At 47.8% G+C, this 139,257-nt stretch overlaps 8 protein-coding genes and 1 long non-coding RNA gene across 13 annotated transcripts in view; 4 read left to right on the top strand and 5 right to left on the bottom strand.

Annotated features, from left to right (window-relative positions):
* CATSPERD (cation channel sperm associated auxiliary subunit delta) overlaps positions 1 to 11,684 on the bottom strand; it is a gene marked incomplete at its 3' end in the record, with an annotated part of 45,090 nt that extends 33,406 nt beyond the window's left edge. The window contains exons 1-5 of the mRNA XM_084885346.1: positions 11,035 to 11,684; positions 8,695 to 8,749; positions 6,711 to 6,787; positions 2,751 to 2,823; positions 1,417 to 1,531 (exon numbers count right to left, since the gene is read on the bottom strand). Of these exons, the coding sequence (XP_084741472.1) occupies positions 1,417 to 1,531; positions 2,751 to 2,823; positions 6,711 to 6,787; positions 8,695 to 8,749; positions 11,035 to 11,108 (394 nt within the window). The 5' untranslated portion in view covers positions 11,109 to 11,684. The remainder of the gene's footprint in view (positions 1 to 1,416; positions 1,532 to 2,750; positions 2,824 to 6,710; positions 6,788 to 8,694; positions 8,750 to 11,034) is intronic.
* A 129-nt stretch (positions 11,685 to 11,813) lies between these two features.
* LONP1 (lon peptidase 1, mitochondrial) lies at positions 11,814 to 30,163 on the top strand. Its single transcript, XM_084883667.1, has 18 exons — positions 11,814 to 12,286; positions 14,560 to 14,648; positions 15,273 to 15,392; positions 17,138 to 17,366; positions 19,327 to 19,388; positions 19,889 to 20,018; positions 20,474 to 20,557; positions 20,777 to 20,997; positions 22,179 to 22,317; positions 23,128 to 23,306; positions 25,157 to 25,244; positions 25,608 to 25,730; positions 25,812 to 25,928; positions 27,358 to 27,498; positions 27,852 to 28,017; positions 28,554 to 28,768; positions 28,858 to 29,022; positions 29,797 to 30,163. Exons 1-18 carry the CDS (start codon positions 11,852 to 11,854, stop codon positions 29,971 to 29,973), a joined length of 2,880 nt encoding a protein of 959 aa, XP_084739793.1. The 5' UTR covers positions 11,814 to 11,851; the 3' UTR covers positions 29,974 to 30,163.
* A 66-nt stretch (positions 30,164 to 30,229) lies between these two features.
* RPL36 (ribosomal protein L36) lies at positions 30,230 to 32,905 on the bottom strand. 3 transcript variants are annotated; one of them, XM_084883684.1, is made up of 4 exons: positions 32,051 to 32,905; positions 31,774 to 31,868; positions 30,482 to 30,616; positions 30,230 to 30,356 (listed from the first exon to the last, which is right to left on the bottom strand). In XM_084883684.1, the coding sequence occupies exons 2-4, from the start codon at positions 31,864 to 31,866 to the stop codon at positions 30,267 to 30,269; spliced, it is 318 nt and encodes a 105-aa protein (XP_084739810.1). In that variant the 5' UTR covers positions 31,867 to 31,868; positions 32,051 to 32,905; the 3' UTR covers positions 30,230 to 30,266. The 3 variants fall into 3 exon arrangements, with proteins under 3 accessions (XP_084739810.1, XP_084739812.1, XP_084739811.1); XM_084883686.1 differs by having other exon boundaries at positions 31,995 to 32,098; XM_084883685.1 differs by having other exon boundaries at positions 31,983 to 32,096.
* A 486-nt stretch (positions 32,906 to 33,391) lies between these two features.
* HSD11B1L (hydroxysteroid 11-beta dehydrogenase 1 like) lies at positions 33,392 to 36,162 on the bottom strand. The gene is given in 11 exon segments (XM_084885345.1): positions 33,392 to 33,805; positions 33,888 to 33,992; positions 33,994 to 34,147; positions 34,325 to 34,678; positions 34,681 to 34,683; positions 35,025 to 35,112; positions 35,114 to 35,143; positions 35,764 to 35,786; positions 35,789 to 35,890; positions 35,973 to 36,001; positions 36,003 to 36,162. Coding segments are annotated over 11 exon segments (1,095 nt in total). The 5' UTR covers positions 36,035 to 36,162; the 3' UTR covers positions 33,392 to 33,630.
* Positions 36,163 to 38,722: 2,560 nt separating this feature from the next.
* Positions 38,723 to 40,699, top strand: MICOS13 (mitochondrial contact site and cristae organizing system subunit 13). Its single transcript, XM_084883683.1, has 4 exons — positions 38,723 to 38,915; positions 39,658 to 39,835; positions 40,028 to 40,079; positions 40,481 to 40,699. The coding sequence occupies exons 1-4, from the start codon at positions 38,887 to 38,889 to the stop codon at positions 40,576 to 40,578; spliced, it is 357 nt and encodes a 118-aa protein (XP_084739809.1). The 5' UTR covers positions 38,723 to 38,886; the 3' UTR covers positions 40,579 to 40,699.
* A 4,306-nt stretch (positions 40,700 to 45,005) lies between these two features.
* LOC311622462 (scaffold attachment factor B1-like) lies at positions 45,006 to 74,141 on the bottom strand. 2 transcript variants are annotated; one of them, XM_084883674.1, is made up of 21 exons: positions 73,817 to 74,141; positions 70,675 to 70,759; positions 68,725 to 68,789; positions 68,436 to 68,639; positions 67,137 to 67,199; positions 63,540 to 63,567; positions 62,096 to 62,606; positions 61,624 to 61,673; positions 60,823 to 60,917; positions 56,752 to 56,901; positions 56,589 to 56,671; positions 56,108 to 56,247; positions 55,846 to 55,934; positions 53,581 to 53,687; positions 50,972 to 51,268; positions 49,481 to 49,618; positions 49,224 to 49,266; positions 46,422 to 46,540; positions 46,029 to 46,135; positions 45,543 to 45,609; positions 45,006 to 45,318 (listed from the first exon to the last, which is right to left on the bottom strand). In XM_084883674.1, exons 1-21 carry the CDS (start codon positions 74,003 to 74,005, stop codon positions 45,189 to 45,191), a joined length of 2,760 nt encoding a protein of 919 aa, XP_084739800.1. In that variant the 5' UTR covers positions 74,006 to 74,141; the 3' UTR covers positions 45,006 to 45,188. The 2 variants fall into 2 exon arrangements, with proteins under 2 accessions (XP_084739800.1, XP_084739801.1); XM_084883675.1 differs by having other exon boundaries at positions 46,029 to 46,129.
* A 116-nt stretch (positions 74,142 to 74,257) lies between these two features.
* Positions 74,258 to 114,142, top strand: LOC311622459 (scaffold attachment factor B2-like). 2 transcript variants are annotated; one of them, XM_084883669.1, is made up of 21 exons: positions 74,258 to 74,648; positions 75,770 to 75,857; positions 80,560 to 80,624; positions 80,709 to 80,916; positions 83,950 to 84,008; positions 85,100 to 85,127; positions 86,034 to 86,544; positions 86,968 to 87,017; positions 87,446 to 87,546; positions 91,631 to 91,780; positions 91,871 to 91,983; positions 95,473 to 95,603; positions 96,987 to 97,078; positions 100,307 to 100,443; positions 102,053 to 102,325; positions 103,327 to 103,467; positions 108,197 to 108,239; positions 109,235 to 109,365; positions 113,117 to 113,217; positions 113,391 to 113,457; positions 113,753 to 114,142. In XM_084883669.1, the coding sequence occupies exons 1-21, from the start codon at positions 74,463 to 74,465 to the stop codon at positions 113,901 to 113,903; spliced, it is 2,826 nt and encodes a 941-aa protein (XP_084739795.1). In that variant the 5' UTR covers positions 74,258 to 74,462; the 3' UTR covers positions 113,904 to 114,142. The 2 variants fall into 2 exon arrangements, with proteins under 2 accessions (XP_084739795.1, XP_084739794.1); XM_084883668.1 differs by having other exon boundaries at positions 74,259 to 74,648; positions 113,117 to 113,229.
* On the bottom strand, positions 114,010 to 136,312 carry LOC311622473. Its single transcript, XR_014794993.1, has 2 exons — positions 136,177 to 136,312; positions 114,010 to 114,302 (listed from the first exon to the last, which is right to left on the bottom strand). It is a non-coding gene; the product is annotated as an uncharacterized lncRNA (long non-coding RNA).
* Positions 132,530 to 136,183, top strand: LOC311622471 (ubiquitin domain-containing protein TINCR). The gene is made up of 3 exons (XM_084883687.1): positions 132,530 to 132,851; positions 134,602 to 134,689; positions 135,212 to 136,183. The coding sequence occupies exons 1-2, from the start codon at positions 132,592 to 132,594 to the stop codon at positions 134,603 to 134,605; spliced, it is 264 nt and encodes an 87-aa protein (XP_084739813.1). The 5' UTR covers positions 132,530 to 132,591; the 3' UTR covers positions 134,606 to 134,689; positions 135,212 to 136,183.
* Positions 136,313 to 139,257: the final 2,945 nt, after the last annotated feature.

Here is a 139,257-nt window from a genome sequence, read left to right as displayed (position 1 = left end):
AGCCACACACATCGCTGGAGGCAAAAGTGACCAAACTGAAGCTGTCCTCCTTCGGGCACATCCTGTGAAGGCAGGTCTCTTTGGACACCACCATCATGCCAGGGAAAAGGAAAGGCAGCAGGAAAAGAAGAAGACAAGATGTAAGATGGATTGATTCCGTAAAAGAAGCCGCAGACATGAGTCCACAAGAGCTGGGCGGGGCTGCTGGGGGAAGGGCAGTGTGGACATCACTCATTCAGAGTGTGGCCAGGAATCAGAGCCAATCCAATACCACTTCTGGGAATACAAAAAAATTTAAAAATTAAAAAGCATGGACTCAGGAAGATATTTGTGTACACACACACACACACACACACACACACGTTCAAACAGTGTTGCGCACAATAGCTAAAACACGGAAGCAATCCGAGTGTCCACTGGCCGATGACACATAAACAAAATGTGGTCTTTCTGCACCATGGAATGTTGTCACCAAGCATCTAGAAGTCGTTCTTGTCCAAAGAAGGGTTCTCTGGCTTACAACTGCAATCTGCAGTGGATGGGGGTTCAGCCCAGCTTCCATTTGAATTTTAAAGGACAGGGTGACATTCGGGGACAGACATCCACATATCGGTATGGTTTGTCCTTCCGAAATTAATAACCATTTCTCTGAGGTTGGCTGAACTCAAATGAAATTTAAAAAATACAAAAAGGCCCTGGCCAGGGTGGCTCAGCTAGTTGGGGTGTCATCTCATACACCAAGAGTTGGTGGGTTCAATTCCTGGTCAGGGCACATACCCAGGTTGCAGGTTTGATCCCCACATGTGGAGGCCACCAATCGATGTTTTTTTCCTCCTCTCTACCTCCTTTCCCCTGCCTCAAATCAGTTAAGAAAAACAAACAAACAAAAAACACATATGTATGGGGGGGGGGCGGGCCAATGTTAAAATATGTACACAGATAATAATTTAATACCTGTTAACCGAGTGGGACGTATAAATATGTCAAACGTAAACAATATCGGGAACGGGTAGGACGTATAAATACGTCCTGGAAATATATGTTGCGCCCTGAGAGGGACAATATATATTTTTTGTAATCTTTATAATTGTTTGTAAAATTTATAATTTTTTAATTCGATGTTTCCATTTTTTTGTTGGTATTCTTTTCTATTTTTGTAATTTTGTATTTTCCTTTGTGCTTTATATATAAATAAATGAAAATACATATATATCATTTATTTTAATTAAGTATAAATAGAAAAAAAATAATAATATGAAATTAAGTCCTCCGGGCGTGATGTCCTAGTGAAAGAGTACGCGCCCATAACAGGTTGCGTAATTAAAAAGGGAACTCCCCGGTTAACAGGTTAATAAAAAAATGTAAAAAAAATAAAAATAAAAATAAAAAAATAAAACACATAAAAAGAATATATACCTGTCGATGCAGTCCAGATACGCTTTTTAATATTATAAACATAGACTTTTTTATTCACTACTAACAGCAATGAAAGATCAGCAAAATGTGCTGATGTTACTTCTGGTTTGCCAACCTATAAATAATGACATACATAATATCAATAAACACCTCTTTTTGGATATCAATTTGGGAAGCAATACTTCTAGACACACATCCAAGAAACATTTGTGCCAACAGGAGCTGTTCGGTTCCTCCATATTGGGGACTATGTTTCCTGGGGTAAGCTGAAACCAAAACTGGGAGGTTGAAATCGGTGTTTGGTAGCCTCAGACAGCTAAGTTCTCTCCCTCATCAAAACCTTCTCTGAGCCCTGGCTGGTATAGTTCAGGGGTTATAGTGTCAGCCTGCACCTCAAGGGGTCATGAGTTTGATTCCCAGTCAAGTGCACATACCTGGGTTGCAGGTTCAGTCCCCAGCCCTGGTTGGAGAGTGTGCAGAAGGCAACCAATTGATATGTCTCACATAGATGTTTCTCTTTCTCTCCTCCCTCCCTTCTTCCCTTCCTTCCTCTCTTCCTCCTACTCTCTTAAAAAAAATCAATGGAAAAAAATATCCTTGGGTGAGGATTAATGACAAAACAAAAAACCCAAAATATAAAAAACAAACCTTTTCTGAGGAGGCTCTGGCCAGGTAGCTCACTTGGTTAGAGCAATTATCCCAATATGCCAAGGCTGCATATTAGATCCAGGTCAGGGCACATACAGGAATCAACCAATGAATGCATGTAAGTGGAACAACACATCCATGTTTCTCTCTCCAGAGAAATAAAAACAAAAGAACAACAACAAATCCTTCCCCAAGGATAAAGCCGAAAGATAAGTGATAAAATGAGGAGCATAAATGATGAGCATAACTATTGCTTCCAAGAAACATTGGTATCTTGATAGATGGCAAAACTTCTTTGGCATAGGTGTAATGGTAGAATTTCTCGAGTAGTTACTAAGAGGGTAAAGGTTTCTGTTTTGGTTAGGACAATTTAGGGAGGCCTGGAATTAGTGCATGTAATCTATCTGTTCCCCACACACGACCAATTGTAGGAAGAACTGGCGACAATTCTGCTTCCCTTTTCAGGAAAAAGGGGTACCATTTTCGTAGTAGGGACAGAATAGAATCAACCCTCTTTTTTTGGCTTAGAAACTACTCTCAATCTTAAAGAGATAAATTTTTTTTTTTGTAAAATAAACTTCAAATGAACAAAAAGACAAACTAGTGTGATATTTCCAAATTATATACCTTTACACCAAGTATTACGTATTTCAAGCATCTTTCAGATTGTCCCATATAATAACTACCTGCATTGATGGAGGGATGGACAATGGAGAAAGACTACCCTCAAAGTTCTCTGTCGTGAAAAAAAGTTGTCGTCTGAAATAAAAAATAAAACAGTTAAATTAGGAGAATTTTGCACAAGGGGAAAGAAAGACAATGGCAGTCACTCTAAAAATGTTTCACATATCAAAATCCCTTTAAAAAAAATAAGAAACAACTTAGATTCTGCCCATCTATTTACCTATCTGTCCATCCATCCATCTATTTTTGCATGAGTAAATTTGTATAACCTGGGTATTAAATTTCTTGAAATAACATTATTTTAAGAGTGTGACCAGCCCTACCATTTGGCATTCCTAGGGACACATGGCTACATTGCCAGGCTTGATCCCTGGCCCTGGTCAGGACATTGTGGGAGGCAACCAATTGATGTGTCCCTCTCACGTCGATGTCTCTCTCTCTCTGACTCTCCCCCTCCCTTCCACTCTCTCTAAAAATCATTGTAAAAATATCCTCGTGTGATATTAATTAATAAATAAATAAGTGTGACCATGTTGTTACCATAGACAGTCAATCAAAGTACAGGCAGCCAACGGCAGGGTGTGGGTTGCCTGGCCACTTTGCAGGGCCAGGGTGTATGGGGGCTGTGTGGAGGATGCAGGCTTGCTAGCATCCAGGGCACCCTGTGGACTCCAAGGGGCTCCCCGTGATGTGCAAATGCTGTATCCAGTGTAGGGAGATGGGCCTAATGCAGCGCCCCCTTCACTCCACTCTCCACTAACTCTGATACTATAGACAGAGAGTGCCAGCCAGTCTTCCCCATTGGTCAAGATGGCGCACTAAGGTGCCAAAATCTATAAAGATATATGGATGAGGGCCTGAACATGCCAAAAGCTAGAAAGACAGGGCCCGAATGCACCAAAAGATAGAAAGATGGCCCTAGCTTGTTTACTCAGTGGTTAGAGTGTCAGCCTGTGGACTGATGATTCACGGGTTCAATTCCAGTCAAGGGCACATGCCTTAGTTGCAGGCTCAATCCAGGACCCCAGTTGGGGCGCGTGGGGGAGGAAACTGATCAATATGTCTCTCTCACATTGATGTTTCTCTATATTTCTCCCCCTCTTTTCCAGTCTAAAAAAAATCAATGAAAGAAAAATTCTTGGGTGTGGAATAACAACAACTAAAAAAGCTAGAAAGATGATGCCGAAACCGGTTTGGCTCAGTGGTAGAGCGTCCGTCTGCAGACTGAAAGGTCCCGGGTTCAATTCCAGTCGGGGGCATGTACGTTGGTTGTGGGCACATCCCCAGTTGGGGGTGTGCAAGAGGCAGCTGGTTGATGTTTCTCTCTCATCGACGTTTCTAGCTCTCTATCTCTCTCCCTTCCTCTCTGTAAAAAATCAATAAAATATATATATTTTTAAAAAGTATCACTTTAAAAAAATAAAAATAAAAAAATAAAAAGTATCACTTTAAAAAAATCAATATATATGAAACAATATCTTTTAATAATAATAATAATAATAATAATAAAGCTAGAAAGATGAATGGATAGGACCCAAGTGTGCCAAAAGCTAGGAAGATAATTGGATAGGGAAGAAAAAGCCTTTCCCTCCCTATTCCTACAAAAACAGTGGGCTTGAACAGGTAGGGGGGATTGTCTTTGAGACGGGAGTCAGTCATTCTCCCAGGTCACAGCACCTGAATAAACCTCTTTCCTTTTGCAATAGCACCTGTCTCATGAGGTTGTCTTTCATTTTGGCAGGCAGCCAAACCTGTGTTTGTTATAGTTTTGGTGACCCAAATGGGACAGCATGGACCTCAGTAAGTCCTAGAGGGCCTGGGCTAAGGTCCCAGCTGCCTGTGGTAGGCTGACCCTGGGAGGACTGTGGGGGCTTCCCAGCAGCTGCCGAGAGTTTTTCTCAAAGAAGTTCGCTGCACTCCTTTTCAAAGCATCAGCAGCTGGACTCCACGACTAAGTAAGTTGAACTGGCATGCATACTGTGTGTGTGTGGGGGGGGGGGGGGTGTCTTCTTTCCCTGTGCTTGGGCTTCATGCACTTGGATCCAGTTAGAACCACTTGTCATATTGGTTGGCAAGAGATAAGCAGCTAGGACCTGCTTGTGAGTGCTCATTTGAACTAACAGAATTATGGACCCAAGCTTTTTTCACATGTTCCCACTTTGTCTGGAGTCTTTCTATGGCTATGGTTTTGGGTTTGTACTTTTGTGCCACCAGAGGGTGTTCTTTTGTTGTCTCCTGAAGGGAGCCCACTGGGCCAGATTTTAGTAGATTAATCTATGTACAGCTATAATCCAATGACTAAGAAGGGATTGGTTTTTTTATTGTAACACTGCTTGGCCTATGCATACATTAAACCTCAAGGAAAAATGACCTCTAAGTGGTTCCTTAAATTACACCATCATGCAGTTGGAATTGTTTTGCCAATGGCCAGGGAAATGTCCAGGTGTCTGTACTTTATACAATGAGGATTCAACAAAAAGAAAAAAGGGAACCAAACTAATGGTGCAGAGAAGGGAACTGGCTTCAAAACTTCTCCCTAATAGTAAGACACAGGAAGAAAAGGAAAATGAGATGAGCCTCTGTAATGCCCTGAACCTGGGGGACCTTGGAATAGCAGCAGGAAGATTCCACACACACACACACACCCACCACCACCACCATCGCTGCTGCTAGATATCCCTGAAACAGAGCCCAGAGGGGCAACAGTTCCAACCCTGTCTGATGAAGGAATGGTCTCCCCTGGAAGACCAGGCAGGGCACCCAATGCGGCCAGGGAGCATCCTTATCTGGAGAGGACAATTCCCTTTGAAAAAGAAAAAAGTAGGGCCAAAACTGATTTGGCTCAGTGGATAGAGCATCGGTCTGTGGACTGAAAGATCCCAGGTTCGATTCCGGTCAAGAACATGTACATTGGTTGCAGGCACATCCCCGGTAGGGGGTGTGTAGGAGGCAGCTGGTCAATGTTTCTCTCTCATCGATGTTTCTAGCTCTCTGTCCCTCTTTCTCTTCCTTCCTCTCTGTAAAAAAATCAATAAAATATATATTTTAAAAAAAGAATAAACTAGGGAGGCAAGCCTGCTGGCCACTGCTGCCCCATACTCAATTTCCTACTTCCTTTTATTGAATTTGAAGAATTCCAACCCCTCATATGGGTAGGATCCTCAGAAAATGGCAGATCTTATCAACTCCATTTTTTTCCATTCACCATCCAAACTGGGCATACTCACAGGCTATCTTGAACATCCTGCTAATTGCTAATGAAAAGTGGTTAGTAATAGATAACACTGGGGCAATTCCTTTACAGAGCCCAACTGGGACCCAAATGGCAGGGACCATTGAAAGGGCTTAAGAAAGAGTGCCTAAACAAAAGAATCTGATTAGGATACAGGCCATTCGATAGAGACCAAATGAAGACTATTCTGAGTTTTTAGAAAGGATCTCTCTGGCCTATTGAAAGCATACTGATGCTGACCCACAGGGACCAGAAAATGTTCAGATGGTAAACATGACTTTAAATATATATGTATATTTTTTAATTGATTTCAGAGAGGAAGGGAGAGGGGGAGAGAGAGAGAGAGAGAAAAAAAAAAACATTAATGATGAGAGAGAATCATTGATCGGCTGCCTCCTACACTCATCAAACTGGGGATTGGGCCCGCAAACCGGGCATGTGCCCTGACCTCAACCTTCTGGTTCATAAGTCAATGTTCAATCACTGAGCCACACCAGCCAGGCTAAACATGACTTTTATTGGGCAAAGTGTACTGGAATTAAGTACTCTGTTCTCTTTATCTCTCTTCCTCTGACTTCCATCCCAATTGTGGACTCCCTGAAGGCTAGTATCTACCAACACAGGACAGACCCATCTTCCTTAACCTTTGTTGAATGAATCAATGAGGAGAAATCTTAATAAAACATTTTTAATGAAAATAATGGTAACAATCCATAAAATGGTTACTTACCCTAGAAACAGGGCTAAGTTTTTCTTGCAAGGATGTTTAATCAAGCGTGTTGTCACAGATGAAGAATACAGGACATTCTGGGCATATAGTCGCAAAACTTAATATCAATAATAATAAACACTTGATGAAAACAGTATCCTAATGTGCAATATTGAAAATGTAAAGGTGAACTCTGAAGGAAGCAGGTTCACTGTAACAATATCATTTTTCTGTTTTGATATTACACTGTGGTTATGTCACATGTCACTGAGTATAGGGTGCCTGGGATGTTTCGAAACTATTTCTGCAACCTGTGATGAATCTATCATTTCAAAATAAAGAGTGAAAAAAGATTCTTAAGCTAATTCATAATACATTTCATTCCACATGTTCTTTTTTTATGTCCAGATTGTTAGTTATTAGAGGCGAGAGGACAAATAATTGTAAAGCTAACAGGTTAGAAACCAGCCACTTTGAGATTATTTAGAAATGCTGTCACCTCTTCACAAATGATGTAATATCAATAGGTAATTTATTTTAACAAGTGAAATATTTTTTCTTCATACATTTTATTTTTAAATTGAATTTATTAGGGTGACATTGGTTAATAAAATTTATAGCTTTTGGATGTATAATTCTATAGTACATCATCTGTATATTGTATTGTGATCTCATTATCCCAATTTCTTCATGTGTTTTAGGTACACGTGTTGTACTATCTATACTAATAATAGAAGAATATGCAAATTGTCCTGGACACTGTCACAGTAACAACCAAACAGCAGGCTGTGTGGGACAACTAGGCCAGCAGGGGGGTTAGTGAGGGATGATCAAATGACTGAACAGCCGAAACCGGTTTGGCTCAATGGATAGAGCACATGTGTCAAACACAAGGCCCGCGGGCCAAATCCAGCCCGCCAGGCCTTGCAATGTGGCCCGCACCGCGCTGTCATCACTGCACTCCGCTGTCAGTTTACGACATTGTCAGTTTATGACTGTTCAGTAAACCATTCAGCCCGCGATTTAGGCTGGATTTTAGATTTTGGCCCCTTCTCTGATTGAGTTCGACACCCCTAGGATAGAGCGTCGGCTTGGGGACTGAAGGGTCCCGGGTTCGATTCCGGTCAAGGGCATGTACCTTGGTTGCGGCCATATCCCCAGTAGGGGGTGTGCAAGAGGCGGCTGATTGATGACTCTCTCTCATCGATGTTTCTAACTCTCTATCTCTCTCCCTTCCTCTCTGCACAAAATCAATATATTTTTTTTAAAAATGACTGAACAGCAGGCTGTGTGGGGTGACCAGGCCAGCAGGGGGACAGTTGAGGGTGACCAGGCTGGCAGAGGGAGGCAGTAAGGGGTGACTAGGCTGTTGGGGGGGGTGGCAGTTAGGAGTGATCAGGCTGGCGGGGGCAGTTAAGGGCAATCAGGCTGGCAGGCAGAGGCAGTTAGGAGTGATCAGGCTGGTGGGGGGGGGGGGGGAGAAGGGGGCAGCAGTTAAGGGTGATCTGGCAGGCAAGTGAATTAAGAGCCAGTGGTCCCAGATTGTGAGAGGAATGTCTGATTGCTGGTTTGATCCCCAGGATTGGGCCTAAACCAGCAGTCGGACATCCCCCTAGGGATTCCGGATTGAAGAGGGTGGAGGCTAAGCTGAGGGGACCCCCTCCCCCTACATGCACAAATTTTGTGCATCGGGCCTCTAGTATCATATAATCAAATATAAACAAATTTGTTTCCCATGTTATTGCAAATTTTAAAATCTCTTATCAAATAGAACACTTGTGATCTGATTTCTAAACCCACTTCTGTCTCCTGGCTTTGTCCAGGTTACTTGGATCTCTACTTTTTTAGTGAAATGGGAAAGATAAATCCTTTATTTCAAAATGCAATGGTAAAGATTAATGTTGTATATCTAACACAACACGGGCACCACAAAAATACTGGGAAATATTCTGATCTAGTTATTAGATAAAAGCAAAGACTGAATATTAAATATGGAGTCACATACCCTTGGAGTTTGATGGCCATCTTTAAGTGCCTTTCCTGTCCTCACTGTGCGAACCCTAGAGGTAAGCAACAAGAGAGACCTTCTGTCAATGCTTACTGTATGTTCAGCATGACTCCCACCAGACTGTCTCCAGGTTAACTCTGAAGTACCTGCTCTTGATGCTTTTCAGGTTATGGAGCCCCTGGAAAATCTAATTAAACTGGGGGTCCTCCTCTCTCACAGAGACACATGGATACCCCAAAATGGAGATATTTCCAAGTGCTCATAAAGACCCATTTGCAGACCCCAGATCAGGAAGCTTAAGAATTCCTACTTCAGCTGAAACCAGTTTGGCTCAGTAGATAGAGCGTCGGCCTGCAGACTGAAAGGTCCTGGGTTCGATTCTGGTCAAGGGCATGTACCTTGGTTGTGGGCACATCCCCAGTAGGGGGTGTGCAAGAGGCAGCTGATCGACGTTTCCCTCTCATCGATGTTTCTAGCTCTCTATCCCTCTCTCTTCCTCTCTGTAAAAAAATCAATAAAATATATATTTTTTAAAAAGAATTCCTACTTCATCGTTTTTTGTCTTCTTTTTGTATATGTGGAGTGTTGGTGGCTGGAAGTATGTTGGTATGGTTCACAGCAGAGGGTCTCAATCTTGGATGTGTGCCAGAAGCACCTAGAGGGCTTGGTAGCCGAAACCGGTTTGGCTCAGTGGACAGAGCGTCGGCCTGTGGACTGAAGGGTCCTGGGTTCGATTCCGGTCAAGGGCATGTACCTTGGTTGCGGGCACATCCCCAGTGGGGGGTGTGTAAGAGGTAGCTGATCGATGACTCTCTCATCGATGTTTCTAGCTCTCTATCTTTCTCTCTTCCTCTCTGTACAAAATCAATAAAATATATATATTTTTAAAAATAGAGGGCTTGGTAAACTTTCTATGGCTAGGCCTCACCTGACGATCCAGGGACTTGCAGTTGTAACAAATTCCCAGGTCTTGCTATTCCTGCTGACCCAGCACCACATGGTGAGAACTCACTCGTATGGGGAAGTAGAAGAGTTAGATGAAATCTTTACAGGCTTTGAAACAAATCTTCCTAATAAATCTTACTGGAAAACCCTACTCCACATGGACTAGCTATGTATCTTTAGACCTGTGTGTCTTTCATTTCGAGGGGTCTGTTTTCACAACCCTACAACAAGGTTAATGAATCACTAGTAAAGATGAAATGAGGCCAAGCACCAAAGCACACATTCAGCATTTCATTATCAAACAGGGCCCTGCTGAATGTGACAGCTCACTTCTAGCCAGAGCTTCCCGCAGACGGGAACTGGGCTTTATAGCTTTTGTTTAGCTTGTATAGCACCTTGCATAGCCTTCACTAATATAACAGTTACTGAAATCTAATCATGTTCTAGGTATTGATCCAATAAAATAAACATTCTACACTCTTGTGGAGCTATTATTTCTAGTGACAGCAACAGAAGAAAAAAAATTGTCAACAGAAAATAACAAGTTAGTGATTGATAGTAAAAGGCAGATGTGAGGAGGGGGGACTTAAATGAGGAAGTATTCTTTTAAGTCGGGATTGAGATCTGATGGATGAGGAAAAAGCCATGGAGAAACCTGGAAGCAAAGCATACCATCGGAGGAAATAGTTTGCACCAAGTCTCTCCCACCCCCAAAGCTGAATCTGGTCTGGCGTGTTCAGGGACAGTGTATCCACAGCAGTGACTTCATGGGCAGGGACCAGATTGGTGGTTGTAAAATCCCTAGGAACACTTGGCAACACCTAGAGACATTTTTTATTGATGGGTAAAGCTTGGGGAAGTAGGTACACCTGGCATCTAGTGGGTGGAGGCCAGGGATGCTTCTCAACATCCAACAGTGCACAGGGCAATCCCACTTCAGCGAATGATCAGGCCCTACATGTAAGCTGCGCTGCTGTTGAGAAACCTGGGGCCAGATCATGCGAGGAAATTCAGGCTGCTCAAGGAACTCGGGTTTTATTCCGGGTGTCACAGAGAACCAGAGAAGGGGAATGACGAGATCTAATTAGTTTATCAATTCCTCTGGCTGCCTGCGTGAGTGATGGATAAGAAGGCACAGTCTAGGGTGGTGGCCGCGGAAGTGGCTTGAAGGGTTGGAACAGTCCAAAGTTTCGAAGTGGCAACAAGAGGACTTGGGGATGGACTGGATAGGTTAGAATGGGGTGAGAGAAGGGGAGGAATCACGTTTGATTTCTAGAAGAGTAAACTGGGAAACCTCCATCCTTCCGGGATTCCGCCCAGGCCTCCACTCAGAGGAGTCAACTTTCCTTCCCGACCCCTGACAGCACCCCAAAACCGGAAGGGCGGCCGCACCGGCACAGCGGCTGAGCTCCGGCCCGCGAGCAGAGCCCCAAGGACGCTATGGCGACTAGCATCAACACCAGCATCAGGTTAGAGGCACCGCCGCCACCACTGCCGTCTTCAACCGCCGCTATGTTGCTTCACAGTCTGGGCATGCGCAGAAGAGAGCCTGAGCACCGCTTCGGGTGCCGCCAGGGGTCCTGAGCATGCGCACCTTGACTCCTGGGAAGCCTAAATCCACCCACCTCAACACGCCCCCTTCAGGAACCTGACACGCCCATGCAGGCACACGCGCATGCGCTCACTGGCTCATTGGCGTCTGAGCATGCGCGCATTGTCCCCCGAAACGGTCCGGAGAGCTTGGGCGTGCGCACTGGGTTGCGAGTGCGCGTTGACAGCTTCAGTTTGAGCGCAGTGTCTCCCGAGGAAGTTCGAATTCACCCACCAGGAGCCTGAGCATGCGCCCATCACTCGCACGCCGGGTCAGCGCCCACGTGTGCACGAGGCTCTCCACACGTTCCCGAAGGTTCACTTTCAGCCACAGCTGGTCCTTTTCCTGCGGGTGAAAGCGCGTGCCCACCTCCACGTGACCCGAAGAGGCCTGGGAGGTGCCTGTTGGTTGGCTGGAAGAGGTGGATTTGTGGAGGGACCTTGAACCCCGCCCCCTCTCCAGGCCCCGCCTCCACTTTCTTCCAAGCCTCAGTCGGCTCAATTCTTCTTTCCGGGACCCCGCCCCACGGGCACCGGAGCACGCTCCCGACGTCACGTGCGCGGCGGTCCTGTGAGCGGAAATGACGCAAGCCGCGTGCGCCACCAGGATGGCCGGGCCATGGCGGCGGGCACAGGCTACGTGCGGCTGTGGGGCGCTGCGCGGTGTTGGGCGCTGCGGCGGCCACTGCTGGCTGTCGCCGGGGGGCGGGTCCAAACTGCGGCCGGAGCGTGGTTGCCCAAAGGCCGGCGGGCCTGCGACGCCTCTCCTCCGTGGGCGCTTTGGGGCCGTGGCCCCACGGCTGCGGGCCAGTGGCGGGGGCTTTGGGAGGCTAACAGCCGCGGCGGTGGCGGCGGCGGATTCTCGGGTGGCGAGGATGCCCCGGAGGGCGGCGCGGAGGATGGCGCCGCCGGCACGGGGGGCAGCGCGGGCGGCGGGGAAGGCCCCGTTATAACGGCGCTGACACCCATGACCATCCCGGAGGTGTTCCCTCACCTGCCACTCATCGCTGTCACCCGCAACCCGGTGTTCCCGCGCTTTATCAAGATTATCGAGGTAATGAGATCTCCTACGTGGTCCTCCGTCTCCCCTCCTCTGCAAGCAGCGAGTTGGGCCGAGAGAAAGTTGAGCACCCTCATTTATCGACAGTGTTTTAGACACGAAGTTTATCAAAGGCAGGAGTCGGAATTTTGTGTGCTTGTCACTCACTAGCTTAGTGAACTGGAGTCAAATTCCTCTTCTAGGATCTCTTAAGGGGAGTTGAACCCAACGAGCTTAGGACCGTGCACTTAGCGTACAATCATAGGAACCCTGCTCCGAGAAGAACCAGAAAAGCAATCTTGCGGCCAGTAACTTTTCGGCAGGTGTTGGTAAATGTTTTGTAACCCGGTCTCCCCAGAGTGGCCTTTCTGGTTATCAGCCCCTTTGGGATCAGGACTAATTCCTTTAAGAAAAACAAGTATTTCTAGGTCATGTGCCAAGATCAGTTCTAGCTTGGGTACAGCAGTGAACAAGACAAATATTCCTGCCTTTGGAGCTCACATTTTAGTGAGAAGCAAGAAGTAATTAAGATTAGTAAGTAAAGTATGTGCTGGAAGATAATAAGTACTACAGGGAGTAATAGAGCAAGGATCTGAGGAGGGAGGTGGGAGGGGAATCTTCTCCGAGGGGTGTATCTATGTGTGTGTTTTTTTCACTCAACTGAGTCTTAACCCCCTACCATGTCGCCAGCACTGCGGTTGTAATGGAAAGAGGCCGGAAACAAGGTCGTTTCAGACTAAGAAACCTAAGGGAGGGTTGGGTGGGGAACTAGGGTGATGTAATAGAGAGAAAACATTGTGAGTGCAAGGAACTCGCCTTTTTAGAGTAGGAAGGACACAAATGCCTCCCTCCCCCACCCCACTCCTTTTTAAATGATGTGGAAACTGGAGTCCATGGAGAGAAAGGTTATCTTTAACTGTCTAAGCAAGGTCATACAATGAGTCAACCTCTGTATTCACCCTCCAGCTTCTCCCCCTCACCCCAGTTTCTGCTAAGTAAATCTCAGGGATGCCTTGGAAAGGAACAAAATAGAGGGACCCAGCCAGCCAGCGAGGAGGGGACAGAAGAGGGCGCCCCCCCCCCCCCCCCCCCCCGCCCGCTCCTGTTTTGCACTGCTGATTATGTCTGCCTGAGCTGCTCTCCCAGGGCCTTCCTTGATGTTGAGTAGTGGTTATTTGGAGGCCCCCGGGTAAGATCCTGTAGCTGACTCCAACAACCCTAGTTCTGTAACATTGGGCAAGTGGTTCCTCTGGGCCTTCGTTTTCTTATCTGTGAAATGGACACAATAGTATCTTCTGTCTTAGAGTGGTTGTGGGAAATCAGTGAGGTCCTGTAAGGAATCTAGAATGGTGCCTGGTGCTTAGTATGCCTCAGTAGTAAGCAGCTGCACCTGTTGTTTTTTTATGTGGGGCTTGCAGACATTTCAGAAGCCTGCCTCGGAGACCTCTTTCTCCTCTTTGACCACCATCTCTACCTTACCAGGCCTCTGGGGCCAGGACCCTAAGTTAAGAGCTGCTGTTAGAGTTAAAACACGGCTTCTCAAATTTTGGGGATTGGACCAGCAGCATCACCTGGGAGCTTGTTTTGAATGCAAATTCTCAGGCCCTCTATATTTCCTGCTTCAGAAACTACGTACACCACAGATTGAGAGCCATTAAGTTTAGGCAGTCTGGTCTGGGAATTAACGCAGGCTTGAAAAATCATTTGAACCCTAAAAGACATTTGTGCACCTCCCCCCCCCACCCCCACCCCGCCCCCCATCAACTGTTTCCTAGGAAACAGCATTAGCCCTCTACCTGTCGCCAAAATGACATCAAGAGAACATGCTATGATCCTGGGGGTTTCAATGATCAATAAATAGGGTAAAGATGTGATTGGGAAATACTTTCAGTGAAAATTAAAGGATGTTATCATCCTATGGGGTGGGCCACATTTCAATTACACACATTTAGTGTAGTTCTTCTGACTCTGATGAAATCAGTAAAGTTTAGACTGAAACAGCTCTTGACATTGAATCAGTTGCTTAGCTCTGGCCATTTGTCTACTTTGAGTTTTCTTTAGGAAGGGGGAGAACCACTGAGGAGTGCAGTTGTTCACCCCTGTACCACTTTCTTCTTCGTAAATCTGTCCTTTGTTTTTGGTTCAGGGGTTCCTGGACTAAGTTGGTTAGTGACCTGGATCAGATTAGCATGTCCCCAGAGAATAATATATAAATTGTTAGAGCTGCTATCAAAATGTCAGCTAGAAAACCTACCCTGCATTTCACTTTGGGGTCATTGTCATGCTAGGTTAAAAATAAGAAGTTGGTTGAGCTGCTAAGAAGGAAAGTCCGTCTTGCCCAGCCATATGCCGGCGTCTTTCTAAAGAGAGATGACACGTAAGTGTGATTTTTCCTTCACTCCTTTGCTGAAGTCGCCCTGGAGTGTAGCTCACCACCAGTTCTCCCTAAAGTAGCCTGGACCTCTGACCCTTGACCTGAAAGAAACCGAGTAGAGCCTACAGGGTGCTCAGCCTAGAGCCAAGCATTCTTTCATAGCCTGGATTGGCTTACAGGGCTAGGCTATAGTCAAGATATTGGGGGGGGGAGGATTTTAGCCTCGAGGACCCTTGGTGTTAAAACACGCACACCTGCAAGGCCACATCAGCACAGAGCGAAGGGGGCAGATATCACTGCTTTGGATGTGTCCATCTTGACTCCAGGCAGAAATTAGCTCCACTTCCAAGTGAGAAGTCTAAGGTGTCCTGAGTAGGCTCTGTCCTGGGATTTTGGAATGGAATGAAAATTCCATCCAGGATGCCTCATGGCCAGTGCAGTTAGCAGTACCTTAGCTGGCAGGTACTTTACTGGGCTCCAGAGCCCCCGTGGGAGCAAGGAGGTCACTGTTGGTTTCCAGTCCAGGCCAGTTGAGTTTTTTGTCTCTCCTTCCTCCAACCTAGCCTGAGACACTCCATGGGAATTAGAGAGCCTGTGCTGATGTTCCTTTGTGTCTCTCTCCCTCAGTAACGAGTCCGACGTGGTCGAGAGCTTGGACGAGATCTACCACACAGGAACATTTGTCCAGATCCATGAGATGCAGGACCTTGGGGACAAGCTACGCATGATTGTCATGGGACACAGAAGGTTCGGGGGTCTGTGGGACACTGTGGGGAGGGTGGTTCTGAGTACCCCTAGGCCCCAGCGCTGACACAGCCTTCTCAGTCATCCCTGCAGCCTGTTCACTTTGGTGACCACACCAAAGCTGGAGATGGAGGCTAAGATATGTTACCTCTGGACCCTCCCTTCTCAGAGTTCCTTTGTTAAAGTGGCAGTATGGGTGGGCAGTGAGAAGTCGTTGCTTTAATGCAGGTTATTTAAAAAAGCATCACAAAAACAGAAAGTAGCAAGTTGCCTCATGTCTAGGTGTCTGCTGTTCACAGCTGGGCTTGCTTTTCCTCCTAGTGCTTGTGTCTGCGTCTGCCTGCAAATAATGCTGTATTGTCATTCTTTGCAATTTGCAGTTTTTTACTCTGACACCCTTCTTTGTCGGTCCATGGAATTTTTAACTGTCAAAGAACTGCATATGTTTATAAGTCCAGTTTAAGCCCTTGTAAATACCACGATTTAAAAAATCTGCAAGGTCAGCTTAGGGTTGAAGCTCTCGATAGAGGAACTAACCAGCTTTTCACATGTGTTCCAAGGAATGTTGTGCCTGTGAGATGCTTCACAAGAGTCCTGTGACCAAATACACATGAGAACATGTCAGAGTACAAGCTGATAATGTGTAGTGAAGATACAGTGAATGTTCTGAAAAGCCCCTCATTGGAGACACTTGACAGCATTTTTTGAATTCAGAGTCTTCCATTCATTTTTCTCATCTAGCCTTTTTCTTGTGTCAGCTGGGCAGCATCCCAGAATACACTCTGGGCAAAGGGCCTATGCCGGGCCCTGACTCTGTGAAAGTCCTGGTGGCACTCCCTGCTCTGAGCCTTCACACTCTTCACCTGTTCCCGCTAGTCTGTTTCAGGGAAGAGGCTGTTCCTCTCTGTCCTGGAAGGACTCATGAGCCAGTGGGAAGAGAATAAGATTCAGTCAGGATTAATTAACAGTGGTGGCTGCTAACTGCCCTGCCTTACAGAATGAGGGGCCCTATTCAATGAGCCCTCTCTCCTGAGGCCAGGCCTACCCAGGACTTACCAAGGCCCAGCCTCCCCTTCTCTGTGCACCTTGCTGATGACAGCTGGGCACTGAGTTGGCATCTCTGTAGCCTGACAGGCCCTTCCTCTGAGGAAGGCACCATTGTTACTTACCTGTGTGACAGGGGAGGTGGAACACGTCGTTTAACACCTGGATGGAGAGACAGGACGGGGCCACCTTGTGGAGCACCCCTAGTGGGAGGGCACCAGAGGCATGAAAACAAGTCACAAGCTGAAATCAAATGGTCATGGGTGCTTTAGGGAGGAGGGGAGATGAAGATGGGCAGGGTGATGGGATCTAGCCTCCTTGAGGAGGTGCCCTTGAATTGAGACCTGAACAACGCGAAGGAGTGAGCTCCATGGTGAGAGAGGCAGGCAGAGTCCCAGAGATGGGCTCTGCCGAGGTGGCAGCTTGCAATGGTCCCCAGAACTGGTTTCCACGGGTTCATCCGTGAGTTTGTGGAGGACAGTGGGGAATGGAATGGATGGGTCTTCTGGAGTCTAAGGGCAGAGGGGGACACTGGTCTTTGGGTTCTGAGAAAGTAGCTCAGTCTTCAGCTCCAGAGTTTGTACTTACCCTGCCCTGGGGGCCTGGGCCCAGCAGGACACTCAGTTATCAGCACTGGGGGCCTCATTAGGGCAGGACTACTCCCAACCTCAGCGGCTCCATCTCTGCCTCGCTCCCGGCTACAGGATTCACATCAACAGACAGCTGGAGGTGGAGCCAGAGGAGGCCGAGGCTGAGAAGCAGAAGCCCCGCCGGAAGCCCAAGCGGAGCAAGAAGGAGGCGGAGGAGGATCTGGGTGTCAGGCGCCAGATGGAGGTGGTGATGGAGCCCAACTCAGGCACCCCCAGCGAGGTGCTCATGGTGGAAGTCGAGAATGTTGTCCATGAGGACTTCCAGGTCACAGAGGAAGTGAAGGTGAGTCAGCATTCCTGAGTAAGGGGCTAGCTAGCCTGTTGCAGCATTCAAATTGGAGTGTGCAAAGCATACTTACCCTCACAAAACTGGGATGAGAAAGGTGAAGGAAATCCACTGGGGTCCTTAGCTGCTCTCGAAGGAGGCAGGGTTTGAACCCAGGTCCAGCCCCAGCCTGTGATCTCCAGGCAGGTGCCTCCAACCTTCCCCCCAAACCTGGTGCACTGGGGAGGGGAAGCAGGGCTCTGAGACAGGAAAGAAAAGCCTTCCTGGTGAGCCAACTTTTGAGGAGGTGGTGGGAGTGTCCTTCCACCAGTTCTTCTAGTGCAAGTTCTAGATACGGTGACCGCTGGGTAGGAATATAGTGAATAGCTTTGGGGCACTGTGGTTCTTATCTTTTTTTAGTTTTATTTAGAGAGCGAGAGAAACATTGATTTGTTATTACACTTAATTTGTGTATTCATGAGTTGATTATTGTATGTGCCCTGATGGGATTGAACCTGCAGCCTTGGCTTATAGGGACCATGCTCTAACCAATTGAGCTACCCAGCCAAGGCCCCAAGGCACTGTGTTGAGAAGGATTCTGGGGCAGCTTCTGAGCTCCGAGGGAGGAGTGCTGTGAGTGGTTGGTGATGTCAGCCTTGGGTGCCGGCAGGGGCTTGGCTGCATTTTCCACTGGCCTGTACCAGCAGTCCAGGGCCGCCAGGCCCTGTGGAGAAGCGCTGTTTGGGAGAACCTTCCATGGTGATGGAGATATTCTGCAATTCGGCACTGTTACCCACCTGTGGCTGTTAAGCACTCTACCTATGGCTGGTGTGACTGAGCAACAGAACATCCCTTTTACTTTAATGAATAGCTACCAGTGGCTGTCGAACTGAGGTGTGGGTTTGTACGTCATAAACAGCACAACTTCAGAATTTCCTATGAGGATTGTGTAGTGGGGGAGAGGCAGAGACATAAATGGTGTTACGAAAAGAATCAAGGACCAGGCTGGGGGTCTGGCGCAGAGAGCCCCTTGTGTTGGGAAACGGTGGGCTGGAAAGGGGGCCGCCCCTTCGCCTGTCATGCAGTGCACGTTCGTGGGAAAGTGGGTGCTAAGCCATTTGTAGACAACCTGAATGTAGCAGAGCACTCCCCCACGGCGATTTATTGAAAGTCAGCCCTCAACACAAGGACTTGAATAAAAAAGGAAAAGAAAAAAGAATCAAGGACCTTGGAGAGACAGCGCTCTCATCTTTGTTCACGCAAGGGCGATGGACCTTCGGCTGGCTTCCTTCTATAAAGATAACTCGGGCAATTCAGGGACAAATCCAATAACTAGATACCACGAGATTACACGAGAAAACCCCAGCCATTGTGGCTGCTTGCTTTGTGCCCACTGGTGCCCTCATTGGAGTACAATATGCTGCAAACCGGACCTTCTGGAAACAAATGAGGTGTCGGTGTATGTGTCATAAACTGCCAGAACAAGACCAGCTTCACTGTGGCAGGGAACAAAGGCAGGAAGGAACACAGTGCCCAAGGGTCCACAGCCTAGGGCCCTACCACTAAAGGGACCTGTGGCAAGGTTCCAGGAGGAACAGGCTGAGAGCCCTAGTGACTCAGGCAGATTTCAGGCAAAGAAGTCACAGAATGTATGTTTTGTGGCCAAGGTTGAGGAGTGTCAGTTGTGAGAACAGTGATAAAAGAGTAAAGAAAACCTCCACTCCCTCTGTAATACTATCAATAAAAAGAAAGACACCCTTCCCCCTCCTGCCCCCCCCCAACTCCTCTTTCTAAGATTAGGATGGTGTAAGGAGGCAGAGTTGGTTTTAGTATTTGCTCAGTTGGTTCGGTGTCCCCGTGACTAGTGAATTCTGGCCCTGCTCCTGGGCCTCTAAGGCCATCCTTGGCCAGGACCAGGTGGGAAAGGCCCCACTGGCCCCAGGACCCCATGTTCCATGCCAGTCTTCTCACTTGCCAGGCCCTGACAGCTGAGATCGTGAAGACCATCCGGGACATCATTGCCTTGAACCCACTCTACAGGTTGGTGTCCTGCATCCTCCCCAGCCAGAATGTGTGGCTAGCCTTCCTGAGGCCAGGCTGGGCTTGCTCTTAAGAGTGTCCTGGTAGAAAACCTTTTGAGGGCAAGAATTTGACACCCAGGCCCAGACTTGTGCAGGTGGAGCCTCTTCCCTTCTAACAGGGACATCCTGGGGTGGGATGGCTGACCTGGCCCAGGGTCTTTGCCTTCTTCTTGCTAACAAGGATCTGGATTTGCCTGGAAGCCTTTGTTGTCATTAGCTGGGGTGAAGGGGGATCTCATGAGGTACCACATGGCTGCTGGAGGGGCTTCGGTCTGGGCTGGAGGTGCTACTGTCATGACTCTCGGACAAGGAGGCCCTGCTGGTCCTGAAGCTGGGGAGGCCCATATGCAATGCTGGCTCTCTGCTGCTAGGGGCCAGGAGACAGGGCCAGCAGGAGTGAAGTCCCAGCTGCTGCCATGGTCCTCGTGCCCCAGGACAGTGTCCCTCTGTCCCTACCAGAGAGTCTGTGCTGCAGATGATGCAGGCCGGCCAGAGGGTGGTGGACAACCCCATCTACCTGAGCGACATGGGTGCTGCACTGACTGGAGCCGAGTCCCACGAGCTGCAGGACGTCCTGGAGGAGACCAATGTGAGTTGTCCGCACATGCACTGTGCTGGGCCGCTTCCCAGGCTGGCTGGTGTCCTCAGCTCCCTTTGGAGATGATTTTACATCAACACATGTCCTTCATGCACATCCAGCGTCCTCATTCTTTTTAACTGCTGTATAGTATTCCATCAGGTGGTGTCCATGATTTAGTGGTGGCATATTTGAGTTGTCACCAGTCTTTTGCTGTCACAAACAACACCTGTACAAACATCCTGATCCACACAGCTTGTAGAACTGCTGGAGTTTATCTGTAGAAGGTGTTTCCAGAACCCAGCTTGTTGAAACAGGGGTGCATGCCTCTTTTTGTTAAAGTGTGGCTGGTGGTCTGTCACAGTTTAGGCTTCCTCTAGCAACAGCTTGCTGAGTGCCCCTATCTCCCCTCCCCCATCCCTGCAGAGATGGGCAACCATTCTGATTGATCTCTCCTTTTTTGGCAGATTCCCAAGCGACTGTATAAGGCCCTGTCCCTCCTCAAGAAGGAGTTTGAGTTGAGCAAGCTGCAGCAGCGCCTGGGGCGGGAGGTAAGTGGGGTGGGGACAGCCCTGAGCTGATCCTAGCGGCTGAACCCAGAGAAAGAGGTCTCCACCTGACCATCCCCCTTTGAGGGGCAGGAGCTCTCCGCATTCCGAGTCCTGGGGGAAATGTTCGAAACGGGAACCAGATTGGGAAAGGGTGCAAAGCTTTTTTCCAAGACTGGACTGTGTACTCTCGGGTCTGAGGGCAGCTTCTCGGCCCTGCAGGTGGAGGAGAAAATCAAGCAGACACATCGCAAGTACCTCTTGCAAGAGCAGCTGAAGATCATCAAGAAGGAACTAGGCCTGGAGAAGGAGGACAAGGACGCCATTGAGGAGAAGTTCCGTGAGCGGCTGAAGGAGCTTGTCGTCCCCAAGCACGTCATGGATGTTGTGGATGAGGAGCTGAGCAAGCTGGGCCTGTTAGACAACCACTCCTCAGAGTTCAAGTGAGTGCCTGGGGGCCGCGGTGCTGCTTCCTCTGTCACATCTGCTCTCAGAAAGGCCTGTGAGCTGGCAGGGTCTGGGATGTTGGCCCAGAAAACCACCGGCACGGGCACAGGCACTTGTCTGAAACAGCCGTGACATGCATCAGTCCTCTCATACCACCTGTGTGGGACCTGCCTTTGTCATCCCCATTTCTCAGATGAAGAGATCAGGGTTCAGGAAAGTCAAGTCAGTGACCAGGGCCTCTAAGGTGGTGGTTGGGGACAGGGATTTGAACCCAAGGTCATATGGCTCTAAGCCAGTGCTTCCAGCCAGAGCCAGGAGTCTGAGCCATCACCCTGAGGTCACCATCTTCCCCTGGCTTCGGTCCTCTGGCCTCCCTCTTGCTGCTTTAAGAGTCAGCCAGGAAGTAAGCGTATTTAGTTGGGGACTCAGCCTTGACCAGCGGTCCTTGTGCGTCCCACACTGGCTGTGAGTCAGGATGGATCCCAGGGTTTGGGCAAAGAGGCTCAGGGCCTGTGGTGTCAGATCCCAGGGACTGGGCGTTGCTCCTGGGCAGTTTGTGGACTGGCTGGTCCTGGAACAGCCCTTCTGAAGGGAGGACCCAAGCACCAGGCCCCTCCCTGGCTCAGGGAGGGCAGCACTCTTTCCACAGGACCTGGGAGGTGCTGATGCCTCCATTCTAAAGGCAGCTAAGGAGCTTTCATACTTCTGTCACAAGTGTTCATAAACTAGAGCCTTAAAACATGAGCTAATGATACAGTCTCTTATTAGGATCCTAGTGAGGGGCCTCTTCTAGGTCCCGGTCAATGACACACAACTCCCGGGCACAGGTTACTCTCTTGGTAATGCTGACTTGCCACTATCCAGGCTTCAGTTTCCTCAGTGGCACTGGGTTAGGTTGTCCCCTCCATTCTAACCACTGTCCCTTCCATGGTGTTAGACCCTAAGCAGTCCCCATGCTCGCTGTGTCTTTGGTCTGGGAAAGGGGCCTGGTGCTTGTGGCGGGAACCAGGCACTTGTTCCCAGGTGTGGCCCTCACTGAGATAGCTTTCCGTAGTGTGGCAGCCGATGGTGTGGTTCACGCTTTGGGCTCAGTGGGTACCAGCCACGTGGGTTTGCAACAGCAGGGATCAGGTACTTCTCTGGGCCCCACTCACCACTCTGGTCTGTCCTGTGGCAGCGTCACTCGCAACTATCTGGACTGGCTGACGTCCATCCCATGGGGCAAGTACAGTGACGAGAACCTGGATCTGGCCCGTGCCCAGGCAGTGCTGGAGGAGGACCACTATGGGATGGACGATGTCAAGAAGCGCATCCTGGTGAGGCCGCCTGTACCCTCTTCTGTGGGCCCCGGGGTCCTGGGCACAGACCAGCCTAACCTTCCGCTGGGCATCACACTCCCACATCCTATGTACTTGGTCGTTGCACCTAGGGCGGAGGCTGAGAGGCATGTTTGTGATGGTCTGGATTTGCATGTGGGTCTGAGGCCTCAGGGGCTGGGGCCCAGGATCTCTTCTGCTGCCTCTCCCCCACCCCCTTCACCACACCCCCCAGACTCTGTGCTGTTGGGGAGACCTAGAGGAGCCCCATGGTGAATGTGGGGGTCTGGAGGGGTACATTGGGGTTCAGGAAGGTAAGGGGTAAGGGGCCCTGGCCAGAGTTGTTGGATTGACTCAGAAATGTCAGGGGCTGCCAGAGCCAGCCTGCCCTGCTCCAGGGGCACAAAGGTTTACAAGGGAAAGAAAACAGGCCTGGCTGAGGGTATTGGGGCGCGGACAGACCAGGAGAAAGGAGGAGGCTATTGTGATCCACGATATGGAAGAAAGCCTATTAAGTGGGGGAGCTGGCTGATGGGCCTGTTCTGTGGTCATCCATGGTTGATTGTCAGTCACACATGTTCTCCTGGCATCTACTTGTCCCATTGGTGCCACAGGCTCTCCCACCCTGTGGCAGATGACACCTGCAGTCAGGTTGGCTCCTCCAGGACAGGCCTTGTCCCTTCCCACCCACAGAAACCTAGAAAGTACCAGAAGGTGGCCAAACTCATGTCAGGCACAGCCCTTACTCTGCACAAAGGCAATGAGCAGCGAGTGATTGATTGTCTCATGGGAGCCCACCTCTGCCCGTAGGAGTTCATTGCCGTCAGCCAGCTCCGAGGCTCCACCCAGGGCAAGATCCTCTGCTTCTACGGCCCCCCTGGCGTGGGCAAGACCAGCATCGCCCGTTCCATCGCTCGAGCCCTGAACCGAGAGTACTTCCGCTTCAGTGTCGGTGGCATGACGGATGTGGCCGAGATAAAGGGGCACAGGTAGGCCCAGCCTCTTGGATCTGCTCCTGCCTTGGTTAAAGTGAATGGGGTGGCAAAGGAGTAAACTCCACTCACACTGGAGGTAGTGACTGCAAAGCTCAGGCGTCTAGGCCCCGCTGAATCCAGGTGCTCAAACATTGGATCCAAATCTTGGCCTCTTAGGGAGGGCTTTGTCCGCATTTCCAGCTTAGTTCCCACCAGAGTTCCAGGGCTGGTGCTTGCCGTTAGCCTGGGCCGTCTGATTAGTGACTGAGCTATAGTGAGGGGCAAGGTGGTCTCCTCAGTGAGAATGGGCCAGCCCACACCTGTGAGGCCTGAGCACCCGTCTTGATTATTTCCTCCCTCAGCAGACCCAGAGCAGGGGCTCGTATCTTCTGTGTCCCGGGTCTGAACCATTTGTACACCATAAACGTCTATAGATGCAAGCAGGGGACTTTTTTTTAAATTAAATTCAAAACATCGTGGCAATTAACTGGTTAAAGCTACCTGCTTCTGTGCCTGGCACTCTTCTGGGGAGCAGTCAGGATATTGCATTCTGGGGCTTCCCGCCATGCTGGCCTCCACACAGGTACATTCTTGGAAAAGTGTAAATTGCTTGAGACACAAGTGTAGCAGATACACTAGTATCTGTTCTCAATTTGCCACAGTGTTCAAAGGTGGGGTGGGGAGGCCGTGTGGGGAGAGGGTAGCACTGTCACCTGCTATTCTTGGTGCTTCTCCCTAATGACTAACGGATGCGCGATCTCTGTGGACCACCCACAAGTTTTCCTGTTCTCCCTTGTACCTGCCCCCAAGCTCTGGCAACTAGTGTTCAAGGATGATTTGAGTCCATATTAAAAGTTCCTTTTTTGACTCTAAAAACATGGATATTTTGGCCGCCCACTGGGCAGGGCGAGTTGGGTGTAACCTCCACCTTTCACTGTCTCGAACCCGCAGGGAGGCGGGCAGCCTCTTGGCTTCCTGGCACAGAGCCTCGTGTGAGCTCCAGAACAGGTCAAGAAGAGACAGGGCCCACACAGCATTGGAGGCCTCCAGGCTGGGATGGTTCAGATATTCCTGGGAGACCTACTCTGAGGGTGGAGGGGTTCGGGGAGCTGACCTGAGAGGCTGGGAAGGTTCTTGCCTGAGTACTGACCTCTGAGCTGGGTGAGCAGGAGGCTGAAAGTTGGGGATGGGGCTGAGGGAAGGCAGAGGGGACCCTAGCACCCCCTGTGCCCTAGTTGGGAACTGCCTAGAAGCTGCGGCAAGGACCACTCTCCAGGGTGAGAGGCATTGGCTGAGTTTCTGCACACGTGCAGGCACGCAGACATTGGGAGGTCATTGGGGAGAGGGCTCAGGATGGGCAGGTGGGCGCTCTTTACTGGGATGCTAGTCTGGGATTCCAAACAAGGACAAGGTCGGGGATCTGACTGCGGTTGTCATATTGAAAACTGCCAAGCTCCCCTCAGCCCACATGACTCACTCCTGTTCCCTTGCTGCCCTCACCTTCTTCCTCTCTCAGCTCTCACTCTTCCGTCCCAGGTGTAGGGGATATTCCTGGTGCCAGTTTCTGGCTGCTCCCAGCCTTCTGGTTCTGTGGGGTTTCACTGGATATGAGGTGCTGACTGGGGGGATGGGTCTGAATGCGGCCTGGATATGAATCTGTCCCCTGCCTTGAATCTGAGCGGGGAATGGAGGGTCGGGGTGACTGTACTCTGGAGATGGGCCTGGCCAGAAGCGGCCAGCGTTTCCCCCCAGAGGGCACATGGCACACAGGTCCTGGATCTCCAAGGGAGCTGGGCCTGCGAGTGCTCATGTGGCCCCCGGTGGATGAGGCAGGCACTGACCGCCCAGCGTGCCCTCTTTCCCAGGCGGACATACGTGGGCGCCATGCCGGGAAAGATCATACAGTGCCTGAAGAAGACCAAGACCGAGAATCCCCTGGTCCTGATTGACGAGGTGTGTGTGGGCCCCAGAGGGCTGATCTGTGGCTGTGCTTCCCTGAGGTTCGAACCCTGACTCCTGAGCCCTCCTAACCCAGAGCTCCGGGCAGCTCTGACCAGGCAGTCTGTGTTCAGAATGACGCCCATGGCCCCGCGGCTTCGATGGTCCCTGAGTCACCGTGGCAGCCTCACTGCAGCAAGGCCGTCTCATGATACTGACCCCTCTCCTGCCCCAGAGCACCCATGTCTGCCCAGTCACACTGTGAGGCCAACACTCTTGTCCCTTCTCAGAGCTTCCTCAGTTCTTGGTTCCCCCACCTTAGTATCTGGTGGGGCAGGACAAGGTGCCAACACCATCTGCCCTCTGATGCCCTTCCAGGTGGATAAGATTGGCCGGGGCTACCAGGGGGACCCCTCGTCAGCGTTGCTCGAGTTGCTGGATCCTGAGCAGAATGCCAACTTCCTGGACCACTACCTGGACGTGCCTGTGGACTTATCCAAGGTGTGTGTCCTGCCCGGGGCTGACCCTGGCAGGGAGAGGCAGGGTGGCCGGTCCTCCAGCACCTCACACTGGCTCCCCTAGGTGCTGTTCATCTGCACGGCCAACGTCATTGAGACCATCCCAGAGCCACTGAGGGACCGGATGGAGATGATCAATGTGTCGGGCTACGTGGCCCAGGAGAAGCTTGCCATTGCAGAGGTGAGGCGAGCTGTCCCATCTGTCAAGCCCTGGGGAGGGGGTGCCCCACTGTGCTCAGGCTTAAGGAACATCTGAGTGCACACTAAGTACTGGGCACTTAGAGTTGGGTACAGTCCACAGTGCCCCTGCTCTCAGAGCTCCCAGTCCTGTTCTAGTCAACTGTCAAACCCGAGGAGGAGGGAGACGGGATTCTTTATCCCCTGTGTCATGTATGTATGACCAAAAGAAACATGAGGCATGTTGTAAAAAGGTATAATGTCACACCTCGGACACCAGGTGTGGGTGTTTGCCCCCACCAGCCAGTTTTCTGGCTGGTGTCCTGTGTTTCAGTGACACTGTTCAGGGTTAGCAGAACGTGCAGGTTCCGGCTCATCCCACAGGAGCCCTCCTCTGACCCACCAACTATAAGCTGGTTGTTACAGCCTCTTCCTCAGGTTTGATAGTTGACTAGAGCAGCTTACAGAACTCAGGAAAACAGTTTAGTTTACTGGTTTATTATATGGGATGTACCTTGGGAACAGCCCAAAAAGAGTGACCCAGGATGAGGCCTAGGGAAGGGCTGCAGAGGGGAGTCTTGTATTTCCATCGCAGTGTTTACTATTTGGAAAGGGTTTCTTCTCCTCCATGCCTTTGCAGCCCGGAGACGGGCACTGGGCCCCAGATTTCAGGGCCCAGGGGGAGGGAGGGAACCAGGAGCTTAGGTGGCAGGGGTCCTGGGACTCTGCCATGTCTGTCCTCCATCCACAGGACTTATTCCGATGAAGGATGGGCTAATTCAGGCTCTGGGTGGGGGTTTCCTTCAAACCTCTGAAGGGATGACAGGAGGGACAAAAGGACTTCTGGGAGTTCCAGGACCAACTTGCAGTGTCACTTGGCTCTGTCCCCTACCTAGTGCTCAGGACTGTGTCCAGAGACTGCTGTACAGCAGTTGTGCTGGGTATGGGTGACCATGGAGCCTCTGTCTGCTCAGGGCAGCAGCTACATAACCTTGTCTGTATGTGGGGTGAGCCCAGGAATCAGGGAGGCCTTCCTGAAGGAATTGACATCTAAGATGACATCTGGAGAGAGGATAGCAGTTGGATCTGGGCAGAGGATGGAGCAGGAGCAGGGGTGGCTGGCTGGAAGTCTGTAGGTTGTGGGCCCGTTCAGGGTCCTGGCACCCACTGAGCTCTGCCCAGATACTCTTGTTACCTTCCCTCCAAGCTTACTGGTTACTTTCACCATCAGTGACACCCTTTAGCCTGCCCTGAGACCCTGTGTTCATTGGACGACCCCAGCTTCCTCAGGGACCAGAGTTCCATGAAGGCAGGGTCCACCTCAGTCCTCTTTACTAGCCAGGGATCTGTGGCTGGGTGGTGGGCCCCTGGATCCTGAGACCTGGGGTGGGCAAGGCCCCAGGAGGGTCCTGACAGAGCTCTCCTCTCTGCAGCGGTACCTGGTGCCTCAAGCCCGTGCCCTGTGCGGCCTGGATGAAAGCAAGGCCAAGCTGTCATCGGATGTGCTGACCGTCCTTATTAAGCAGTACTGCCGGGAGAGCGGAGTGCGCAACCTGCAGAAGCAGGTGGAGAAGGTGAGCTGGGGGGTGTGATGTGACAGAAGGGAGCCAAACACGGGGCAGATGCTGACTGACCCCACTCCTGTGAGGTCCCCAGCAGTCAGGCTCACAGATGTAAAAGTAGAATGGGGGGTGTCAGGGGTTGGCAAGTTTTCGTTTGGGAAGCTGAGAAAGTTCTGGAGATGAACAGTGGGGATGGTTGCACAGCAGCGTGAATGTACTTAATGCTACAGAAATGGCTACAATGATACATTTTTTATGTGATGTGCATTTTACACAATTTAAAAATTAAAGCCAAAGGAGGAGATGGGGGTGGTGAGTGGGGGCCTGTGGCCCGGCTGCCCATCATCCTGCCACACCTGCCCCAGGTCTTAAGGAAGTCCGCCTACAAGATTGTCAGTGGTCAGGCCGAATCCGTGGAGGTGACACCTGAGAACCTGCAGGACTTTGTGGGGAAGCCGGTGTTCACTGTGGAACGCATGTATGAGATGACGCCGCCTGGCGTGGTCATGGGGCTGGCCTGGACCGCCATGGGTGAGTGCTGCATGTCCTTCGTTGCTCTGAACCGCCCTCTGGCTGACTGGCTGTTGGAGAGGAGCTGGTGTACTCCCTGAGCTTTATTTAGGTGATGCTTTGACAGGTTTGCATGTGGGACAGTCCTTCACAGCATGAGGCCCTGGGGCACACCCAGCAGGGGAAGGGTGAGGGGGAATTCAGTGTCTAGGTGACTTCGCTTTGCTTGGGGTTCAGGGTTTTAGAGCCCAGGGGTTGCTCTGTCAGTGGCGGGCAGGGGTTGTGCAGTTTTGGGGTGTTTGTAAAGGAAGTGAGCTCTGGACTATATTTAAAGCTATGGTGTAAGAACTTGGTGTTGGCAGCCTGTGTGAAGGTCCACAATGTAGGGCCAGTGCACAGTGGCTCCCTTAGGTGGCATGGACGCCGACACGTGGAAGAGAAGGTGCTAGGCTGGGGAGGATGAGGACGTGTTGCAGATGGTGGCCCAGCATTGAGGAGTGGCTACCCTGGGAATCTGAACTGTCTCGGAGCTCACAAGCCCACACACTGTCTTCCAGGAGGCTCCACGCTGTTTGTCGAGACATCCCCAAGGCGGCCTCAGGATAAGAACGGCAAGGACAAGGACGGGAGCCTGGAGGTGACAGGCCAGCTGGGCGAGGTGATGAAGGAGAGTGCCCGCATTGCCTACACTTTTGCCAGGGCCTTCCTGATGCGGCATGACCCCACCAACGGCTACCTGGTGACTTCACACATCCACCTGCATGTGCCAGAGGTGAGCCAGTGCCCGCCCGCCCGCCCGCCCGCCCACCCACGCAGCCTGGCATTGGGCCTGTGTACCACCCACCTGCCTCTCCCCACCAGGGTGCCACTCCCAAGGATGGGCCGAGTGCTGGCTGCACCATCGTCACAGCGCTGCTATCACTGGCCATGGACAGGGCCGTGCGGCAGAACCTGGCCATGACGGGCGAGGTGTCCCTCACAGGCAAGATCCTGCCAGTGGGCGGCATCAAAGAGAAGACCATTGCGGTGAGTGCTCTTCCCTCCGTTGCCATATAGTCGGTCCTGACAGGGAAGGCACAGCAGACCATCCAATGGCCCATTTTAGTGAGATGGGATTTTGGACCTCGAACCTCCTCTCCCCAAAATGCACTCTGTGGCTTTGTGGGCTCCTGAGGAGTGAGGTCTTCAGCTTCACTGCCCACTTGGCCTGGCATGAGAACCGTGGGCAGACCCTTCATCCCCTCCCCTCCATGTCCAAGTCCTGCCCGAGCCCCCGTCTCCTGGGCCTCCACTGCCCTCTGACTAGTATACTCCAGATCGGGCAGGATCATCAGGAAAACTCAACAAGTTTTGAGTGTTGGTTACGTTTTCAAAATGTTTTCCTTGTATTTTGCCTTTGTTTTGGCAAGGTTCATTTGGGTATTCATAGCATCCTTTGTGAGCCATACAAAGTTATCAACTTAAAAATTAACATGCTACACTGGTCAAATATCTAATCAACTCAACCCTAATGCCTGGGCAGGGCCAGACCGCCTGATTTCTTGGGCCTTGGCCTCACGATCCCACCTTAAAGGTAAAGCAATGGGTGCAAACTCTCACAGGAGCTGGGCAGTCACTTGTGGTGGACTCTGAAGGAGCCACACTCCTAAGACCAGCCCTAGGCTTCTTCAGAAGCCAGTGCCCTTATCTGAGCAGTGTCTCTGGGCTCCATCAAACAGGAGCCCCACCAAGCCCTCCCCCTCCTGGAGCACACTGGTTCCTGCAGTCTTCCCGGACTAACCCATAATTAACCCACCCTAGGCCAAGCGTGCTGGAGTGACATGCATCATCCTGCCAGCAGAAAACAAGAAGGACTTCTGTGATCTAGCAGATTTCATCACTGAAGGCCTGGAGGTCCACTTTGTGGAGCACTATTGTGAGATCTTTGACATTGCCTTCCCCAAGGAGCAGGCGGAGGCCCTGGCTGTGGAGCGGTGATGGTGGCCAAGGCACTGCTGGTGCTGATAGGCCCATTCTGAGCGGAAACTGCACTGGGGGGAAGGGGCTCTGGGCAGTTGACCCACCAGGACTCAGCAAGTGGCCGGAACCCAAGGACCTCAATTACAACTTAATCACGGAATCTGACATATATGAACTATTTAATTATGATTAAAGACCATTTCTAGTACTACCTGTGTCTTCTTTCTGTGTCTACCATATGGACCAGCTGCAATGCCAGCACAGGAGCCCAAGGTTTCTGAACAGGTTTTATTATACAGATGGGGTGGGGCTCAGTCCTTCTTGGCTGCTGCCTTCCTCATGGCTGCAAGGACATTGCTCAGCTCCTCTCTCTTCCTCTTGGCGCGAATGTGTGTCCCCACCTGCAAGCAAAGCGGGCCATCAGCCTGGGCCCCATCCCACCCTCTGGGCACAGCTGTGTTTCCACCTGCCTGGCAAGAGGCCAAATGCTTCCCACCCAATCCCACCCCACCAACTGCCCACCTACCCTTTTCTTGATGAATTTCAGGGCCCTCTTGTCCTTAGAGACCTTGAGCAGCTCCATGGCACGACGCTCGTAGGGGGCAAAGCCACACACCTCTCGGATCATGTCCCGAACGAACTTGGTGTGCTTGGTGAGGCGCTGCGGGGTGAAGGGAGGCCATCAGGATGAAGAGCTCCAAACCCAGACCCTTAGGACCATGTCTGGCCTCCACCATCTGGGCGGGAGTATTCTGTCCGGTACAATGGAAGCAGGAAACCTCCCCATCCCCCCAAAAGCAACACAGCAAGTCATGCCTGGTCCCTTCCACAGGCTGTGGCTGGACCAGGAATCTCTTCCCATCGACACAGGCTGCCATGCAGAATTGGGGCTACTTAATAAAGTGGATAAAAAGGGGGTCCTGTAACAAACACGTCTTGCTCAGCAAAGTCTTTGTGGGTAGTCAGGCTCCAGGCCTGTAACTGCTATGGTGAAAGGTTTTCAAGCAAACTCTGCCCACTGTTCCTTGCCATCTAGGTTAACATCTTTGATAATACCCCTCGAGGGTGTGACCACCCTCAAGAGCACATAACCTTAACCATCCTGCAATCCAATCCTCGCCTTGTTTTATTTTATTGATATTTTTACAGGGAGGAAGGGAGAGAGATAGAGAGCTAGAAACATCGATGAGAGAGAAACATCGACCAGCTGCCTCTTGCACACCCCCCACTGGGGATGTGCCCGAAACCAATGTACATGCCCTTGGCCGGAATCGAACCCGGGACCCCTCAGTCCGCAGACAGACGCTCTACCACTGAGCCAAACCGGTTTCGGCCCCTCCTTAATTTCAAATGCAGTAAGAAGCTGCAGAACTGTTAACCTCTGGGAAAATTTTATATCTTGCTTCCAGGCAACTGTCCGTTTGGCTCAAATAAACTCATGAAAATTCTCTACAGGTGTGGGCGTTTCTTAGGTAGTCAGAGGCCCATAAATCCTGACTTGCCTGAACCGCCTCAAACTGATACTCGAATTAGCTTGCCAACCTCCACCCGAAGCCTATTCAAGTGGGCAAACTGTTAAATTCGCTCCACCTGCCCCTGCTTCCATCCTGCGGGCAGGTGGGTGGTGGTGTACGGCCCGGCTGGGCGTTCGCCGGGCAGACATTAGGTATTTCACTCACTGCTCTGGCCGGCCCGGCACCCACTGTCTGCCGCTCAGCCCACCGCAGGGCTCCCCCCTACTCTCGGTAGCCTGGAGCCTGAGCCCTGGCCGTGCCCTCCCCCCGGAAAGCCCTTCCCACCTCGCGACTCGGAACTCACCCCGCGGCGGCGGCTGTGCCTCGGCTTGCTCACGTTCTTGGTCACCTTGTGGCCCTTGTTGAGGCCCACGGCCATGGGGTAACGCAGAGCCATGGCTGCGGACAAGGGTGGAGAGAGGGGGGGCGAGAAGTAAGTCCCGGCTCGGCCACTGCTGCCCAGAACGCAGCGTCCCGGCCCCCTCGCGGTCGTTCGCTACACTCAGCCATTACCCCAAACCGCACCGGAGGCCCTGGGGCACGGATGGCCGTGGATCCCACCAGCGACGAGATGAACTAACCTGCTGCTCTCCTCAATGGCTGCCGCGGCGGAAGGGCTGCCGCAGCGCGGAACTCTGGGATATCTATTCCTCACGGGTTGCGCGGGCCAGAGAGGCAGGGATGCTGTGAGCGCCCCCTGGCGGCTGGAGGATTTCCTGCGGTCTCGTAAGCACGCGCAATTACCCCAGCCGGCCCTAGCGAGGGGTCGGAATTACATGCTTATGGCTATGGTGGACATGCTTATGGCTATGGTGCCTCCCTGTTCCGGGTGTGTGTGTGTGTGTGTGTGTGTGTGTGTGTGTGTGTGTGTGTGTGTGTGTGTGTGGTGGTGGTGGTGGTGGTGGAGGAAAGTTCTAATCTCACCTCTGCTGGGTGAAATCCCATCTCAGCCGCTAGCTGGCGCCAGGGACTTCAATCTTAATATCTGAATTTCTCCATTTATAAAATAAGGGCAATAGGACATATTCCAAACTCTTTGAACAGATGTAATGGTACCAGACGCAAAATAAAACTTCCATAAACGGATGCATTTTATGAGGCCAACCTCTGAGTTAGGGCTAAGGAAAGCGATGTTGTATAGTGCCCATTGTTGGCATTTGGTGTGAATCGATTTTATTTTAGGTGATGCAGAAATGAGAAGTATAAGAACAAAAATAGCCCTGACCGGTTTGGCTCAGTGGATGAGTGTTGGCCTGCAGACTGAAAGGTCCCAGGTTCGATTCCAGTCAAGGGCATGTACCTTGGTTGCGGGCACATTCCCAGTAGGGGGCGTGCAGGAGTCACCTGATCGATGTTTCTCTCTCTCTTCCTTCCTCTCTGTAAAAAATAACAATAAAAAAAGATCAAAAATAATTTCTTCTGTTTTTTCTCTTTCAATCCTAATGTCAAGTGTGTAATCCTTGATGCACATTAGTATTATCCATGCACAAACCAGGTATTTTGTGCGGCAAATAATACCTTTGGTCCACAATCAGTATCCTTCCTTCTGCCCTGGGCTTGCTGGGTGAGCCCACCTCTCTCCCTGCCTGTTTCTCCACCTGTGAAATGGGGTTGAGAGCTCTTCCCTGCTTGCTGAAAGGACCAAGAAATTTGAACAACAGATGTGCAAGGGGGAAAGGACTTTTATTATGAAAAGGGAGGCTGGATACAGAGCAAAATACATTCCTTTCCTTCCCCTCCTTGGACTCTGCCATTGGGTAGATGGTTTGGGGGCTCTCCTTTGCTTAGGGCAAGGAGTGAGTGGAAAGAACAAATCAGGTGGTTCCACGTGGGGGACAGAAGGATCCAAGGGAACCCGAGGGCTGGCTTTCCACATTACCTCTCTAGCCTTAGTTTCCCCATCAGCGAAATAGAAGCAGCAATCACGTCAACAATGACGAAAGAGAAGACTGAGATAATGACTTCCAGGCTCCGACAAGGTACGGCACACAGACACTGCTCTCACACCCAAGATTTCATTGTTTCCAGGTGCTAACCAGTTTTTCGATTTTCCCTTCCTGTATTGATGATATCTTGGGTCATGGCCACCCTCTCAAAGGTGTCGCTGTGTCCCACCTCCAGGATGGCTGGATGAGGGTCCTCTTGGAGAAGATGAAGGAGCTCAGGCAGCAGCAGTGGCAGTGACATTGAGCTCCTGGCGGATGAACCAGGCCCTTGGGTGAGGCAGCCAGGCCCGAAGAAGACAGTACGTGGAAGCCCAGGGGTAGAAGACGGGGGAGTCCCGCATGGCACCGCCCCGAGTCACAACCAGGGCTGCCTTGGTCCTTGTGACACCCCTGGGGACAGCAGTGCTTGGTGTGGACTGTTGCTGGGGCTGGGTGGCCCCACACAACCTCCGGTTCCTGCCCCTGGTCTTACCTGACTCCCTCCTTAGCTGAGGCGCGATCCTGGAGGCCCAGGACGCATATGGTGACGGCCACATCCACATCCTGCACAACCAGCTCCTGCTGCAGGAGCCGGAGAACTGTCCAGTGCGAACTTGGCCGCAGAATAGGGGCTGGAGAAGGGCGTGGGCACACGGCCTGGGGGTGCAGGAGGGTAGCAGCTGAGCTGCCACACACTGCTCTCCCCCGCCTCGAGGTAACCTGCTAGCCCCATCCAGGCTCTCCTGCATCGGCCTGTGGCTTCCCCACTCCCCGCCCCGCGTCACCAGGGAGCCCTTGCTGTCCGTCAGACTGGGCAGTCAGTTGCATGAAACTCAGGAAGTTCACCTCAGGAAGTTCACCTGGAGGTGGTGGCAGGCCCAGAAGGTGGAGGCAGGGGGCGGAACCTATAAACCTGGGGGAGGGCTGGTTAGGGCTGGGCTGGAACTAGGACCCGGGCGGAGCCACGCCCTGGAGAGGTGAAGCCTAGAAGCAGGAGGGCAGGGGCTGGGGCCGGGGCCCAAAGAGGGATGGGGAGAGGATGGAGCCTGGGAAGAAAGGGCTGGAGAGCCAGCAGTGTGAGGTGCCACAGTCGAAAAACGGGGTGAAATCTAGCAAATTTAGAGGTGGGACCCGGGGATAGGAGGGATGGAGCACCGCCCGGGGGGCTGGGAGGCAGGGTGGAGAAGGGGCGGGGCACCTGCCTGAGCCGGCTAGCTCCGTGGGCACTGAGGGCCCGTGGGCCTGCTGGGGCAGCACCCAGGGGGTTCAGCACCAGGAAGTCCAGCGGCCTGTGCAGGAGAAGCTAGGAGCTAGTCCTTGAGGCTCCACCCCCTGGACTCCTCTAGCCCCGCCCCTTAAGCTCTCAAATTTACCCAGAGCGTCCATGAGTTCCGCCCTCCTTAGAGCCCCTTCTCCCCCGATTAGAGACCCAGCCCTACTCCCGGATCCTGTCAGGCTACAGGCCAAGTCCCTCATCCAATGGAGCTCCCTGGATGCAATGAGGCTCCACCCCTAGTTATGCCCCAGGAACCTTATACATTTCCTCCTTCCCCCCCACTCCCCCTTAACCAATTGGGGTCCTGCCCCTAAAGTCTAAGCTGAGGTCCCAGACTCTGGGCCCGCCCCTCACCCAGCTTGTCCAGCGCAAACCCCACCACGCGCTGGGGGCACCTCGGGGAGGCCACGTCCCCAGCGACGAAGGAGACCTTGGGAACGCCCAGCGCCCAGCGTCCGGCAGTCCCCTACCACCTGGGGGGCCAGAGCTGCCCGGAGCCCCTCTGGCTCCCTCTAGCTGCCAGGCGCATTGGGGCCCCAGCCTGAAGCCCCCTCCCCTACTCTGAGCCTCCTGTTCAATTCCCAAAGCTTTACCACTGGGGCCCTAAACTGGCATCTGTTTCATTTGGTCAATCATCACGATTTAAAACTCAGGGGATATCAGATAAATCTCAAGGTTTCTGCTCTCCCCAACCTCCCCCCCCCCCCCCCCCCCGCCTTGAAATTCTGGAAGGTTTGTGTCAAGAGCTGTGCATTTGCTCAGAACGTTCTGTTGCTAAGAAAAGTCCACCCACCCCCCCTTTTCAGTTTGGGATCCCTGTCTATCATCACAGCCTTTGGGCAGGACCCATACTGCCATTTACTGAGGAACACTCCCGGTTTACACTCACTGTCTTACTGATCCACCCAATGCCACAGCCCGCAAGGAGTACTTTGCTTTCCGTTTTGCAAATGAGAAAATGAAGGCTCACAGAGGTTAAGCAACTTGCCCAAGGTCACATGGGAAGCCTGGGATCTTTGCAGAGATTCAAACCCAGGCCCCCTTTTCCACCCCACTCGCACCCCCACCACTACACTGGAAATGGGTGTCTCACCTTCTGCGGGAAAGCCTCCGTGCGGCAGTGAGCACCAGGGGGAGCCCAGGCAGGCAGTGACATGCCAGTTCCTCCCCAACGCCAGCACTGGCTCCTGTCAGCGGCACACGGGCTCCCTGGAGGCCAGCTGGCAGCGAGCAGGGGTGGTCAGCCTCCAGTGTGCTCAGGGCAGCTGGCGGATTCCCCCCTGGCCCACCTCCGGCACTCACCTGGGCCAAAGTTGTCAGCCCAAAAATAGAGCTCCCAGCCCAGTGAGGAGGAGGGCCTGCATGGCCCGCCTGGGTCTGCAGTGAGAGCGAAGGTGGCCGGCATGGTCCGGGGCCAGAGCCACACCTGTCTCCCCAACTGCTCCTTCGTTTGAAGATCAGCTTGGCCCCTAGACTTGCGCCTCTTCTCCATCACAGCCGCCACCACGTGGCCCAGGCCACCATCCGGGCCACCGGAACCACTCTCCCGGTCTTTGGGGCTTTCTCCTTCCAGGCAACAGCGGCAGCACATCTTGCCTCCCTCTGCTGAAAACTCTCCCAGATTTATTCAGGACAAAAGTCACACACACTCCTCGATGACAGAAAAGGCCCTTCACGCACCAGCCTCTTGCTCACTCTGCTTTTTGCCACACCAGCCTCTTTGCTGTTCCTGAGAACCAGCCAGTCACCATCTGCCTCAGGGCCTTTGCACTGGCTGTTCCCTTTTTTTTTTTTTTTTAAATATATTTTATTGATTCTTTACAGAGAGGAAGAGAGAGGGATAGAGTTAGAAACATCGATGAGAGAGAATCTCCCGACACCCCCCACTGAGGATGTGCCCACAACCAAGGTACATGCCCCTGACCGGAATCGAACCTGGGACCTTTCAGTCCGCAGGCTGACACTCTATCCACTGAGCCAAACCAGTCTCGGCTGGCTGTTCCCTCTTAATTGCTCCAGGCAGATAATCCAATGGCTTGCTTTTGCTTCTTTCAAGTCTCCGCATAAAAATTACTTCTTCCCTGAGCACTTCCTGGGCCTCTGTTTTCTGAAGCACGTCCCTTACTCTCTCTTACCTCTACAATTTCTATCTCCTTCTCAGCACGTAACATCACCTGAAGTCACCTTGATGATTTGTTCCAAGTTCACTGTCATTCACTTCTAGACTGTCAACCACTCAAGGGCAGGAAGAAACAGAAACCTACTTTCGTTTTTGTTTCTCCCCCCCCTACCCCCCACTGTTAGGTTTTCAGTGCCCCAAACTGTGTCAAGAGCACAGCACGTGCTCAATAGATACTAGATTAACACAGGAATGCGGGAGGCAAGAGCTGGGGGAGACCACTCTGGAGATACCCAGGAGGAGTGAGCAGGTCCCCATGTCATGAGAGTTAAGATATGAGAGTTAAGCTATAGGAGCAATTTACTTGGCCGAGGGAAATGGCTGCTTAAAGTTTGGGAGTCATAGGTTTCCTTTGAAAAGGGCACAGGTTCATCACATCTTGGGGTTTCTATCCTCTGTACTCAGCGGGGCAAAGAGGAGAGGGGACTTCTAGGACCCAGGATGCTGAGAGCCGGTGCGACTGGGAGTTCCTATATCCCGATCGCTAGATCCAGCCCTATGAACTTTGCCCCACAACAAAGCTCCAGCAGCCTCCCCTCCTCCCCCATCTTTACACTCCACTCCTCCCACCCTGTTCTAGCCAAGCAGCCAGAAGGATGTGCCAAAAGAAGTCTAGTGTGCCCCTTCCTGCTCTAAACCCTCCCAAGGGCTCACCACTGCTCCAGATGGAGACCAGGCTCCTCACACGCCCACAAGGCTCACGGGGTCTGGCCTCTGCCCCCCTGTCCATTCCCATCTTCTCCAACTTCTGCCTATGAGCCAGTTCTCGGACAAGTGAACTTGTCGCCTTTCCCAGTCACACCAGCAAATCTCACAGCAGGGAACGCGCTCCCACCTCCTTCCCTTCCAGGGAAAGGCATGAACCCCTCAGCTCAACCCACTTCCCACGGAAGGATGGATGGATGGATGGACGAAGCACCTGGGCTGAGATGGGGGTGGAGGGAACCGGATCCCCGCAGAATCCACTGGCCCTCTGACCTCGCTGGGCCTCAGTTTTCCCGTTGTACAAAAAGGGCGTGCGGCCGAAACCGGTTTGGCTCAGTGGATAGAGCGTCCGCCTGCGGACTGAAGGTCCCAGGTTCGATTCCGGTCAAGGGCCATGTACCTTGGTTGCGGGCACATCCCCAGTAGGGGGTGTGCAGGAGGCAGCTGATCGATGATTCTCTCTCATCGATGTTTCTAGCTCTCTATTCCCCTCTCTTTCTCTCTGTAAAAAAATCAATAAAATATATATATTTTTTAAAAAGGGCGTGCCACCCGCTCCGAGCTCCCAACCGCTCACTAACCCTCCGGAGCCTGTTTCTTTCGCCGTGCACGGGGGCCGGGGCAGGCTGCGCCGGAGCCAAGCGCAGGCCAGTAGAGTCTACGGTTCACCGCCCGCGGCCCCCGACCACGCCCCTCCCGTAGGGCCCGTGTCACGTGACTAACCCTGCCTCTTCGCAAGAAGGCGCCAGGCCGCGGGGACTCTGCGATGCCCGGCGTTGCCAGGCAACGGCCTCCCGGCTGGCTCTTTTGATCCCAGCCAAAGCCCTAGCTCAGCCTCCAGAAGGAAAACACGCCCCACCGTTCGAAACCGCTCACGTGACCTAGTCCCGCCTCTCTCGAATAATTCCGCCCTCGTGTTGCCGTGACAACTGGCTTCTAGGGACACTCTTCTTAGGCCCTTATCCTGAGTCACCCGCGCAGGCGCCGTTGGACCTCCCGGGCTCCGACCTCTTCTTGAGTCACCCTCAGGCCTCACTCCAGACATCCTACTCCCTTTTCATTCACGCCACAGAGACAGGACTACATTTCCCAGGAGGCTTGGCGGCTAGCAAGTCATCCGGCGCCTCACAAGGCCGTGCCGAATACATTTCCCAGGCAGCTTTGCGGCGGCCCGGCCCATGTGATTACGCCGCACACTTTTGGTAAGGAGACTCCGACTCCCGAAGGTCTTTGCGGCTGACAAGGGAAACTACACTTCCCAGAGGCCCCTGCCGCTTCGCTAACGGAAGCGACGGGCGAGCCGACTGTCCTTGCGCGCGGAGTCCAGCGGCTATGGTGTCCCCAGTGTGGTCGATGATGAGGTGCGTGTGGCGGGCGGGGGGTCCCCGAGCTCCTGAGAAAGTCCTCCCTGCGGAACCCTCCTCTGGTTTGCTCCCCACCTGCTCCTCGTTTCCCGTAGTGTCAGGTGCCCTATGGCCCACTTGGGGAAACTGAGTTTCCAGCGGAGAGGTGATTCCCGAGGTCGCGCGAGCCCTTGCTTTCGTATTCTCGGAATACAGCGTCTCTCCGAGTCTCAGTTGCCTTCTCTGTAAAGTGGGTGTGCCGCACGCCATTTATTAGGCGATGAATGCGCACCCACAGCGGCGCTGGACATACAGGAAGCGACCAGATACACTTGGAAAACCCTTACGGAGGGTCCCTCGGGCAGAAGGCAGAAAGTCAAAGGACTTATGTCGTCACTGTTCCCTGGTCTGTGCGGAATCATTAGTGATCCACTGTCCCTTTGCGGGCCTCAGTTTATAAGTTGAATGGGGCGGAGTACTGCTTTGCACACTGTAAATGGAATACTGTGCCTAGTACGGGTCAAGCATGCCTCTGAGCTAGCAAGGTGCCCAGTCATTTCCCTATTAGCTTCCTGGCTTCAAGTATTTTGGATTGTGGGACTCCCTAGGGGGGTCTAATTACTAATCCCATAGGTCTAGAGTCCTCCCCCCCCCCTCCCCACTACACACACACACACACACACACACACACCCACACACACATCCCATGTGTGGCCTGCAGTGTTCCCTAAGCTGCTGTCGTTCCCTTCCCTGCATTCAGGTTTCTCATCAAGGGGAGTGTGGCTGGGGGAGTGGTCTACCTGGCGTACGACCAGGAGCTGCTGGGGCCCAGCAACAAGAGCCAGGCAGCCCTTCAGAGGGCGGAGGAGGTTGTCCCCCCTGCCATGTACCAGTTCAGCCAGTACGTGTGTGAGCAGACGGGCCTGAAGATACCCCAGGTACCCCATGCCGGGAGTGAGGCTGAAGCTTGATGGGAACCAACTTTGGGGTGGCCTTCAGTCTCTGGTCCCTCCAACCTTGTTTGGTGTCCTCCACACTGGGGCATGGGCTGCTTTCCCTACCTCGGGAGGGAGTTGGGGCTGCCAGGCCCTTCCCCTCTCATCAGCCCTTTCTCCCCTGTCTCTTCCCAGCTCCCAGCCCCTCCAAAGTTTAACTTTCACATCCGTGAGTCCTGGAATTCAGGTAGGCCCTGGTCCCTCTGCTTGGGGGTGTGGCCCCACGTACCCTAGTCTAGCACCCCTTACCCTGCTTCCTGGTCATGGCTTTCATCACTCCCCTTCCTGCTGTGTGCGCCTCTCCTACATCTGAAAGAGAAGGGGTGGAGGTTCCAGAGAGGTAGGAGCAAGATGGAGCCTCTTTTTGAGAGCTTGGGCCACCACTGGAGCACGTCAGGGTCAGGAGTTCTCTGACAAGGTGAGGTCCTGTCCCTTCTCTGTGTCAGTTTCCTGGTGTGGAATTGACAAAGTTGAAAGTGGCACCTCTAAGAGCATGGCTGAGTTGGGTGTCCCAAGGGGTTGGATTAAACCCTTTAGCTGCAGATGGGGAGCCTGACCAGGCATTGGGCCCTTCTTCCCTCCCCACAGGCATCATGACAGTGATGTCGGCCCTGTCGGTGGCCCCTTCCAAGGCCTGTGAATACACCAAGGAGGGCTGGGAATACCTGAAGGAACGAATCAAGTAGCCTATCAGAGGAGGCTGTCTCCCCAGTCGGAAATGGGCATGGACCTCAAGCCTCTGGAATGGGACCCTAATCTAAGGGCAGCTCCCGGCCTTGCAGCCCAATAAAGGACTTTGGAAATGTTTCCTGGCCTGTGTGTTTGCCCCAAGAGCAAGAAGTGGTCCAGCTGGCTCTGAGTGTGTGTGCTTTTGGCTCCTGGGGGCTGCTCACAGCCTGATCTTGGTACATACCTTTCTGTCTGGTCCCTGACCACCAGGACCCTCACTCCATATGGGAAGTGGGAACAGATAGGTGGCCCCAGTGCTCAGGGCCCTGGGAAAGGGTTGAGAAAGTGCTGAAGGCCAAACTGGGCTGGGGGATCTGGGGTCTTAGCGGACTGAGCCCTGGGTAGGTCTCAGATTGGGAAAAATTCATCTCTCCTTTGCCATTTCCACTTTCATTCTTGCCTGGGGGAGTGGTCTGGTATTCTTTGGGAGCACAGGCCTGGAGGTCATTGCCCTCCCGACTTTATCTTACGGAGGTGCCCTGTTCCCTTCAGAAGCCTTCCCTAGCACACACACTAGATCATCTGTCAAGTGATCTGAACGTATCTGCTGGGAGGTTGGACTGTCTAGATGTTCCCAACCACTCCACCGCTTGGGGTCAGGTGGCCTCCGACAAGGCCTCAAGCAGAGGGCATCCCTCTGTTGTGACACTAGAAGGAAATCTGTGCCCCCGTCGGGGTGGAGGTGGGCATAGATAGGAGCCAGAGAACCTGACCTGAGAGCAAGGAGAAGACCCTGGCTATGGCTCTCTGAGCCAGCATGGAATTCTCTGTTTCCAAGAGTGCTGGTGTGTTCGTCCCTCAGTTTAGGGATAGAGCTCACACAAAACCATGATTCTGGGAAAAAGCTGCAGGTATTACATTGAGGAAAATAGAGGCCAGGCATTCCTCAGAGAAGCAATGCATCTGTTCACCTTACGACAAGGAGAGGTGTAGCTGAGGATGGGTGGCCTAACCTACTGTGCTTGGGGAGGCAAAACCGACAGAGACCTGTGCTACCATGGCCTCCATGGTGGGTCTCCCATGTCCATTGTGGCACATGAATGCTGCCCAGCTCCCTGCCGCCTCTGCACTTGCTGGGCCTCTACTGGGATGGGAGCAGGTCTAGGGTGAAGGCAGGATGGGCAAGGCCAGGGAGCATCTCTGACCCCTGGTGCTGCCCAAGAGGGACCTGGTTCTGGATATCAGAAGCAGGAGTGTGGCCCAAGTTCAGGACCCACCCAGCCTGGGTCTCTACCCACTGATCCCCCAGTCCCATTTGCCAATTTTTCAGATGGAGACACTTGCGTAGCCAGGTCAAAAGCTCAACCTGTCCACCAGGAGCCCAGATGGTTAACCTTAAATCCTACCTGGGACACAGGATTTCCACTTGCTTCACCCTCATGGGCCCATGAGGGATTTATACCCAGACTCATTCATCGGCTGTCTCCTGCATGTCCCCCAATGGGGATGGAACCTGCAACCTGGGCATGTGCCCTAACTGGGAATCAAACTGTGACCTGGTCTTAGGACATTCAGCCACAGCCATGCCATCTGGGCTCAACCCACCTTTATCAACTCTTTCATGAAGTGGGGAGAGACCTGCCAAGGCCACCCCACTGAACTTGAGCAATTGTTAAAAACCCTTTGTCAATCCAACAAAGCCTTCAGAAAAGGAAACCAACCTGTGTAAGTGTGCAAGGGGCTGCCCTGGGGGCATGCTCAGCTCTCCCGGCACCCTCACCTCCAAGCTGTGTCCTGCTGCTCATGAACTTTGTACTCAGTGTACGTGTGTGTATTGGGCATGGGCGAGTCCCCCAAAACTGAACCCAAGACCTTGTCTCTACAGCCTCTATGATTTACTTGTCACTGCCCACATGCTAGGCCCAGAATCAGCTGCTGGCTCCTGACTCCTCATAGCTACTCTCTCATCCTCCATGTAGATCCAGCCGCCAGCCCAGAGACGACTGCCACACTTGACCCCTCCATTGCCTCACTTAGTCAGACCCCCAATTCTTCTCTGTTTACTTGTATCATTACCAGTGCCAAGACCACCTCCCTGGCCTTCCCACCTCTAGGCCCTTCCCACCTTCGGCCCTTTTTCCATCTTCACAGCCAGCAGTGTCTTCTTCACCCTCTCCCCCGTCACACCTGTCTCCCCTGTTGCCCTATTTTTTTTCGAAGGACCCTTATGATGATATTGGACCTACTTGGATAACCCAGGGTCATCTCCCATCTCAAGTTCTTGCCAAGACCACCTCCCTGGCCCCACCTCTTTCAAAAAGTCAAGTCTGATCATGTCACTATCCTCAGAAATACCCGATGGCTCCCTACTACCCTCCTTGAGCCCAGATACCTCTCAAGGGCCCTTTTCTTAATCCCCTAGGTGCCCACTACTCACGGGCCCCCTTCACCAGGCCACCACCCTTCCTCGTGGCTGACTCCCCTAACCTATTCCTTCTTTCCTCAGACTGAGTTGAGGGTGCCCATGACAGCACCTACCACCTCGGCAGGGTTTCCTCATCTCAACATCACTAACATTCAAGGTCAGATGAATATTTTTTTGGGGGGGCATCCTGGGCTCTTTAGATATTGAGCAACACCACTGCCTCCACCCCTAAATGCCAGAAGCAACCCTTATTTCCCAGTCAAGACAACCAGGTCTCCAGGTGCTGCCAAATGTCCTCTGGGGACATATCACCCTGGTTTGAGAACTGCCTTAGGGGTTGGTATGAGTACCCTGTGGCTGTTGGCTTAACATGAATTGTTTCAGTTCTGGAGGTCAGAGCCTAACCCAGGTCTCACTGGGCTAAAATCCATGTGGTAGCAGGCCTGGCTCCTGGGGGCTCCAGAATCCATTTCCTGGCCTTTTCCTGCTCCTAGAGGCTGCTGCATTGCTTGGCCCTTCGGCCCTTTTTCCATCTTCACAGCCAGCAGTGTCTTCTTCACCCTCTCCCCCCTCACATCTGTCTCCCCTGTTGCCCTATTTTTTTCCGAAGGACCCTTATGATGATATTGGACCTACTTGGATAACCCAGGGTCATCTCCCATCTCAAGTTCCTTAGTTTTAAAAATCTGACCTGACAAGTCCCATTTGCCACCAGAGTTCGCTTTGCCCACCTCTGTCCTGAGGGAATTGTGCTAAGATAGGAGAGATGGTGAGTTCTGCTGAATGGAGAGACATGAGCCTCAAGGATCCTGTGTGTGCTGGGCTCAGGGTTTCCATGTCACCTGCTGAGAACAAAGTCCTACTGTGCCCATATGCTGGGCAAAGGCTGAGCCCCTTCCTTTATGCTGTCCAACTTTGGACCACATGGTCTGCAGGAGCCTAGTCTCTTCCTATAGTGGTTGGGGGCCAAACCAGCTTTTAAGTCTGAAAGAACAAGGTAACACACACACACACACACAACCGCTCTTGTGTTTCTCTGGAAACAGTTCTGTGGTTAATAGGTATCCTAGTGGACTAGAACTTGGGAGCTGCTATGTGGCCTTCAGAGAATTAGGCTATTTATATCTAGGGTGGAGGGGAGATGGCATGGGTTGGGACCGGATGGGGGAGTGAAAGGGAGAATAGGTAGGAAAGAGAGGTGGGGAATTCCCACAATGGTACCTCTTAAAGCAACCTAGGAGCTGCATTTTACAGTTGAGTAAATAGACTCAGAAATGAAGGAACTTGCCCCAAGGCAGGATGTAAATGCAGAACTTGGTCCCTTTTTCACAAGACAGGTGGTTGGTCTCTGGAACACAGAGGGCCCGTGGACTGAGCAGAGGAAATATGACTCCTTGAAGCTGAGGGTGGGAGACGAGCAAGGTACAAACCCTTGGAATACAGGAATGCTTGGTCCCTGAACACATCGGCCTCACACTTAAGGTCTCCTTCCTTCTCATGTCCTGACAACACCCCCTTCCACACTCAGACCCTGCCTCTCCCCCAGCAGAGTTCATCACTTCCTGGTATTCAACAGCTCCAGTTCCCGCAGCTCCCCACTTTGCTATTAACTTGTCCTTACCCCACTAGGATGCAGTTCCATTCATGTGAGTTCCGTAGATGAGTTAGATCTAGAGACAAAGTAGATGATGGGTGCTTGGGGAGGGGGAGGGGGAGATAAGTTAGTGTTTACTGAGTTCCAGTTTGGGGAAATAAGTTCTAAAGATGATTGGTGATGGTTGTACACAATGTGAATTAAATGCCACTTCTGAATGGTGCACATAAAAATAGTTAAAACAGTAAATTTCATGTTAAATATATTTTACCACACACAGAAAATAACAGCCTGTTCAGCAAGGGCTACAGGACTGCTGGAAACCCCACAGTCCCTGGAAGCTGCCCTCTTTCCCTAAAGGAAAAGCTGTGCTGAGTACAATTCTGTTTTAAAGAGGCAGAAGTAAAAAGAGAGGATGCTTTAAATAAAGGATATGTGAACAGAAACACTTTTATTACAAAAAACAAAACAAAAAACAAAACAAAATCCACATTGTATCAAGCAACAATATGGCAGCAGATAAAAAAAAGTTATTGTACAGAGTTTAAGATAAATCCTAACAGAACGTACTCTGGTTGCCACATGATGGAACACAGGATTCCAAGTACTTAGTAGCGGCGAGTGAAGCGAGCGTCGTTGGGTCGGCTGCCCCGGTTCTGGCCAGCAAATCCACCTTGCATTCCACCACGTGGGATCACGTGACCCCGAGAGGCCCCCCCAGGGGCAAAGCTGCCACGCCTGGAACAAATGCAGATGCTGTTTAGTGGGATGTGTTGGGTGCCTGTGAGTCACATGCTCTACAGAACCCTCCTTCCTCAAGCAGCAGCACCATGGGACAGACCTCGCACCATTTTAGGACACAGCATTAGGGGAGGCAGGATAAGTTGGGAAGACTTGAATGTTTCGAAAACTCCCCCAAGGCAAGCTAACATATACAGAGACCGACCAACAGAATGCCTTACCCTGATATCCCTCCCCTGTTCATCATGTGACCTGGTCCAGAGTGACCAGACATGCTTCTCTTACCACCTGGAAAACAAGGACACTTTTCACATGGTGCTTCCAAGCACAGAACGCAGTTTAGAGGACAATGACACAGGGTTCTGGTGTGTCCAGTCCCTTTCTTGAGCCACCCAGTCAAACCAAATCTCACAGGTCCCCAGTGAATGTATAAGCACCAGAAGGCCACAGGACGGTCCTCACTAAGTTACACGGGGGAGGAGTTACCAACACCCATATCACTCTTCTGTGCCAACCCTCACTCCCCACCGCACCCCACCCAGTCATTAAGGGGCTTCTCCTCTACCAGCCCCTGGGGAGGAAGAGCAGAGAAAGTACTCCTGCTCTCAGAGGAGGGGGATTAGCAATGATTAGTGAAGAGCAGGTGCAGCTTCAACTTTCTAGAAGCTTCTCTACGGACAGATGCTTCCCTGAGAGCCAGTCCTTACCTTGCCACCTCTTGTGGCCCCTGTCTATTATGCCTCCGTCAGCAGCACCCTGCCATGCACGCTCATCCTCAATTCTTCGACCATGGTCCCCCCAGTCACGCCTGCCCCTTGGAAAGAAACATCTCTGATTTGGAGGGCCCCATCTCTGCCTCTCAGAACAGCGACAGGAGTGGGTTCTGGGGCTTGGGTTTAGCATTCTGTGTTCCCAGCCCCCATCCCTTCAGGCAGTGGGGACTGAGGGAAACAGGGTGGCTCTGGCCCCATGTTACTCAAAGAGCTCCAAGGTGGCCTGAGTCTCAGAGCCAGTGCTCATCTCACCCCCGAAGACGGTGGGTCCTCAGCCTACCAGCTCTATGTGAGGCCCACAAGGGAACTGGAGTGTGAGACACAAACCTGGGTGGAGGAGGCAGCCCCCGGCCCTCGCTCATCCTCTTGTCAGAGCCGTATCTGCCCCACCCGTCACGGGAGTCCCGTCCGTGGCGCTCTGGTCCTCCGTGGCGTTCAGGATAATGCTGAATGTTAAAGAGCCAAAATGAAAAGGCTTTAGTATTAACCCCTCATCCCAAGGCCTTTGGGGCAACAAGGCAATAAAGACAACTACTACTCAGAAGCACTTGCACACCCGAGTCCATGTTGCCAGGCACTCTGCACACTGCCTTATGCCACACATGCCATTTCATCTCACATGACACAGCTGCATCGCTGAAGCCTGCTCATGGCCTGGTGAAGAGCAGGTGCTCAGAGACAAGGAAAAGGAGGAGAAGGAGATGGAGGAGGAGGAGAAGGAAAATGAGAAGGAGAAGGATATTTAGGGCTGAGATTCACCCTAATCAGAAGGCAGAGAATTGAGAGACTGAGGGACTGAGGGGTGCTGGCACCTAGCAACTGCTCCATGCCCAGAATGAGTCCCTGTGCTAACAATATAAACACCCCTGCAGAGCCACGGAGTACAAGGGCCACAGGGATCCTTTAACACAACTCACTACTGGGCCTGGCATTATGCCCCTGACCTGCCACCGGCTTTGCACCAACAAGCACTGGGCTGCGCAGCCTCAATAGTGCCTGGACCCATTCTTTGTGCTCCAAAAAGGAGGGATGAGAGAAGCCCCTGTCTGTTAGAGGAACATCCATGGATGACTTTAGGAACCAAGGAGGTGGCTTTCCCTCCATGATTTGCTGTTCCACAAACCCTACCGGTGACCTTGGGGGATTTGCCCCAGAACCACATTTGATATGAGAGGGAACCAGAAGGGAGCCCTGGTCATGAAGCGCCTTGGATGTCTGCTATAGCAGCCCAGTCACTGCCCACAGCCATGTTCACATACCCCTTAGGCTGGGAGCCCTCCAAGGCCATGCCCTTACATGAAGCCCCAACTGCCACCTGGTCTCTTACCCCCAAATGTGCACGGAGACCTCCCCTCAACAAGAGAAGATAAGGTGTCAGTTTTACCAGGTGGACAAAACAGCATTGTCCCTTCAAGGGGCAAAACCAAAGACCGAAGTATCCACCAAAGTCTGTGCTGTCAAAGAGAAGCTGTTTGTTTGTTTATTTATTTATTTAATATATTTTATAGATTTTTAACAGACAGAAAGGGAGAGAGACAGAGAACTAGAAACGTCGATGAGAGAGAAACATCGACCAGCTGCCTCTTGCACACCCCGTACTGGGGATGTGCCCGCAACCAAGGTACATGCCCTTGACCGGAATCGAACCTGGGACCTTTCAGTCCGCAGGCCGACGCTCTATCACTGAGCCAAACCGGCTTCGACCAAAGAGAAGCTGTTTAAAGCGGGCCCCTGAAACAACACTTCTACAAAATAAATCACAGCTCAAGATTTACAGAGCTTCGTTTGATTGTGGACAAAGACTAAGGTTTAAGAAAGAATGAATTTTTATACATAGCCTTCTATCTAAAAACACATAACTGGACAGAGGAGTATTTAATAAAGGGAAGCAGGAAAGTTCAACTTAGCAAGACCTGGTTCTTTAAAGCCCATTTCCACCTCTTTCTGGCATTTTAAAGTTTAACCAATTCTTTTGTCAAACTAACTAGCCCATGTAACAGTTCAACAAGGCCCCGAAGGTCTGTGCTATTTCCCCTTTCTGTTGTCATATGTCATCATCTGTCACTAAAAACAACAAATCCTTTCAGTTTTGCATTGTCTGATACCAGATGAAAACCTGCTAGCAATAACAGCTATGTGTGGGGGACTGTGCAAACACTTTCTCTGACCATGTGGTCTCATTTATTCAACCACCTATGTGGTACAATAACCTCATTTCACAGCTAAGAAATCAGCTCCGCAAAAGTGGTGGCACCAGGCATGACCCTGGTTCTGATTCTAGAGCCTTGACAGTTTAACCACCGTGTTCGACTTCTCCACCAAAGAAAAACCTTCAGACTAGGTCTAGATTTGGCTGTATGTAAGATTTATCTCCAAGAGTAGAGAAAACTCATGCGAGGATCACAGAATTAGTCCTGAGGTGGCAGAGGAACCCCTCGATATACCAAGAAACCAAGCCACCCTCAGCCACGTTCTTAGGAAATGATGGACAGGCCGGGAAAGATGCTGGAGTCAGGGAAAGGATAGACTCATAGGACAGCAATTCTGCTGAACATCAGCCTGACCACAACCTTCTCTCAATCCCTTTGATTTTCCATTTAACTACTCAAGAGTTGGTGCTCCTTGGGAAATTTCTGAATCCACATGTAAGATAGGAAATAAAGTAGAAAACTAAGCTTATTTCCTAAGGTGTTAATTCTGCAAAGGGAACGAGTGTGGACAAGAGGCTGGGATGCTATCTAGCATCAGCAGGGAAGGCTGAGCAGGGACCACAGGTGCACTTGGATTCTACAAGGAAGAGTGGCATCTTTGAGCTGTGTAGGTCACAAGGTATATTCCTACAGAGGCTTTCAGACTCACGCTAGGCTCTCTAGCATTTTACTCCCAGTGCATTTAGTTTCTAGGCGTATAGAACTTGAGGTCAAATCCAAAAAAGGCTTCAGAAAATCTGTTGAGTTTTCCAAACAAGATGAGCACAATTCAAATTGTCATCTCACACACAGTGAATGGCTGCCCTTCTCCTTTACTCATTCTCGCACTGATGTAAAAGGGAGGAGGAGGAAGGCTGGTAGAAGAACAAAAGAGAACTCAATGGGAAAACTTGGCCTACAACCATAGTTTCTGACTTACCGGTCCTTCTCTATCTCCCATCATTGACCTTGAACCTTCTCTCCTGAAAGAGATAATTGAAAAGAAACCGTAAGGAGCAAGTGGTTAGACCACCAAATAGAAAATATCTCCCAAACTGAATCCAGTACTCCACATACACACTGTTCAAGTGGATTCACAGAACCTAGAAGGGCCAACCTCACTTCCATGCTATTAGGAATGACCCAGGACAAACAGCACCTGCAATAAGTAGGCAGGATTGTGGGGGCTCAGCTAACCTGTCTACTGAGTGGTCAGGGTAGCGGCCCCGGTCTCTGTGGTCGAAGTCGTGGAAGCGGTCGTGGCGGCTGAAGTCAGAGTGGTAACGCTCATCCAGGGCAGCTCTCTTGGCTTCTGGCCAATAGGCATCGTCTCGCCTGGGATGGGAAGAAAGGGCTGAGTGCATGTCCCCCCCCCCAAATAAACCATCTTGTGGGTGCTGATGAACTACCCCCCTGAGACTAACCCTGGCCCCTCCACTTAATTTGATCAATATAGTATTCTTTGCTGTACAAGCTGAGAAAGGCTGGGTGACGTAAGGTATGATTGAAAGCCCTGGCTGGTACTGTGCAGTGGTTAGAATGTTGGACTGCACATTGAAGGGATCACAGGTTTGATACCTCATTAAGGCATGTACCTGGGTTATAGAATTGATCCCCGATCCCTGTTGAAGTGTGTGTGGGTATCTCTCACCAATCGATGTGTATCTCTCACATAGATGTCGCTTTCTCTCTCTGCCACCCTCCCATATTCCCTCCATTCCATTCTAAAAATCAATGGAAAAAATATCCTCAGGTGAGGATTAACAATCAAACAGAAAAATCTGACTGAATGACTTTCTATTTTGTTCAACACATCCATTCCCCTATGTAGAAAAGCTTTGGTTGGCCTGTAAGAGTTGATCACACATACTCATCTGCAGAATGGCCACCCTGAGGGTTGGCCTCATTCTATCAAGACAGCAAACAAGAGATGTTATTGGGGTTCTATAATGTACTTCTGTGTCTTCACCCAAGACACTGGCTTGACCCATTAAAGACATCTAGTGGGGAGGTCTTTTAGAAGTATTTGAAGTGATGTTTGAAAACATTTATGAGTAGAACAGACTCCCAGCATCAGTATTCTGCACAAAGGCATTGAAAAGTCCTGAATGAATCTCAAGACCTCTTATAGAAGTCATGTGGTATGTTATATAGAGACCTCTTTTAGCTCAAGGAAGAAAAAAGATAAATGCATTTGGAAACACTCAGAAAGAATACTGCTGGGATTACCACCCAGAGTCCTCACAGCAGGGTTCAAATTTAGTCCTCTTTTTCACTGGTGGTTAGCACTTTAGTTTCACGTACCACATCAATATATTTTGTAACAGAAAGTTTTATTATTTGAATAAGCAAAGATAAATTACTGCAATGATTCAAAGCCTGGAAGGGGCTCAGAGCAGGTGCTCTTTGGTCTGCCTGCCTGGGTACCTGAACTCCCCCCTCAAGGAATCTGCTCTGGGACTGGAAGATAATGCCTTCATCAGCACAACTTTCTCCAACTATTTCCGCACTGGACCTCAGACCATTGCAGATTCCCCGACCAAGTACAGGGGATTGAGTTGGACTGTAGCAAGTCCTAGAGCTTCCTTTTAAATAAGAATCGGAAGTGAACCTGATTTTGGGAACCATAACACAATTCTTAATGTCATAGGCCACCCAAGGGTAGCCGGTAGGAGCAGCTCGGCTTACCGGCCATCCACATCATAGGGCCTCCGCACAGCAGGCCGCCGTTCCTGCTCATAGCGTAATTCCTGCTGACGCCGCAGCTCCTCCCGCTCTCGGAGAATGCGCTCTTGCTCCTTCCTGCGCTCATGCTCCACATGCATGCGCTCCCGCTCTAGCCGCTCCCGCTCCATGCGCTCCCGCTCCAGGCGGTGTCGATGGAAGGCCAGCCTCTCTCGGGCATACTCCAGCTCCTCCTGCTCCCGCTCCTCCTGCTCCCACAGTGCCTGCATGAGCTGCTCCCGTTCACTGCGCTCACGCAACCTGTGGGCAGAGAGCAGCAGCTGCAGGGCCGAAAGGCCGCAGGGCTGTGGCATCGCCTAGTGGGGTGAGCTTAATGAATGCAGAGCAGCCATGGAATACTGCAGAAATGTAGCCTGCAGGGCTGGGTGTAGACCTCAGAACTGCTGCTCTAGCAGGAAGAACAAGGATGGAACCCACTGCATATAAAAGAGAGGCAAGAGCCTGGAAACTAAGCTTTGGCTGTGCTTACAGATGAGTCTAAGACCAGCCAGGTTATAGCAAAGGGGTGTGTGTGGATTCTACAATATAAACTAAGATCTTTCTGGAGTTCAACATCTGATTCTGTAAAATTACCCATTAAAAATAAGAAACAGAACATAGTTTTCATAGAAAGTCTGAATTAGAACCTTTGCTCTCTAAATCATCAACTTCAATTAGTCACAGTGAAACCAAGCTAGTGCACTAGAATCAAAATCATTTGATGCTGTTATATAAATTCAGGTGAATTTAACAACAAGCAAGGGCCTGTAACAGCTGAGTTGTAAAGTGCCTTTAAGACCATGCAAGGCCCCTGCCCCATGCTGGAGAGCCATTCTTGTGGTAGTGACACTGATCATAGTATAGCACGTTTCCTCCAGTCTCTGTATATCTGCGAGCCTGTCTCCTTTCCATCTTTTGCTATGCACTTACACATATTTGTACTAACAGAAATGCATAATCTTGCCTTGTTTGTGTCTGTATTTAGGACAAAATGGCAGCTTCCTTGGCTCACGTAACACATCCAGAACCCTCCCCATTTTGTATTTTTTCATGGGCTTTCAGGAAGGAGCTCGTGGAGTAGGCAGGTTTATATAACCAGCACCCAGAGGCAGACCTCATGGTTGCTCCCAATCTCACAAAAAGGGACACCCATATCCCCATTGTCCTGTGCATAAGTTCCTCCAGGGAGCTTTGAAGAGGTGGCATTACTGTGTCTGGGACACTAGGAGTTAGAAGTGTGCCTATGCAGAATGTCTCCCTGGCTGTGTGCCATGTCCACTCCCACCCTACCAATACCCGTCTCCCACACTATAATTCAAATGGTGGATCAAACTAAACTGCTGAATGAAAAGCTGGTCTCACTGCTGTTTTCATCTCAATTTCCCTGATCCCCAGGGAGGCTGAACCACTTTCTACAGGTTTCCTGGACACTTGAATGTCTTTTATCCATTTTACTATCAGGTTTTTTCCTTATCACAGTGATTTCAAATGACCTTTATTCCCAGCTGTCATATGTCTTTGACTTTTTTTTCCATCTTTCATTATAGAAAGGTTAACCCTTTGCACTCTGAACCATTCTGGACATTGGCTACCAGCTACTCGACGCTACTTTGCGGCGGAAATGTGCGTTGAATTAACTCAATTCCCCGTAATCACTAATAAACTGCAATGTCCCCTAAGAGGGGACAGCAGAGTGCAAAGGGTTAAGTTATGATTTAGTCTACCTCATGACTTTTCAGGACCTCTAAAGCTAAAATTCACAAATATACTTACTTTCATATTATATGAATGATTTTAATTTTTATGCTTGTGTTCAGTCATCAGTTCATTTTAACTATTTTGTCAGGGACATTGGTGAGTTGGGAGACCCAAAGGAGTGTCAAAAGAACAAATGACCCGAAGTCATTTTTGGGAGAGTCTATCACTACTGGGAAATGTCATTTTTATCAGGTTAATTTCCACATGTACATGGTTCGGTTCTGCAGATTTATTTGCCAATTACATTATGAAAGTAAAAATTTCCGCTGCCCAATGCCTTTCCCTCTTAGGCATAAAGTTCTGTATGGGACATTAAAAACAGTAACCCATTCCCTTTCCTCTAACTTTCTAGACTTTTTTTTTTTTTTTTTAACTACAGTTTAAAAGTTCTATCTTGATAAGGAAAAGTTTCACTCAATGTGATCAACACATCCACTTCCCCTATGTAGTTTTAGTTTTTAAAAAATTATAAAAACTTTTCTTTTCTCAGCTTATTGAAGGAAGAGGATGTCTCAGCTCTCTCAATATCTGTCCCACCTTTTTCATAGCTTCCGGAGCAAATCGGAGTAACTAACATGAGTGCACCAATAAACATTCCATCTCCTGCCACTGTTCCCTTCCATAATCTTCAGGAAGAGATGAGCCGATTTACATGAGAAAATAATTTGAAAAAGCCTAAAAGTCACAGCATGGAAAATGGAAACCAAAGGGGCCAACAGTTTCCACCCACAGCGGGCTTTGAAATAGCCTCGGACACAGTTATAACCAGTTCAGGGAAGCAACCAACCAGTGAACATTTCTGGACCCTGACTCACCTGCGGGACTCCGAGTCTCTTGATTTCCGAGGCTCTTTGACTCTATCAAAGGACACAACAGACCGCTTCTCTCTGCTGGCTGATTTGCGATCCTGGCTCTTAGAAACCTGGTTCACCAAGGAACATTACGAAGGTAGAAATGACAACAGAAACAATCATGACCAGGTCCAAGCATCCAACATGAAGATAAGAAATGAAGATTAATGAGATAACTAGGTAACAAGAGGTTCCCTCCTAAGGAACTTCATATATTGCTTATAATTCAAAATCACAGATCTTCATCACCATTTAATACTAATATACAGGTGATGCAAAAGTAGGTTTCCAGTTGTTCATATGGAAAATACAATAATTAATAATAAAAGATCAAAGAAGTATTTTTTAATCCTTTGTTTTTTGCATCCACAGTAAATTCCTTAATCTTGTAGTTTTTGTTCATAATTTAATATGCAGTGAGTGTCCAACTGAGGCCCCTTTTGGTATGTGGGAGGATTCCTTATTTGTGCTGACTGCATTCTTTTTGAGATCTACCTATTTTAGCCCTAGAATCCACACTTTCATTTTTTACCATTTTCTTAAAAAATGTATTTCTATTAATTTCAGAGGAAGGGAGAGGGAGAAAGAGAAACATCAATGATAAGAGAATCATCAATGATAACAGAATAATTGATCGCCCGCCTCTTGCATGTCCTACACTGGAGATTGAGCCCGCAACCCAGGCATGTGCCTTGACCAGGAATCGAAACGTGAGCTCCTGGTTCATAGGTTGATGCTCAACCACTGAGCCATGTGGGCCGGGCCTAAACATTTTTAATAAAGTAACAGTAAAGGCTACAATATATTAAAATATTTGCAAAAACATGTACTTCCATAATCAGAATTTTTACTTGCAACTGATGCACACAACTCAATAGCTGGAATGGTTTGTCATCTGTGCAGCACACGGTTAACATAATGGGCCTAGGGTGGAATCTGGAAACTTGATGCTCCAGTGTCCCCAGTGGAGGGTTAACAGGTATGGGTGGTTCACTATGCCTGAAGTGTGCAAACTATAGTTACCCAGGAACACCTGCTTTCCTTCTGGGAGTTGGGAATTTGATACATGCTAAGTAACCAGCCCCAATAAAAATTCTGCCTGAGACTCTAATGGGCTTCTGTGGGCAGAAGCATCACCCGTGGGTTGCTGCATTTTCACTGCTCTGTGAGCCTTCATGGGAGGAAGGGAAGCAAAGGAGCTGGTAAAGGGTTCCCTCCAAACTCTGCCTGTCTTTCCCATGATCCACTGTGTATGCTCACAGCATCGTTGTAGCAACCTTAGCTGGAAGTACTCTTATAAGCTCAGTCCACAGGTCCCTCTAGTGGACTAAATGTGGGTGATCCTGGTACCCACATCTATCAAAGTTGTAAGGTTGTCAAAAGTTGAATGTATGATTATCAACACTGTCCATGACCCTAATGGAAGGGAGACCGAAGCAGTAAGAACCTAACACAGGTACTTTGTGGATTCTGTGTTCTGCAGAGCATCTGCAAAGAAATAGTACAGCTGAAACCGGTTTCGCTCAGTGGATAGAGCGTCAGCCTGCGGACTGAAGGGTCCCGGGTTCGATTCTGGACACAGGCATATACCTTGGTTGCGGGCACATCCCCAGGAGGAGGTGTGCAAGAGGCAGCTGATCGATGACTTTCTCATTTATGTTTCTAACTCTGTATCTCTCTCTTCCTCTCTGTAAAAATTCAATAAAATATATTAAAAAAAAAAAAAAGAGAGAAATAGTACAGGTGGCTGGAGGTTGGCTGGGTCACATGTAGATTAGGAATGCACGATGTTGTACTGTTGAAACTTTCAGGGCAGGCAATGAAAATGGACTGGTAAACACTGGCTCAGGGAATAGGTCAACCATTCCCCTATTTGAATCTTAATATTACCTTTAGAAAAAAAGCTCAATAATTCTCATCAGGACAAAGTTAAGTATAAAGGAAAGCATTTACTTACTTATTCAGAATTTTAAGAGTTTATTGGGGAAAAAGAGTTTATCAGAACAAAACGGACAGCATGAGCCAGAGAGCAAGATCTCATGTGCTCCTAAAGGAAAGCTTTAAAGCTTTTTTTTTTTTTTTTTTTTTTTTAAGTTCAAGATATCTACATTTTGAAAGGGAGACCTTTCTCAAATTAACCTCAAGAATCTCTAAAACACACTTAGAAATGTAAATGGATGTCAAATGAAAAAAACTGCTAAATGCCCTCGTTAGAAAATCAATACTCACTCTCTCTTTGGATCTCGATGTTTTGACACTAATAACAGGCACACCTTTAGATTTATCCATTACTACAGTCCTCTCGGTTCCTCGACTACCTACAGGAAGAAAGGTGTAAGGTAAGAAACAAGAAACACCCAAAGGAGAAAAAAATACTGAACTCTATGGAAAATAAATCTAGTTTGTGTTGCCAACCGATGACAGTAAACCAACAAACCACAAGGAACAGAGCTCAATGCGGCTCTTCCATATCGGTTAGGCGGTAGGCTACCTGATTTTGTGGTTCGAGATCGCTCTGATGGGCCAGGTTTCTGATCATCTGGATCTTTACTCTTTTCTCCACTTCCATCTTCACCCTTTCTAGCATCATCTTTTCTGTCAGCTTTATCTTCCCTTTTAAGGTTTGCTGATCTAGGGAAGACCCCAAAACAAACAAGTGTGTTAGATCAGGTATTCTGATAAACCAGCCAGCCATTATCAGATTTTTGCCATGAGCACCAAGTGCCAAGAAGGAGGCTGCCTCAACTGGCATGGACATGACAACCAAGAACTAGGAGTCTATCCTGCTTTCCCCAAGTACCCGTGGATTAAGGAAATCCAGCATAATGACTGGTGCTGGAACTGCCTTACAACAAATGGGAAAAATAAAGGGGGTCAGGGGCCTCGTGCTCTTCCCTATCTGGGGAGAACTTGAAGAATGTGAAGCATGGAAAAAAATCATCCTGGCTACAATTTCTTAGAAAAAAGAATACCTCTCACTCGTGCTGAACTTCTCTTTTTTCCCTTCACCCTCTCTTTTGTCAGAGGTTTTCTTTCCAGCAGGCTCATTTTTTGCCTGAAAAACAGAAGCAAATGGAAGTATTACCTTACTGTTTCCTCAAATAGTCACAGCCCTGGAAGAAAATGGCCCTTTACCTTTTCCACTGAGATCATCTTCCCGTGGAGCTCAGTCTTGTGCAGGTGGTTAATGCATTTTGTGGCCTCTTCCGCTGTGGACATTGTCACAAAGCCGTAGCAGCGAGCTCCAGGACTCCGAGCATTTGTCACAACCTTGGCACCCACCACCTCAAAGGAAAACACGGAAATATGTCTTGCACACAAAACCCTCCCACACAGTCATTACCGTTCACACTGCTTTCCTCTGATATGCCCCAAGTCACGCTTCCTCCTGGTATGAGGATCCATGGAAAAACCCTGTCACCAGGTGCCTGAAAAGAGGCAGATGACTGGGGAAGATAATGCTACTGTCTTGCAGTTAACTACTCCAAGGACCTTCTCCACTTATGGCTATTCCTCCAGGGAACCAGGATGGCAGTGTGGCAAAAGCAAAATGAAGGCAGAGTTCTGCAAACATTCCTTTAATATTGTCTCAAACTTGTAAAAAAGTTACTCTGAATATTCAGTCATAGATGTGAGCAGCAAATAGAAAGACACATCTATAGATGGCTATTGACCTAAAAACAAGTTTGTAACGAGTACTCTGGAAGCAGAATCCATCTCACTAGGAATAACAACAACTTCATTAAGATATTTGAAGCACTAAAGGTACGTTCTCACATACTGAGTAATTCCCCCAATCTTTCAGCTGATGTCTGGCACCAGGTCCTGGAGAAGCCCCATAGGAGCCAGTATTCATCCTTATTTTCCACGTGGAATCTTAGCCCCAAAGGAAGGCTTCAGAGTGGTCTGCTTCTGTGTTCAATGAAACCTATCGGGTCTAGTAATAATTAATGTCGTTTTTAAACATTCGTTTAAAATCTTGCTTGGCGTTGACTTGTATTGACATATCCTTCAAACACGTGGTATCTACAGAACGTGTGAAGTGCAATTAACAAGTTTTGCTTGAAAAAGTTTGTGTTTGGTTTGGTTTTTGTTGCAAAACTAGGGCTAAGAAGATGGCGGATGAAGAGCATATTCGGCACCGCATGCTTTACGAGTTCCAATTAAGAAGAAAAGCAAGTGAGGCTGCAAAAAACATCTGTAGTGCTCTTGGTCAAGATGCAGTTAGCGCCAGAAAATGCCAGAGTTGGTTTGAGAAATTTTGCGAGGGAAATTTTTCGTTAGATGACAAGAGTGGTCGAGGCCGTGTGTCCAATTTTGATCAAGAAGCTCTTCAAGCTCTTTTGGTGCAAAATCCTCAAATTACCCAACAAGAGCTTGCGACAACTTTAAATTGTTCACAAAAAACAATTTCCAATCAATTGCGTGCACTTGGCAAAGTCCAAAAGTTTGGAAAATGGGTTCCTCATGAGTTGACCGACAACCACCGTAATCAAAGAGTCACAATTTGCAGTTCGCTCCTCTCTCGTCAAAACCGTTTGCCGTTTTTAGAGCAAATTGTTACCGGAGATGAAAAATGGGTGCTGTATGTTAATTTGAAAAGGCGGCCTCAATGGTTGGACAAAAATGAGGCTCCGCAGCCCATGCCAAAACCTGACTTGCATGCGAAAAAAGTGATGTTGTGTGTTTGGTGGAATTTTAAAGGAATTCTTCATTATGAACTTTTACCATCTAACCAAACCATTACAAGTGCAGTGTATAGTGCCCAATTGGAAAGGTTAGCCCAGGGGTCTTCAAACTACGGCCCGTGGGCCACATGCGGCTCGCCAGAGGAGTCTGATCCTGCCCGGCAGGTTTTTTGGGCAGTGAGCGCAGCCGAGGTGTTACAGTAGGAATTAGTAGTTCATATGGTCCGGCCCTCCAGCTCTCTGAGGGACCGTGATCTGGCCCCCACTTTAAAAAGTTTGAGGACCCCTGGGTTAGCCCAAGCTTTAAGAGAAAAAGAACCCGCGCTGATTAATCGGAAGGGCGTAATTCTTCACCACGATAACGCACGACCGCATACTGCAAGAACCACTGCTGAAAAACTGCGCCAGTTGGAATGGGAAGTTCTCCCTCAACCTGCATATTCTCCTGATATTGCCCCTTCCGATTACCATTTGTTTCGTTCTTTGCAAACTTTCTTCTTGGAAAAAAATTTAATAATGAAGAATGCCTCAAAAATGCATTGACCGAATTTTTTGCATCAAAATCACAAGAATTTTACAACAGAGGGATTAAAATGCTTCCTGAGCGTTGGGCACAAGTAGTAGAAAACAACGGCAACTATATTGTTGATTAAATTTTGTTGTATTGTTTAAATAAATTCGATTTAAAAAGTATTAGAAAACAACATTAATTATTACTAGACCTAATACAATGCTCCCAAGAACCCATAGGTCTCAGGGTGACATTTCCCTGCTGAGAGCACTCATCTCCTCTGAGGCCTCAGGGGAATGAGGAAAGGCTCACCCGGATTACTGAGGCCCAGGGAGAAGTCAGCTATTTCTATCACCATGGCTTGTTTAATCTTCCCTTTGTTAGTTCTTGGACATCAATAACCAAGGTAAATACTGTTGGTTTTATCTCTTATAATTTGCTCAAGCCTTAATATGAACAAGGGCCTGTACCAAGTTTTACTTTGGCTTGCCCCAAAATCTGACTCTAACAGGAAAGGAGCCCTGGATGTAATTTATTTGGGAGGCAAGTCCAGGAGCCACAGGGAGAAGGTGAGAAAAAAGGAAGGAAAGCCAATACAAGTGCCCTAACAAACAAAAAACTGTAGTGGGAACAGTGGGGGGTAGGTGGGTTGGAGGGGAAAGGGGCTGGTGCATGAGTGTCTATCAATCACTGCCTTTACCAAGGGCTGAGGAAGGAGGAAAGAGAGAGGGGCTGGGGGTGCCCAGGGGAAGTGGCCATAAATGCCTCAGCTGTAGATAAAAACAGGCTATGGGTGCCCTAACTGGTTTGACTGAGTGGATAGAAGGGTCAGGGACCCTGGTCAGGACGTGTGCATGAGGCAACACAAATGATGTGTTTCCCTCACATCAGTATTTCTTTCTGTCTTTCCCTCTCCTTTCCACTCTCTGAAAATCAATGGAAAAAATATCCTCTGCCCTAACTTAGTTTGGCTTAGTGGATAGAGCATCAGCCCATGAAATGAAGGGTCCCCCGTTCAATTCCGGTCAAGGGCACATGCCCGGGTTGGCGGCTCGAATCCCAGTAAGGGGTATGCAGGAGGCAGCTGATCAATGATTCTCTCTCATCATGGATGTTTCTCTCTCTCTCCCTCCCTCTCTGAATTCAGAAAAATGTATTAAAAAAAGACAAAAAGAAAAAGAAATCCTCAGATGAATATAATTTTTTTTTTTTTTAAATCAGGCTACAGGTGAGGGTCACAGGCAGGGCATCCATACCTCTGCTGTAGCTACATACCATCTTTAGGAGGCAGTAATTAAAGGTCCCTCAGTAGGATATAAAGTGGAGAAATAAGAAATGTAGTGACTGGATAGGAGTGGGGAAATATAGGATGGGATCAAGGCACTGGAAAGCAGAAGTACTGAGTACAATGTTTATTATTATTTGTTTTTCAATGGAAATAAACAAATATAAAATTTGTTAGATTGTCATGGAACTAAAACTATGACAACGCCTAAGGGTAGGTTATCTGGCTAAAAGCAGGTGTTAAAGTATAGAACAAAGGGCCAGTGTACAGATGATACAGATGTTCCCATAAGAGAATTGACATGAATCAGGGCACACAACTGTAAATGGCAGAGCTGGAACCCGTCACTGGTCAAGATGCAAAGGCTTGTACGTGTACAGCCTCACTTGTGCTGTCCTGCAGTTACCACTGGCTCACAGAGTGCTGATAGCATCCTCTGCCATGCCCTTTGCTACAGCCCCTGTAGCCCTTCTTGGGTTTAAGTCCTGAAGCCTTAAAAAAAAGTGGTAGCTTGGGGGCAGTGGATGGGGGAGAATAGAAAATAGAGGGGGTCTGGAGGTTCCACAGATCTCTCACCTCCACATGTAGAGGGATAGGTGATCCTGCACAGGCCATAAACTGTGAGCTCAAAGAACAGCAAGGTGTCAAAGTGGTCACTGAGAGGACAGAAATCTGCATATAAAGGCTTAAAGACATCTTCTCCAGAAAACCCTTGGTCTTACCTTTCCATATTTGCTGAAAAGATTCTTCAAATCTGTAGCTCTGGTGGTGGAAGAAAGTCCACTAACCCAAAAATTTCTACCAGAACTGCTACGACCTATTTAAAACACACACAAAGAGTCTGGTCAAGAATATAATTCAAACAATATCTTAAAGTCATTAGGAACCACATAAGTTCCCCCAACTGTCCAATATACCAGCAGCCCCCAAAGTCCACTGTCCTTACACAACTTGATTGACACACTAGACCCAACAGGACCTGCAGCAACGCTATTGACAACAGCAAGCCAGGGGCTGTTAGGATCATGGAAACTCCCTCAAAGTTACCAAACCATATCATGAAAAACCATGATGTGGCTTTTGAACAAAGAATGCTGGTATCTGTGTCAAACCACTTCAGGACTCCTTTCTGGTGATACATACTTTGCACCTACCCCAGTTATCGTTCTTTTTATAATACTAATTAAGAATGAATCTGGGTAGTAAAATGTCAAAGAAGAAAATTGTAATCGAGAGGTAAGGTGCTGATAAAGCTGAAATACCAGGTAACTCCAAGATATCTGACACCAGAGCATTTTTTTCCATTTCCAAAGTGCCTTCGTGAAAACAAGGGCCTGCATGACATTGATACATTAACCCGAAATCACTGGCCTGCTCCCCACTACCCAGGACATGCAGAGTGAAGAGAGGAGTGCAAAAAGACCCATGTAAGACACACAGACACATCTGAGTGAGAATTGCACTAACATACTGCACTGGTGCTGACGATACATAACCTACAAGACACTGCCGTAGGGACCTACCTTTGTCCTCTTTGGAAAGCCGTTTTGTATCCGAGTCATCTTCCACAGAACTAGAGAGAAAAAACAATGTCACCCCGGGAGGAAGAAGCAGAAAGGAAACCAACTCAAAATTATAAAACACGTGCTGAAGTTGCATACCTACCCGAAATTTAGTTCTGAAAAAATGATACCCCGACAAACTTGTATTGAAAATCTGACCTACCCATAAGATTTCAGACCCACAGGAGTTAATTAATTCGGCTGGACTAAAGATAATTAAGAAGAATTAAAGAAAACAACCATGACTGGTTGAGAAAAGAAAAAAGATTATATAATCAGTTTAAAATAAACAAAGAGAAATAAACATTCTTTAGAGGTAAATTACAATTTCGTCAGTCTGGCTGGCCAATTGTAGAAAAAACAGCTTATGTGTGTCATTAAACCACCAATGAAAAGGAGATAGTGTCTGGTCTAAAACTGAGAAAAAACAAACCTCATTTTCTGATCAGCGCCCTCACTGGCTGAGGACTCTTTAGGAGCCGGAGGGACTTCATTACAAGCTTCAAAAGCAAACTTCTTCACGTCTTCTTTGCTATCCCTGGGGTCTGGGCTTGAGGCTTCCTGGGGCGCTTCTGCCACCTCCTCGCTAGAGGCTTCTGTGTGCTCTGAGGCTTTACTACTCTGCTCAACTGGCTCCTCTAGCCCTACAGGCTCACAGTCCATCCTCTCGTCACCGCCTGTCTGCTCCACGGGCTCCCTTTTCACTACCGCTAACAGGGTGTCTGCCTCGCTCCACTGAGCTTGTGCTGTTGACTCGCTGGCCAAATCTAAGTCACCCTCCTCCGGGTGGCCGCTGCCAAAAAGGTCCTCTTCCTCCGCAAGCTTTCTGTCTGGCCCCACGCTACTTGTATCCTGTGCAAATGGCTGCTCCAGCTCGGAACCTTCTTCTTTTACTGGCTCAGATTTACAAGTTTCCCCCAAAATGTCGAGTATTTTCTCATTTTCTACGGATTTAACAGGAATAGAATGGCACAAGGTTTAATTACCAGGGAAATAAAGCAATCACAATTGTGGAACTGGCGCGGCTGCCACACTAACACGAAGAGAACTGCTAGCTACACAGAGATTGGAAAACCCATGGGTACACAAGTTACACTGGTTACACTACCTGCACGCCAACCGACTGTACAGTAAGCCGCTATGCTACATGGAAGAGAAAAGCATCCCAGAGATTTAACCCCCAAAACCTTCTGGCTGATTCTTGACAGTCTTCATTCTGTCGTCGTTTACATATGACTCTTCCAAATTTAGCTTCCAAAGTCCATGTTGTTTAACTGAATGTATCACCATTCACTGAACAGCTCAATTTCCAAATTTCTTTTAATAGAACAGTCCAACATGACAATCAGAATCTTTTCCATCGGTGCTCTGAGATATTTGAAGTCCAGAAAGTGAATAGTATTTGTTTGGAATTCTCATGAAGAAACTCTTTCCTCTTCTGGATTCCAGTAATGTCTCAATGTTTTAAAAATGTATCTCCCTGCCGCTATCTGCACTGCCTGAATTAAAAACCATAAAGTTAAGGTACTGTCCAATATCACAAGATCTGTTCTGTGGGGTACCGCAGTATTAGCTCGAGAGGCATGCAAACTCTTTCTACATACATTTAAGTGCCATTTATATTTAAAAAGGCATGAGATCGGTTCATCTCATAAATACATTTTGCAAAATGAGAAATTAGCCACTTTCACAGATCTGGTGATATGGCTGGGTTTCCAATCTCTATGATCATACCCTGGTATGGTCTGGATTGTAAACTTTTAAAACAATGTATACTATACTAGGGCTACTTTTTAAAATTAAGAATTCAAATTAGAGAAGGTGGAAAACTAGAATGATTCCAAACCCCCGCTGATAAATTTTTCATTGAACAGTACCTGGCTCCAAGGAGGGCTCTTCAATTTCCTGTGAAAAAAACACACACAAATAAATAAAATTAAAAAATAAGATTTGTACTACTTGGTTTATACCAAAAACTACAATAACTAAAAGGGAAATAAAAACATGGACTAGAGCATTCACAAATGCAACAGGGGGAGAACTTGCTTGTGAAGGAAAAGAGCTCTCACATCTGGCATTCCAGCTCCTTCTTCTGGGCCGCAAACCCCACGTTTCAGGCTACTCTCAAGCAACCTGGTCTCTGGTTTTCATTGTTTGCCGTTTCCCCAGTGCCTACTAACATTTCACTTCTCATGGTGATGAGCTGATCGCATGCCTATCTGTCCCTCTAGACGAAACTCTTAAATGCCAGGAGAACGGTGTTTTCATTTTTCTACTTTTAGTGTCTAACAGAATGCCTGACACATAGCAAACAACCAGGTTTTCAGTAATTAATGTAGCATTAGTTTAGAATATTCACAAGACTGAGGGAATACAGGCACGTAGTTGGAAACTGTTATTTTGCAGTTGTACCACAGCTACCCCTTTGTCACCTGAGAGCTCTCCACGATTACATAGATCTCCTACAATCAAGGTCCCCACTGGGTCAGCCCTAATTCCTCAATATCCCTCCAACCCTTCTCAGGAAGCCCTGCCAATTCAGACCATTGTTATCCCTCACCTACAATAGCCTCTGGTTTACTATTCCCATCTCCATCTGTCTGCACTTTTGCCACCATAATGAGCACATGCCCCTCTGGGGCCTAAAAACTTTAGAAATGGCCCCTCACATCACCTCCTTCCCCAACAGGCCCACTTGTTCCCTGACCTCACTCCCAGCCATGTCTTACACATTTAGGTGAGGGGTCCTCGAATCATAGAAAGGTCACCCTGAATGGCTTCAGAGGCTGAAGGGCCTTCCTCTCAATATGTAATGCCTGTCCCCTACAAAGTACATTATTCTAGAATTCCAGTCAATAGTGATGAGCACTATTTAAACATCGTATGTGTACATATATTAATCACTAGACAGTACTAGCAAGTTGGAACAATTAGTGTCATCTTTTTCTCAGATTAGGGGACTGGCAAAGAACGATTGACAAACTTGCTCAAGAACACACAGCACATAGAGCACAGATGTAAGCAAAGGCTGCATACCAGTCAGGCCAATTCCCAATGCTCTGTTTATGTATGTACTCCACGCATGGAGGACTGAGACCATTTTTTCTTCTCACTCATGTCTGTGTCCACACCATCACATCACAGGTACTTCACATATATCTCATAAATGGTTGTGGATGGTCTGTATCTTTCCCTGGAAATTGACCTGCCCTTCTAGGAAGCCCTAGGAAACTGTTCACTTTATTCAGTTTCATTTAAATGTTAATCAAGTTTTTAACATAACATATGCCACTTTGGGAAGTAAAACACTATGAGCAAAACAAAGAATCATGCTAGGTAGAACAATTCTCTCAACTTTTTCCAAAAGAAAAATGAATATATTCCCATTTGTCTCTGGAAAGGGTTATGTGCTTTCCATTTTAACTTGGGAGTCCGTTGACCTAAAAAAACTCAGTGAAACACCAAAACTGGCTCCTCCTTTCTTTGCATAGGGAGAAATAAAATGCATCTTTTCAAATCAAGAGAGACATCAGTCCTAAAGATAGCTGAGTTCCAGGAAGTTTTATTTTTTGAGGTTTGCAAACTCCTTGAGGCTAGGGCTCTACTTAACCAGTAACAACCAACCTTGCCCTGCCTGGCAGAGCCAAAAGAGATTATTTTATTTAAAAGGTGATTTCTAATTAAGCAGCACAGTTAACATTAAAAAAAAAAAAAAAATCAATCAAGGACTGGAATAAGCTGACTGTATTTTCATTTCCTTACAACAGTTCCTATTAAAGCCCTAGCCAGCTTGGCTCAGTGGATACAGCATTGGCTTGTGGACTGAAGGGTTGCAGGTTTGATTTTGGTAAAGGGCGTAAACCTGGATGGCAGGTTTGATCCCCAATAGAGGTTGTGTAGGAGGCAGCTGATGATTCTCTCTCATCATTGATGATCCACCCTCCCCCCCCCCCCACTCACCATCTCTAAAATCAATAAAAATCTATTAAAAAAAAAACCAAACAAACAAACAAACAAACAAACCGTTTCAATTAAAAATTAGACTCAAGCCCTGGCCAGCTTCTACGTGATTCGAGTTCTGGCCTGTCAAACGCGAAGAGCTGCGGGTTCAATTTCCAGTCAATTGCATGTACTTGGGTTGCATGTTTGATCCCCAGTATTGGTTGGGGCGTGTACAGGAGGCAAAGAGTTGATGTGTCTCTCATATCAATGTTTCTTTCTCTCTGCTCCCCGCCCTCTCATAAAATAAATAAATAAATAAATAAATAAATAAATAAATAAATAAATAAATGGAGAATATAGCCGATTAAGGATTAAAAAAATAATTTAAAATTTGACCCAAGTAAGTTTATTCCAACAGTTTACATACATATAAGTCTGGCAGAAGCATTAAAAGGAAATTCAAAACATTAAAAGGACCCACATTTATTGAAATTATACCTGTAAGTTAGTCCACATCTCATTTTTTCTCATCTAAGGTTTAATATTTATAGATGGTAATGAAACAGACAAGATAGAGTAATCAAAAAAATTCCTTGCATTTTCCATAAGAAATACTTCCCAAAGGCAGAACCAGAAGCCTTGGAATCCATGTGACCCAGCTGTGATGTCTGTGCTCTGCCCAGCCTACCCCGCCCGCATCCTATTCTGGACCCATCAATCTTTCTTAAGGAGGGAGCCCTCCTTTGCTATTGACCTAACAGTCTTTCTGCAGAGGATGCCCTCAGCAATCAAATCAGCAAAAACTTTCCCAAATATGCCCTCTGTTACAGGGAAGCCATAGTAATTGAGTAGGAAGTCAAGACGATAAGTCATTGGCAACAGGTACATTGTATTTAGGGGGGGAGGGGAGGAGCAAAACCCTCTCCAAAGATGCTGATGAAGTAGGCAATATTATCAAACCTTGCAATGACTTTTCCTTGGGAGTGCAACACAATGTCTACACTGGTTTCCAAAAACTGTAGTATAAACTCTGATGCTAAAATTATTGAGAGAGCCGAAACCGGTTTGGCTCAATGGATAGAGCGTCGGCTTGGGGACTGAAAGGTCCCGGGTTCGATTCCAGTCAAGGGCATATACCTTGGTTGCGGGCATATCCCCAGTAGGGGGTGTGCAAGAGGCAGCTGATCGATGACTCTCTCTCATCGATGTTTCTAACTATCTCTCTCCCTTCCTCTCTGTACAAAATCAATAAAATATATTAAAAAAAAAAAAAATTATTGAGAGATACAGCGGAAACCGGATTGGCTCAGTGGATAGAGCATCGGTCTGTGGACTGAAAGGTCCCGGGTTCGATTCCGGTCAAGGCCATTTACATTGGCTACGGGCACATCCTTGGTGGGGGTTGTGCAGGAGGCAGCTGGTCAATGTTCCTCTCTCATCTAAATGTTTCTAGCTCTCTATCCCTCTCCCTTCCTCTCTGTAAAAAAATCAATAAAACATATTTTTAAAAAATTATTGATACAACAATTTACCTGTAATATAGTGAAGTCAGATGATGAAGTATCTAAATTATTTATTGTTTCTCTGTCCTCAAGCTGTAAAATAAACAGAGAAGACAGTTTACTAGATCAATAAGGTAATATAATGGAACATCTATACAATAACAAGTAACAGCCATGAAAAATCACTATGACAGCCATGGGGTGTAGCTCAGTTGGTTGTGTTGTCCCATGTACTGAAAGTTTGACTACCAGTCAGGGTGCATGCCTAGGTTGTGGGCTCAATTCTTGGTTAGGAGCATGTAGGAAGAAGCCAATCAATGTTTCCCTATCTTCCTCCTTCCCCTTCCTCACTCTAAAAATCAACTGGAAAAAACCACTTGACAAAATCCTAAATACAGTACAGAAATCAAAACAGCAATAGTGTGATTCTGCTGGGGGTTTGGAACCTACCCCCATGGATAAGGCAGGCTACTGTAGTATATAAACATTATAAATAGATTTGGAGCATGAGGTTTGGAGACTACTCCTTAAGGAACAAGGTCCAGAATCATGCGTTGGAGTGGAGTCTTAAGACTTTGGTGGCCGCCACCACCACTTTCCCCAAACCTGGATGCCAATGACAATGGGACCGTTGCCCCTGAGGTGGCAACTTGCCCTGAGTGGAATGGCATTTCTGAGTACCCTGCTTCCTACCATTTTCAACATCCAAATCAGAGTATAGGGACAGAAGCACAGGACTGGCAAAGCCCCGGCGATCCTGTATACCTAGCAAACTTATCTTCATAAAAGTAAAATTATCTAATAAATGGTACCAAGACAACATGGTGCATGAGTTAAGTCCATAGACTCTGGAATTGGTCTGGTGTTAACTCTTACCCTCTTATGATCCAGGAGATAGTTCCTTACCATTTAAACCCTCAATTTCTTCAACTGAAAATGGGCATAATAACACCTATTTGTCATACTGCTGTGTAAAGAACAGCCCGGGCCAGAGTGACTCAGTGGTTAGTTGGTTATGACCAAAGGGGTCTCAGGTTTGACTGCCAGGGTGAGTGAGGGAGGCAGCCAATCAATGTCTCTCTCCTCCTGCCCTCCCTTCCCTCTCTCTAAAAAATAAACAGGAAAAATATCCTTAGGTCACAATTAACATCTCCCCACACCCGATTAAAGAACATAATGCCTAATGCCTGGCAGACAAGCCTTCAATAGTGTCCCTGAAATGTTTAATGAATCATTCTGCAAATGTATAGTATATACTCCACTTCTCATCTATTATGACTTTTGAGGAATTGATGCACTCAGGGCACATTCTAGAGACCGAGTACCTACAGCATGTTCTTGAAGCTGCTCAGGAAGCTCTTTCATTTCTCCCTCTAGCTCTCTACTATCAGATAGAGACTCTGGGAGATTATCATCATCATCGTCTTCCACACAATCTGCAACACTTCCATTATCGATTTCTGCTTCATCTAACATGCTGATATCCATCATGTCAATGTCCTGCAAGTTCTCCAAACTGGCTTCAACATCCTCCTGTGACATAACAGAACACAGCCATCAACAAATGAAATGCTCCTGGTCCATCGCTGAGCAGAATTACTGTCAATGCTACACATACCTGTCCATCCCCAGAATTTTCCTCCAGCCCATTATCTTCCACACCTTCTTCTTCTGGTTTACGTCCTAAAGAGATAATTATCAAAGCAGAAGATTAGTAACATGCGTTTTGCAGAAGCAATACATTTTTTGGGAAATATTTTTTATTGATTTCAGAGAGGGAGTGGGAGAGAGAGATAAACATCATTGATGAGAATCATTGATTGGCTGCCTCTTGCACACCACCTTTGGGGATTAAGCCCATTATTCGGGCATGTGCCCTTGAATGGAATCGAACCGGGACCCTTCATGTCTGCAGGCTGACACTCTATCCACTGAGCCAAACCAGCTAGGGCCAGAAGAAATAATTTTTAACTTTTATAGGTCCACAGCACTACAGAAATGGCCACCTAAAACACCCCCACTGTCATTTTATAATCTTTTCACTTAATATGTTGTGAACATACTTCCATATTCTTTTGTTGTTAATCATCACACGAAGATATTTTTCCATTGTTGTTTTTTCCCCACAAGAAGGTAGAACAAAAGGAGAGAGGGAAGAGTGGAAGGAAGGAGAGAAAGAGAGAGAAATATCAATGTAAAACACATCAATTGGTTGCCTCCTGAACGTGCCCTAACTGGGGCCAGGGATACAACCTCCAACCTTTCAATGTATGGGCTGACGCTCTAACCATCCATCAAACTACATGGGCCAGGAAGTATTTCCATATTCTTTAATAGCACTGCATGGAGATATCATCATTTGTCTAATACCTATGGTTAAACATTTTTTAAAAACACTAATAAAGATGAATACTCTGGCGTTTTTTTTTTTGTTTGTTTTTTTTTTTGCATCTAGGCAATTATCCTCTTAGAACATGTTTCTAAAAATGGCACCCCCAGGACAAAGAGGATGTGTATTTTTAAGGCTTTGATTAAAACAAACAAAAACAGACACAATATTGCAATATCCCAGAAGATAGTTATTTCAATTCACACAGTTTCATCCGCAATGAATAAAAGTGCCAATTTTTCTGAATCTTTGTTAAAATCAGCCTTTTTTTTAATCCTTACTACTGTACTAGGCAAAAAGGAATACTTGTAACCTGAATTTATCTGATTACTGCTTAGGTTGAAATTTTGTTGTTGCTCAAATTGAGTTGCTATTGGTAGAATCACAAGTTGTCTCTTTAGGAGAGACGAGGACATGAATACAGACAGACAGGGAAGAAGAGTGGGCAGAATACAGAAAGCCAAGAGAAGGAACCACATATTTTACAGCCTGATGAAAGCCCAGAATGTAGTAGAAGAAGGTAATGGGGGAGGAAGTGGGAAAGGGAGGTTTGGGACAGATTGTGAACATCATTAATGCTATGTGGAAAGTGGTTTTTATACAGCAGGTAGTTTTTGAAAGTAATGTCTATAAAAGTGATAACTCTGTTTTGGCCAGGCAGCATTCAAAAGGGCAGTTAGGCCAAAGCCGGTTTTGCTCAGTGGATAGAGCGTCAGCCTGCGGACTGAAGGTTCCCAGGTTAGATTCCGGTCAAGGGCATGTACATTAGTTGCAGGCACATCCCCGGTAGGGGGTATGCAAGAGGCAGATGGTCGATGTATCTCTCTCATGGACATTTCTAACTCTCTATCACTCTCCCTTCCTCCCTGTAAAAAAACCAATAAAATATATTTTTTTAAAAAGGGGGGAGGGGGCAGTTAATTTCTGCAAGTCACAGCAATAGTAGACTAAAGCCATCCTAAGGAAAGTGAAGAGCCTGGAATAGCAAAGGCTGCTGAGAAATCTAGAGGAAAATGAGTAAAGGTGTAACTGCTCTTTTTACCCTCTGAATTCCCAAGTATCACAGAAATAAAATACAGTGATCTGTCCCAAATATGACCAAGTAAATGAGGCATATTAGCAAAAGAAGTAGTTTTAAAGTCAGTGCAACATTAGCAAGGGTCATAAATTCCTTGATACCTTTGCTAGATCTCTTTGATGTCTTCTTGTTTCCTTCAGAGGTAATTTCAATTTCATCAGGATTACCCCCTTCATCTTCAATTGCCTAAAGGAAAGGTAAATGGAAAAAAAAAATTTCACAATGAAAGTCAACAAAGACTACTTTCACAGAAGCTCGGGATCAATGATTTGGAAGTGCATCACCTTCACCCCTTCCATTCTTTCTCTTGCTCTACAGTGAAGAAGGGCTCTGGAGTTAGATGATAACAGTTCTAATCTCTGTGGTCTTAAGGAGATTTAATTAATCACTGTTTTCATAATATGGGGTTACACAAAAATACAGCACTTACATTAAAAGCTGTGTGAGAACTCTATCCCCCATGTAAAGCAAGCACTGAACGACCGTCTTATTTTTGACATTATCACTACAATCTGGTTTATCCTATTCCCGGGCTCAATGGAACTAAAAAATGAAAAGGCACACTCTACTCTCTCCTATGATTTACTGTACTACTCAGTGAGCATAATTTTCTTATAAATCCACTTCAAATACTGCATTTTATTTGTAGACCGTTTCAGATTCTCAGGAGTTGCCAGCTTGCTATCTGAGTTTAGAATGGGACTGGGGGGTCCTGCACCTACCTAATCTGTATCAGGAGCAAACAAAACCTCTCTCGTCTCTCTGAAGCCAGATCTAGAAAAAAAATCAAAGTTCTGCCCTGGGATCAAGGAGCAGACAACCAGAAAGAGAATAGAGCTGTTCTAGACAGGAGGAGTACATTTCACCCTCACTCTCATTGGGGTGCAGTGTTTACAGGGTCATCTCTACGGGGACTGAGAGCTCTGAGTCATCCTCATAGGCCTTGGCAAATTAACTTTGTGTGTGATCCCTCCATCTTTTCCTCTTCTGCCGTCCCAGGAAAAATAAACCAAGGAAGGGATACAAACTGGATGACAGAACTTGGAGAGAAAGAGAAGATCAGCAATAATTCCAGACTTGCTTGGGCATGGTAGACGAGTTCATAGGCTCCTGGTATTTACTAGTACATAGTGCCCATGTCCCTAAGAAACTGAAAGGAGGGAAAAGGTGGGATGGATTTGTCCCCTGAAAAATGACAGTGATGGAAGATGCAGTCTCAGCCATCCGCCTGACAGGAGGATTTAATACCATCTTAACAGCTGTGCAGGCATGCAGACTCTCTGGGAGGAAAAAGTATAAAATGCCCAATTTGGTTTTGTTGACAGGAGGCTCTGGTGGCTGAGAACATGGACTACATCTTCCCAAGTGCCAACCCTCACCACCCTCCTTGTGTTTCCTGCAGGTAAACATCTGGGTTAATGAACTGCCTGCCCTGAATAAAGGACTTTAGTATTCATAGTGAAGAAAAGTTAAGGAAGTTAGTATCCATAGTGAAAGAATAGAAGCTCTAGTTAGAAAGGCCCCAACTGGCTCTGGGCATGTCACCTCACCACTCTTGAGCCTGAGCTTCCTTATCTGGGAAAGTAAGAAAAATAGGAAAAATATCTACTTCCTCTCAACAGCACTCAAAATAAAAAATAAAACCCCAGCCCTATCCGGTTTTGCTCAGTAGATAAGAGCATTGGCCTGTGGACTGAAGGGTCCCAGGTTCCATTTCGGCCAAGGTCATGTACCTTGGTTGTGGCACATCCCCAGTAGGAGGCAGCTGTTTGATGTTTCTCTCTCATCAATGTTTCTCTCTCCCTCTCCCTTCCTCTCTGTAAAAAATCAATAAGTATTTTTTTTTAATGAAGTAAATAAAACCCCACTCATTAGCTGCTTGGGAGTCAGGGTGGAATGAGTCCACACAGCACACTATCTGCAGGGAATGGAGACAGGGGTGAAGGCTGAGGGTCTCAAAACAAGAGGAGCCTGGTCAGTGTTGCTCAGTGGTTGATGTTAACCTATGAACCAGGTCACCTGTTCAATTCCGAGTGGGTGGAGGCTGCTGCCTCCATCCCTATTAGGGGCCTTTCAGCAGGCAGCCTATCAATGATTCTCTTGCATCATTGATGTTTCTACTTTTCTCCCTTCCTCTCTGAAATTAATTTTTAAAAAAAGTAAATAAAAGAAAAGAGCTAGGTGGGGAAAATGTAAAAAAATAAAAATAAATGAAGCCAAACAAGAATAAGAAAAGTGTAAGAGATGCAAACATTTACTTGACTCCGTGTTTCTCACACCTATCCTTCAGTACCCCTTCAGGTAGGGATTACAGCCCCCATTTTGGAAATGACACAGAAAAAATGACTTCTGCCAGCAATCAGATTCCCAGTGTTTACATGCACCAGGCAACATGCCAAAGCCTTTCAGGCAACCTCACTTAGTCCTAAAACAAAAGCACTATGTTTTCCTTCTTTTTACACGAGCAGCAAGAGAGGATTAAACGTCTTCCATGCAAAAGATGAGGCTACAGAAGCCCCCAGATCCCTAATCCCAGTCGCACACTGCCTGCCCTTTGGGGTAAGCCATCTCGGTGTCTTCCCCAAGCCCATCTTTTAGGTTTCTGGTCCCTCTTGCAAACGACACTTTCCCTTCCCTGTTATACCCCGGAGCTAGTGATGGCAAACCCCAAATTGTTGTTTTTTTATCCTTTAAATAATTCCTTAACATGCTCACTTTATAAATTAACCTCCTATTCAAGGATCGTTGGCCCTGATGGGACAATAAACATCTATCTTTGTCGAAAAGACTCCCGCGGCCGGCGAGGGCTCAGGGACTCCGCCGTCTTGAGTTCAAATCTCCTTGACCGTTCAAATCTCTCGACCTTCCCCTGCCTCCCCCAGGAAGTGAGGATTTCAGGATTCCCCATCCATCTTTGGGAATGAGAGGAAAGCCCTCAGCCAAGCGGTTGCTGCGGAAAACAAGCCATCGGGCGATGTAACCCGCCATCCAGGGCTGCGCGGCTCGGCTTCCCCCGTCGCGTCAGATTTTCCTTTTCTTTCCTCGCCCCACTGCGGTGCTAGGATGTGAACCTGGGCCTGGCTGGGCTCGCCCTCCGCTGGGGCCTAGGAGGGGCAGGGAGAAGCACGGAGCGCCAGGCCGCAAATGGGGGCCGGAGGCGGGCCCCGAGACCACACAAACTCTGCTGCGGCTGCGGAAGTCCCATGACCCAACTGTGGTCCAGGCAGAGGGCCCCGGCCCTACCTTTCTGAGCCTCTCCATCAGGGCGCTCTTGTTGCCGCTCGAGTCGAGGTTCCGTTTCTTCAGCTCCGCCCGCAGATCGATCACCCGCAGGTCGCTGAGGCGCCGCGTCCCGGTCTCAGACGAGGCGGAGCTCAGAGCCGCAGCGCCCGCCGCACCCGAATCGCCTAGGCCTGAGAGAGCCTCCGCCATTCCAGGGACCCTGGCTTCGCCACCCACTTCAAACAGAATCGGGCCTGGGTTCTCTCAACTCCTAGCACAAAATGGCGCCGTCTGCCAGAGAATTGCTCCAGCGTCCGGGCTCGTCTCGCTTCTGCGCAGGCGCACCTGGCGCAGGCCCCGAGCTTTCGTAGCGTCTGCGATTGCGCGTTGCTAGCCTGAGGGGAGGTGCGCAGGCGTGTAGCATCTCTCAAGACTGGCTGGGAAAGGCCGGGACGCATGCGTGTTGTGGATACCGCGCCTGCGCGTCGTAGGGAGCGCGCCGTAGGTCGGCGCTCTGTGCAGTGGCTGCTCGGAACGTCTGCAACAGCCGGAAAGCGGGGCGGGAAGAAGTGATTGCGTTTTCCTCTTAGGCGGCGCCATTTTGTGCTCCGAGCCGCTACAGCCGCCGGCGGTGTGGGGAGTAGGTACCGGAGAGGGGAAGCTCGGGATGGCGGAGACCCTGGCGGGCTCTGGCGACTCGGGTTCTGGCGCGGCCGCTGTGAGTCCCGGCGCCTCGGAGGCGGGGACCCGGCGGCTCAGCGAACTGCGAGTGATCGACCTGCGGGCGGAGCTGAAGAAGCGAAACCTGGACACGGGAGGCAACAAGAGCGTCCTGATGGAGCGACTCAAGAAGGTGAGGTGGCTCGGGGCAAGGAAATCAGGGTGCGCCCCTGAGGGGACCTGTCACCGCCGCTTCTGGATCCGGGCGACTTCGGCCCGCCCCCTCTTGGCCGCCCCCCCCCCCCCCCCCCCGCATGAGCTGTCCGGAACGAGGGCGCCTGGCTGTGTGACCTTGGCCCGTTGTCGTCCCTCTCTGTGCCTTGTTTCCTACCAGGTAGTCGCCTCAGATGCGCTGACAGCCTGCCTCCTACCAGGCGCGAGTTTTAGATTGGGCTCTGTGACCTTGTACAAGTGCCTGTGTCTCAGAGACTCATTATCCCTCCCGGGAGTACAGATGTTGAAGGACCTTTGAGATCTTGCAGGAAAGGGAGCTGTGCTTGTACCTGCCCCAGGCAGCTCCTTCGCACTTACCATACCCTACGCCAGAGGGCTCCTCTCCCAGGTTGCCTGGCTGACTCCTTGTCTTTTGGATCTGTTTGCGATGTCACCTCCCTGGTCACTCTACCCTGTCTAAATCACCTTCAGTAACGTGCAGCCCCCCCCCCCCCATACACCTCACTATCTCTTGTCATCCTGTGCTTATTCCCCTCAACACAAGGCATAACCCAAACTTAAATATGGAGGATTGTCGTGTCTCCAGCCAGAACAAGCCTAAGGGTGGGGAACTTGTGAGTTGAGTGTGAGAGCCCAGTCTTGTGCCAGGCAGGAGGAAAGCACCGAGGCCGTTTCCCCAACCCAGCCTCTCTGTCCTCCCTCCCCGCACTACCCCAGGCTCACCACTACCACCACTCAGAGCCCATTGCTCATGCAGACCAGGTACAAGCCTCTTGTTATTTGTTATATTGTTAACTTAAACTGGAAGGTTGGGCAGTTTCGAGGTTACGGGCCAGTTTACAACTGGTCATGTCCCTGATTCTGAACACCCTTTCACACACCCCTTTGTCTTGGGGCCTGAGGGAAGGGGGTGCAGGGAGAACCAAGTTGTTCTGGGTTCATCCCGAGTCTTGTGGGCTTGAAGCCCAGATAGCAGAAACAGACTTGCCCTTTGCAAGGAAGATTTGGAAGTTGTTACTTAAAAACTACAGTGTGTGCCCTGCAGCTCTTGATAATGTAAAATCCATCTCTTCCTGACAGGCAGTTAAAGAAGAAGGGCAGGATCCTGATGAAATTGGCATCACATTGGAAGCCACAAACAGGAAGACAGCAAAGAGAAGTGTTAAAGGTATCCACCTGTACTTACTGCTTCTGCAGGCTCCAGTGTTGTTGTGAGAGCTTACTTAGAGAACTGTCTTTTTAGCACCCTTTCTGCCCTCCGGGCCAGGAGGAGAATGTCTGCAGCTGCCATTGTCTTCCATCTCCTAATTAGCCTGCTCTTCACCAGCAAACAAGTAACTCTGTCAGGGTGCTGGAGGAGATACCAAGTGAAATTAAAATACATGCTGAAAACATCTCAGTTCTTGCCATCGGTATTTAAAAAGGACTAGAGTAAGACCCTCTAAAAGCTGTCCTGACTGGTTTGAGCACCTGCTTTGGCTTCCTTCCTGGTTCAAAAAAATACGACTTAAATCAAGGAAAATGACAACCACCCAAGACCAAATAGAAGTCAGCTTCTCTGTGGTCCAAAATAGACTGTCACAGTATTTGTACCCAGCCTATGTTTTTACTAGTGTGATTTTTTAAAAAATGAAGATATAATTCAAATACTATACAATTCACCTACAGTGTACAAGGCAGTGCTTATTCACTGTGCAGTCATCACCAGTGTCTACTTCTAGGTATTTTCATTACCTCTCTGCCCACTAGCAACCTCTCCCCATTTTCCCCTTGGCACTGATTGACTTTGTAGATTTGGCTATTCTGGACATTTCATATAAACAGAATCATACAGTCTGTGGCCTTTTGTGTCTGCCTTCTTTCTCTGAGTATTATGTTTTCAAGGTATATTTATGTCATGCCCATACATTAATTCTTTTATGGATAATACCTATTATTTTTTGGAAGGGTTTAATTTCAGAAAACTTTGAAACCTTGCTCCCCTTATTGTAGGGAGGAATTACTTATTGTATTAAAGTAATGAAGAAGAATTAACCAAATGTCCTCATTATTAGATTTTACAGTGATAAGGACAACATAATTTAGGCAGTGGAGGACCGTAGTTTAGAAAGTCAAAAGAAATTAATTTGTAACATTTTCAACAATTTGAATTTACTTTTTAAGCAGATTTTTCTAAAAGGAAAACTTTTCTATGACTTATCTAACTTTTAAAACGTGTGTTTTGAAAGGTTAAATTTTTTAGTTATGTTTTATAAAGAGATCTACAGTATGTTTAATTTTAAAACATTGATGTGGGTTTTTTTCTGCTATTGTATTGATCCATACTTCATTATGAACATGGACTGTCTAAATGAATACAGACTATGAGAGGCTGGAAACATACAACTACCTCAGTCTTGTTTTTTTAAATATATCTATTGATTTCAGAGAGGAAGGAAGGGAGAGAGAAAAATCAATGATGAAAGAGAATTGATCGGCTGCTTCCTGTATGCCCCCTACTGGGGATCAGGCCCTAAACCCTGGCAAGTGCCTTAACCGTAACTGGGAATCAGATCAGGGCCTCTTGGTTCACAGGTCTCACTGAGTCATACCAGCCAGGCAACAACTATAGTCTCAAAGCCTGTTTTGCAATAGCTATGTAACTAGTTAAGTTGGTTTAAAAGTTTTTAATGTAGATGCTCATTTAAAGCTGTTGAGGTTTAAGGTTTATGAATCCAAATGTTCTTGGCTCCTAACGGGAATCTTTACATCATTAGACAAACTGAACCTTAGTTAGGTGCTTTAAAAATCTATCTGAATGTCTGGATTAAAGCTTATGTCAAATCAAAACTACACGTGGAATTAGCATTTTGTCTGGAAAGCTTTGGTAATAGTCACTTTCATTCGTATAGAGAGAATGCTGGTGCACGAAATTCATGTACTGGTAGGGTCCCTAGGTCTTGCCAGCAATCAGGGATAATTGGTGCCTTTCTTCATTCCATACCAGCCCCTGGTGGTCAGTGCACATCATAGCAAGCGGTTGAACTCCCAAAGGGATAATTTGCCTACTAGCCTTTTATTATATAGGATTATTATATAGGATAGCTCTAGCAATGGTCTCTTCCCCATTTTCAGAAAAGTCACCAACACCCAGAGAAGGAAGAGGTAGGTGGTCTGAAGTCCAGCGACAGAGGATAGCACCTGTAGGTTGTTGAGCTAGCATATCCTTTGGTGGTGTTTGAGCTCCTGGTTAGTGATATGGAATATTACATTGTCATGGTGTCCTAGTTGAAATTAGGACCTCAAGATTACATAAAAGTGATTAGGAAGAATTAACCAATTGTTTTCTAGAGTGCAAGAGTGGGACTAAGCCGGGACTGGTTTGGCTCAATGGATAGAGCGTCGGCTTGGGGACTGAAGGGTCCCGGGTTCGATTCCGGTCAAGGGCATGTACCTTGGTTGCGGGCACATCCCCAGAGGCAGCTGATCGATGACTCTCTCATCGGTGTTTCTAACTCTCTATCTCTCTCCCTTCCTCTCTGTACAAAATCAATAAAATATATTAAAAAAAAAAAAAAGAAAAAAAAAAAAAAGAGTGGGACTAATTCTGGGAAGTCAAGAGTGACTGTTGCCTTTTAAAAGTAAAGAGTAGCTGAAATTGTGAAGATGTGTGGATGTGTTTTGAAAGATTAAGTTTTGGAATTATGTTTCATGTGAGAAACTAAAATTTGATTTTCTAGTTTCTGTCCTGTTCTCCACAATCCCTGTTTCAGCTTTTAGTCAGCAGAGACCAGGCCTTTGGGATTGAGGTACAGCCTATCTGCTCAATATTTGTCATTCCCACTCTTATTTAGGGCACTTTTTGGTGAAGCTTTAGGATGTGCATTTTTCTTGTTTACATCCTGTGTGTGCACTGCAGGCTACTATATAGAGGCCTAGAAATAGGTTGCAACTGGCAAACATTTTTATTTTATTTTATTTTCTATTTATTTTTTAAAAAATATATATTTTATTGATTTTTTACAGAGAGGAAGGGAGAGGAGAGAGATAGAGAGCTAGAAACATCGACGAAAGAGAGACATGGACCAGCCGCCTCCTGCACACCCCACACCAGGGATGTGCCCACAACCAATCTACATGCCCCTGACCAGAATTGAACCTGGGACCTTCCAGTCCTCAGACAGACGCCCTTTCCACTGAGCAAAACATGTTTTGGCTGGCAAACGTTTTTAGACAGTGTATTTCAGAGGGGTATGCTGGGCTTAGATATAATGGAAGTGGTACAGCTGAGTTTTTGAGTCCCAGCTGTGGAGCTGAACTAAATTCTTATGTGTCAAATACAGATAATAACCTCCTAGTGTTGTGGGGAGATTAAATAATAAGATGTAAAGAATACAGTATCTGACATATAAAACTATATTTCTTGAGTGGTAACTGATAATAAAGATAAATGAAATACTCAAGTAGTAAACATTGCAGCTTGAATTTTTAGTCAGAGTTTCTGTCCAGGCTAGGGCCTCAGTTGGTGGGAGAGTCATCCCATACACCAAAAGGTTGGGGGTTTGGCCGAAACCGGTTTGGCTCAGTGGATAGAGCGTCGGTTTGGGGACTGAAAGGTCCCAGGTTCGATTCTGATCAAGGGCATGTACCTTGGTTGCGGGCACATCCCCAGTAGGGGGTGTGCAAGAGGCAGCTGATCGATGACTCTCTAATCGATGTTTCTAACTATCTCCCTTCCTCTCTGTACAAAAATCAATATATATATATATATATATATATATATATATATATATAAAATAATAATAATAAAAGGTTGGGGATTTGATTCCCAGTCAGGGCAAATACCTAGGTTGCAAGTTGGATTCCCCATTGAGTGTCTACAGGTGGCAAGAGATCAATGTTTTTCTCCCTCCCTCCCTCCCGCTGGGGAAAATCAATAAAAACATATCTTCAGGTGAGGGTTAAAAAAAAAAAAAGATTGAGGATTCTTATCTTTAATTTATTAACTAAAAAATTATAAAAATAATATTTTTCAATAATTTGGAAGATGTAAAAAGTATGTATGTAAAAATAAAATTATCTCTATATCACTCCGTATTTTAACCATTATTGGTGGTTGCTTTAGTCATCTCCATCTGTATGCATCTTCAGCTTGCATGTTTGCAAACATACCTGTGATTTTTAAAAAATTTTTTTACAGAGAGGAAGAGAGAGGGATAGAGAGTTAGAAACATCGATGAGAGAGAATTATCGATCAGCTGCCTCTTGCATACCCCCTACTGGGGATGTGCCCGCAACCAAGGTACATGCCCTTGACTGGAATCGAACCTGGGACCCTTCAGTCCGCAGGCTGATGCTCTATCCACTGAGCCAAACCGGTTTCAGCGATTTTTAAAGTTTTTGAAGCGCTTAGGTATTTTGTTAAAAATCAAATACTTTTTGTTTGATAGTATTACAGAAATCATAGATATTCATATCCCAATGGACACGAAATTGCACACATTGAAACAGGCACTTCGACTAATTGGCTCTGGGGTTGAGTGTCTGCCTATGAATCAAGAGGTCATGGTTTGATTCCCGGTCAGGACACATGCCTGGATTGAGGGTTCGACCTCCAGTATGGGTTGTGCAAGAGGCAGCTGATCAGTGATTCTCTCTTATCATTTTTGTTTCTCTCTCTCTCTCTCCCTCTCACCTCCTTTCTGAAATAAATAAATAAAAATTTTAATTAGTAAAGTACTTTAAAAAAAAACAAAAACACAGAAAACAAAACAGGCACCTCTTCTAGTTTTTTTGTAACCTGTTCTAAGATTGAAATCTATCATTCTGCATAAACTAATTAAAAGCCTACACCTGAGTGTTATCTGATTGAACAATTATTCTGTAATTAGGACAGAAGATAGAGGAAGAAGGCACAGAAGATAATGGCCTAGAAGAGGATTCCAGAGACGGGCAGGTAGGTGGCATGACAGTGCAGACAGCAGCAGGAGCTCTGAGTCCTGGTCTACCTGGTCATTGATACTCTCATTCCTCTTTATAGGAGGATGTGGAAGCAAGTTGGGAGAGCTTGCAGAATATTGACATGATGGATGTTAGTGTGCTAGAAGAAGCTGAAATGGAGAACAGCAGTGCCCCAGACTTTGGGGATGATGGCACAGACAGCATCCTCGATTCCCTTTGTGACAGCAAAGAGCATGTGGCTGCACAGCTGAGTGAGCTTCCAGCTCAGCTCACAGGACATGCTGTAGGTAACACCGAGACACGTGGAATGTGGCAGGAGGCCCTAGGCTCCCAGTGCTTGTGTGCTGCTTATATGGGCAAGAACATGCTAAGGGTTGGTTGATTAAATAACAAGCAGTGAAATTAGTCACTATAAACATTTAATTTAGGAACTGAACCTTGGTGGTAAATTCTGTTCATTTAAACTCAGCATAGGTCAGATATTAATAACTTCTTCATTAACGTTTCTGTAGTATTGGAGACTATTTCTAATTGGTGGGAGACAATTTTCTAAGCATAAGCCATAAAAGTTTGCACAGTTGATAAAAGTATTTTCCTTTTAAAAAAGTAGGTTTAAAAAAACAAACAACTAGAAAGATAAAACAAAAACAGTTTATAACTTAATCATCCAGATAATCTAATAGATATTTTTAAAAGTTTATGCATAAGACAGTCATGTCCTGGTTGATTTGGCTCAGTGGTTGGAGCATCAGCCCACTGATTGAAGTGTCCTGGATTCATTTCCAGTCGGGGGCATGAATCTTGGTTGCAGGCTCGATCCCTCACCTTAGTAGGTGCACATGAGGGAGGGAGCCAGCCATTGAGTCTCTCTCACATCGACATTGCGGGCAGGCGCTCGCGCGCGCGCGCTCTCTCTCTCTCTCTCTCTCTCTCTCTCTCTCTCTCTCTCTCTCTCTCTTTCTCTCTCTCTCTCTCTGTTCCCCTCCTTTCCACTCTCTAAAAATCAGTGGAAAAAATATCGTCAGGTGAGGATTAACAATAAAAAAATAATAACACTAGCTCTAGCTGGTTTGGCTCAGTGGATAGAGTGTCAATCCTGGGACTGAAGGGTCCCGGATTCAATTCCAGTCAAGGGCACGTACCTCAGTTGCAGGCCCAAAAAATCCCTGGCTCTGATCCCGGTGCGAGCGGAAGGAAAACAATGTGTGTCTTTCTCCTCCTCCTTCCCACTCCCTAAAAATCAATGGCAAAATATTCTTAGGATTAACAACAACAACGACGACAAAAGAATAGTTAATCATATTGAAAGGTGTGACATACAGTGAAAAAAGTATTTGTCACCACAGAAAAACCCCTTCCATTAAAGGGATTCACAATAATGTCCTGGTGTGTAAGGTAGGGCTTTAATTCTTTTTTTTTTTTTTTTCCCTTTTATTTATTTATTTATTTATTTATTTATTTTTAAATCAATCTTTATTGTTCATATTATTACAAAGGTTCCTCATTTCTTACCCCCTCTACCAGGTTCCCCCCCCACCCTCTGCCCCCTCCCCATCCCCCATTGTCCTCATCCATAGGTGCACAGTTTATGTTCAGTCTCTTCCTCCCTCCCTTTCCCTGATAGTAAATCCCTTTTCAGATAGTAAATCTGTTACTTAGCATTTTCTCATATCAATAATACCTCCACATGCCCAATGATACACTTCACACAAAAGACATTTCCAAATAGGTCAACCAGCCTCATCCAGGCCCTACCCAAGGCACTCACAGATCAACACCCCAGCGCTATACTAACTCAACACATCCAGATCTAAGCCTTCATCACTTGATTCAGCAGACCCTCAAGTTCCCGCAAAAGTTTCCAGCCATGTCTGAGAGGCAGCCGTGGGCAGGGACAGGCGAGGAGCGAGCTGTTTCGGGCCTGGCTGCTCCTGGCCTGGCCTCTGTTGCTCTGGTTCGTTCCACAACCAGCTGCTCCGGGTCTGGTCACTGCCGCTCCTGACCTAGTTGCTCTGGACTTGGCTGTTGCTGCTACAGGCCTGGCCGCACCCGACCCGGCTGCTCTGGGCCTGGCCGCTCCCAGCCTGTCAGCTGCTGCTCTGGGCCTGGCCGCTCCCAGCCCGGCAGCTGCTGCTCTGGGCCTGGCCGCTCCCAGCCTGGCAGCTGCTGCTCCTGGCCTGGCCGCACCCGACCCGGCTGCTTCAGGCCTGGCCGCTCCCAGCCTGGCAGCCGCTTCTCCAGGCCTGGCCACTCCCAGCCTGGCAGCCGCTGCTCCAAGCCTGGCCGCTCCCAGCCTGGCAGCCACTGCTCCGGGCCTGGCCGCACCAGACCCGGCTGCTCCGGAAGGGCTTTAATTCTGTTACTGGTATCTCCTTCCCAAGTTTTCCCAGTATTTTGTCATAGAGCTCTCTGTGGTGGCCATCCTAGAAATAATGGTCATTTGAATCTTACCAACTTAGCATGCCCAGCCATTCTAGTTTGGTTGTGTTGTTTACTTAAGGCATTATACCTTAAACTAAAATAATTGCCCTCGAAGGACTGAACTTTAAACCTTCAAGGACAAAAGCCACAAACTCCAAACATCACTGCTCAACCTAGGATAATATTAAGCAACTGATTTTCCGTCTCTAGGCGTGATCCTGTTGTATCATGTTAATTATTTTAAGAGAATGTACTTGGTTTCTAACTTCTTGGTTAATGGAAGTGTCCAGGTTATAAGGTTCAAACCTATAAAATGATAAAGAATATTTGGAAAGGGATATGTTTGTATTTCACTTAGAAAGGTAAAAGACCTTCAAATTTAGTAATCTTTAAGATAAGTGGGATTTGTTTGCTTTTTTATTTTTATTTTGTTTTTTGATATAGTAAATAGTAAAAAGAAAATAGTCAAGTGTTTGTTAAATACAGCACTCTAGAAGAAAGTACCCTGTTGCTGTTATTTTAAAAGTGTTGCTACCAAGTGAAATTGGAGGAGTACCTGGTTTTGAGTTCTGCTTTGGGAATTCTATGGCTGAGTGCTGTATGTAGACCACCAGTATGTGGAGACTGGCTGTAAGCGAATTCATTCATTCATTTGGGCAATGCTGACAGAATACCTTCTGTCTGCAAGCCTCTGTCAGTGATGCTGCTGTTATCCAGTACTAGAACGGGTGTGGGGACAGAGGCAAGTAATAAACTGAGTAATCTGACAATTAACTTGTGGATGGCAGTAGATATCAGAAGGAAATAAATACATGGGTTGCCTGGAACATAGTGAGGCATAGGCCGAGGCATTCCCAGCTCTGAGCCCACAAAGTGACCTTCCATTATCTTTCAGGTAGACGGGGAAGGCTTTGAGAGCACTTTGGATGCTTCATCGTTGGACTTCAAAGTACCTTCGGTAAGTGACCATCTGTTTCTGCATGATTGGAAACTTGACATGAATGATTGGCGTTCCATATTTGGAAAAGATGTGTAGGTGTATGTACAAATGATTCATTGAGGATTAATACTGAGCTGGGTGCTAAGGATAAGAGGTTTGAGAGCCAAACTGATCAGTTTCAGGGTTTGCAGTCTAGTTGGGGCAGGGTTAATAACCAACAAAGAATGTAACTGGGAGAGAAGTTTGAGAAGTTGGCCAATCTAGAAGGCTACCTGGAGGAAGTCCTGTTTGAATTAGGTCTGACATTGGTCAGGAGTTAGCCCAGTAAAGAAGAAAAGAAGATTTTGGGGTAGAAGGGAACATGGCTTATTGCAGGAATGGAGTACACTGGGTAAGGGTCGAAGGCCCGAGTGGGACTGCAGAAGCAGGTGTGCCTGACTGCCAGTCTTTGGGTGGGGAAAGGATTTGGCAGGTGTTCTTGTTTTCAGTGGGAAGTCAGGGAAAGGTTTTATTTAACATGTTCCAGTTGTAAATAATAGTTTATGTTGGGAGAAACACACTTTTTTTTCTCCAGTCTGATTTGATCTATAAAGCAGTGGCCATCTGTGTAACTTCTGCCTTGACTGTGGGTGTCTGCCAGCTGCAGAGGCCATTAGATCAGCTTAAACTTGGGTTGGGATGGCCAGACTCTGAGTGGAGAATTGAACAGGCTAAATATTACGGCTGCCTTTCTGCTTTTGCTGGGGGGGAATGGCAAAGTGATTGTATAACGGAATGCATTATTTTGAGTGGGTCTGCCCAGTTTTTAAGTGCCTTGTGGCTTTTCTTTCTCTTATTTATTTATTTATTATTTATTGTCTAAAGTTTTATATATGTCTCCTTTTGCCCTGCTTGATCCCCGCCTCAGCCATTCCCAACCTGAGCAAGCCCCCACCGCCCCAGTGTCTGTGTCTGTAGGTTATGCTAATATGCATGCGTACATGTCCTTTGGTTGCTCTCTACCCCCCCACCCTCCATCCCTCACCCGCACAACCCACCATTTGTCTCTGGATCTATTCTTATTCATAAAATTCTGTTGGTCATTATTTTCTCTTTTCTTTTTTATTTAGGATATTGAAGAACCACTCTTGGAGCCAGGTACTGATAAGAGAAACATAACAGTTATGGTTTGAAATTTATCTCACTACATTTTTCAAGCTGTCTATATATTTTATGCTGTATTATGGTCTTGTAAATGATTTTAATGGTGGACAATCCAGATCGTACAAGGATCAGAGATTGGAAACCCATTCATATCACCAGATCTGTGGAACTGCTGCTCTGGTTTCTAGAGATCAGATGTATGTGGTGAGATGTAGTGGTTACGTTCATCTCTCCAACCTCATAGAAAGGCATTCACATAATTTCTCCTTGTGATTCTTCCATGTGTTTCTACACATGAAACAGATCTTGTGATATTTCTCTGCAGTCAATTTGATTAATGCAGTTAAGGCAGGATAAAGCAATTGTCAGGGAACTTATAACCTGAGAAGTGACTGGATTCCAGAAGAGGAAACAGAGTTTCTTCATGAAAATTTCCAGCATGTTATTTCCCTTCTGGACTGCGTTTATCTCTCGCCATCTGAAGAGTTTCTGGTGTTCCTGTTGGACTGTTCTGTTAAAAGAAATTCAAAGAAATTTGGAAATTGAGCTGTCATTGAGTGATGACTGCATTCGGTTCAGCACCTTGGACATTGGAAAAATAAGTCAGAAGACCCAGACTTGAACCAAACATGAAGAAGACTGTTGAGAGGCAGCCAAGTGGTTGTAGGTGTTTAAATCGGTGGGGGCCTGTTCCATGTAGCGTAGCGGCTTACTGTAGCAGTTGGTTGGCGTGCAGGTAGTGTAACCAGTGTAACGTGTGTACTCGCGGGTTTTCCAATCTCTGTGTAGCTAGCAGTTCTCTTCGTGTTAGTGTGGCAGCCGCGCCAGTTCCACAATTGTGATTGCTTTATTTCCCTGGTAATTAAACCTTGTGCCATTCTATTCCTGTTAAATCCGTAGAAAATGAGAAAATACTCGACATTTTGGGGGAAACTTGTAAATCTGAGCCAGTAAAAGAAGAAGGTTCCGAGCTGGAGCAGCCATTTGCACAGGATACAAGTAGCGTGGGGCCAGACAGAAAGCTTGCGGAGGAAGAGGACCTTTTTGGCAGCGGCCACCCGGAGGAGGGTGACTTAGATTTGGCCAGCGAGTCAACAGCACAAGCTCAGTGGAGCGAGGCAGACACCCTGTTAGCGGTAGTGAAAAGGGAGCCCGTGGAGCAGACAGGCGGTGACGAGAGGATGGACTGTGAGCCTGTAGGGCTAGAGGAGCCAGTTGAGCAGAGTAGTAAAGCCTCAGAGCACACAGAAGCCTCTAGCGAGGAGGTGGCAGAAGCGCCCCAGGAAGCCTCAAGCCCAGACCCCAGGGATAGCAAAGAAGACGTGAAGAAGTTTGCTTTTGAAGCTTGTAATGAAGTCCCTCCGGCTCCTAAAGAGTCCTCAGCCAGTGAGGGCGCTGATCAGAAAATGAGGTTTGTTTTTTCTCAGTTTTAGACCAGATGCTATCTCCTTTTCATTGGTCGTTTAATGACACACATAAGCTGTTTTTTCTACAATTGGCCAGCCAGACTGATGAAATTATAATTTACCTCTAAAGAAAGTATTATTTCTCCTTGTGTATTTTTAGTGGCTGATTTGATTCCTTCTTTTCTCAACCGACTATGGTTGTGTTCTTAAATTGCTAAATGTTCTCTTCAGTTAAATCAAATTGATTTAAGAATCTGATATTGTATTTTGGGGGGTCAAATATTCAGTATAAGCTTACAAAGGTTCTTGTTAAAATTTTGCTTCAGACTAATTTTCTGGTAGGTATTCAATTTTAGCACACATTATATTTTTAATTTAGTTCTCTTTTGCTTTTTTCCTGCATGGTTAACATTAACTTTTGTCTCTAGTTCTTTTAAGGAAGAAAAAGATATAAAGCCAGTCATTAAAGATGAAAAAGGTATGATTTACGTGGTGGGGAACCACCTGTGGATCCCTTGGCGTAGCAGGGAGGGGCCTGAAAATTGCCACATTCTGGAATTTATAGTGAATCTTGTGACAACCCTATTTTCCATTGAATAATGTAACAAGGGTTATAGAAACTGCTATCTTGGTTGAGATCTGATCATTGAAAGACATTTCAGTTTGTAATAACCTGTACAAGATTACTCCTCAAGTAAGAAAACTTGTTTTTCCCGTCCAAATTTTCATCTCTGTCCTCTGTGTTGGCAGTAATTAAACTCTTGAATTAAAAGAGTTGAAATTGAAAAGAAAAAATAAGCATTGAAATTGAATGTGGTTAGGGTTTAAGAGAGAGCCACATTTCAGGAGTGGTCATGGTTACTATAATTCCTGGTGGCAAAGCATAATCTTCTCTCTCTACTTCAGGTCGTATCAGCAGCAGTTCTGGTAGGAATTTGTGGGTCAGTGGACTGTCCTCCACAACTCGAGCAACAGATCTGAAGAACCTTTTCAGCAAGTATGGAAAGGTATGCTCTCCCTTATGTCTGTCTTGCTACCCAGCCTCAATTTAGCATTAAAAAATATACTCAATAAAAATATATTTTAAAAAAAATATATATATATATTCTCTCTCTCTCTCTCAAACCCTGTTGGTGTGGCTCAGTAGTTGACTGTCAACCTAAGAACCAGGAGGTCACAGTTCAATTCCTGGTCAGGGCACCTGCCTGTTTGCAGGCTCATACCCCAGTAGGGGGCCTGAAGGAGGCAGCCAATCAGTGATTCTTCTTTTTTTTTTTTTTTTTAATATATTTTATTGATTTTGTACAGAGAAGAAGGGAGATACAGAGTTAGAAACATCAATGAGAGAGAGTCATCGATCAGCTGCCTCTTGCACACCCCCTACTGGGGATATGCCTGCAACCAAGGTACATGCCCTTGACCGGAATCGAACCTGGGACCTTTCAGTCCGCAGGCCGATGCTCTATCCACTGAGCCAAACCGGTTTCGGCTAATCAGTGATTCTTATTATTGATGTTTCTGTCTCTTCCTTCCTCTCTGAAATCAATCCATAAAAATAAAAGGCTAATATGCAAATTGAACAGCAAAATGACTGGTTGCTATGATGCATATGACCACCAGGGACAGACTCAATGCAGGAGCTGCCCCCTGGTGGTCAGTGCGCTCTCACGGGGAGCAGGGGGACCAGTCAGCAGAAATCTGGCTCACCGCCGGTGAGCACTGCGGTGGTGGGAGCCTCCTCCACCTCAGTGGCAGCTCTAAGGATGTCTAACTCCCAGCTTAGGCCCGCTCCCCGCTGTGCATGAATTTCATGCACCAGGCCTCTAGTAAAAATATATACTCGAGTTTAGAACCCTACTTCATGCTAATTTTATTGTTGGTCATTTATCATTTAAGAAAAGACTGGAGGAGGAAATTCTCAAGGGGGAAAACCTACCTTGTTTTTGGTTAGTGTGCCTTTTTTTTCTGTTTGAGAGTGGTTAACAGACAAACCAGATAATCATGATGTAGAACACTCTGCAGGAAACCTGTGTAAATATCTACAATCTGAATGTTCTTGTGGTTCTTTCTAACCTCTCTTCAAGAAACTGCTATATCTTTTGGCTTATAAAAAATTTAAAGCTGGCATGCTGAGGGTTTTTTCCCTAACAATAAGTTAAGTGTTGCCTTTTATATCTTACTAGAGGCCTAATGCACAAAATTCGTACCCTTGAGGAGGGGGGTATCCCCCAGCCTGGCCTGTGCCCTGTCACAGTGCAGGCAGTGCAGTAGCCCCGCCATTGATTGCCGCAAAAAGGTAGGCCTGAGCCGGGGCCCTGCCTACATGCTGTGCAGAGCCAGGAGGCTGAACTCACAGGCAGGCTCAGTGCTGCTCACATAGCGTCAAGCCCACCCGCCCACCTGCGCATGCCCACTGTGGGCACAGCCTTCTTCTGATGGCCTGAGGGCATCACGGCTTGAGGACCACTTAGCCTTTTATTAGTAAGAATAGCGTCTTAAGTATAAAATTTAAAAATAGAATGTGCTGGAGGTTTACAAATAAATCACCTAATATGCTGATATTGGGGGTAGGCAGAAAATAATAGTTATAAAACTTTCTAAGGAACTTAAAGGACTTTTAAAGTGAAAATTATTCTGTTACTTTGGAATTAGGAGACGAGGCAATCCTTTTATAAGCCATAGAGACTGCCCTGGTCTCCAGGTGCCTGTTGGAAGTGGCCCTCTGAGGGGGAGGTAGGGGACAGTGCCTCGAGGAGTTGAGAACTTGCAGGGATTCTAGGCAGAGTTCCTGAGGCTGACTCTCCTGGCCGCTCAGTCATATCTTTGCTCAGATCCATGTCACCCAAGTAGGTATTGGTGAATACATTAGTAATTTAGGCAATATGCATCCAGAAGATGCATTCAAAAGGTCTTGGAAAACTATTCAGCCGTAACCTCACTTATTTTGTTGACCTCTTTCTGAACTCAGGTACTGATTATAAAGCCTAAGCAAACATATAAGTTCCCTGTCATAGATCTTACAGACTGGTAGGAAAATCATTTACAAAGTAAACACATACAACACATTGAACAAATATGTTAAGGAAAATTACAGCATGCAATCATATGGTACGAGATCTAATTTAGATTTGGGTGGTTGGTTCAGCAAAGCTTGCTGAGGAAGCCATATTTAGGGCAAGACCTGAATGATTGGAGTTCAGCATGCCTGTGGAACTCAGCTCTGGGTAAAGGAAGGCCCAGTGGTGGGACAAGGCTTTATAATTTGGATGAACTCATCAAAGGCTACTGTGCAAAGCTACAGGGCAGAGTGCAAGGGGAAGGAGTGGGGAGACAGCTTCTCATGGTACCTGCCCTTATTTCGGTTTAACTGTCATTGGAAATGATGCCCTTGCAAGGATTATTAGTTTAATGGAAAGATCAAATGGCCCCATAATTGGCTAAGACCCTTGAGCTTCAGAAGAAGTAAGAATGCAAAGCTGCTCTGCTCTGAGAACCGGCACTGTGTCTTCAGCAGAGGCTTCTTTCCCTTTGTCCCAGGATCCTTCAGTGTGCGGGCCAGTGCTCTATCCACTGAGCCAAACCAGCTAAGGCTAACCCAATCATTTTTTATTGGATACCAGGCATTGTGACTTTTACCTTGTGAGCTAGTTATTCTTATATCCCTGCAAATGTCCCTGAGCTTTTGCTGGGGCACAGTTCAGTCACTTGCTTGATCAGTGCAGAGGCCTGCTGTTAAGTTTGTTAATCAGGCCAGAGCTCAGGGCTAGCTTCATCCGCTCCTGGGCAGCATCCTTCTGAGCACTCAGCCCAATGCCCATGAATTACAGGCTTTTCTGTCCAGCCCTTGGGTTCATTCTGGGGGAAGTGGGCCTTGTAGCATTGAGCGAGCCCCGGGGATTGTTCCTTCTGCTTCTTAGGTGGTCATCTCCCCAGCCTTGGTGGTTTTCTCACACATATGCGCCACTCAGGAGGACTCTGAAATTCTCTGCAGCTGTCTTACGTGTCTCTCCGTGTGGTACTATGATTGGTCACTGCTTTTATCTCCTCAGACTCTGACCTGTGCTCATCTCAGGGATACCAGCCCCCTCAGTTCCTCCTCCCTGCCCAGGGCCTACACATCTAGGCAGTAAGAACGGGCAACCATAAGGCTGTTTCCACTGTTGCAGGTGTCTCCATCCTGTGTAGCCTGGTGCGTGGTGTCTGAAAACCCTTGTTGCCTACATTTCCTACCGTTTTTTAGTTTCAGGTAGCAGGAGAGTTAATGGTTGGTTCTCTGTGCTGGCTCTAAAAGGAAGTTTCTCTGCATCTAAGTTTCCTAGCCTTGGTTCACATGGATCGGGGTGCATTTCTGAGTATATATTCCCTCAGCTGTCCATGGATAGAATGGAATTAGAGAAAATGATCTGAGTGGGAAGGGCTTTTTTTTTTTTTAATTTATTGATTTTTTATAGAGAGGAAGGGAGAGAGATAGCTAGAAACATCGACTGGCTGCCTCTTGCACACCCCCTACCAAGGATGTGCCCGCAACCAATGTACATGTCCTTGACCTGGGACCTTTCAGTCCGCAGATCGACGCTCTACCACTGAGCCAAACCGGCTTCGGCGGGAAGGGCTTTTCGTTAACAAGTTTTCAACTCTTTTTAGCTCTCCCTGTTTCTTTTTCGTCACTGGAGAGCTGATCTTGTATCAAAAGCACTTGTATTTTGATAGGTCAATTATTTTTAATAACTAGGAAGACCTGACAAATCCTGGAGAAGTAAAAACGACTATAAATGATTTTTTTTTATTACTTATGCATATTTATTTAGCTATGGTCATGGGAATTATCCCAATTTTCCATAAAATCCTCTTGACCCTGCTGCAGTATCATGGCATAAAAGACTCAAAGTGCCACTACACAAAAGGACAAAGGGTTTTGTTTTCTTTTTGGCCATGATTTTGGATAATGTTTGGGAACATTTTATGTTGATGGCCAGATGAAAGATACCAAATGTCTAATGAAAATGATTTTGATGATCAGTTAACTGCTAGTAATTTTTTACATTGTGTGATTATTTGTATGAGAAAATAAGAGTGCCCTTTCCCATGAAGGTTGTTGGCGCCAAAGTGGTGACCAATGCCCGCAGTCCTGGGGCTCGGTGCTACGGCTTTGTCACCATGTCTACATCTGATGAGGCTACAAAATGTATCAGCCACCTCCACAGAACTGAGCTTCATGGAAGAATGATCTCCGTAGAGAAGGTAAGGCAGTCCTTGCCTGTTCTTTCTCATGGACTTTACCTGGGGGAAGACCTAGTCCATGAGCCATTTCTATCTGCATTATATTTTTAGGCCAAAAACGAACCTGCTGGGAAAAAGCTGTCCGACAGAAAGGAGTGTGAAGTGAAGAAGGAAAAAGTATCTAGTGTTGATAGACATCATCCTGTGGAGATCAAAGTTGAAAAGTAAAGTAATTTTTAAAAAATATTTTTTAATTGATAATCAGAGAGGAGGGGAGAGGGAGATAGAAACATCAATGATGAGAGAGAATCATTGATTGGCTGCCTCTGCATGGCTCCTCATGGGATGTGCCGTTGACTGGGCATGTGCCCTTGACTGGAATTGAACTTGGGACCCTTCAGCCCGCAGGCTGATGCTCTATGCACTGAGCCAAACCAGTTTTGGCTAAAGTAAATTTTTAAATGCTTTTTCTTGGGATGATGGCTGGGAGGAGGGCAGGTGGCAGCCATAGGGTCACTCAGGAAACAAGCACGTGTCCTTTGCATAAACAGCCTCACCAGCTTCTCAGTTACATCACCCCACCAATTGCCCCACAGATAGCCTCTGATCACGAGCCAGGCCTAGGGACCCTACCCGTGTATAAATTTCGTGTACCAGGCCTCTAGTAAAAATATAAAAATAAAACTGGCCTGGCTGGTGTGATTCAGTGGTTGAGTATCCACCTATGCACCAAGAAGTCGCTGGTTCAATTCCCCATCAGGGCACATGCCTGGGTTTTGTGCTTAATCTTTAGCAGAGGGTGTCAGGAGTCACTTGATCCATGTTTCTTTCTCATCAATGTTTCTATCTCTTCCTCTCCCTTCCTCTCTCTCTAAAAGACAGAACTGCCTTTGTTTTGTTTTTTTAATCTTTATTGTTCATATTATTACAAATGTTCCTCATTTCCCCCCCCACACACACATTGTTCCTCTCCACCAGGTTCCCACCCCACCTTCTGTCCTTTCCCCACCCTCCATTTTCCTCATCCATAGGTGTACAGTTTATCTTCAGTCTCTTCCCACACACCCCAGAGAGGATCGTCAGTTCACTTTTCCCTGAGAATCGTCAGTTCACTCCCCTTCCATACCTCTGATTCTATTATATTCACCAGTTAATATTGTTCATCACATCAGATTTTTTTTTTTTTTTAATTCCCTTGGTTTTTAGATTCACTTGTTGATAGTTACGTATTTGTTGTTCATAATTTTTATCTTTATTTTCTTTCTCTTCCGATAGAACCCCTTTCAGCAATTCATATAATTCTGGTTTGGCGGTGAGGAACTTCTTTAGCTTTTTTTTATTAGTGAAGCTCTTTATCTGACCTTCGATTCCGAGTGATAGCTTTGCTGGATAGATTATCTTTGGCTGTAGGTTCTTGCTATTCATCACCTTGAATATTTCTTCCCATTCCCATCTGGCCTGCATGGTTTCTGTTGAGAAATCAGCTGACAATCGTATGGGTGCTCCTTTATAGGTAACTATCTGCTTTTCTCTTGCTGCTTTTAATATTCTTTGTCTTTTGCTCTTGGAATTTTAATTAGGATGTGTCTTGGTGTGGTCCTCTTTGGATTCCTTTTGTTTGGGGTTCTGTGCGCTTCCTGGACTTCTAAGTCTATTTCTTTCACCAGGTGGGGGGAATTTTCTGTCACTATTTCTTTCAGTATGTTTTTGGTATCTTCTTCTGGGACCCCCATAATTCTGATGTTGGTTCGCTTGAAGTTGTCCCAGAGGTTTCTTACATTATCTTCAACTTTCTGGATTCTCTTGTCTTCTTGCTTCTGAGGAGGAGTGTCTTCTGGCTCTTTATGTTCCAAATCTTTGACTTGATTCTTGCAATCTTCCATTCTGTTTTTAGGACTCTGTATAATATTTTATTTTCAGACCATGTAATCTTTATTTCTTGTTGATCCCTTATTATTTCTTGTTGATCCCTTATTATTTCTAGTTGATCCTTTTTCATATCTTCATAGGTCTCGTTTATTTTATTGGCCTTTTCTAGGAAATTCTTGAAAAACCTTATAAGCGTGGTTTTGAACTCTACATCCAGTCGCTTTTTGTCCTCCATTTCTTTCATTTGTGATGTTTCCTTGTCTCGGCATTTTCGCAGCTTCCCTGAGTTACTAGCCTTAAAAGTCTCTGTGCTCAGCTTGGATGGGGCGGAGTTTCAGGGTGGAGCCTATAGCCGTGGCTTCCGAGAGCCTTGCCCTATGAGGCTTATGAGTCTCAGTGTTCCTCAGTGTCCTTTGGTACTCGCTGCAAGCACCTCTGAGAGAAAGGTGCCCTAGAGTTTTGCCCACTACCAAACAGTCTAGGCTCTCCCCCAGTGAGCCTGGAACTAGGGATCAGTTCAGTTGGAAGTGGGATTGAAAGTGGGGTTCAGAGCAGTCTGGAGCTTTTGTTTCCTTCCTGCTAGGGCAATCCAGTGGCACAGTCAACTGTCCGTTCTCTGTGCGCAATGTGCGCGCCTCTGGGACTTCCTTTCGCCACTCCCCTGGGTTTCTGCCTTACAGCCCTGGCTTCCTCTGTATGAGCCTGGGTACCCAGGGTCTGGCCTAGAACTGGGGTTCAGTGCTGTCGGAACTGGGGTTCAGCACAGTCCAGAGCTTTTATCTCCTTCCTGCTAGGGAACGTCAGCCAGGCACTCACCCACATTCTTCTTCGACTCCGTCCTCTCCATTGCACGGAACGTGTCTCCATACCTTAGGCTTTTACATCTCCTCTGATTTTCCTTCTGGTTTTCTCTTTCCTTCTCGTTGTAGAATTTCCAGTCAGTCGACTTTCCTGTAGTTCTGGATAATGTCCATTTTGTATTTTAGTTGTATTTTATTGAAATTGTTGTGTGAGGCTGCAGTTAGGCGTTTACCTATGCCACCATCTTGGATTTTCCCTCTACTCCAGAACTGCCTTTGGTTGAAATGTTAGTTTTCATATTTGCTGACATATTACACAGCATTTTATTTTATTTTTAAATATGTTTTTTTATTTCAGAGAGGAAGGGAAAGATAGAAACATCAATGATGAGTGAGAATCATTGATCGGTACCTCCTGCATGCCCTACACTGGGGATTGAGCCCAAAACCCGGGCATGTGCTCTGACTGGGAATCAAAATGTGACATGGTTCATAGGGCAACGCTCAACCACTGAACCACTCTTGCTGGGCTAATAGCATTTTAACTCCTCCAAGTATGCAGATATTGCCAGGTACAAGTGTTAGTGGGCAGGTGGCTCACTGCTTCATGTTGTAGGAATGTCTGTTCCTGGTAGTGTACCTCCATTCTATATCATACAATACCTATTTGAGGAAAATTTTTTCCAACAAAACTTAATATTCCACATATACAAAATGTTTCAAAATGAGACATTTGAAAACAGTTTTTCACAAGCATTCTTCCATCATGTATATGTGCATACTTATCATATATGTAAGTGCTTCTAGCATCTTGGGAAAACATCCTCATGAGCTTGCAGTTTTCTCCTGCATATTTTGAGATGTGACAGATAACTTAAGTGGGAATAGGGGCTGTGTCTGAAGAGGGGAATATTATCAGTTTTCAAATAATTCTCCCCATCCATTTGCTGCTGGCCTGGTTGGTTTTGTGCATCAATCTGTGCGAGCAGACTGCTCCTATTAGAGACTCAGGAACTCAAGTTTGATAACCATGTTTTTACATAGAACTGTAATTAAGAAGGAAGAGAAGATGGAGAAAAAGGAGGCGAAAAGGCCTGAAGACATTAAAAAGGAAGAAAAAGACGAAGACGAGCTAAAACCAGGAACTACAAATCGATCCAGAGTCACCAAATCAGGTGATTAGAGACTAGGTGTTCTTGAGGGGGGAAGAGTCGTTCACAATGGGCTGGTGGGTGTCATAGTAGATCAAGTAAGTGCAGCGAGCTTTTTAGTGACTTTGCCTAGTTTTGCTGCTTCTAAAAAGCCATTAAAGCAACAGAGCCTCAGGTGATGAGGTGGCTTAAAGGAGTTTCTACACAACAGCAGAATGCAGAGATGTTCTGGTCAGTGATTTAGCTTTACTGGCAGCTCAGTGACCTGGGTTCTTATTTTTTCTGAGTCTTTAACAGAAAAGAGTGGGGGTTTGCCAAGGGGGTGTCCTAGTTCTTGTAACTAATTTAGTACAACTCTATACGTGTGTAATCTTATTTTTCTTGCCTGTATGGTAAAGCCAGATCAAATGATAAACAGAAAATGAAAATCTCATGTCTGTAGACTGTGGAGGAGCGGTTGTACTTATAGTGTGCCACCTCTGTTGTCATTTTATAAAAATTTCTTTCACTCAGCATCTTCATATTTGCGTGAGGTTCCACAGAATGTTTTGTGGCAACAAAAAAAAAAAAGAACACCAAAAAAACAAAAAAACAAAACAAATATCCATCCCCTCCCCTTCTCAAAAAAGAAAACCAGAAACAAAACCTGACCATCTGGAGCATTGGGATTTGGTGCAGTGCATTACAAGTTAGATCTTAATCATTGGGGTAATTTGCCAGCAGTCTCCTGAGGAACGTGTTTTTAAAATGCTCCTGGAGTATTGCAAATTTCCCTAAATCCATGGTGGTTCTGGCAGTTAGAGCCTGCTTAGCTTGTTGTGAAGAGGAAGAATTGGTGTAGAACCTTTATTGCTACAGACAGATGAAGGGAAGCCCACTCGTGGGGGTGGGGAGGGGCTTCCTCGGAGCCAGCAGTATCTAATTCAGGCACAAGAGCCTGGGTTATGCAGAGCATCCCACAATGTGTGGTAGGAATAAAAATTGAAATTGGTTATCCTGGAGCCACTAGGATTGAGTATGAGGGGCAAAGGACACAAGCCTACAGGTGGAATGTCTTCGTGTACATGTTGCAGAATGCACTTTGTCTCAGATTTAAGTTGTAAGATGCAGGCAAGTCCATTCTAGATGAGCAAAGACATGTTTCCGCCCAGTGTAGTCCTATTGGTAGTGCTTCTTTTTCGTAATCCTTGCTAGAGGATACTCTTTCCTTTGGTTTTTGAGTGAGTGGACGGAAGAGAAAGACAGAGAAACATCAACTTTTATATCATCATGAAGACAGGGACAGGACACAAAGGCTTTAGCATTAGCATTAGTCACTTGACAGCTGCGGGGCAGGGGCGGCAAGAGCCCCCAGCTGGCCTGTGTACATCAGCACATTTTCACAGATTGCTGTGTTTTTTCCTGAAGGAAGCAGAGGAATGGAACGGACGGTAGTAATGGATAAATCAAAAGGAGAGCCTGTCATTAGTGTGAAAACCACAAGCAGGTCAAAAGAAAGAGTGAGTATTGCTTCTGCCATCTCAAGGCCAGTCGTTTTTTATTTGCATTTATGGAAACAACATTGTTCTGCCTTTAAAATTTTTAAGAGTTCTTTGAAGTCCTTGGGAGGCATATTGTTAACTCTTTAGATTATGCATAGAAACATGAAATTAGATTCTCGAACTTACTTCAGAACAGTGCTTATCCATGTTTGCTTTCCAGAAATGTGTTTGCCCTTCTTTGATTCTTTGTCAGGTTATGCCATCTTTTAGGACAGTGGTCCGCAAACTCATTAGTCAACAGAGCCAAATATCAACTGTACAATGATTGAAATTTCTTTTGAGAGCCAGATTTTTTAAACTTCTAACGCCAATTCTTCAAAATAGACTCACCCATGCTGTGGTATTTTGTGGAAGAGCCACCCTCAAGGGGCCAAAGAGCCGCATGTGGCTCGTGAGCCGTAGTTTGCCAATCATGGTTCTAGGAGAATTGATTGCCAATGACAGAGCTGGAAGGACAACACCCAGGCTTTCCAAATCGGAGGCAGCTTCTACTCTTTTGGCTAATCTAATAGCAGTTTATTCATTTTCTTTAGTTGATTTTCTATTAAATTAACCAAAAAGAAAAGTGGAGTCCACTCTAAAACTGACTGTCATGTTATCAAACAAGAAGTTACATTGCTTATTAACTTAAGCACATAGGTGGACAAGCTAGCGACCTCCATTTTATCTGTTTCCCAGATTAAGATTCTAGCTAATATGTTAATGAGGAGAGCAACACTTTTTCAGTGAATACACTTTTTATGATTCACCCAAGAATACTTTGTGTTGTTAAGACTTAAATTTTAAATTAACATTTAAATTTTATAGAGAGCAGTTCCTAATGCCATTTTTTCTATGGACTACATGGAAATCATAAAATACAGAGAAATAAATAAAAAAGACCCATAAACTTACCACTCAGATAACTGATGTTAAAAAAAAAAGATGTAGTAGTGATGTAAATGTGATTAAAGCATTCAGATATTATAAGAAGGCACAACATAAGCACAATGGAAGCCTCTTTTCTGCGTGGGCTCCTCACACTTCTTTTTTTTTTTTTTTTTAATATATTTTATTGATTTGTTACAGAGAGGAAGAGAGAGGGATAGAGAGTTAGAAACATCGATGAAAGAGAGACATCGATCAGCTGCCTCTTGCACACCCCCTACTGGGGATGTGCCCGCAACCAGGGTACATTCCCTTGACTGGAATCGAACCTAAGACATTTCAATCCGCAGGCCGATGCTCTATCCACTGAGCCAAACTGGTTTCGGCACACACAACACATTGTATGTGCTCTGAAACACCGCCACGTATGGGTTCAGATGACTTGCTCTTGGACACCTTTTGTGCATAACATACTGAGATATACAGTGCTACTTTCTAATTTAATTTTGAAATTATTGTAAATTCACAGGGAGCTGTAAAGAATAGGACAGAGGTCCTATGTGTCCGTCACCCAGTTTTGCCCAGTGGTATTATTTCCTGTAACTGTAGCACAATATCAAAGCCAGCAAGGTGATGTCGACGTACAGTGTGTGTGCAGTGCTAAAACATTTAATTGCTAGTGTAGATGTCATGCTATTGAAAACTGCTGTGGGCAGCCTTCCTATGTCTGCCTCTTGGCAGACTTGCAAACACCTGTCAGTGGGATTGCTAGGTCCAAAGGTGTATGTGTGTTGCTCTTTGTGGTGGATGTTATCAGGTGGCCTTCAGAAAGTTACAGAGGATGCTGCCATTCCTGGGGTGCAGAGCTTTAGCCGAATCACCAGTAGGTGGCGAGGCCATGTTATGACCAGGAGTACAATTTGAGGACTGCAGTGCCTGCTGGTCTCTGCACTAGATCATATCCTTCCCCCAGAACCTAGGGTGGCTGTCCCTCCTCATTCCCATCTGCGGAGTGTGTGATTACACTTTAAGCTCTGCCCGTCTCATAGGTGAATGATGTTTTGGGGGTGCATCTGTCTTCTATTTGAATGTCCCTCTCTATTCCCCCAGCCCCCACAATCTTTTTTTAGTAGAAGAGCTGGTTCTAATCTTTGCCCATCTTCTTTCCAAGTAGCTTTGTCTTCATTGATTTTTTTTTTTAAACCCCTTGTGTGTGCTAATTAAGAAATTAAGCTGAACAGCATTTTCTTTTAAGATTTTTAATTGATTTTTAGAGGAAGAGGAAGGGAAAAAGGGACAGAGAGAGACACACATCTATGTGAGAACAAAACATTGATCAGCTGCCTCCTGCATGCTGCCACCAGAGATTGAATCTGCAGCTCAGGTATGTGCTCTGACCAGGAATTGAACCAGCACAACCTTTTAGTGTACAAGATGACACCCTTAACCAACTGAGCCACACCGGCCAGGGCAGAGGAGCTTTTTAAAAATGTGGTGTCCCAGACCCTGTCCTGTGTAGGAGGCCCTGGGTTCTGGGATATGTGAAAGCTTCCTGGGAGCGTCTGATTGGTGGCCAGTCTTGGGTGTCTCAGCCTCTGAGAGCCTTAAAGATGTTAGTTGTCCATCATTGTTTTCTACCTTATGCCGGAAACAGAATAGGCAAGTCACCCATTAATCTTATCTACATTATTGGGAGTGAACTTTACAGTACAGTACCTTGTACTGTATTCTGTTTTAAGGCTGCCTGCTTGAGCCCTGACTTAGCACTTGAGAAGTGAAAGATGTAGTCCTTCATCTTACTGTCCAAACAATTGCCCCCTCCCCCCCAGTGAATGAAGGGGCCATGTGGCTCTGCTACACTAGAAAAACTGCCTGCAGGTTTCCTCAGGTTCCATCCCATCTTTTCTCTTCCCTTAATATCCTTTGCTTACAAGGTTTAAAAGCCAGACTAGAGGGCCCTAGCTCGGTAGGCCAGTTAGAGCATCGTCCCGACACACAAAGGTGGTGGGTTTGATCCCCGGTCAGGGTACATACAAGAATCAACAGGTGAGTACATAGATAAGTGGAACAACAAATTGATCTTCCTCCCTCCCTCCTTTCTCTCACTTCTCTAAAAGCAATTTAAAGAAAAATTAAAGACAGATTATGGGGTGAGCAGTGTGACTGGGATGTGAAATGAAGCGGCCTGTGCTGGGGCCTCCATGTAATCTGAGTGCCACAGAAGAATCTTAGCTTAATCCAGATAATGTGTATTTCACTTTCATTGTGAATTTGTTGTAATCATTTTTCTGACATTAATCAACCAATTTTGGTGAACAGAGCTCCAAGAGTCAGGATCGAAAATCCGAAAGCAAAGAGAAGAGAGACATGTTATCATTTGACAAAATCAAAGAGCAGAGGGAGCGAGAGCGCCAGAGGCAGTGGGAGCGGGAAATCCGAGAGTCGGAGAGGCGGCGGTGAGTGGGCAGAGCAGGCTGCTGGTCTGCTCTGGGGATGGTTGTCCTTTCTCCCCAGTGAGTCTCCTCTGTAGCCTGGGCTTGCAGGCCATCTTGTGTGTTTCCCCTGGGGCCAAAGGGACAGTATGATATTCATCAAAAGCCCCCCCTTTTTTTTTTCCAAATTGAATTATTTGGGTAACATTGGTTTATAAAATTATATAGGTTTCAGGCATACAATTCTACAGTACATCATCTGTATATTGAATGTATGTTCACCATCCCACCATCAAAAGCCCATTTCTGCTGAGCAATTCCTCTGGCTGACGGTGGACCCTGGCCTGTGGAGCTCACCCAGGGATGGCTTTGATGGAAGGGTCCCAGGTGTCGAGGTCTAAGTCTTCCCTCTGGAAATGTACATAAATAGGTGAGATTTAAAAATAATAATAAGTGAGATTTTTTTTTAAAGGCAACCAAGGAATGTGGCAGTTTTATTGGCGATGTTACAGGAGTGGCCTCTTCACCCCTGGATGTCTGCGGTTATGGCCTTTTCCGGCAGCAGGGGTCGCAGTCATGTTCTTTACCCTCTCACCTTTCATTAAGAAGATAGTCTATTGGAGGAAGCCTGTCATTTCCACTTCTGTGTTCTGCCATATCATTTCAAGACATTCAGAGCCCCCTGACATTCCTTCCAGTGTTGTTCCATGAAACAAAAGGTTTACATCATGGTGTTTGGAGAAGTTTCTTGAGCTAAAGCAGATCACATACAACCCTCTTAAGTTATGCTACCTTTGCTTTTATCTGAAGTCACGTGATTTCAGCTCCTGCCTCTGTCACTTTAGGAAATAAAAGCACGTTGAGACGCCCTTTGATCCCATTCGGAGGTATTTTGCTTCCAGCTTGCTCCTGCTTGGTTTGGAGACTCTCCAGGCACTGGTAGAGAGTGAGAGAAGCGACAGCATGTTCTCTTCTCAAAGAGAGGGGTGGTCCCAGTCTCGGCTCAGCTTTTGGTGTGCCGTGACCCAGGACATGAGACCTTGGTTCCAGCTTCCGGTGCCAGGCCAGCATACAATCGCCTCACTAGCCTTTGCCTATCCCCACACCTTCCTAGGTCTATTCAAAATGACCCTCATTTCAAACTACAGTGTTTTTAAGGGGAAGATATAGAAAAGAGGGGGCTCATTGACAGCATTAATCTACAATAGAGTACCTCTTTACCCTCGGGGAAAGCTACCATAATTGCTTCTTAAGGGTTTTCTCTGTATACACAGCAGTTACCCTTTGCTTTTCTGACTTTTCTCTACCTTACTGATGTGTGCCTTTATTTGGGGGCCTTTGAGCCAAGTCCTCCTGGCCTGAACCTGAGCCCTCTGTCTCCTTGCTGGTCCCCCTCCCAGCCCACCTGTGTCTTTGCTTTTTTGAGAAAGGGAAAGTTTGGACATTGGGGCTTCTGGCTGTTCTAAGCAACTTAGTGGGAGTGGGTAAGCACCTGCCGCCTATAGCCTGGCCCAAACCAGTGAGCATCCAAGAAACCCAGAATGGCCAGGTGGAGGTATCCTGGCCCCCTTGGAGGGCAATGCCTCAGTGGCCAGGAGCCTCCCTCCAGAGTGGCCTTGCTGTGTCCCTGCAGAGAGCGCGAGCAGCGGGAGCGGGAGGCCTGGAAGGAGAAGGCACGGCTGCACCGGGAGCGCATGGAGCTCGAGTGCCAGCGTCACCTCCTGGAGCGGGAGCGCATGGAGCGGGAGCGGCTGGAGCGAGAGCGCATGCGAGTGGAGCGGGAGCGCAGGAAGGAGCAGGAGCGCATTCACCGAGAGCGGGAGGAGCTGCGGCGTCAGCAGGAACAGCTACAGCAGCTACGCTATGAGCAGCGGCAGGGCTTCCGGAGGCCCCATGACGATGGGCGGTAAGGATCCAGCCCACCTGCGGCCTAGAGGTGTGGCCTCTCCTCCCGTTCCGGAGCTGCTTCGGCTGCTGTCCATCTGAGTGCTGGAGAATCAGGGCTGTTTAACACGAAATTTGGACACCTGTCCAGAACTCGTTGCCCTCACCACCAGGGGTGTGTGTAGTTTGATGTCAGACTCTCCTGGCTGTGCAACGTTCTCCCCAACTGAGTTCATGGAGAATCTTGATAGTTCCAGTGCTGAAGGGTTTGTGATGCTTCCGCTTAGGCTGTGCCATTATTTGCACTGATTCCTGGTGGAGCATCACCACCCTCCAGGTGCTGTTGCAGGAGATGACCAGGCGTGCATTAGGCCCTCATTGGCCACGGCCGCCACTCCACGTCGTGTCCTTGTAGGGGGAAAGGCACAGAGTTGGCACTGGGGAGAAGGATATTACCTTCTGTTTTAAAAGTAGGCTTATTGGTCTCTAGCTTCTCTGAGCTGCTTAATTGTCAGTCACCCATTACCTCACCACCCATGAGCCTAGTTTTCTGGTAAAAATCAGGAAGAAGATAATTGGATGCTGTCCTAAGCTGTATGTAGTTCACTATCACCCGATCTAATTCCTTTGCCTTTTGCATAAATCTCAGGGGGAGGTTCAGGTTATAGAAGATGGGAAGCTGAAAACGTGGCACCTCAGAATACCAGTCTTGAAGAATCAAGTATTTTTATTTCACTTGCATTTGAACTCAGGTGGGGATCAAGGTATTAACAGCGTTATGACACAATTAGCTGACAGCGGTCCGATTTTCAGAATTGTCAGATGAGAATACTCGTGCCTCTTGGCAGTTTTGGGAATATTAATTTATCCAATCAAAGTGATAGTGGTTGAATGTTTAGCGATTAGCCCTGCAGTACATTTTAAATGATGCTGGGTCTGGAGAGAGAGCTCCCCTTCCTACCTTCACTCCCTTTTTTCCTTTGTTCTCTTTCATAAGTAAAATTTCCCTCCTTTTTAAAACAGGCGAGATGATGCCTATTGGCCAGAAGGAAAACGTTTGGCCCTGGAGGACAGGTACCGCCCTGATTTCCCTCGGTACGATCACCGCTTCCACGACTTTGACCATCGAAGCCGAGGCCAGTACCAGGACCATGTGGTTGACAGGTCAGTCCCCCACCCCCTTTTTGCAGTAGAGACAGGTCTCCCTCTGTTCTCTTAATGTATGATTTACTTGTGATGTGCTAGTGGGTAGGGTTTGACCAGCCACACATGGGATTCAGAAACGGGCCTTGAGCAAAGTGTCAGAATCATGGCCAGTTATGGCATCCGGGATTTGTCTGGCAAGACGGTCCCCCAGACCTCATTTCATCCACTGTCCTTTGCGGGGAGAGGATGAATGGGGCCCTAGGCAGGACCTGAGCCTCAGAATTCCCCAACACTCAGCTCTCTTGGGGGTGGCCCAGGCTCTGGGTTTCACACCTCCCTGGTGATTCCTCCCTGTCCCTCAAGTCAGCACCAGCCCCCAGGATTCACTATCACCTTAATTCCCTTTGCCTTTTTTTTTTTTTCGTTGATTTTTTACAGAGAGGAAGGGAGAGGGATAGAGAGTCAGAAACATCGATGAGAGAGGAACATCGATCAGCTACCTCTTGTAAACCCCCTACTGGGGATGTGCCCGCAACCAAGGTACATGCCCTTGACCGGAATCAAACCCAGGACTCTTCAGTCCCCAAGCTGAAGCTCTATCCATTGAGCCAAACCGGTTTCGGCTCCCTTTGCCTTTTGCATAGGGACGAGGAAGCAATTAATATGTAGAGATGAGAGAGAAACCAATATGGCGGCATAGGTAACCGCTTAACTGCACCCTCACACAACAATTTCAAAACATACAACTAAAATATAAAGTGGACATTATCCAGAACTACAGGAAAGTTGACTGACTGTTAATTCTACAACAAAAAGGAAAGAGAAAACCATAAGGAAAATCAGAGGAGCTGTAATAGCCTAAGGTACAGAGACATGTTGCGTGTGCGGAGAGGACAGAGCCAGAGGGGAGGGGCGGCTGAGTGCCCGACTGGCGTTCCCTAGCGAGAAGGAGATAAAAGCTCTGAACTGTGCTAAACCCCAGTTCTGACAGCACTGAACCCCAGTTCAGTGAGACCCTGGGGATGGAGAGATATACAGAGGGAATCTGGGCTGTAAGGCGGAAGCTCAGGGGAGCGGCGAAAAGCAGAGCCCCGGAGTCGTGCACATTGGGCGCAGAGGACTGACTGTTGACTGTGCTGCTAGATAGCTCTATCGGGAAGGAGACATAAGCTCCGGACTACTCTTAACCCCACCTCCAACTGCACTGAACCCCAGTTGCGGGCTCGTTAGAGGAGAGACTAGACTTGTCTAGTAGCAGGCGAAACTCTAGGGTACCTTTCTCTCAGAGGTGCTTGCAGCGAGTACCAAAGGACACTGAGGAAGACAGACTCAGGAACCTCATAGGGCGGGGCTAACCGGAAGCCCAGGCTGAAACTCCGCCCCATCCAAGCTGAGCACAGAGGCTCTTGCATTTTTCCAACTCTAGTCGAATTAGTCTGTCTCCTAGTATAGGTACAGCTGATCCTCCCACCCTACCAACTCAGGGAAGCAGCGAAAATGCCGAGACAAGGAAACAGATCACAAACGAAAGAAATGGAGGACAAAAAGCGACTGGATGTAGAGTTCAAAACTACACTTATAAGGTTTTTCAAGAATCTCCTAGAAAAGGCCAATAAAATAAGACCTATGAAGATAAGAAAAGGGATCAACTAGAAATAATAAAGGATCAACTAGAAATAAAGAATACATTCTCTGAAATAAAAAGTATTATACAGAGTCCTAAAAACAGAATGGAAGATTGCAAGAATCAAGTCAAAGATTTGGAACACAAAGAGCCAGAGACACTCCTCCATAGAAGCAGGAAGACAAGAGAATCCAGAAAGTTGAAAATAGTGTGAGAAACCTCTGGGACAACTTCAAGCGAACCAACATTGGAATTATGGGCATCCCAGAAGATGACAGAGAGCAAGATACCAAAAACATATTGAAAGAAATAGTGACAGAAAACTTCCCCCACCTGGTGAAAGAAATAGACTTACAAGTCCAGGAAGTGCACAGAACCCCAAACAAAAGGAATCCAAAGAGGACCACACCAAGACACATCATAATTAAAATTCCAAGAGCAGCCGAAACTGGTTTGGCTCAGTGTATAGAGCTTTGGCCTGCGGACTGAAAGGTCCCTGGTTCGATTCCAGTCAGAGGCATGTACCTTGGTTGCGGGCGCATCCCCAGTAGGGGTTGTGCAAGAGGCAGCTGATCGATGATTCTCTCTCATCAACGTTTCTAACTCTCTATCCCTCTCTCTTTCTCTCTGTAAAATATCAATAAAATATATTTTAAAAAATAATAATAAATAAAATTCCAAGAGCAAAAGACTAAGAGAGAATATTAAAAGCAGCAAGAGAAAAGCAGGTAGTTTCCCAAGGATCACCCATACGATTGTCAGCTGATATCTCAACAGAAACCATGCAGGCCCGATAGGAATGGCAAGAAATATTCAAGGTGATGAATAGCAAGAACCTACAGCCAAAAATACTTTACCCAACAAAGCTATCACTCAGAACCGAAGGCCAGATAAAGAGCTTCACAAATAAAAAAAGCTAAAGGAGTTCATCACCGCCAAACCAGAATTATATGAATTGCTGGAGGGGGTTCTTTAGGAAGAGGAAGAAAATAAAAATTATGAACAACAAATATGTAACTATGAACAAGTGAATCTAAAAACCAAGGGAATTAAAAAATCTGATGAATAATATTAACTGTTGAATATAATAGAATCAGAGGTAAAGAATGGGAGTGGATTGACAATTCTCAGGGAAAAGAGGAGTTGGGGGTGCGGGAAGAGACTGAACATAAACTGTGCACCTATGGATGAGGACAATGGGGGGGTGGGGAAAGGTCAGAAGGTGGGGTGGGAACCTGGTGGAGGGGAAAAAAATTGAGGAACCTTTGTAATATGAACAATAAAGATTTTTTTTTAATTTCTTTTTTTTTTTTTTTAAAATCAATCTTTATTGTTCATATTATTACAAAGGTTCCTCATTTCTTCCCCCCTCCACCAGGTTCCCACCCCACCCTCCGCCCCCTACCTATCCCCCATTGTCCTCATCCATAGGTGCAGTTTATGTTCAGTCTCTTCCTCCCTCCCTTTCCCCGATAATAAATCCCTTTTCAGATAGTAAATCAGTTACTTAGCATTTTCTCATATCAATAATACCTCCACATGCCCAATGATACATTTCACACAAAAGACATTTCCAAATAGGTCAACCAGCCTCATCCAGGCCCCACCCAAGGCACTCACAGATCAACACCCCAGCCCTATACTAACTCAACACATCCAGATCTAAGCCTTCATCACTTGATTCAGCAGACCCTCAAGTTCCCACAAAAGTTTCCAGCCATGTCTGAGAGGCAGCGTTGGGCAGGAGCAGGCGAGGAGCGAGCTGTTCCGGGCCTGGCTGCTCCGGGCCTGGCTTCTGTTGCTCTGGTTCGTTCCACAACCAGCTGCTCCGGGTCTGGTCACTGCCGCTCCCGACCTAGTTGCTCTGGACTCCGGGCCTGGTAGCTCCCAGCCTGGCAGCTGCTGCTCTGGGCCTGGCCGCACCCGACCCGGCTGCTGCGGGCCTGGCCGCTCCCAGCCTGGTAATTTCTTTATTAATTAAGGTATTACATGTGTCCTTATTCGCCCTTACCCTTAACATTTTTTTATTTTATTGATTTTTCACAGAGAGGAAGAGAGAGGGATAGAGAGTTAGAAACATCGATGAGAGAGAATCATCAATCAGCTGCCTCTTGCACACCCCCCACAGGGGATGTGCCCGCAACCAAGGTACATGCCCTTGCCCAGAATCGAACCCGGGACATTTCAGTCCGCAGGCCGACGCTCTTATCCACTGAGCCAAACCGGTCCCGGTTGAACAATAAAGATTTATTTTAAAAAAGGATATACGGGAAGAACTGAGGAAATGTATATAAATCCTTAGTTAATAACAGTAATAATAATAATAATAATAATAATAATAATAATATACAGAGATGAGGAAGCAGTTCTTGAAGAGGTGTGACCTGCCTAAGCTGGTGAAGGCAGAGTGGGCAGGAGGGTTTACTGACAGGTGTAGGTTTCTTTGCCAGCAAACTACAGAGAGAACTGACCAGACAATGGGGGGCAGTTCTCACTGGGCCTTGTTTGTGTTTTGCAGGTCAGGGTGGGTTTTCAGCCAGTGTTTTTTCTTTGCCATGCCTGATTTAACGAGGACTAGATTAGGAAGACAGCCCTCACCTTTCCAGGTGAAGAGTTCTCTCTTTTTGAGAGAAATCCCATTGGGCTCCCCTGGGCTGCATATCCTGGAGCCATTTCACATTCATTAGCTCTCTGGAAGGGAAAGGAAAATGTGGCTAAAAAGCTACTTATTTAATTCATTGTGGCTGGAGTTGGTTTGAGATTTGGTGTGAATCAAATGTGTTGAGTAAGAGGTTAGGTTTCCCTGTTACCAGGCCATAGATAAGTGAAGCCTTAGCTTCATTCGTGGGTGTCTGCTTCTGAGACCCTTCCCTCCGGGGTATTTCAGTAAAATTAATATTTCTACCTTGTTAGGATCTGACTTTACTCCCACCCCCAGGGAAAGATGTGAGCCTGCTTTTTTTTTTTTTTTTTTTTTTTTTCTTTTTTTTTTTTGAGGCAGTTCTTCCTTGGGGAAATAGAATGAGGACCCCAATTGTGGCTTTTGTGGGACCTGTAGAAATGTTGTATGGTACCATCAGCTGCCATTGGAGTTAGATTCTTTTATTTATTTATTTTTTTCAGGAGGGAGGGCTCAAGGACAGTGATGGGAGAGCGAGACGGACAGGTGAGTAACATCCAGACATTGGGTGCTGCTCTGTGTCTGGGTGGGCGGGGGAGCAGGGGCACGGCGCTCTGGAGAATAAGTAACATGCAGAATTGCTTGTTTTCTGATAAGTGGAGGCTTTGTTCAGATGCAAAGGGCTTGTTCTTGTTTCATTTTATCTAGCAGAAACTGCAAGTAGCTCTTGTTGCCAGCTTGCTTAGAGTGCCTCTGAGTCTCGGGACTGTGGGTACCCCAGATGGGGCTTAGTGGCCTGTCAGGCGGTCATTTAGCCCATGTTTGGTGGTGGCGGGAATCCCTCTGTTTCAGATGCCTCCGGGGTGGATCCCAGTGCCTCTAATCTGCTGATACCTGGTGAGGGATGCATAAGGTGTCAGTTCAGAAAATAGGGGAGCCTGCCAGGAGAAAGACAGGGGACAGGCATCGGCAGCATACGTAGTTCTTCAAACAGTAGTGTGTGTTCCAAGAACAGTAGACCAGCTCCATATCACGGCCCAGACGTGCTGGATTCCTGAGCACAGAACTGGTTGGCCAAGGCACTGAAGTTCTCTGCTGCGCTTGCCTCCAGTGTCAGCTACTGAGGAGCCGTGCCACCTCCATAGATTGAGGACAAAGGAGGAAGTCAAGGGGACCTCCTGTTATCAGCAAGGAAGACTCTAAGTGACTTTTCTCAGTGGACCTCACAGGGCCAGAGAGGCTTGTGCTGGCACTTTGTGTGGCACCAGTGATAGAGCTGTAGGGACTCTCAGTTCTCAAGCAAGGAACAAAGAGCTCTGCCGTGAGCTCCTCAGGTATCGTCAGGGTCGCAAACAGAGCATCCAGAAGCTAGCAGGATTCAGAATGGGCCTGGGCAGGCCCTCTCAGAGTGGCCAGAGGCGCTGTGGCACACCCTGGCCCAGCCCGCAGTGTGTATAGGTTGACAGGCCTTCCAGAGGTGAACCTGTACAGGCCTGTAGGGAGTGAGATGGCTAGAGTCGCTCTGTCCTTCTGCCTTTCAGCACTACTCAGATGACCGCCACGGCCACGGAGGACCACCAGAGCGCCACGGCCGGGACTCTCGGGATGGCTGGGGGGGCTACGCCTCAGAGAAGAGGATGAGTGAGGGCCGGGGGCCACCACCTCCACCCAGGTTAGTGGGCAGCCCATGATGGCGGTGGGCATCTTCCCCTGGCTGGAGGCCCGCCTCTCTGAAAATGAACTGGCTGTGTGCACCTTGCCAGGTTGCCTGCATCACCCCAGTTATGAACATCTGTATCACAAGGCCCTGCCTGCTGAAGGAGACATCCCTGAAGCCTTCCTTAGATTTCTCCCCCTAGAGTCTTAGGCTAGCGATTGAGAACCGCTAGCAGGATCGCCTAAGACCATCAGAATACACAGATACCTACTTTAGGATTCATTAACAGTAGCAAAATTAAAGTTATGAAGTAGCAACGAAAATAATTTTACGGTTGGAGGTCACCACAACACGAGGAACTGTATTAAAGGGTCGCGGCATTGAAAAGGTTGAGAACTATTGCCCTTGACAGTAGAAAAGCTTTACTCCCCCACATCCACACCCTCCCCTCCCCAAAGTTTTCTTTAGGAATTTTGAAGGCCAGCATCTTGGATACCAGAAGGTTCTACTTTATCTCTCTTGGGGTTTCAGGGGTTCAGTCTGATAGATTAATGCAAAGTGTGCTTTCCCGAGCCACCTACTTAGCACTCAGTGTACATTTAAACCATTTTCCTTAAGTACCTGTGGGAATATAAATGAGAGAACTCTCTTTCTCAGACTGTCGACAGCCCTGAACAGCCTCACTGCATGATTGGGTGTTGTCACCTGTTGGCAGGCATTAGAAACTTTCGGGTGTCACTTTTGGGGAGCAGTTTTGCATTTGCCCTCACAGATGTGTTGGGGGCTCTGGTGGATTCCTAGTTCTTGCCTCTGAGCACTTGTCAGCCCAGTGGCCAGTACACTTGTCATTCTAGATTCATCCTTGGTCTTATCATTCCTGGATAGTCATTTTTAAAAAATATATATTTTATTGATTTTTTACAGAGAGGAAAAGAGAGGGATAGAGAGTTAGAAACATCGATGTGAGAAAACATCGATAAGCTGCCTCCTGCACTGGGAATGTGTCCGGAACCAAGGTACAGGCCCTTGACCGGAATTGAACCTGGGACCCTTCAGTGCCCAGGCCGATGCTCTATCCACTGAGCCAAACCGGTTTTGGCCCTGGACAGTCATGATGACTGCTGGTGCCCTCACACTGGGACCATATTTGGATTTTAATCTCACATAATTTCTGTTTGAAACATTTTTTTAAAAATATGTTTTTATTGATTTTAGAGAGGGGTCAGGGAAAGGGATAGAAAGAGAGATTGGCTTTTTCCTACATGACTCCCTACTGGGAATAGAGCCCACAATGTGGGCATGTGACCTGACTGGCAATCAAGTAGTAACCTCTTAGTACATTGGTTGATGCTCAACCACTGAACCACACCAGCCAGGCTCTTTTTCAAATAGCTTTTTTGACACATAGTTCACATGCCATACAGTTCACCCATTTAAAGTGTACAATTTGCACTAGCCAGTTTGGTTCAGTGGAAAGAGCATGAGCCTATGGACCAAAGGGTCCCGGGTTTGATTCTGGTCCTGGGCACGTATCTTGGTTGCAGACTCCTTCCCGGCCTGGGCCTTGGTCAGGGCTTGTGCAGGAGGCAACCAATCAGTGTGTTTCTCTCACCTCGATGTTTCTCTCTTTCCCTCTCCCTAAAAATCAATGGAAAAATATATTTGGGTGAGGATTAAAAAAATAAAGTAAAATCTACAATTCAGTGGCCTTCAGTATGTTCATTACAGTCTATTTTAGAATATCTTCACACATACAAAAAAGACTTGCCCTAGCTGGTTTGGTCATCCAACATAGCGTTGGCTTGTGGACTGAAGGGTCCCAGGTTCTATTCTGGTCAAGGGCACATGCCTGGGTTTCAGGCTTGATCCCCGGTAGAGTAGGGGGCATGTAGGGGGCATGCAGGAGGCAACTGATTGATGATTTTCTCTCATCAGTGATGTTTCTCTCTCTCTCTGCCTTTCCCTCTTCCTTCTCCTTCTTCCTTCTCTCTCTCCTTCTCCCTCCCCCCCACCTTCCTCTCTGAAATAAATAAAAATATATTTTTAAAAAATCATTTTCCATCCCCTCAACCAGCCCCTAGCTATCACTAATCCACTTCCTGTTTTTCTGGATGTGCCTATTCTGGACATTTCACATAAATGGAGTCAAATTTTTTGTGGCCTTTTGTGTGTAGCTTCTCTCACTGTGCATCATGATTTCAAGTTTCATCCACGTTATAGTGAATGACAGTGCTTCTTCATTCATTGTTGTTTTAATTTATTGCTTTGAAAGAGAGAGAGAAACATTGTTGTTCCACTTGTACATTCATTTGTTGCCCCTGATATGTGTCCTACTGGAGATTGACTTTTCTTTTCAGATTTATGAGTTTACTAGAGGCCCGGTGCATGAAATTTGTACACTCAGGGGATGTGACTCAGCCTGGCCTGTGCCCTCTTGCAGTCCAGGAGCCCTCAGGGGATATCCAACTGCCTGCCACAGCCTCTGCTCTCGCCAACCATGAGCCTGGCTTCTGGTTGAGCAGCACTCTCCCTGTGGGAGCACACTGATCACCAGGGGGCATCTTCTGTGTTGAATGTCTGCCCCCTGGTGGTTGGTGTGCGTCATAGTGACTGGTCGTTCTGCAATTGGGTCGATTTGCATATTAGCCTTTTATTATATAGGATTTGAGCCAAACTAATGACATATGCTGGGAAACTAGAACTCAAATGTTCCCGCTTCACTCTTTTTCATGGTCACATAATGTTCCCCAGTATGGATGGATCACTTCTTAGGTATCCAATCATGAGTTGAAGGACAAACACTTGGGTTATTTCCGTTTGGGGACTATTATGAATTATGCTTTTATGTAAAGGTTTTTGTTAACATATGTCCCCTTCCCTAGACACTTAGGAGAGGTGTTGCTGGTTCCATGGTCCCTAGAAGGTGAACCTTTAGAGGAACCACTGCTGTTGTTTCCCCGGAGGCTACCCCATTTTCGGTTCCCGCTAGCGGTGTGAGGGTTCCAGTTTCTCCACATCCTCACCAGCACTTGTTACAGTCTGTTGTTGTTTTTTATTGCTTTTTTTAAAATCCTGACCTGAGGTTATTTTTCCATTGATTTTTTTAGAGAGAGGGAGAGTGGAAGGAAGAGAGGGAAACATTAATATGAGAGAGACACACCGATTGGTTGCCTCCCACACACACCCCAACCAGGGCCGGGGATTGAGCCTGCAACCCAGATACATGCCCTGACCAGAATTGGACTCCTGACTGGAATCAAACCCACAACCTTTCAGTCCGATGGTCGACACTCTGTCCACTGAGGCAAACCTGCTAAAATTGATCTTTTTTGTATTTTTTGTTTGTTTTTGGTTTTTTGATAGAGAAAGGAGAGAGAGAAACATCAATTTGTAGCTCCACCCATTTATGCATTCATTAATTTTTTCTTGTATGTGCCTGACAAGGGATCGAACCCACAACCTTGGTTTATCAAGACAACATTCTAACCAACTGAGCTGCGTGGCCAGCGCCTGTCTGATAAGGGTCATGGCGTAGCTGGGATGGGGGTGCATCTCAATCATCTGGTTGAGATGTTACTGATGCTGACCACATTCTTGTGTGCTTACTGGCCATGCGTGTACCTTTGGAAAAGTGTCTGTTCCCATCTTTGCCCACTTCCCTCAGAAACAATCGGTACAAGGTGTGAAGGCTGAAGCCATGGCACAGCCTTCTCTAGAGGCACACTGGGGTGTATCTGCTTCCCCCCCCCCCCCCCTTTCGGTACAGGGGTGGACGTGACTGGACGGAGCACAGTCAGAGGCTGGAGGAGCACCAGGAGCGTGCCTGGCCAGGCATGGTAGACGCAGGCACGGCAGGCCGGGAGCACGGTAGGTGGCTAGGTATGGGCTAACTACTGCCCGCGGGGGGGGGGCGGGGGTTGCTCCCAGGAAGGGTTGGCCAGTCCCAGAACTCTCCATGGGCCAGCTCGCCCCCCCTTCCCCCCAGCTTTTCCAGAAACTTCCAAGAAGCGAGTGTTTGCAGACTCTTTCTTCTCTTCCAGGTGCTGAGAGGGGCCTCTCCGGGCCCTCAGCCACAGGGCACGTGGCCAGTCGCGGTGGACTGTCAGGGTAAGAAGTTTTGTCCCCCGATAAAATTGATTTGTTCCTGCTTCTCACTTCCTCTCCCTTTTGTGCATGTTTGATCAACTTGCTGGGTTGAATGGTTTGAAAACAAGTCCCAAAAGCAGCTCTTGGTAACTAGTGCAAATAGCGCTCTCCAGGGACCCGGAATGTAGTCTGTAGTTATGCTGTTTCTCACCTGGAAAAAGCCATGCGGGCTCCGAAGGCTGCAGAGCTGCGTGCTGCCATGTGATGGTGAAAATGTAAAGCATTTCAAGGGACAAACGTGTGCCTTTGTTCCTAGGCGAGGCGGCTTTGCACAAGATGGGCATTCCCAGGGCCACGTGGTGCCCAGTGGAGAACTGGAAGATGGAGGCCTGGCCGGCCAGGACCGGGGCAACAGAGTCCCGCACCCCCACCCCCCTCCATACCCTGCCTTCACTCGCCGCTACTAAACCCCACTCCCTCCACGTGTTCAGGTAGGCAGATGCACTGTTGAATTTCTTAGCCAGTTACCTTGAACTTGTGGAATCCTTTAAGAAACAACAAATCCTGCCACCATGTAGTAGCTCGGTAATATGTGAACTCATTTTTTTTTTTTTTTTAATAACCGTGTTCTTGTTCTGCCATTTTTGAGAGAAGGTTTCTGTAATGAGGCATTCCATTTTCCATTAATAAAAGTTTATGGTTTGAATTCTTGTGTGTGTGTGTGTGTGTGTGTGTGTGTGTGTGGTGATTACAGAGCAAAGAATAATACTGACCTTCAGCACCACCATTGCTCACTTGGTGGTGGCTGCCAGCTCATCATACTTGAATTCTTCCAACCGTTGATAAAGTGGGCATCATCTCCCCATCTGAGAAATAAGGAGCCAGGTGCAGGGGTTAGATCACCTGCCCAAGGTCTTAGAGCTTGTAGGTGGCAGAGCTGGGATGGGAATTGGGAAATCTTCGTTGAGGGGAGGGGTGTGTGCATTGTGGAGCCCCTGACCAGTCACTTCACTCTGTGCCAGAGTGCCTGGGGCAGCGTCCTGTGAGGGTGTGAGGTTGGGGGCCTGGCTAAGGGATGGGCACATGTGTCGGGCCCTGGGGTGCTTGGTAGCTGCCCTGGGCCCCCAGAGCACACTGGCTCTTCTAAAAGGGCTGCCTCTTCTTGGCACGGGCTCAGTGCGCCTGGTCCAGTCATTTTTCTGGAAGAGAAAATTTTCATGTGAAGTCTCATTTGTGATAGAGTTGATTCCGGTTTTCTTCATTAAAGACTACCGAATAAGGCACCTGACTGGGCAGAGGTGCCACATCGCAAGTCCGAGCAGGCCCCTCCAGGGGGACACCACAGTGAGGTGCTTCTCTTCTGGGAGAAGAGCAGTGGCACAGGCAGACTGCCCCTCAGAGAGGGGCACTGCAGGCATGTTGGGGCAGAAAAGCCATATCCGTCACCTCATGAGTAGAAGGTCTAGTGGCCACAAGGCTGAGGCAGGAGGAAGGTTCGCTTCCCACCTTTCCTGGCCCTGGTCTGGTGTGGGAAGAGTTAATCCACTGTGCTACCTGCTGGGAACCTCAATTCCCTTCCCTTGGTAACTGGGACAGCCACCGCACAGGCCCCAAACAATTGCCAATTCTCCCTGAATACCCTGTGTTCCTGCTGGGCTGTTTAGTTTTAAAAGAGCAATCTGAAAATCCTCCCCACCATCAAAGGCAGGCAGTGCTGGCCCTCCGTGACCTGTCTGTCTGAATTGCTGCAAATAAACACTTTGTGAGCTTTCCCCACCACATGGGTTCCTAGAGTCGTTTTCCAATGACAGGTTGACAGGACATCGGCCCCATGTTGCGGACGGGGGACGACATGGCATATTGCTTCCTGCACAGAAGTCTGTCTCTGCAAAGTATAGTCTGGGCTTTCCATTTGGGGCACGAAAGCCAGACTTAGCCTGAGGTAGTGGGTGAGAGCAGCTCAGCTGTGGTCACGTAGCTGTGATAGAGCCATTACTCCGGCGGGCAGAGTTGCATCCCAGAGTGCCACCAGCGCGCTCAACGGGCACCGCCACCGAGCTGCTTGGGGAAGCCTTGGACAGCCCCTCCAGTTAGCTGGGCCTTTTTTGTTAATCCTTTTAATAAAAGGTGTTTTTGTTTTGTTTTTGTTTTTTCCCATTGATTTTTATTGTGGAAGGAAGGTTGGAGGGAGAGAGAGAGACATGGATGTGAGAGAGACACATGGATTGGTTGCCTCTCCTACATGTGCCCCAACCTGGCCTAGGATTGATTCTGCAACCCAGTTACGTGCTCTTGACCAGGAATCTAACCCTTGACCCTTGAGTGCACAGGCCAACACTCTAACCACTGATCCATGCCAGCCAGGGCCCAGCTCTGTTTTATTAGTATATAGAGACACAAAATATTTAGTTTGCTAGGGCTGCCATAACACAGTACTGCAAACTGTATGGTTTGAAACAGATTGATTCTCTCCCAGTTATGGAGGCTAGAAGTTCAAGATGAAGGTGTTGGCAGAGCTAATTCCTCCTGAGGCCGTGAAGGAGAATCTTTTCTGGTGGTCACTGCCAATTTCTGGCATTCTTTTTTTTTATTTTTATTTTTTATATTTTTAGTGATTTTTTTTTACAGAGAAGAAGGGAGAGAGATATAGAGTTAGAAACATCGATGAGAGAAACATCAATCAGCTGCCTCCTGCACCCCCGGCACACAAACATACACACACACACACACACACACACACACACACAGGGGATGTGCCCGCAACCAAGGCACATGCCCTTGACCTGAATCGAACCTGGACCTTTCAGTCCGCAGGCCGACACTATCCACTGAACCAAACCAGTTTTGGTAATCTTTGGCATTCTTGCCATGGGAAGCATCGCCCTCTCTCTGCCTCCTTTTCCCAGCCTCCCTGTGTGTTTGCATCCAAATGTCCCCTTTTTATAAGGACACAGTCATACTGGATTAGGGTCACCCTAATGACATGCTACCTGTGTAAAGGCCTTGTCTCCAAATGGGGTCACATTCTGAGGTCCTGGGGGCCAGGACTTCATATGGATTTTCCCAGGGGTGCAACTTCTGGGTAAATTGAGAGGAGTGCTTATTGTTCAGTACAGAACCTTACCAAGAGTTGCTCACCATTTCTGTGAGCAGAGCTTCTGGGGTCTCTGCCTCCCTGCTGATTCTGCCTAATGGGCATTGTCTGAAAAGGTAGGTCCTCACCTTGGTGCTCAGTGTCGGACATTCTTGTTTTTTCTGTCTCTATCTGATAATGAATGCATCACATTGGTTGGATTGTTCCTTTTTTTAAGTTGTGTGTAGTTAGGTTATATTCACTCTGATTTTTATTTCAGGAGAGAAAAGAGGAGGTGGAACAAGATATCTGTTACGTAAAAGGGGCTGCAGCCCTGGCCAGTGGGTTCAGTGGTTAGAGCATCGACCTGAGGACCAAAGGGTCACTGGTTGGATCCCCAGCCCTGGTCCGGGTACATGCAGGAGGCAACCAATCACTGTGTCTCACATCAGTTTTTCTCTCCCTCCCTTCCTTTCACTCTAAAAAAATCATTGGAAAAATGAAAGGGACACTCGGGTTGTCCCATCCTTTGGCTTCTGTGCATAATGCTGCCATGAAGACAGGTGTATCTGTTTGCCGTTCTCTTGGTGGAGACTTTTTAACTTGAGGAACCGCCTAAATGTGGCTGCACCATTTTTTATTCCCACCAGCCATGCACAAGCTTTCTAATTTCTCCACATCCTTGCCAACACTTGTTAGTTTCTGGTTTTGTTTGTTTTGTTTTGTTTTGTTTTATTTTATTTTATTTTATTTTATTTTATTTTATTTTATTTTTTGCTTTTATTAATCTTCACCTGAGGATATTTTCCCATTGATATTTAAGGAGAGTGGAAGAGGGAAAGAGAGAGAAACATAGATGTGAGAGAAACACATAGATTGATTGCCTCCTGCCCCAGGCCCCGGGCTAGAGAGGAGCCTGCAATCAAGGTGCATGCCCTTTACCGAAATCGAACCGGGGACCCTTTGGCTGACAGGCCAATGCTCAATTTACTAAGCCAAACTGGCAGGGGCTGTGTTTGTTTTATGATAGCCATCCGGACAGTAGAATACTATTGTGTTCATCCCCAAAAAGGAAGGACATTCTGACATCTGCTACAAAGAGGATGAACCATGAAGACATTATGCTCAGTGAAATAATCCAGTCACAAAAGGTCAAATATTGTGTGATTGCATTCATAAGAGGTCCTTAAAGGAGTCAGATCCATAAAAACAAAGCATATTGTGGGCCCTAGCTGGTTTTGCTCAGTGGATAGAGCATTGGCTTGTGGACTAAAGGGTCCTGAGTTTGATTCCAGTCAAGGGCACATACCTAGGTTGCAGGCTCAATCCCTAGTAGGGGGTGAGCAGGAGGCAATCAATCAATGATTCTCTCTCATCAATGTTTCTATCTCTCCCTCTTCCCCTCTGAAATTAATAAAAATATATTTTAAAATAAAAAAAAATAAAATACTTTTCAAAAAAGAAAAAGAAAGTATATGGTGGGAGCCAGGGGCTAGGGTAGAGGGATGAGTAGTTAGTGTTTAATAGGGACAGAGTTTCAGTTTGGTAATATGAGAACATTCCGGAGATGGGGGGTGGGGATGGTTGTTCAACATTGTGAATGTACTTAATGCCATTAAGCTAAATACTTCAAAATTGTGCCCTGGCCGGTTTGGTTCAGTGGATGGAGTGTCGGCCTGCGGGTCCCAGGTTTGGGGTCCCAGGTTTGATTCTGGTCCCCCTGGTCAAGGGCATGTACCTTGGTTGTGGGCACATCCTCAGTTGGGGGAATGCAGGAGGTGGCTGATTGATGTTTCTCTCATAGATTTTTCTAACTTTTTCTCCCTTCCTCTGTGTAAAAAAATCAATAAAAATATATTTTAAGAATATATACTACAATATTCTATACAGCTGCAGATGAAACTAATTCTGCTGGGCAAAGAAACCAGACACAAAAGTAATTCTACTGAATGAGTTCTACTTTACATGAAGTTCCAGAGCAGGCAAAACAAATCTATGGTGACAAGAATCCCAAAATTTTGTGGGAGAGGTAGGAGGGGAAGTGTGACTGGGAAAGAGCAAGAAGAATCTGACAGAACTATTCCTTATTTTGATCTCTACCTACCTCAAAACATATGTGAAAATGAATTCCAAATTAATTAAAAATGCTAATGTAAAAATAAAACCATGCCGAGACCGGTTTGGCTCAATGGATGGAGCGTCGGCTTGGGGACTGAAGGGACCCGGGTTCGATTCCGGTCAAGGGCATGTACCTTGGCTGCGGGCGTATCCCCAGTAGGGGGTGTGCAAGAGGCAGCTGATCGATGACTCTCTCTCATCGATGTTTCTTGCTCTCTATCTCTCTCCCTTCCTCTCTGTACAAAATCAATAAAATATATTTAAATAAATAAATAAATAAATAATAATAATAAAAAATAAAACCATAACTATTAGCTCTACAATGTAGAATACTTTCTATATTTTAAAGATAGGACCTTTTAAAAACACAACATAAAACCTAGAAAACATACAGAATAGGTTGACAACACTGCCTGAATTAACAATTAAAACTTTAATGATCAAAACACCACAAACAAGTTAAGTGAAATGACAGACTGGGTAACAAACAATTGCAACATTTTATAGAGTCCTTAAAAGTCAACAAGACAGCTCAAACCAGTTTGGCCCAGTGGATAGAGCATTAGCCTGTGGACTGAAAGGTGCCAGGTTTGATCCTGGTCAAGGACATGTACCTTGGTTGCAGGCACATTCCCAGTAGGGGGTGTGGAGGAGGCAGCTGGTTGATGATTTTCTCTCATCAATGTTTCTAACTCTTTATCCCTCTCCCTTCCTCTCTGTAAAACATAAAAATATATACATTTTTAAAAATAGTTACATTTTATGTATATTTAATCACAATCCTATTTAATAAAATGATAATATGCAAATTAACCATCACTCCATCACAAAGATGGCAGCGCCCATATCCATGAGATGGTGATGCCCAATACTCTCAGCCCTGCTGGAGTCCCCCAGTCACGGGGGTGGGAGAGGTGGCCACTGAGGGCAGGCAGCGTGAGTGGCCTGGCAGAGTGCCTGCTTCGTTGCCCCGGCGATAAGGCAAGCTTTCTGCGCCTGGCCGCGGATAGGCCTCTGGGCCACAGAGAGCCTCTGGGCAGTGGGCATGGAGCAGCCAGGCCCTGCAGAGAGCTACTGCCCCACAGATTCGTGTGCAGGGCTACTAGTTTAAAATAATTTTAAAGGTGGGGATCTGTTAGGTATCAGAAGTGAGAACCACTGGGATATAAACTGGGAAGCGAGGCTCAAGAACCAGACTGCTTAGAATCAACCCACCTGTCTGCCTGCACCTTATCCCTATATGGGGAAGGGGTCCATTCAGCATCCATGTCCGTCAGGCAGCTGGTTGATGTTTCTAAGTCTCCATCCCTCTCTCAATATCTATGATATTGCATTAATAATTTATTTTAGAATATTTTTATTGATTTTTTACAGAGAGGAAGGGAGAGGGAGGGAGGGTTAGAAACATCAATGAGAGAGAAACATTGATCAGCTGCCTCCTGCACACCCCCTACTGGGGATATGCCCCCAACCAAGGTACATGCCCTTTACCTTAATCGAACCTGAGACCCTTCGGTCCACAGGCCAACACTCTATCCAATGAGCCAAACCAGTTAGGGCTGCATTAATTTTTAAAACCAAGAGGCCCCAGGTTTGGTCTTTTGAATGCTGCATGCTGCGGGGTTAAGTGCTGGGAGCCTCTCGCCGCTTCTTCCATTTCTTCAGTCTTACCTACCTCATGCCAACCTGCTGAGAAACTGCCAGGGCGCCCCACATACCCAGCCACAGAAGCCTCATAAAAGGGAGGCTCATAAAAGGCACTGAAGCTTCTCCTGCATAGTTGCTGCCGGCCACGACGGACCAAATGTTTACAGACTCTGCTGAAATGAGACCCAGCAGGGTAGATTTCACAAGCAGCTGAGAAAATGTCCCTTCAGCCCCTGTCCCTGGAAAAACAGGACACAGGGAGGGAAGAAGCCCACTTGGCCAAGCCCCCTCCCACCCCCAGCAAGGCAAGATCAAAGATCTGGGCTCAAGAGTGTACCTAGGAGCCGAAACCAGTTTGGCTCAGTGGATAGAGTGTCGGCCTGCGGACTGAAAGGTCTCCGGTTTGATTCCTGTCAAGGGCATGTACCTTGGTTGCGGGCACATCCCCGGTGGGGGGTGTGCAGGAGGCAGCTGGTTGATGTTTCTAAGTCTCCATCCCTCTCTCTTCCTCTCTGTTAAAAAAAAATCAATAAAATATATATATTTTTAAAAAGAGTGTACCTAGGAGCCTTTTTTACTCATTCATCTAGCAAACACTTCCTGGGCATTTCCTGTGTGCTGGGCTCTGCCAGGGACGCAGCCATGACCATAACCAAGACAGACCTGCTCTCCGGAGCTCAGTGGATGATTTCAAGGACGGGATGGAATAAGGAAAAGGAGAGATTAAGAGGCTCCCTGGAGGAGGTGACTGGAAGGGCATTCTGGGAGAGGGAACAGAATGTGCAGTAGCCCAGAAAGGAAAGGGTGCAGCACCTCAGAGCAAGCAGGTGCAGGGGAGACGTGGGGTCAGGCAGAGTGGCCTCCAAAGTCTGGGTGGTCAGGGTTCAGGTGTCAGCTAGCAGGTGATGTGGGGGGCGGGGCATTGAGAAGAGATCCCTGCCCTCTTAGTAAGGTTCAACGGTGATTGTTCTTCCCTTTATTTTTTTTACTTATTTATTTTTTTAAATATATTTTATTTGATTTTTTTACAGAGAGGAAGGGAGAGGGATAGTTAAAAACATCAATGAGAGAGTCATTGATCAGCTGCCTCCTGCACGACCCCTACTGGGGATGTGCCCGCAGCCAGGATACATGCCTTTGACCAGAATCAAACCCGGGACCCTTCAGTCCACAGGCCAAACCAGTTTGGGCATGTTGTTCCCCTCTTTTGGACCTTCCTTGCTTGGGGGCCCAACAGGGAGCCAGCAGTAGCCAGCCTTACTGCTGGCTCCCTGGGGAAGGGGTAAGCCAACATGGCCTATGGGCCTCTTCAGTAACAGAACCAGGCACCCCCAATCATCCCTCCCTGTGTACCCCTTATTCGCCGCACCCTCTGTCCTCTGCTCTGCCCTTGTCCAAACAGAGGCTGGACAAGGATAAAGCAGGGGGACCATGTGCTCCTCCAGGTATGAGGTCCCCTCCCCAAAGACCAGAACCTAGGAGGCAGGTGTGACTGGCAGGCAAAGCTGATGAGGTTGGTCATCACACCCCACCCGGACTGAATCATAGCGACAGCCTATGGTGGCAGGAAGTGCCAGGATGATATCATTGGGGGACAGGGCACAGGGGATGTGGCTAAGAAGAGGGGTACACAGGGAAGAGTGATTGCAGGTAACTGGCTCAGTTATTGAAGAGACCTTGGGCGCTGGCATGAGGAAGAGGTGTGAGGGGAGAAAGAAAAAGAGAGATAGAGAGCCACAGAAGACGAGACAGAGCTGGAGAGAGAGACAGAAAGAAAAGGAAGAGAGAAGAGGGTGAGACACAGAGAAATAGACACAGAAACAAATAGAGACATAAGCAATCACAGATGAACACAGGGAGACCCGCAGGGATGTTAAGCTGCTGGGCTGTCATGCCCCCTGTCCCTTGTACCCACCAGGTGGCGACCGAAGGCCATGCAGCCATCCCTGCCTTGCCCCTCCTTAGCAGGAGGCCCTGGGCCCCAAGGAGGCGGGATGGAGGTGGAGGCTGCACAAGAGGATCCTCCCTATCCTGGCCACCCCAGGCCAAAGCCCTGGGGGCAGAGGGTGTGTGTGCATGTCTCCGTGTATATCTATGCTTGTTTGGAGCTGTGTCTGCGTTGGTCTGAGTGTGTGGGTGTGTTTTTTTTGTGTGTTTTTTTTTTGTTTTTTGTTTTTTGTTTTTTACAGAGAGGAAGAGAGAGGGATAGAGAGTTAGAAACATCAATGAGAGAGAAACATTGATCACCTGCCTCCTGCATTGGCCTGCGGACTCAAGGGTCCCAGGTTCGATTCTGGTCAAGGGCATGTACCTTGGTTTCGGGCACATCCCCAGTAGGGGGTGTATAAGAAGCAGCTGATTGATGTTTCTCTCTCATTGATGTTGATGTTTCTAACTCTCTATCCCTCTCCCTTCCTCTCTGTAAAAAAAAAAAAAAAAATCAATAAAATATATTTAAAAAAAAGAATTAGAGAACTGAAACATTTATGGAGCACTTACTGGTGGCGCCCAGAGTCTGTCATGGGACCCCCAAGAAAAGGTGACAGGAGACAGAAACAGATATTCATGAAACTGACGGAGCAAAATTTAGGTTCTATTAAACCTCAGCACCTACTGTGTGCCAGGCCCTAGCTAGAGGGCTACTTTAATGCTGTGGACTCAGTTTCCTCGTCTGTAAAATGGACCTGATATTAGACCAGATTATGGCTTTGCTGTTAAGTGATTGAGTTGAGTTTTGTAAAGCTCTTTAAACCCTGCCTGGCACAGCCCAAGGAGTCCGTAAGCATCAGAAATCACTTATAACTGCAAGCACATCCATTCACCCACGGGTCAGTGGGAGCCCCTGGGAGCCCTCCCCTCACTGCTCAGGGTGTGAGGATTGTCTTAAAGACCTAACAAGGTAAAAGCTCTGAGGCCTGCACAAAACTTCCCTTTCCGTCCAGCTCACCGGTTCTCTCAGTCAGTGCACAGGGAATTGAATAGATGAGATGCTATTCCAGGCATCAGGGACTTGGCCGTGAACAAAACAGACAAAAATCCCTGCCTTCGGGCAGTTTCTGCTCTCGTGGAAACAAAACACAATAAATGAAATTGATTTGTCACTGGGCAAAGGTGAGTCATTATAGTTATTACCCATCAAAGGCTTTCAGTACACTTTGCCATTTTACCTTCATGAAAGATGGTACTGACTTATGCCAGCAACAGATGTGTTCTTTGACTTGCACCCTCACAGAACTTAGTATCTTCGTTGAATATTATGAAAGCGCCGAATCCTAGCCACTAGACGACCAGGGTCTTCATTGAATATTAGAGTGGGGGAGAATCCTAGGGTGATTAAACACTTTGTTTCATGTGAGTCTTTATTTTATGATTTCCCACCTATGTCTTTTATTTTTATTTTAAAAATAATATACCACTTTTTAATTTTTTGAATGGCACAGCCACTCTATATTTATTTATTTTAAATCCTCGCCTGAAGATATTTTTCCATTGATTTTTATTTTTCCTTATTATTTTTTAATATATATATTTTTTATTTATTTCAGAGAGGGAGGAAGAAGAAGAGAGAGATAGAAACATCAATGACAAGAGAATCATTGATCAGCTGCCTCCTGCATTCCACCTACTAGGGCTGGAGCCTGCAACCTGGGCATGTGCCCTTAACCAGAATCGAACCTGGGACCCTTCAGTCTGCAGGTGGATGCTTTATCCACTGAGCCAAACTGGCTAGGGCTGTCTTTTATTTTTAATTTTTTAAAATGTTATCCTCACCTGAACATTGATATTTAGAGAGAGTAGAAGGGAGGGGCAGAGACAGAGAGAGAAACATTGATGTGAGAGAGACACATAGATTAGTTGCATCTCCCATGGGCCTGGACCAGGGCCAGGGATCGAGCTTGCAACCAAGGTATGTGCCCTTGACTTGAATCAATCCTAGTCCAAAGGTGAATGCTCAATCCACCGAGCCAAGCCAGCTAGGGCTATGTCTTTTATGTGTTCAAAGTGACATCCATGTCCTTTGCATATCTCTCTGTTTTTATTTATCTCTAATGACTCTTTATATATGAAGGATGCTACTTTTGAACATGTTGGTAACAAATAGCCTTTGTGGTTTGTTTTTTTGTGTGTGTGTTTTTTAAATATATTTTATTGATTTTTTTTTTTTTTTTTTTTTTTACAGAGAGGAAGAGAGAGGGATAGAGTTAGAAACATCGATGAGAGAGAAACATCAATCAGCTGCCTCTTGCATACCTCCTCCTAGGGATGTACCTGGAATCAAACCTGGAATCAAACCTGGGACCTTTCAGTCCACAGGCCAATGCTCTATCCACTGAGCCAAACGGTTTCAGCTAGCCTTTGTTTTTAATAGAGCTAGGAATAACATAATTTACCAACAGGGACCACCATGAACCCTCATTTACCAGGTATCCTAGCAATGAATTTCTTATGAAATTTCTTTGGAGTGGGACACATAGACCTAAGAAGCAGTAGCTATGAAGAGAGCACTCTGACCTGAGACAAGGCCGCTCTTAGCTCAGGATTAATGTGTCCATCTTCTAAAATAGATTCCACATTGCCAGGGACCTTTCTAGCATAAATCAGATCAGGCCACTCCCTTGTTTCAAACCCTCCCATGGCTCCCCATTGCCCTTAGAAGGAAATCCACACTCCTCCCCATGCCCTTCTCAAAGCCGCCCTTTCCACACCACGTTTTCCTTTTGGTGCTGCACCCGGCAGAGGCCCCTGAGCTCTCCTGCTGACTCGTTTCTGCTATGTTCCATTTCTGCCTGCTTCACCTTCCTGCGTGGCTTGGGGAAGCCTCCGTTTTCTCTTCTGAGAAACAGGAGAACAAAAAAGGTACGGACTTCAGCCCTCGCTTGTTTGTCTCAGTGGGTAGTGCAGCAGCCTATGAATTGAAGGGTTCCTGGTTCCATTCCAGTCAAGGGCATGTACCTTGGTTGTGGGCACATCCTGAGTAGGGGGTGTGCAGGTGGCAGCTGGTCGATGTTTCTCTCTCATTGATGTTTCTAACTCTATCCCTCTCCCTTCCTCTCTGTAAAAAAATAAAAATAAAAATTAGTAGCCGAAACCAGTTTGGCTCAGTGGATAGAGCGTGGGTCTGCGGACTGAGGGGTCCCAGGTTCGATTCCGGTCAGGGGAATGAACCTTGGTTGCGGGCACATCCCCGGTGGGGTGTGTGCAGGGGGCAGCTGGTCGATGTTTCCTTCTCATTGATGTTTCTAGCTCTCTATACCTCTCCCTTCCTCTCTGTAAAAAAATCAATAAAATACATTTTTTAAAAATCAATAAAATATATTTTTTAAAAAAGAAATTATGGACCTGATAGCCTTGGTGACAGGGACCCAATGGGGTAGCTGATTGTAAAGCATGGAGGGATGCCCATTTGCTTTTCCCATAACCTTCTTAGCATCTCTTTGTGGGGGAAGGAGAGACATTGGCAAACAGCTTCCTTGGGACTCGCTTTCCTGATCAAGATGAGGATACAAAGTCAGTTCTCTTACTGGACCAGGGAAGGCCAGCCCTTCAGGGCTCAGGGCGTGCATAGGACCAGGCAGGGATTGTAGGGAATTCGTGTCCCGTCCTCAGAGGGCCCATGGCTGACCCTTGGACTGGGGGCCCAGTAGAGCTCCAACTTCTTATATGGAAACACTCACTGACCAATTCTTTAAAAAAAAACAACAAAAACAAACAAAAAAAAAACAGCCCTGGCTGATTTGGCTCAGTGGCTAGAGCAAGAACCTGCAGACTGAAGGGCCCCCGGGTTCCATTCCGGTCAAGGGCACATGCCTGGGTTAAAAGTTTGATTCCCCAGTGGTGGCTGTGCAGGGGCCAACCAATCAATGAGTCTCTCTCATCATGGATGTTTCTATCTTTCTCTTCCTCTCCCTTCCTCTCTGAAATCAATAAAATGTAAAGTAAATAAATAAATAAATAAATGCAACTAAAACATTGTGTGGGCCTCTGGGCTTGCAGTTTGAGGGGATAAGTCCAATAACAAACCTCTTTTGGCCCAGGCCAGTGGGTTCAGTGGTTAGAGCGTCAGCCCGTGCACCAAAGGGTTGTGGGTTCGATTCTTGGTCAAGGGCACCTACCTGGGTTGCAGGTTCATTCCTGACCTGGGTGGACGCATGTGTGGGAAGTAGCAAATCGATGTGTCTCTCTTACATTGATGTTTTTCTCTCTCTTTCCCCCTCCCCCTCCCTTGCTCTCACTCTAAAAATCAATGCAAGAGGGTGGAGAGGGGGACAAAATTCTTTGTGTCACAAGAGACTAAACATCTGTGACTCCAGAATTTGGCCAAATTCAGTGGCTATGTCACCCATAGGGCCAAACGGGCACAGACCTCACCCTCCCTTCCTATCTGCCTGCAGTATCAGGGGACACCAGCCCCACCCACACGTATTCCTTCTTCTTCAGAGGACGCATGCATTCTGGCCCCCTCCCCTTTTTTAAAATATATTTTATTGATTTTTTACAGAGAGGAAGGAAGAGAGATAGAGAGCTAGAAACGTCAATTCGAGAGAAACATCGACCAGCTGCCTCCTGCACACCCCCTACCAGGGATGTGCCCGCAACCAATGTACATGCCCTTGACCGGAATCAAACCTGGGACCTTCCAGTCCGCAGACCAACGCTCTACCACTGAGCCAAACCAGTTTTGGTTCTAGCCCATTTTTTTTTTTAAACAATTAAACCCACTTAAAATATAGATATATTTTATTAATTTTTTACAGAGAGAAAGGGAGAGAGATAGAGAGCTAGAAATGTCGATGAGAGAGAAACATAGACCAGTTGCCTCTTGCACACCCTCTACTGGGGATGTGCCCGCAACCAAGGTACATGCCCTTGACAGGAATTGAACATGGGACCTTTCAGTCCGCAGACCGACGCTCTACCACTGAGCCAAACCGGTTTTGGCTCTAGACCATTTTTAAAACCTGTTCTCAATTCCCTCTGATTCTCTAAATTCCCTCAGAACCTTCCCCCACATTCCTTTGCCCCCTAAGACAGTGTTTCCCAACCTTCTCTCATGATGAGAATCACCTGGTGGAGTTGTTAAAACACAGATTCCTGAATCCCAACTAAGAAGTGCTAAACTAGAATTTTTGAGAACATATAGGTAAAATTGCATACTTAACTAGTGCTCTAACACAGATGTTATATACAGAGCACTAAGTTAGGTATGCAATTTTACCTATATGTTCTCAAAAATTCTAGTTTAGCACTTCTTAGTTGGGATTCAGGAATCTGTGTTTTAACAACTCCACCAGGTGATTCTCATCATGAGAGAAGGTTGGGAAACACTGCCCTAAGACACCCAGAAGTCACCTGTGTGTTGATTAGTAGGGATCCCTGAGCCCTGGATTCTAGAATGTCCATGAGGAGGGGTGAATATTCTGAGGGTCTGGAACGCCAGGCCTTCCAAGATGCTGGGAGTCGGCAGTTTCAGTGATCCTACGGTTCTGAGCCTCCCAGGTCCCAGACGCAGGGATTCTCCAGCTTATCCCTGCCCACCCGGCTCCTCCATAATTGCCCCTGACAGATAGTAGTGTCTCCGGGCGGAAGAGCCCACAGCCACCTGGCTTTCCCGAACAGCTTAATGAGAGAGTCAGAATTAATTGGAACTGGCACCCGACACTTACAGGGCTCAGTGTGGCCGGCTTGGCCTCCATATGTTGAGGCCAAGTGTCCCTGGGCCTCGCTCTGATCTGTCCTAGACATCAACAGGTACGACACGTGAGGCCTGGAGCTTAGCCTGATAAGGGAGGTGGCTGGGGCCGTGCTGACCTGGTTCTGCAGGTAGAGCCAGCCTGCTCACCTTCCCTGGAGAGAGTGCACACCCTCGTTCTACCACTTCCCCCTGTCTGCCTCAGTTTCCCGCTTTTGTTCCCTGAGCCAGCCTCGTGGTTTGCTGTAAATTGCTCAGCACATGCATTGTCCTTGGGCACATGGAGACTCCCAGAGGGATATAGCTAGTTTATTATTTCAATAGATATTATCAGAGAGATTATGCTGTTTCACACTCCAAACCCCAAGATGTGAAATGGCTCTTTCCCCAAAACCCAAGCGATATGGTGAATTATCAAACTTTTTCACCTTCAGCATCCTAACAGATTGCATTTAAAAAAGGTATTTCATGCCGAGACTGGTTTGGCTCAGTGGATAGATGGTCAGCCTGCAGACTGAAGGGTCTCAGGTTCAATTCCAGTTGGGGCATGTACCTTGGTTGCGGGCACATCCCCAGTAGGGGGTGTGCAGGGGGCAGCTGATCAATGATTCTCTCTCGTGGATCTCGTGGATGTTTCTAACTCTCTATCCCTCTCTGTAAAAAAATCAATAAAATATATTTAAAAAATAATAAAAATTAAAAAACATAAAAAAGGTATTTCATAGTAGTTTTACTTTATATCTAATTTACCATGAATGAAAATGACTTCCTGTCATGTGTTAAAAAGACACTGAATTTCTTTTTTGTTAAAAAAAAAAAGTATTTTTATTGATTTTAGAGAGGAAGGGAAATGGAGAGAGAGAGAGAAACATCAGTGAGAAGGAATCATTGATCGGCTGCCTTCTGCACATCCCCTACTAGGGATGGAGCCTGCAACGTGGGCATGTGCCCTTGACTAGAATCGAACCTGGGACCCTTCAGTGCATAGGCAGATGCTCTATCTACTGAGCCAAGCTGGCTAGGGCTCATTTTACTTTTTATATAATTTCCCCCTTCCCTGAGTTGCTTTATCCCACCTCCTTAATCTATCACCAATGGATTTTATGTAACCCACCTATGTCCCTCCTTTGATTGCAATGTATAAATACAGATGTAATTTAACATTCTCCGGAGCATTATCTCAATTCATTGAGGTTCTGCTTCCGGGCATATGTCGAGAGTTTGGCTCAAATAAACTCACAAAAATTCTTTACAGGTTTCAATGTTTTGTTTTGTTTTTTTTTCCATTGCCAAAGCTATTTACATATTAAGGAAATCAACCTTTTCTCTATCAATCTTGGAAAAGTTTTCCTGACTTTGGCTATTGACTGTCTATTGTGTGTGTGTGTGTATGTGTGTGTGTGTGAGAGAGAGAGAGAGAGAGTAAGAGAGAGAGAGTTTTATATTTGTTTGCAGTCAGTTATTAATCTTTTGATTAAAGACTTCAGGGTTTAATGTCATGTTTTAACAAACTAGGATTATTATTTTTAATTCCCATGTTTTCTTTGAGTAGTTTATAGACCCCCTCCCCCCCTTTTCTGGGAAGAGTGATCCATCTGGAATATGCTTTTAGCCATTTTAAAGAATTTTCATCTGAAATCTCATGATTGTGTAAGAAGCTTCACAGTCAGTCAGTGGACAATAGCATGAGTGTTGAAACCAAGTGGCTGAGATTCAAATCCTGGCTCTGCGATTTTCACTGGGTATTGTCAGGGGAGCCATGTATCCTCTCTGTGCCTCAGTCTACTCATCTCTAAAATGGGAGATAATAGCATTATGTGAGAATTAAGGGATGTGTCCTATTTTTTAAAATTGGTTTTTATAGATTTTAGAGAGAGAGGAAGGGAGAGAGAAACATCCCTTTGTTCTTTCACTTACTTGTGCATGTATTCACTGTTGTTTCTTTCTTTTTTTTCTTTTTTTTAAATATATATATTTTTTTACTGATTTTTTTTTACAGAGAGGAAGGGAGAGAGATAGCCAGAAACATAGATGAGAGAGAAACATCAACCAGCTGCCCCCTGCACACCCACTACCGGGGATGTGCCCGCAACCAAGGTACATTCCCCCGACCGGAATCGAACCTGGGACCCTTCAGTCCACAGACTGACGCTCTACCACTGAGCCAAACCGGCTTCAGCCACTGTTGTTTCTTATATGTGCCCTGACCTGGAATTGAATCCACAAGCTTAGTGTATTGGGAAGATGCTCTAACCCAGTAGTTGGCAAACTCATTAGTCAACAGAGCCAAATATCAACAGTACAACGATTGAAATTTCTTTTGAGAGCCAAATTTTTTAAACTTAAACTTCTCCTAATGCCACTTCTTCAAAGTATACTTGCCCAGGACATGGTATTTTGTGGAAGAGCCACACTCATGGGGCCAAAGAGCCGCATGTGGCTCGCGAGTCGCGGTTTGCCTACTACTGCTCTAACCAAATGAGCAACCAGCCAGGCCAAACTGCACTTTTTTCTGACTATCCTCTTGAAAACAGACAACCCATGGGTCTGGGCCGCCTGTCACTACTTGAGCCAATTCAGCAGAGACAGGGCTGAATCATATATGAGGGTTTATTCCGGTGCCACCAGCAGTACAGGAGAGCAGCAGGCCACCCACAAAAATCTGCTCTGCAAACCCCCACAAACCAGCTGCTTATCAGGTCGGACTAAGATTACTGGGAAAGCAGGGATTACAGGCATGGGGAAGTAGGCTATGCGGGCTGGGCGGGACTCCATTTTTTTGGGGGGAAAAGGTTGTTAGTTTTTTCATGATAATAGGCAGTTCTTGACTGAGAATGGACCACATTCCAAGGTTGAGTCCCAGGTCCTGGGTGGGGCTACACTCCCAGCCAGGTTCAATGTCCTTTCTTGAACCAGAACAAGGCAATCATGGTTAACACAGCATGGTTTCTATTTCCCATAACCACAGCTAGTCCCCAATATTCTATTTTTGCCCCTAACACTCTCAGCACAGACAATTGTAAGTGACTGTGCTTCAGTAACATTTCTCAGTGCTCTACCCTCAGTCATTTCATCCTCATAACAACCCCAGCGGATAGATGGGACCGTGGAGGCCCAGGGTCTCTAAGTTACTTCCTGGGGATCTGTCCTTCTTGGGTCGAGTTAGAGCCCACACTCTGTCCACTTCCTGTTCTGGCCTCAGCCTCCCGCTCGCCCTCCCTCCTGCCACTGCTGGAGGAGGAGCTCCCAGTGGGCTTCATCTTAACTGGCTTCTAAGTACAGACTGAATCATGGAGGCCAAGCCAGCATCCCGGATACCCAGAACTGGTCAGTCCTGTCCTGGCGGGTAAGAAAGGGGCAGGGGCGGACTGCAGGCAATCAGGGAAGGCTTTGGGAAGAGGGTGCTCTGGGAAGCGGTGTGACTGGAGAGGGGAGAGGAGCCCGAGAAAGGGGTTGCCATGGCATTGGGGTAGGTGAGCCTCCTGTGGCTGCCACTGACCACAAATCTTTCCTCCTGCTTTCCCCCCAACGAGGCACACACTGAATTGTAATGTTGGTGATGGATCGTGGGAAGGTGTCTCCTTAGTGGGAATGTTGAACTCCTATTCATCTGCCAAAGCCCTAGCTCCAATGCCTACCAGTCTGGGAGGCCATGCCCACATACTGGCCTTTCCCAGTCTGGGTTCTCCCTGACCTCATAGGCCTGGGAGTGTCTGTGTCCAACTCTGTATCCCTCACCCTCAACTGGGAGACCCTCAGGGCAGGGCCCTCGGTTGTGATGTCTCTGGTGCTTGGCATTGCCCAGCCCAGCACAGAGTAGATGCTTGCTGAGTGTGTCTTGAAGGAAATCAGGAAATAAATGAGTAAGCGATGAATGGAATTCTCAGTCACTTGTTTCCCGCTGCCCAGGGCCCTCCAGTGTTCCCACCGCCCTCAGGGTAAAAGCCCAAGTTCTCCCCAAGGCCCACGTGGCTCTGTAAGACCCGCCCCTCATCACCTCCCTGACCTCACCTCTTCCCTCTCTCCCCCTTGCTCCCTCCCTCTGCTCAGCCACCAGGGCCCCTATCTGTTCCTCTAACCACCAGGCATGACCCTGCCCCAGGGCCTTTGCATCCGGCCACCTCCTCTGGTCTGCAGCACTCTGATCCATTGCATGACTGACTCACTGCTCTCACCTTCAGAAGTCAATTCAAATGCCACCTCCTCAGAGAGATCTCTCTTAACCCAGATGTCTAGGAGAATCACCAACCTCGCTTCCCTTCCTTCTTTTTCCCTCCCTAGCCCTTCCCAGGATAGGGTGCATTGTGTATCGAAGTATTCATATTTAAGTTGGGTTCCTCATTGTGGGGTTTGGTCTCAGGTGTCCCGGGTGCTTCCAGCAGGCACTTAATACACGTGTGCATGAACATGAGCAGAAAGGGGTCTGCGGGAGGGGAAAAGGGCCCTGGGTCTGCCCTGCCCTGGGTCTGCCCCGCCCTCCAGGGCCCTCCCTCGGGCACAGCGGGCGGGGCCGGGCGGGCGGGGCGGGCGGGGGCGGGCTGCCAGTCCAGTCGGGCGGGTGCGCTGGGCACGCGGGGCCGGGGCCGGGGCCGGGGCCGGGGCCGGGCGGGAGCGCCCGGCGGGCGCCATGGAGGGGCTTCGGCGGGGCCTGTCGCGCTGGAAGCGCTACCACATCAAAGTGCACCTGGCGGACGAGGCGCTGCTGCTGCCGCTCACCGTGCGGCCGCGCGACACGCTCAGCGACCTGCGCGCCCAGCTGGTGGGCCAGGGCGTGAGCTCCTGGAAGCGCACCTTCTACTACAACGCGCGGCCGCTGGACGACCACCAGACGGTGCGCGACGTGCGCCTGCAGGACGGCTCGGTGCTGCTGCTCGTCAGCGACCCCAGGTGGCGGCCCGGAGGCGGGCGGGCGGGGGTCCCGGGTGGGAGCGGCCGGGCGGGGAGAGGAAGGCAGGCAGGGGCCGGAGGGCTGGTGGGGTGGGGGATGGGGATGCGGCAGGGCTGGGGGAGAAGAGAGCGGGGCACCAGAGGGCCCGGCTGGGGTCCGGGTAGGAGGGACGTGGGCGGGAGGGTAGACTAAGGTCCTTCCCGACCCCTGGGACGCTTTCTCCCCGGCCCCAGCTCTGCCCTGTGGGCACCGGCTGTAACAGAGGAATGGAGGGAGGCAGCCCCCCCCCCCCACACACACACACAGAAACGCCAGGAGGGCAGCTGGATGCCCCCTGCCTGCTTCCTTCTTTTCTCTCCCGCTGTCTCTGGCCTCCCTTCCCTTTCTTTGTCTCCCCTCTCTCCCTCTCTCAGCAGTGCTGTCCTATTTATTCCACTTCCTATCATTCTTTCTGCCTCTCTATGGCTCGGCTCATTTCTGTCTGTCTATTCTGTCTTTGCTCTTTTCTCTGTCTCTTTCCCCCCCGTCTCTCAGTGCATTTCTGTCTCTATTTGGCTCTGTCTCTGTCTTTCTGAGTCTCTGGTCCTTCCCTCTTTATCCATCTCTCCAGTACACCTGCCAACCCATATTCCCATCCTGACACTGGCTGCCTGCACTCTGCCATGGCCATCTGGAGTCCTGGCCAGGGTGACCCACAGGGGTCTGCAGGGAAGGGCTTCTGGGCCGCGGGGAGAGCACACACGGAGGCCTGGGGCTGTGCTCAAGGTGTGTGTGTGGGGGGGAGGAAGGATCTTAGGGGCAGGGGGAGAAGATGGAATGGTGACCGATGGGGGTTGGGGTCTTGCGCTGGCAGAGGGTGTTCCTGGCAGTGCACCTTCTACAAGGTTGGAAGCTGGACAACCCCAGACATCACACACCATAATCATCATTTGATACGAAATAAGCATTTATTGAGTGCCTACTGTGTGCCAAGCTTTGTGCTGGGCCCTGGAACCCAGTGGGGACTCAGACTAGGCCTGCCCTCACTGAACAGACATGAAACCAAATAAACATGGTTAATTGTCAGATTGGAATGTTTTACACCTTCCTCCTTCCCTCCCTCAGCTCCTTCAGGTCTTTGTTCAGATATATACATCCTGGCAGAGATACATACACACACACACACACACACACACACACACACATATATAATTCAGAGAGGAAGGGAGAGGGAGAGAAAGATAAACATCAATGATGAGAGAGAATCACTGACCGCTGCCTCCTACACATCCCTTTACTGGGGTTCACAACCCTGGCATGTGCCCTGACTGTGAACTTCTGGTTCATGGGTCAATGCTCAACCACTGGGCCACACCAGCCAGGCCCCATCCCTGCTTTTATCTTTCTCTCACTTTGCTATATTTTTCAATTGTTTTTTACCCCATCTCCCCCAGCAGACTGTAAACTTCATGAGGGCATTGTTCATCCTATCCACTGTTGTGTTCACAGTTCAGTGCCTGGCACATAGTAGGTGCTCAATAAATATTTGTGGAAGGTATTGTCTGGGGGTGAGGAAAGGGCTGCTCAGAACATTTTCCTGGACCCTAGCAGTTCCTGGATGTGGGGGAGAAGGTCTCTGACGTGGGGGTAAGTCCTGGCAGGTGTGGGAAGATGCATCAGCCAGAGACTGAGCAGATAGGTGAGCCTTTGAGAGCCGAGGTGAGGACTGTGTTTGGCCACAATCTGTGCCTTTCTGTCACCCTCCTGCAGGTAGCCCGGGTTGGAGGAGGCGGAGCCATGACCGAGGGGCTGAAGATGCTGGCTGAGGAGCAGGCTGGGTGGGGGACACCTTCGGGAGGTAAGTCATTCCGGGGACCTTACCTATTGTGAGGACCACAGTTGGGGGAAATGAGGCCCAGAGAGGAGAAGGGACTCACCTCTTTTGAGTGTCACCCCCCAACCGACTCCAAAGCCCTGCATTGGGCAAGGACACTGTCCTTCCTTCTCATGCACCTTTAGACCAACCGCACTGCCCCGAACAGGAATGATGTTCCCAGACTTGCTGTGTGGCCTTGGGTGAATGACTGCCTCTCTGGGCCGTCACCCGCCTCCTCACTTTGTCCTCTTGGCCTGAATTCCTGTGGCTCCCGCAGCCAGGCCCTCTAGGAATGGCTGGCTCCCTGTGGCCACAGGGCCTCCTGTCCCTCCTGGAGCACCAGCACGTGGGGAGGAGGGAATGGCTGCAGGCGTTGCTGTCCACACCCATGGAGGGGGGGGATTTCAGGGAAAGGGAAGAGGCAAACCTGGCCAGAGAGCTGGTGTTTCATGCTCCTAAAGGCCTGAATTGAGATTGGCTTATCCGCCCCTCCTGCTCTTCCAGGTACTGGGCTCTGAGTGTGGACAGGGCAACACTGCCCTGACCAGCTGATGCCCACTGCCGGGGACACTCCTGATGGAGCCCCACTCCCTGACTCTGAACTAGGACATTGTCGCCCCAGCTCAGCCCATCAGCTCAGCCCATCAGGTTGTACTGTGTGACCCTGAGGCCGTGCTGCAGGAACCACGGTGCCGGCGTGGGCAGCCTAGGGATATGACGTGAAGAGAAGCACAGAGGGGAGCAGAGAGGAAAGAGGCAGCACCACTCCCACCTCGTACATTCTCGTGGCCATGCTTTGCCCAGAGGCACCTTCCACAGCCCTCTCTGCGGCTCCAGCCCACTTGGAACTCCAGCCTCCTCCAGGAAGCCTTCTCGGATGCCCTCCTGCCCAGCCAGTGAGCACCGCATCCTCTTGTGGGTCCCCACAAGCCCCTCACTGTGATCAGCCTTGGCTGTGGGGAACAGCCAGTCGCTCAGGAAATCTCAAATGACTGAAGGTGGAGACTGGGGGACCCAGCCCTCTCCCAGTTCTCCAGTGTCTTTCTGTGCTCTATCCTTTCCCCAAAATACCTCCTCTCATTGCATCTGTGCCTGCCCCCCTGGAGTGCCCTCCCTTAATGCCTCGCCCCCTGTTTGCTGCTTGGGGTTTCCTGGTTGGGTCTGAAGGGCTCCGGTGGAGCAGGCAGAGATCTGGGGGCCTCTGTGCCTGGTAGAGCACTGAGGCTTGGGTGGTAATCTTTTTTCCCCTACCATTCCACTCATTTTCATTGTGACAATAAAGCACGTTTTTGCGAGGTCCCAAATGCCGAAAACAACTCCTTAAGGTTGGCTGCAGCCGCTCACCCTGCTTTCCACTCCGAGCCTTGGCCATGGGTGGTAATTTTGAGGACATCCCAGGCAGTGTGTTATGGGAATTCTGGGTACGAGACCCCCCAGATCGAACGTGGAGCCTTGGTTGGATCTCTAACCTGCAGCCGCGTGGAGTCTGGTCCTTTGAGCAAACCTGGAGGCTGATTGGGGGTGGAGGGTCCATCCTGCCTGTGTGTGTGTGGCGTTCAGGCTCCAGCTGCTGGCCTGGCGCCGGGAAGAGGCATGGGAGCCTGGGAAGAAATAATGTTTTAATTAAGAGTCATGTTGGCCGCAAGGCCCCGAGTGGAGACAGGTGGATAAGAAATCATGGCTGTGGGGACAGTGTGCTCAGACCACGTTTGCCTGTTGCAGGGCGGGCACCAGGCCTGCAGGCACATCTCCTGGGAGGTGCAGTGCTGTGACCCAGGTTGTCCCTCAGAGGTGGTTTCCAAGCACCCAGTGGGTGTGCAGTGGGGGAGGCAGCCAGGCCCCGATTCTGCCAGGTTTGGGCTTCTCTCCCTGGGTGACATGCATGGGCCTGTGGGGGCCCAGGGACCCCTCCTTCCAGGGCCCAGCAGAGAGGTAGGGCTTTTTAATAATCATCCCAGCTCAGTCCCTCCCTGCCAGGGTCTGTACCATGTACTTATGGGGCCAACCATGATGTTTAACCGCGGTGGTAGCTGTAATTACGGCCCATTTTATGGAGTGGGTGTCTGAGATCACTCCCCTCCCCTCCAGGCTGCTGCTCCAGCAGCCCCTGAACTGAGGGGTCCTCAGCCCAAGCGGGGGTCCCTGGTGAGGATGGGGGAGAGTTTTCTGTGTGTATATGGGATGGGGGTGGGGAAAAGCACTTTGGGGGAATTTTCATGGTTAACAAACACCATGCAAATTTAATGCAAATGACATGCAAATCACCGCCCATTTCTTAAGCCTAGACAGCTCTGGCATGTTGTGAAATAATAATGTTGGACTTGTCCCTTGGTGCAGGTCTGGAGGCGAGATACAAAGCCTTCTCCTTCTTTCCTCCTCCCTTTCCCTTTCCTTTTTTCCTCTCTTCCCCTCACCTTTTCTTCCTTTCTTTCCCCCCCTCCCTTCTTCTCTCCCTCCTTTCCATTATTTGTTGAAGACCCCTCCCGCCGAGTCCTGAGATGAACACAAACAGCAAAAGTGGCTTCTGGTGTCACTATTTTCCAGATGGGGAAACTGAGGCACAGGCCTGGCCTGAGGTCCCAGAGCCACGTTGTGGAGAGTGTTCCCGTCAAGTGTCCTTATCGGCCAAAGTGGGGGGTACCTATGACCCAAGGAGAAGAGCTGACAGTGGCGGGACAGGCTCACGGGTTTCTTGGCCTTAGATGGCAGGCTGCTAAGCCTGGATCTGAAGTCTCGCACTGACTTGCCCATTCCTCCAGTCCTTCTTCTCCTCCCGCTCCATCTTCATATTCCTTGAATTTTGGACACAACCGTCTGCTCCATTTGCATGTCTTACCTTCTCTGTTTGGCAAGCTTCTACTTATCCTTTAAAAGCCCAGCTCCAATGCCCCTTCTTCATGAAGCCGTTTCTGATCCTCTGAGAAGAGCCTCTATTTCCCTCTGGGCTTCTGTGGCACCTGGTGTCTTTCTGGTCCGGCCATGACCACCTGGGGCCAGCAGTGTCACTGAACACCCTGACAGTTCAGCACTGGCCTGCTAATGTCACACTTCCAGTCCTTTGCATATTCTCTACCCAGAATGCCCTTTTCAGTCCTTTGCACCTGGCACACCCCTAAATTTTCAATGCCCACCACGAACGTGCCACCTCCATGTGGGCTCTGCCGCTCTCTCCCAGACCACACCCGGGGCCTGCAGCCTCCGTCCCTCTTTCCGGCCCACGCCTGCCCCTTGGAACTGGGAGGTCTGGGGAGCTGCCTCTGGGGACCTGGGGTCATCCAGGTTGGGACTGGGTACAGAGCGGCTGGCTGTGTGGAATGTGTACTGATGAAAGATTAAGTGTTTGAAAACAAAATCAAATTCAAACCTCATAGCCAGCGCTTCCTTCACCCTTTCCTCTTGCTCTCGTCAGGCCTTTGGATAAGCCGTGTCCTGTGCCAGGAATGCCTTTCCCCTGGAATCCTCTTCTGGGGGACCCTAAGCCAAGCACCTCCCCTCTCTGGGCTGAGAAACTGGGGGAGCCCGCCCCCCACCCCAGGGCCTTTCAGGCTCCTGGCTCCACCCCAGGAGCAAGTCTGGGCTGTGAGAAGTTTCGGGTGAGACTTGGCAGCCACTTCCCTCTCTGGGCCCACGGCGGCGTCCGAGGGAGGAGCCGCCTCCTGCCTTAGCTGCCCACCCGTCTGTGCTCTCCGAATGTCAAGGGGCATTTTCCTGGGCAAGTAAATCCAGACAATTCCCAGAGGAGGCACCTGTGGCTTCGCTAGAAACTACATTTACCCGACCTCCCATTTCAGTCCTGTTATCTCTCTCTCTACTTGAACTCAGTTAAAAGAACCCCCTTTGCAGGGACCGGTTTGGCTCAATGGATAGAGCGTCGGCTTGGGGACTGAAGGGTCCCGGGTTCGATTCCGGTCAAGGGCATGTACCTTGGTTGCGGGTATATCCCCAGTAGGGGGTGTGCAAGAGGCAGCTGATCAATGACTCTCTCTCATTGATGTTTCTAACTCTCTATCTCTCTCCCTTCCTCTCTGTAAAAAATCAATAAAATATATTAAAAAAAATAAAATAAAAAAATAAATAAATAAAAGAACCCCCCTTTTTCCTGATGCCCTGAATGTGACCTCGGGCATTTTCAAAAGCTGCTGGGGCCATGCAATTTGAAATACTTGAATAGGCACCACCAGTTTACACGGATGGCGTGGTGGTCAGGACACCCAGCCATGGGCCCTCCTGGGGCTACAGAGTCGGGGCCGCTCCTGGTACCCCAGTCACAGACTTCCTCTGATGACCTTGAGTGGTTTTTGTCCCTCTCTGGGCCTCAGTTTACCCACCGCCAGGGGAGGGAGGTGTTAGGGTGGCTGGGCCAGGAGCTACTCTCATGGCATAGGCTGTTGGTTGGCAGAGAGAGCCTGACTCATCCCCATGTCCAAATGGGTTTGAAAGAATCCTCCAAGGGGAAAACAGTTGTAAGAAAAATAAATAAATAAATAAAAAGTCCCAGAGCTGACCACCCAGCCTGCCAACTGACTCACCTGGGAGGAAACAGCCCCCCT

Source organism: Pipistrellus hanaki (assembly GCF_964339955.1).
Source record: "Pipistrellus hanaki genome assembly, chromosome: 5".
Taxonomy (NCBI): domain Eukaryota; kingdom Metazoa; phylum Chordata; class Mammalia; order Chiroptera; family Vespertilionidae; genus Pipistrellus; species Pipistrellus hanaki.
Note: the sequence above shows the minus strand (reverse complement) of the source record. Positions and strands in the feature narration are given on the sequence as shown.

Bases quoted from the DNA above. Each gene is read 5' to 3' on its own strand.
- LONP1 (XM_084883667.1), top strand. From the start codon at position 11,852: ATGGCGGCGGGCACAGGCTACGTGCGGCTGTGGGGCGCTGCGCGGTGT. The intron at 19,389-19,888 runs GTTGGTGTCCTG...TGTCCCTACCAG, and splicing joins GCCTTGAACCCACTCTACAG to AGAGTCTGTGCTGCAGATGA. The intron at 20,998-22,178 runs GTGAGTGCCTGG...GTCCTGTGGCAG, and splicing joins AACCACTCCTCAGAGTTCAA to CGTCACTCGCAACTATCTGG.
- RPL36 (XM_084883684.1), bottom strand. From the start codon at position 31,866: ATGGCTCTGCGTTACCCCATGGCCGTGGGCCTCAACAAGGGCCACAAG. The intron at 30,617-31,773 runs GTGAGTTCCGAG...TTCACCCCGCAG, and splicing joins GGCACAGCCGCCGCCGCGGG to CGCCTCACCAAGCACACCAA. The intron at 30,357-30,481 runs GTAGGTGGGCAG...CTTTGCTTGCAG, and splicing joins TGAAATTCATCAAGAAAAGG to GTGGGGACACACATTCGCGC.
- MICOS13 (XM_084883683.1), top strand. From the start codon at position 38,887: ATGGTGTCCCCAGTGTGGTCGATGATGAG. The intron at 38,916-39,657 runs GTGCGTGTGGCG...CCCTGCATTCAG, and splicing joins CCAGTGTGGTCGATGATGAG to GTTTCTCATCAAGGGGAGTG. The intron at 39,836-40,027 runs GTACCCCATGCC...GTCTCTTCCCAG, and splicing joins CGGGCCTGAAGATACCCCAG to CTCCCAGCCCCTCCAAAGTT.
- LOC311622462 (XM_084883674.1), bottom strand. From the start codon at position 74,005: ATGGCGGAGGCTCTCTCAGGCCTAGGCGATTCGGGTGCGGCGGGCGCT. The intron at 68,640-68,724 runs GTATGTGTAGCA...GTTATGTCACAG, and splicing joins AAAATTCTGGGGATGGACAG to GAGGATGTTGAAGCCAGTTT. The intron at 63,568-67,136 runs GTAAATTGTTGT...TTTTTTTCACAG, and splicing joins CTGACTTCACTATATTACAG to GAAATTGAAGAGCCCTCCTT.
- LOC311622459 (XM_084883668.1), top strand. From the start codon at position 74,463: ATGGCGGAGACCCTGGCGGGCTCTGGCGACTCGGGTTCTGGCGCGGCC. The intron at 86,545-86,967 runs GTTTGTTTTTTC...TTTTGTCTCTAG, and splicing joins GGCGCTGATCAGAAAATGAG to TTCTTTTAAGGAAGAAAAAG. The intron at 95,604-96,986 runs GTGATTAGAGAC...TTTTTCCTGAAG, and splicing joins ATCCAGAGTCACCAAATCAG to GAAGCAGAGGAATGGAACGG.
- LOC311622471 (XM_084883687.1), top strand. From the start codon at position 132,592: ATGGAGGGGCTTCGGCGGGGCCTGTCGCGCTGGAAGCGCTACCACATC.